Source organism: Girardinichthys multiradiatus, chromosome Y, assembly GCF_021462225.1.
Source record: "Girardinichthys multiradiatus isolate DD_20200921_A chromosome Y, DD_fGirMul_XY1, whole genome shotgun sequence".
Lineage (NCBI taxonomy): Eukaryota > Metazoa > Chordata > Actinopteri > Cyprinodontiformes > Goodeidae > Girardinichthys > Girardinichthys multiradiatus.
Window position 1 is genome coordinate 37,320,683 of NC_061818.1, and position 138,583 is coordinate 37,459,265.

A 138,583-nucleotide genomic window follows, 5' to 3' on the forward strand; every position below is an offset into this window, starting at 1 on the left:
TCGTTTGGGTAACACATCAGGGACAGCACTTAAGAAAAGGCAAATAAATCCACATCCTATAATTATTAAAAACGATAGGTTTCAAAGGGCAGAAACAGTTTTTTTAAACTTTGATTTCACTGTATATTGCTGGTGTAGATATAAGTTTGTGTCACATTTAGAAAACATGTCAGCTTGTCTTAAATTTAACCCAACCACATTATCTGTCTGCAGCATGTTGCAAAATTTGCATTTTCTAGATACTCATTTATCTGAAAACAACAGCAAACTTTCTGTAGGCACAAAAGGAAATATGCCTCCTACTTAAATACATTCATTTAAAAGTTGTGTAACAAGCTACATGAATAAAATCACTGGTTCCAAACTATACCCAAATACATTTCCCTGGAACGTAGGCCTAGTCCTGCAACTTCAGATTTTGTCACATCAGAACTATTGATCCGACTCAAACCTGATTCCTAAACTTCGACAGTAACCAAATGCTTTTCGCGAACCCCTCTGCCCTCACTTGGAAAAGTATTGATTTATAATTTCCAACACACACAAACTGTGTGTGCACCCAGATGAACGCCTCCTCTCTTCCAAAACACTTTTCTTAAGCACAGCTATTTTCCTGTTTTTTCCACCTCGTCGAGTTATCGAGTAAAACCTGCAGGGACGCGACCGAAAAACCGCGGAGGTGGATCCTGGGGTGAGGGGGTGATTGGGTAATTAACGGGGGTAACTGAACTGGTGACGCTGGCGGTGGGTGGAGGGAAGACCGCAGAGAGAGAGGAGGCGGGCCGGAGAGGAGGGAGGGAGGTCTTGGCTCTTGTCTTACGAAGGCGCTTTGATTCAGTAGCTGAGACGGCGCGACGCTCACCGGCCACTCCGAAGCTTGTAAGTCTTCTTCTACTTTTCATACATCTTCAGCTTTTTGTCTTTTATTAGAGAATCGATAAAGATAAGGTTCAGTTGTTTCAGGAAGTCTGCAGAACTGTAAAAATCTGAAGTTTGTGCGTAAAATGAATTACGCGCAGTTTTATTCCTCATGTACTCCATGCAGGAGTTTTGTTTATTATCGAGTGAGATGCATAAATTACAAATTTTAGGATGAATTAAGAGGAAACCGAACATTTAATCAGATCATGTTGCGATCCAACAAGCGTAATGGGGACCTGTGCGCTATCCGTGGTGCTTAAAGTACTCGGAGTGTCATTTTACAGTTATTCTTTCTTTAACAGCCTCCAATGAAGTTAATCTTAGCGACGTTTTAATAACAAACCTCTCACCCTTTTCCACAGTGTAACCCCGAGCCTTTACAGATTCGGACAAAATAGTTTTCCCCAGTTGACATCTGCTCATTTTCGCCTCTGTGCGCACAGTTTCCAAAAAGAGACTTGCCAGAAATTAACGTCCATCTAAAAACGTCCCATGTGTTGTGATCGCCAAAGTGTCAGAAGATGCCTAATGAAGGAAAAATCAACCACTCAGGGTCCGCGAGTGTGAGCTTGGCACAAACGAGAGCACATAAGGTGAAGAAAAGCGCAAGAGGCTCCACTCGATAAGAAGTAGAAGAGTGAATATTCAGAGCAGAGAAACCAAAAGAGAGTGGAGGTCAACAAGCCAACACCAGCGAGTCCTCAAATGATGGGGGTAAAACACCTCCTGCTTCTTTTGATTTACTTAGACCCGCTAAATGTCCTGTGCGCCGCTGCCACCGCCAACAAGAGAAGCAAACCCCCTCCGAGGAGGAACCCGAAGGCGAAAGAGGAGAACGCAAGCACCACTGCTTTCCCCGCCGCCATCCCGCGGAAAATCACCCAAGTTCAAGCTCCCTCGGTGGGTCAGCACGATACCTGCATGGGCTACTACGACGTGAGCGGCCAGTACGACAAGGAGTTCGCCTGCAACAACACGGACCACCGCTTCTGCTGCGGCAGCTGCTTCCTGCGCTTCTGCTGCGCCGACCGCGGGAAGCGGCTGGAGCAGAAGAGCTGCACCAACTACAACACCCCGGACTGGATCAAAACCCAGTCTCCCTCACCAGCGCCCACGGGCGACACATACGACCCAGAGCTGGACCAGACCAACACCACGGTGTACATCACCTGCGGGGTCATTGCGCTCATCATCGCCATTGGGATTTCTGCTAAAGTTGCCTATGATAAAGCCACGAAGCCCCCTCAGGAGATGAATGTGCACAGGTAAGATTGTTCTGAGTATTCCAACTCATTCTGAGCGAGTGCATAGAGTGTCTTGCAAAATATGAACCTTTTCGTATGTTGCAACATCAAAACAAACTTTAGTGTAGTTCTCTGTAATGTTATGTGACACACCAACAGAACGTAGTGCAGAATCTTTAAGCGAAAGAAAACGGATACATGGTTTAATTTTTCTTACAAACAAAAATCTGAAAAGTGTGGCATGCATTTGTATTCAGCCCCCCTGAGTCAATACGTTGTAGAACCAGCTTTTGCTGCAATTAAAGCTACAGAACATTTTGTTTCAGCCTTGTCAAAGATTCACAATTCGATTACCACCACGCTATTCTAACACATGCTTAGTCTAACCCATATCATTGTAGCTCTGGCTGTAAGGTTGTTGTTCTGCTGGAAGTTGAACCGCCACCCGAGTTTCAAGTCTTCTGCAGCCTCTAACAGCTTTTCTTCCAGATTTGTCCTGTATTTAGCTCCATCCATCTTCCCATAAACTATGACCAGCTTCCCATTCCCAGCTGAAGAAAAGCATCGCCACATCATGATTCTGCCATCACCTTGTTTTATTGTGTGGATGGCGTGTCAGGCAGTTGTGAAGTGTTAGTTTTCCATCGTACAACGTGGCAAAGTTTAATTCTCATCTGGTGAAAGCATATTCTCTTACTTGTTTGTTCAGATGTTCAAAACTAAACCTGCTTTAAACCTCTCTACAACATTCTCCCTGACCTGTCATTTCTTTGGTCTTCATGATGCTGTTATGCTGAGAGTACTTTACAGATTAGGTGCATTTTGTTTACTAATTATGCGATTTCTGAAAACAGTAGGTTGTAGTAGATTTTATTTAGATGTAAAACAATAAAGGGTGCCGAATATAAAAAGGTGCCACACTTTTTAGTGTAAAATATTTCAAAACCATGTATGATTTGGTAAATTCATCATGTTGTGTTTCTCAAAATCCAAATAAAACACACTAAAGTGGGTGGCTATTACAAAATATGCCTTTTTTCTTTATCTTTGCAAGCAAAATCAGAATAACTAACAGATACAATTGTACCCACACCTTTAATGTTAGGTCCACCTAACTTATTTGAAACCAGTTTTAATGTATAAGGTAAGGATGAGTCTGTTTTCCATGGTTTACATTTATATCTGTCCTAATGTTTAGTTTGTGTGATTTGACAGCAAACGAGCTTCAGAAGAATGAAAAAAATGCCACAGAAAACAGTATGAGTGAAACTCCCAGATGGGAGTGGTCTGTTCTACATCGAGAAAATCTTCATCAGCAGCTGAATCAACTAAACTGTCGAAGTGATGCTGTGAGCAATGCTAACGCAAATATTTGTCCCCACTAGTTTTCATCGTAAATCAAACCTTCCAGGACCCTTTCAGTTATTTTCTTGAGATCTTGCAGGTTGTACAGCAGTGTTTCCTGAAGAACAGGGTCATAAGACCTCTGTACATTTTATTTAATCAATAGCTAAATACCCTCTGAACTCATTGAAAGACAACATTTTGGAATAGCTGCAAACTGCACATACCATACCTCCTTCTACACAACTCCTTCCATTCTTATTTGCACCCCTGATGTGTGTACTAAAACATAAAATTAATTAATATTTATTGCAGAAGCCTGATCTCACACTGAAAAATGGTGAAAACAATCTAACCTTTAATTTGACTACATTTCTTCAGTGGGGGAAATCCCATGTTAGGAAATAATAGGTTATTACTATTGAAATTAATACTACATAATGTTATGAATAATGATATATAATATTTTAATAATATCATCCTGTAATTGTAACTGATGATAAGAGTATCTTGATGTTCATAATATATGAATATTATTATCAGTATTGTTAATGATATATTGATAATTATATGTTCATTTTAATATCAACAGTTAAAATTATTATCCTTTAACTATAACTGCAAAAGCTCTTTTTGCCAATAGGATAGCACTCAGTGTCCTATAACCGTTTAGTCAGTTAGAGCATACAGAGCGAGGGGATCTTTGCACCATTCGTCTCTTTCAAACTCCACCCCTGAAGGACCACTGTTCCAGAACGTTTAGATGGTGACTCTGACTCAGTAGGAAGATTAGTCGTCTTGCAATCTGAAAGTTGCCGTTTTGATTCCCTGGGCAAGGCACTTAACCTCAAGTCGCCTACTGATCCACATACTGGTGTATGGATGTGTGCCTGTTGGGTGAATGCAGCTCTGGTGTAAAGCACTTTGAATGGTTGGTAAGACTGGAAAAGTTCTGTAAACATTTTGTCCATTTACCATGTTTATCTGCTTGAAAACACCTGAGTTAAATGAGTTAGTCATTAGCAGGTCTCTGTAACTGCATGCTGAGGGAATATTTTTGATTTTGTTGCGTTGGACCAGGGATGCAGCAAAAAGTTGCAGAACAGCGGCTTTCTGAGGACTGGCACCTGAGACCTCTGCTCCAAATGGTCCAGAGTCCCGGTTCCTCTTTCTTGGTCTCTTCTTGTTAACTCAGCCCATTAGGTCTTTGGACTGAGATGGCAAAAAGAGAGGGTTGATATTGTGTCCGCTGAAGCATTTCTGTGTTGATCTAGTCTTATGTTTTGAGTCCTTGAGTCTCACTGAAAGACCTGGGATCACACGTTTTCAGTTATTAGGCCAGCAGATTTTAATTAAATGTGGGGATATTTTAAAGAGTTTCTGATGTAATGAACTCTAAAAAGGTTTCCATTGCATTTAAAAAACAAACTGAAGGCATTACAGATCCTTCATCATGCTTAACAATGGGCATCAAATACTTTTCTACATATTTATCCTTGTTGTATGCCAAACTCATCTGAAGTCTTTGTTGCTTGAAAGCTCAATCTTAGTCAATCTGACCAAAGCTCTTAGTTCCAGTTAAAGTCCCAGCAGAGTTTCCACATGTTTATGTCTGTGATGGTAGGACAGAAAAGGCTTTTTCGTGTCCTCAACAACTGCTAGCCATATAATTGGTGTCTAATTTTATAGAGACTTAAAGACCCTAAGATGCCACTCTTTGCAGTTCTGCCATACTTACAGTCCTCCTCACTGTGCATTTTGGTGAGTTAAACATAGGTCAACACCCTGCCTTGCTAGTGGCTATGAAAAATCACATCATTTTTTATGACATAGATCTTTTTCCTCATTCAGGGACCCCAGCTTCCTGATATTCTGTTGCTTTTCAAATCAGCTTTAGGCAGAGGGACTCGTTTATGGGCATAAACTTGTGCCACCAGAAATTAAATTTGAGTTGCTCAGACTGAATCTCTATTTGTGTAATTTGAAATCAAATACATTGGCTTGAAAATGAATTTCACTAAATCAAAACTGAATTTAATGGTTTTAGATCAAATGTATTTGCCTTAAAATGTATTTAAATTCCAGTTCTATTCTTCAATTTCAGTTCTGAAATTCAGTTTTTGTTGTGTCACACATCCAGGTCCTTGAGAAAGCCAGAGTAATCCAACACAGATTCACTGATTTTCGTTTACATCAGGTAAAACTTCCTTTATAGCATTTTAAGCTGGAGCAGTGCAGCGTGCATGAGGTTAGCAGATGTCAATCACCAAGTCGAATCACCATCTATAAGGAGCGTCATGTAAACCAAAATGATGGACTAATTGTAACAACTTTGCTACTTATAGCTATCATGTTGTTGTGTTACATCACTCTGCGTTTCCCCATCGATGGGGAACTACAGATCTAATGGGATTTTAAAACTGGGTTTGTTTTATTTGTAATGTTTTGGTTTGTTCTATGATTTTAAATGTTGTCTGTGGCTTGGTTAAAGATTTTCTTTCTCAAATATGTATGAAGATACTACAAAATCACCCAAGTCCAAGAAGATACAAACTAAATCGAAATAAAAAGGATTTTAATTGTATAATTTTAGACAAAATCACACAAAGGTAAGAAAGAACATCAAAACTACAGGCCCTCCACAATTACTGGCATTCCTGGTAACAATGTGTAAAAAGCCCTTAAAATGAATTCACTTTTAATGCAGGAGCATAATCTTAAACTGAAAATCTTAAACATCAAACCTTTTATTTTAGTAGTTTAACTCATCAGGAAAAAATGTTTCTTTAACAAATTCATTGGTGCCACAATTCATCATCGATGATAATTCCCAAACAATACTCGCCCGTATAAAAAGTAGAGCAATAATAAAAATGTTAAAAAGAGCTGAAGATGTTGCAAACAAAGTTAGATCAAGACCAAAGATTATCTTATCACCACTCACAGAGAGTTTTTTTTTTTGGCAAAGTTCATTGATAGAAAGTTGCTGGCATTACCAAGTCTTCATAAAATCATTAATAAAGTATCAATATGACCGATGGTTGTTTGGGAGGCATACCAAGAAAAGGCTTTTTCTATCCTACCATCAAAAACATAAAAGTGTAGCTTGCCAATCTCTACTCAGAATTTTACTGAAACTGGGCCATGGTCAAATAGGACAATGACAAGAAATACTCCATGTGGGTCTGGTCGAAACAGAGCAGAATATGTGGAAAAACCACCTTTATGCCCAAAAGGATCCATGATGCTGTGGACCTAATTCTGCATTGCATCATGAAATGTTTGAAATACCAGAACATTTTAAATAATAATAATATGAGGATATTTTATATAAAGATCTGGTGGCCTTTGTCTGAAAACTGAAAATGGGTCATTGTTGGGCCTTTCAGCCGCACAGTGATCCAAAGCATCTCGCCAAATCAACAGAGAAAAGGTTTACCAAACACAATGACAATCCCCATCCACAGACCAAAAATCCTATAGAAAACCTGTGGTGACCCAGGACTCTGCAAAGATGAATGGCGATGATCCATCTCTCTGTCTGCTGCAAACCTGCAGAAATGTTTTAGCAGAAGACTAAGTGCTCTACTGCAAATAAAAATCTTTTATTTTGTTAAACACATTTTTTAAACATGGTTTTTTTTCCCATGCACTCAAATTAAACATTGGGTTTTCTTTACCAGGGGTGCCAATAATGTGTGGGGGGTTCTGTAAGTGTTAGTCATGTACTTCTTGCTTTTATTCATGAGCCATTAGCGTCATCTCGTTCTCTGGTCCATTTTGTGAGAAGCAGGGGAGGACTCAATGCTTCTCAGCCGGAGCCTAGTAGTTGACTTAATGATTTAAGGACAATCAAACATTGTTACGCTGCGGTCATGAAACTCGCTGCCTGCTGTTCTCAAAATGTCAAGGAGATTACTCAGCCTTCTCTCTACGAAAAACAGCTAGAAATTCAAGGATTCAAAACTAAGTTTGGAAATTCTTCTGGTGGTTCGGTTTTGGATTTAATGCAAGCTTTAGAAATACAAATAGCTTTGAAATAACCTCATGAGGATTTAAACTAGAAAAACAAAAAATGTGTTTAATTATTAGTAACTATCCTTTTGTCTTGAAATGGGGTGGATGACAAAGTGGATGTGCTTTTATTGCTTCATTTTGAAGTGAATTGACTGTTCCACTTCAAGAAAAGCTCCATCCATCCTACTTCAGAGTGGAGGTAACTTGCTGGCTTGTTGCTCAGCGAAATTTCATTTTTTATTTTAAGTTAAACATTTTCAGTTATGGTAAAGATGTGTAGGAAAAAGACCTCAGATGCTGACAGCAGACATTCAGCACAAGTCCTGAGACACAGGATTAGCTTAATATTTGGCAAGGATCAGCTCGTAAAAAATGGGATCGTCTCTGTTAATTTCCGGTGCTTTACTAAAGCCATTTAGACTCCCACCTCTGTGACTGATGGAGGACTGTGAGCAGAATACTGAGCTGCTGGCAGACCTTTGTTTGCTCTGTGACCTTCACTGAAAACACAAGAAATGTGAGTGAGCCTCCAATTCGAAAGGGTTGTATTGATCACTTTCTGCAGAGCAAACTGAGATGCAATTTATGCCTGGCAGGTGGTGAGGAGGGGGCTTTTGTTCCCTAATTGCAGCACGAAAGAGGCTCCACCAGTCTGCTAAAAATGAAAGATCTGAAAGAATATGAGTCATTTATTTATTATTTTTTGTTAGAATCACATTTCATAAAAACAACAAAACTAAATGTTTTAGTTTCATTCTTTGAAGCTCCAGGTCTCTTTGTGGCTTGAAGGCAATTGAGTGAAACAGACATAGTTAAAGATTGAGCTTAAATCTTAATGTTTAGCATTTCAAAAAGAATGCATCTTCTTAATCTGCTTTTATAAAAGTTGGATTATATATCAATAATTGTTCCATCATACCAGTCCTATTATTTATAAAGTCCTTTTAATGGAACAGCAGAGAAAGTGCAGAGTGAGTGGAGTATTCTGCTGCTGCATAGAGCATAGTGTAGCATCAAGCTCCTCCTTCGCATATCTCTTGCTGTGCAAGACCAAAGGGACTTAATGCAAAAGATTTTTATTTGTAAAAGAGTTTGGAAACCATGCATCTTTTTACATCTCTTTAAAATTATATTCTACTTTGTGTTGGACTGTCACATAAAATCCCAATAGAATACATGGAAGTTTCTGGTTTTAATGGGACAACATATGAAAAAGTTCAAGGTGTATGAATACTTATCCTATGAATGGCATCTATTTGAATTGGTGTTTGAATGGTCAGTACAAAGTGCCATACATAAAAAAAAAAAAATCTTTTTATTCAGTGAAAATGTCCTTACCTTCATATCAAGGTCATGTTAATGGGTGAAAAAAACATTATATTTCATCATTCAAGCCTTTTCAACTTAGTCAAACAGGCTTATTGTGACCTTAGGTCTTATTATGTATTCCTCGAGATGTAATAAAACTTTCTATCAAATGTAATCTAGATGGATAGACACTGCAACAAAAGGACAAGACACTCTTAGGTCTAGAATTAATGCAATTATTGACTCTAATTATTGCAAGACAGATAAACTACATTTTTGCAGAAAGCAATACAATCTAAGTTCTAATGTTAACCCTGACTGAGAAGCACTCTTAAAAATGCATAAATCCTTAGTACATAATAATCTCAGCTACAGCTGATGTTTGACCCAAACTGAGTCATCAACAGGGCAATGAACTGAAACACAGCTGGAAATCTACCACAAAATGGCCGAAATAGAAAAAAAATGAAGCTGTTGCGATGGCCCAAAGTCCAGACCTCAACCTGATTTAAAAGCGATGGTGGGACAAGTACTGAGCTGATACGAAGCCCTGCAAAATTCAGTTAACTGAACTACAGTAGAAAAATGTTGTATATCTTGTTTTCTTGCTTTAAAAGTGTGCTTAACCTTTGTTCTACTTTTTTACCGTTCTTCAAAGTTATTAATGAGTTTACTTAGAGAAGTGCTCTGAAGATTAAGTTTAGCATGAGAAAGTAAACTGCAGGAAATATTTTATACCAAAGACTTCACAGTTTCCAAGTAGCTCGGCATTGATGAAAAGTGGTTTTGTATCTTTTTCAGCTTTATAATTTGTTGCCATTCTTTTCCAAGATATATGGTGAAAGCTGCTTCTGCTGCACACGACGAGGCAGTCAACTGGGACGAGGCAAAATCAGGTCGTCTCTGTCTGCAAAAAGGAATCGGCAAAAGTGTGCTCGCCCTGGAAGGGAAATGCTATTAATATACCGCATATCTCCCAAAGTCACCAAGTTATAGAAAGTGGACTGTGTGTTTGCATTAGGCTGACATTGACACAGTTAAAGTGACCTTTTATTTCCTTTAAGAAAATGCTGTGCCTGTCACCGTGGCTTTGGAAATCCGGGTGTTATTTTCCCTCACATCACGCTTAATAAATGGGACGAGAGGATGAGTCCAAAGCAGATGATACTGAAAACCCAATTCCACTGAAACAGTGGTTGTCTTTAGGATTTCCTTTTCATTATGCTTCCTAATCTCTGAGTCAAGTTATAACATAAAGTAGTGGAATCATTACAGGTTTGACAATGATTCATATTTTTGCGATTTCCTTTCAGAGCTCTGGCGGACATACTGAGGCAACAAGGACCAGTTTCCGCATCGCAGTTTGAACATGAAAACATGGCAGCCATTGATGGTTCTCCTAAAGATGAGACACCAGTCAGAACCTCGAAGAATCACTACACACCCGTTCATGCAAAGACATCGAACCACGGTAGGCGACTCCACTCTGATTTTATACAAATTAATGACTCTTAATGTGAGAATGTTTTTGATTTTGAAGGCTAAGCAACCAGCTCATCTCTAGATAAATGAGGCGGACATATAAAATCCTGCTTGATACTGTTCTGTTACGTTTTGATTTGCTGCCTCTTTTTCCACTTAAATAGATGCATTTTTCTGTCTTTCTTATGGGAATTTGTAAGAAATAGTATAGAGTTCTTCATTTCAGTCCCATAGGTCTACTTAGCATTGGTTTAAAATTGATACACCAGCTTTTACCTTGAATGACCAACAGAAGCTTTTAGTCCGGAGATAATTCAGCCTTTTACCCTACTTTGCTCCGGTGGGTCTGCAGGTCCCTGCTCCAGGGATCAGCTCACTTTCTAACTGACCCAGTATGGTGTCCCAGATTCATCGTCATTCTTCTGTTCATCAGCAGCTCCTTCCAGCATTGATTTGAGGAGTTGATGCAATACAGCCTCTGATCTTTCTGATATGTTTCTGGAGCAAAATGAATTATTTTACTGGTGTTAATAGTTAAACTAAACTAAACTGGTTCAACTGGATGAAAACAATGGTGCATCTCATTTATAGGTATCTGTCAGCACAATTAATGTCCCCACCATGCATAAGACAAGAAAAGAAACCAATACAGCATAAAGCACAATCATCAAAATAGCAAAAACATAATAACCCAGTATTAGAGTGGGGTAATGGGCTCGTTCCAGTCCCAGGATTTAAGGGAATAAGCCCGTCTGATGTGATCCTGTTGGTGTCTTCAGGCAATGACATTCAGCATGCACCGGAGCAGTACTGAGCCAAGTAAGTGGATGGGATGCGCGTTATCCTAATTCTTCCTAATCCAATGTTAACATTAATTTGAAGTCAAAATAGACCAAAGAAGATCAAGCGAGAAACAAAAATTATTGAAAGAATCGTACAAGAGGTGGGCCATGACCCAACTTAAACCTGATTAACAAAAACCAAAGCAATGTTCTTTAAGTTTATTAAATGAAGATATTGACCAAAGTTCCTAAAAAATAAATACCCCTTAATTTAATAAATTAGCTTCCTAATAAGGGCACGGTGGGAATACCAGAAAATGAATGCGCTCTTTTTGCTGCACCACCATGCCTTCTATGTTTTCTTCAGTGAGTCGTTCAATGTCCAGCTTGTCACCTGGCCCACCAATTACAGCCTGATTATAGCACGTTAGCGTACAAACATCAATTACACACTAAGTTTGACAACATTAGTCATTAAAGAACAGCTAATTCAGCAGGAAGCCAGAAAAACATAAATATAAAATACTTAATATTGATAGGGTCAAGGGAAAAAGACTTAAGAAGATTTTAAAATGTTAATGTTATTGTTCTGTTATGGTTTAAAAAACAGCAGGACGTCACACTGAAGTGATGAGTGTCTTTGAATCTGAGGTGTTAATGGCGAGACGTGACTCAAATCACACATTTGGACAAGAATCTTATCAACAAAGTGAAGAAATATTCACTTTATCACAGCTTATTGCCTTTCCCTGAAACACTCCAGCTACTGTAAGTGGATTTTTCAGAGGAAGTTGGATTGAAACATAAAATATGAATATTTAGAGTGGTTTAACTTAGACTACCAAACACATCAGAATAAAAGCACATTTATATTATTTGAATATGTAAAAATACTGGAGGACATAATATAGATTCAGCAACTATTGATAAATTTAACAAGAATATGGAAACACGTTTCTGGGTGTAATAACAGACCACAAAATCTGCTAAAACCCTCAAACAAAGTAAAGTAAAATTAAAAATAGAAAAAAGTATTGCTGTTTTAGGGAATTCCACATATTTGCTGGATTAGAGGTCAATGAATATGCCTTATAATTTATTTGTACTACCGGATCTTACTTACTGTGCAAAAGTCTAAGGTAACATAACCTCAACAAACATAAAATTATTAATCATATTTGAAAAAGGAGCGACCATGATAGTAAATAACGTGAGAAAGAGGGAACTCACAAACACTGAGATGGGTCAACTGGATCAAATCTTAAATTATGTTCAGGCAAGAAACAGTTCACATCCAGGTAATATTCAAAAGTATTTAGTGACAGAAATGTGGGTTACAATTTAAGATGCAAGTGGATTTAAATAAAATATGAGCTAGCTTGGGTGATGCTTGAATCAAAGCCAAAATAAACACATAAAAAAATTTATTTAGGGCAAATATACAGCAGAGGATGGGTGGCAGTGAAGTTTCATCCTTGTACCTTTCTGTCATGTGGGATTTAAACTTTGGTTGTTATAATTACAAAACTTTACTGTGTAATATTGAAATTGGAAACTTGGGATGGCAGTGTTTATGTTTTATTTGGGATGTAGATGATTTAGGGAAGTGATATAATTAAAAGGGGTTGAGCAATAATATGTTTTTAATTCGACCTATTCCTTTAATTCGACCTACGTCTTTTATTACGTTTTGTTTTTGCTTTATTTTTGGCCTTTAACTTAATTTGTTTGAAACAAATTAATAAACTAAATAGGAGTTTTACACCTATGTTTTTACATTTACAATATTTCTACATTTCTACACCTCCAGAAACTACATTCATGTATTTATCTTCTCCAATCTCGTTATGAGCTTCTCCTTACGTAATAATTAACCTTTAAATAACTGTATTTTTACACAAGATGGACAATTTTAAAGTAAAAGTCAATCAGAAAAGATCAAGATACTCACCTGGTGACAGGTAGCCCTCATGCTGTACCTATTTATATCATATTTTGTGTTCTGCCTGATGCTGATGAAACCCATCTTCTGCTTCGGATAGGATGGCGCTTCCTCTTAACGTTCCCAGAGTGAACATAATTTCCCAGAGTCCTAGTCTGTTCTCTCAGCTTGTCTCCTGCAATTTTTATTTTGCTGTGAAATAAGGTGATAAATGTCTTCCACACATTGCCGACAGTGAATGAAATCTTCCCTGCAGGACTTTCACAGCAGCTGAGCTCATATTGGTTTCTATGGTGCAACACTGGGATCAAGTGTTCAAATAATAAGATCAAAATGAGTCATTTTGCCTGTTAAACTGGAATTGGAGACTTTTCGTCTCTGTGTTGTCTCTGAAAGCTTCTATTATTACAGCCAGAAGAATATTTGTGGTTTTTAGTTACTATTTTGGAAAGTAACCCAGTCTTTTCCTCGGATCCTTTCCCAAATAAAATTCAAAACATCTTCTGTAATCTGAAGCAATAATCTCCACATTTAGAATGGGAAATAACCAAAGATGAATTTTAGTTCACTCTTGCCTACTTTCCACCTTCTCTTGGTGATGTTATTTTATTTTTAGTACTTTTACATTGGGCATAAAAAAATGTGGGTCATGCATCTTAAGAGGAAACAAATTTGTAGTTAGGGAGAGAGACGTTTAGGGTTACTACTGCCCTCCCAGTTCTCCTCCCAGTGGGACATGCCGAGGAGGCATCCAAACAGACGCCCGAACCACCTTAGCTGACTCTGTTGGATCTGGAAGTACATCCAACACTCCGACTCCCCAGAATAATGGTGAACCTCACCTTATCTATGAGGTTGAACATAGCTACCCTGAACATGAACGAGCATGAACAAGCTAATTTCTGTGACTTGTATCTGGGATCTCGCTCTTTCGGTCATGAACCAAATCTTGTGACCATATATGTAGGTCAGAACATGAACAGATCAAAAAATGTAGAGCTCTGTTTTTAGGCGCTGTTCATTTGTCATCACAACAGACTGGAGCAACTCCAGTTTTACTCCAAACAGGGCCCAGATCCATCAGTCCTTCTCAGGCTCCACCCTATCATCACTTGTGAGCAAGACAGCAAGATATTTAAAGTACTTCACTACGACCTCTGAGGGATCAGCCAACTATTCCCCGGGTACCTTCACAATGGCTACTTCACCCTCAGCTGAAAACTCTTCCAATGGATGGTTAAAGTACATAAAACATAACCAGATCTACAAAAAGCACGAGTGACCGAGGTTCCCTCTCTTATGAGGTTTCTGGAGGTTCGAGATCATGATCATGAACATCTCGAACAGGATTGGTAGCAAACTTGTTTATATAGGAACTATATAATCCTTCAAAGCATCCCCAGTACCCCATACTCCTGCAGCATCCGGCACAAAATGCTCTAAGGAACACAGTCATCATCCTTCTCTCATCCACAAAACACATGTGGGGCAGACTACCAAACTTTTACGAGTGTCACAGAACCAGCAAATAGCATAAGCTCTATTGGTTATCATGAAGCACAGCTTACATCTACTCATGAATCCAGCTTTGTGACTATTTCAGAGGTGTTGCAGTTGCAGGTTATTCTCAACCAGCAGTCCCCACATAGACCTGAAAAACATGTTTAGATTGCAGCTTGAAAGTACCTTCAAAAACATGCTATGGACAGTTAGCCTGAGTTCATATATATATACATACATATACAGTTCAGTTGTTTTTGCGGTTTTTATTTAAAAGTCTGTAGATGGTAAGTGATTTATTGTTCGTCCCGTCCTAACGAGTGGCGTTTTTTTTAATGTCAGTTCACCACCTGTTTAAAATCTCCCTGTCCATTAAATCGAACGCACCGATCCCCTTGGCAACCGCTCCGTTTTGGAGGTAAGCGCGTATAGCGCTCTCGTGTAGTGTATGTGAAATCTCTGGTCATAAGCGGTGTTTTCGAGCTGTACTGTGTTGCTGTAATTCAGCAGAATTACATGAAACACAACTAGTTTATATCCCTTTGCTTTTAACTGGGGTATTTATCAGCAAGCAGACAGACATTAAACGTAACAGTGCTCATTTTAAAGGCTGGCCGTTCACAACAGCCTCGAGCTCCGAGGGGAGAGAAGCAAAGCAGGAGCATTGAGTGTCCAGCATAGCAGAACAGTTCAGAAACTATTTCAAATGAGGGGAAATAGCTATATTTATAAACAGATTAAGTCGTGTTTTAGACTGCCTATTGGTAGCGGATCTGATCTTCTTTGTTTGCTCGTAAATTTTTGCAGCCGTAACAGGTTCTGGCTGATGGCTTCATACCAGACAGCCGTTCTTTTCTCTTCCCGGTACTGCATACCGGCGCAGAATCTTTTAGTGGTACGCAGTACCGGACCGTACCGGCTCACTTTCACCCCTGTATAATACGCTTCTTCTACATTAGTTCCTCTAAGAACATTTTATTTTAAGAGATTTCACTGACTTGTTCGAGTCCTCCATTTTGCCTCTCTGTCTCTCCAACTCCCGCCTCTCGATCTGTCAATCAGCCGGGCTTCAAGTCATTGCCCCCATGTGGTGGTGGTATGTAAACGACGCTGTGGGTGCAAGAAAGCTAAGCCCCTAAAATATCCTATTTTTGTATTGAGGAGGAGCTACGGCTCATGTAAAACATATAACAGCAGCCCATGGGCAATGGTTTCTGCGCCCCCAGAGCAGAAATACGAACCAGACAACATCCATGGATGAAACGAAAGTTTACTCATCATTAACTATAAAATACTTATTTTTCACATCTAAAAAAATAAACATATTATTTTGAGGTAATTTTAATTTAATATTTAATTTGTATTACTTTTTGTTTTTTTTTACTTTCACTGAATTGTGGTGGGGCAGCACGGTGGCCTGTTGGTAGCACTGTTGCCATGCAGCAAGAAGTCCTAGGACTCCAGGCCGGGCGTCTCGCTGCATGGAGTTTGCATGTTCTCCCTGGGCATGCATGGGTTCTCTCCAGGTACTTCGTCTTCCTCCCACAGTCCAAAAACAGTCTCTATAAATATCCACTGAGGTGTGAATCACTGGTTTTAGTAAACAGTGCTCTGTAGCGCCACCTGAAGGTAAAACTCTAAACAGTTTATGTGCAGGGTGTGTGGGGTCTGCAGAGATTTTAGCAGCTCTTTTCTTGACCCTAGACCTGTATAAGTCCTGGATGGAGGGAAGGTCAGCCCTGATTATTCTCTCTGCAGTCCTGATTATTCGTTGCAGTCTGGACCTGTCCTGTTTTGTGGATGATCCAAACCACACTGAGATGGATGAAGATAGGACAGACTGAATGATGGCAGTGTAGAAGATGACCAGCAGCTCCTGTGGAAGGTTGAACTTCTTGAGTTGCCTCAGGAAGTACAGTCTCTGCTGGGCCTTCTTTCAAACAGTGTCTATGTGTGAAGACCATCTCAGGTCCTCAGAGACGGTGGTTCCTAAGAACCTGAAGTGGTCCACGGCCGATACAGGGTTGTTGAGGATGGTGTATGGGGGTGGTGTTCTCCGAAAGTCCACCACCATTTCCACAGTCTTGAGTGGGTTCAGTTCAAGGTAGTTCTGACTGCACCAGTGGACCAGCCGATCCACCTCCTGTCTGTATGCAGACTCATCACCGTCCTGGATCAGTCCAATGACAGTGGTGTCATCTGCAAACTTAAGGAGTTTCACGGACGAGTCCGATGAGGCGCAGTCATTTGTGTACAGAGAGAAGAGGAGTGGGGATAGAACACACCCCTGGGGGGCACCAGTACTTATTGATCTGGATCGGGAGAAGATGCTCCCCAGTCTCACCTGCTGCTGTCGGTCTGTCAGGAAGCTGTTGATCCACTGACAGGTGGAGGCTGGGACGTTGAGCTGGGTGAGCTTCTGGTGGAGGATGTCTGGTATGATGGGGTTGAAGGCCGAGCTGAAGTCTACAAACAGGATCCTGGCGCCCTGGGTGGTCGAGGTGTTGCAGGATGAAGTGTAGACCTAAGTTAACAGCATCATCTGCCGACCGGTTTGCTCGGTAAGCAAATTGCAGGGTGTCCAGCAGGGGGCCTGTGATGTCTTTCAGGTGCTTCAACACCAGCCGCTCAAAGGATTTCATGACCACAGACGTCAGGGCTACAGGCCTGTAGTCATTTAATCCTAGGATGGTGGGTTTCTTGGGAACCGGGATGATGGTGGATCGTTTGAGGCAGTAGGGGACCTCACATTTCTCCAGTGATTTGTTGAAGATCCTTGTGAAGATCAGAGCAAGTTGATGTGCGCAGGCTTTCAGACATGATGGGGAGACGTTATCAAGTCCTCCAGCTTTCTTTGTTTTCATGCGCTGAAAGAGCCTGTTTACATCTTTAGTGCAGACAGAGGATCTGATGGTGGGGGGTTGGTAGCTTTGTGGGAAGAACTTGTTCCTGAATGGGATGTGGAGGAGATGATTTGAGGTGTGAACGGATTCCTGTCATGTCTGCAGTAGAAGCCATTCAGACGGTTGGCCAGACGAGGACTCTGTTCAGGATGGGTGGAGGGGCTCTTGTAGGCAGTCAGGTTTCTCAGACCAGTCCATACAACTGAAGTATCACCAGTAGAAAGGTTGTTCTTCAGTTTCTCACTGTAGCTTCTCTTAGCTGCTTTGATCTCCTTTGTTAGTTTGTTCCTGGCCTGCCTGTACCGCGCCCAATCTCCACTGGTGTGAGCTTCTTCCTTTTCTCTGCGCAGATTCCTGAGGTGTGGAGTAAACCATGGCTTGTTGTTCCCAAAGGTGCAGAAGGTCTTGGTCTGCACACACATGTCCTCACAGAAACTGATGTATGATGTCACCACATCAGTTAGTTGGTTTAAGTCAGTGGCTGAGGTTTCAAAAACAGTCCAGTCTGTACATTCAATGCAGGCCTGTAGCATCTGCTTTGATTCCTCAGTCCACTTCTTAACAGTGTGAACCTTGGGTTTGGAAGCTCTTAGTCTCTGTCTGTAGGTTGGGATGAGGTGGATTAGATAATGATCTGAAAAACCCAGAGCAGCCCTGATAACAGCATGATATGAGTCCTTTAAAGCTGTGTAACAATGGTCCAGTGTGTTTTTGTCTCTGGTGGGACACTTAATATGCTGTCTGTATTTGGGAAGTTCATTGGATTTGCACTGTTAAAATCTCCCAGTATTATGATGAAAGAGTCTGCATTTTTTCTCCACGTCTGTAATCAGCTCAGCAAGATGTTTTCCAGCAGCAGAAGTGCAGCCATGCGGTGGAAAATATGAGCCGATTATTATAAACGAGGAAAACTCCCTTGGTGAATAAAATTTACAGTTTATATAAAATGACTCCAGATCCGGACTACATGTTTTTCCAGCACTTTTACGTCTCTGCACCAACTTTCATTTATATAAAAGCAGATTCCGCCTCCTCGCTTCTTCCCCGATAGCTCCGCGCTGCGATCCGCTCTGAGCAGCTGGAAGTCCGGCATCAGCAGTGCTCGGTCCGGGATGTTTTCACTCAGCCATGTCTCGGTGAAGCAGTGTTTTTATCGGTGAGAAGAAGCAGCTCGTCCATCTTGTTGTTGAGAGAGCGGACATTTGCCAGATGGATTGAAGGCAGTGGTGTGCGAAGTCCTCTTTGGCGGAGCTTTGCCAGCGCGCTTTCCCCTCCGATGCTTTCGGCGCAGTATCCCATGGAGTGCTGCGGCTCCGCTCGCCAGAAGCTCAGTGAAGCTCGGATCGTTGAAAGATGGTGAAAAAATCCCAAGAGAGGACTCTCTGATGTTGAGAAGTTCCTCTCTACTGAATGAGACCACAGAATTGTGGCTCGAAAAACATAAAAACACACAAAATACAAAAACAAAGAGAGAGCGAAGCTCCGAGGCGGCCATCATCGGCGCCATCTTGGTATTTAGTCCAAAAACAATCTCTCTAAATATCCCCTGAGGTGTGAATGGGTGTGTGCATGGTTGATTGGCCTGTGTGTCTCTGTGTAGACCTGCGATGGACTGGCGACATGTTGTACCCCGCCTCTCAGCCGTAGACTGCTGTAGGCGCCAGCCCCCCACGACCCTGTACGGAAGAAGCGGATTTAGAAAATGGATGGATGAATTGTGGTGACTGGTTGTGCGGTGCCCTAGCACCTTCTATGGGCCAGCCGCCACTGCTCTAAACTAAAGTTAAACAGAACTGACAACAATCTGAAAAAAGCAGTCAGTCAGTCATTTTCTACCACTTATTCCATAGTGGGTCACAGAGGAGCTGGTGCCTATCTCCAGCAGTCTATGGGCAAGAGGCAGGGTACACCCTGGACAGGTTGCCAGTCCATCACAGGGTAACACACAAACAACCATGCACACACTCATTCATACACCTAAGGGCAATTTAGAGTTACCAATTAACCTAACAGGCATGTCTTTGGACTGTGGGAGGAAGCCAGAGTACCCAGTGAGAACCCACACATGCACAGGGAGAACATGCAAACTCCATGCAGAAAGACCCCAGCTGGGAATTGAACCCAGGACCTTCTTGCTGCAAGGCAACAGTGCTACCAACTGCGCCACCGTGCAGCCTGAAAAAAAGCAACATAAATTTAATAAAACCCTTTAATTCATGAACATATTTTCAGCCCAAATACAACACTGAGGGTGTTTTCACACCTGAGGCATTTAGTCCGTTTGAAACAAACCCTGGTTCCTTTACCTACTTGGTGCAAGTGTGAACACAACTGAACTAGGGTGTGGACCATTTTGCATTAAAAAGTACCCAGACAATACTAATCAGAGGATTACATTCTCCATGTTTCTGACCAGCTTGGAAAACAGCATCTGCTCTCTGTATTTACATTTGGTACTCCCGCCCTAAATATCCGACCAATTGGCAGACTCAGCGTTCTCCCTTGGCTTGTAGTGCCAGGTTTCATTCATTTGGAGATTTTCTGTTTGAAAAGAAACTAAACCCCAGAAAAGCTACAAATCAACAAACTCAACAACTGATTTTCACACTTAGTTTGTGAAAACATTTGCTGTGACCTTCTCTTTTCATTGTGGAGTGTGGACAAGGTTGTTCTGATGATCAGCCTCCAGCGATGAGAAGCTATGGATTCATGTTTCCACCTGGGAACAATTTATGTAGCAGACAGTATCTCCAGCAACATAATTTTAGCCCCATGTTTTATCCTGTGAGGATACACAAGTTATGAACAATAAGCTATTTAAGCTGGAAATGATCAAATGTTTTTATTATTATTATTTCTAAATTAAAAGTTATGGTCACGACGCAAATAATTTTTAATCATACACTGGGTTTTATTAAAAAAGAAAATAAACAAAGGAGCCGTACTGCTGAGGTGTAAAATTGTGGTGTGATGAAATCCAGGCGTTATGGTCCCCAGGTGTTTCTTCTCATTATGATAATTTGGATTGCTGTTCGATCTCAGCTTCCCCAGGCACAGAGGTATGAGTGATGTTATTGACTCTGAAGTGGTTCCATGGAGATGGAGGCATTTAACTGTTGACTGGTTAATATAGAACAGGTCTCACGGAGAGCAGAATAGAAAAAAGAAAGGTGACTTGTTGGACCTTCTTCTCACATTTTTTTTGTCCTCTTTTAGTCTGCTGGATGCTGCATTCTTTAATTTCCTTACAAGTCTTGCTTTGTGATGGACAGCTCAATTGAGTGCTTCTATTGTAGAAGCCAGCACCTTGTCTTGCCTTTGTGTTTATACTGGCCTTTCACAGTTACAGCACTTTTTTAGAGTTACAATGCTATAGTGCAAATTGCAATTCAGACATTTACACACAAGGGAAGTCCAAAAGAGGGGCACTTATGTGTAGTCAGTTTTTACCAACTTGTAATCTAACAAAAAAAACCTCATGAAATCAAATGTATCTATAAGCTAAAAAGCTGTTAAAATATGAGACAAAAACTGACAAATAGGAATATGGCAGCTGTGAAATATGCTGATGGTATTTCTGGCATCCTCTGTAATAAATATTGATGATTCAGTATTTCCACCTAAGACTGAATTTCATCGGTAATGCCACTTTAGTCCCGTTTAGCATACTTATCATTATCTTTGGATATTCCTAAAATGGCAGAACGAAGAGGGGATTGAGAAAGATTCTGTTTACTTTAAGAAACCAGCTTTTAGAAATGCAAGTAAATCTATATCTTAAAAAGATGGATTTGTCTGATGTGATAAAATCCAACCAGTAAATAATCTGTCTCCAACATGCCAGAGCCTGTCTTAACATGAAACTATAATTCTTTAATTAACTTTACAACTTTACCAAGGCACTGGTACCTCAGTTGATGCTGCACCTATGTGTAAATCAGGGGCTTTAGGTCAATTAATGCCTATTTGTACCCCCAACTTCCCCACCTTCATATTTTTAGGCTGTCTTTATTAGTATACAATTTGTTGCCAGGATCTGCTGACACAGTTTGTGTCATTGTAAGTTTTAATGATTTTAACCCATCACACTACTCCATATGTGACTTGTGTATCAGTTGTGTAAGATTATAGTTTAAGGAAATAATGCTCCCATGTATCTTTTCTACACATCTGATGCTGCAGCATTTTCATTTCCAGCTAGTGATCCAGGTGCCATTGATATTTTTTTCAGCAAAAATCCAAAATTACAGGGTGTAGTAGCTCAAAGACACCATAAATGCAACACTGCTATAATTTTTGTTAACTCTACAAATGTTGCAGCAAACACCTGTTCACAATAATTAAACTCATGCTACTTTATGCAGACCCTCTGTCTGCACTGATAAAGATTTCATTCACATCTACATATTTAATGCTTGACGTGGCTGACATGGCAGGAAGGCTTGTCTTATTTTCTGATTTATTCAGCTATTTATTTTACCACTTGTTGGCACTCAGACAACAAAACAAGACAACAAATGAGTGAAAAGTAACATGACCTGACCTAATGTAGTAGAACAATGTGAATTTGTGAATTTTCCAATACACACGCACTATACAAAATGGGATTGCATCATGAGGAATAAACATACTTTACAGTAGTGACAGGACATGATTTTTTGCTACTTTGCTTCATTTCTTCATGTTTTGACTCATGTAAATTTTATTTTCTGAACCAACATATGTGGTAAAGTGAGATACTGTGAGAGCAGCTGCAGTGGATCACACCTTAGATTTTAGATAATCTGCATCTAAAGCAGGTTTAGGGGAGAATTATGACATCATCCCATACTTTGTGCTTGGAGTCAGTTGCTTTGTGTTGATATTGAGTTTTGTTTGTCCTGCCTGGTTTGTCTTCACCTTTTTTAATATTACATCTGTGTGCTGGAAAATGTAATTATACTGTAGATAAAAAAGTCAGACAAGAATGCATGTTGTTTCTCTGTAATTTAGTGCTGTTAATCTGGCCACCTACTGGTACAAATTCTTAGCTTTCCTTTTTAAATATATTATTGGGAAATATTGTTCCAAAATGCATACAGTGATACTTCATGAAATAAAAAAATTTATCTAACAATGTTCATTTACCACCCTTTGTATCTCACCAGGTCATTACGGGAAGGAAAATCTGCGTACCGGAGGACAAGACATGCACAACTTCATCTCTTCTGGGTTTGTCACACTGGGACGTGGCCACTTGAAAGGTAACCCATCCTCTTCTTGTTTTTTCACTTCACAGCTTTATGTCTAAGTTCAGAATAATGATGACTTCACTGTGTCATGCTGCCATCGTCTTTCTGCCAAATGACTGTGTACAGCACTGTGGCATAAGGAAGAAAAAAAAATTAAAAGAATGTGACTTTTGTTTTCGAAAAATGAAACTTGGACATTGCAGTCCATAATGGCTTACAGTGACATCTTGCAAAGTTCTTACACATACTTCTAAAGACAAAGTAACACGTCCACACGTTGTGGGTAGACAGTGTGAAAGGCAGCATGGCGTAGTTGTAGATTTCCATGTTATTGTCCTCTTTATTTTGAATGTATCAGAAGTTGTGTGAGATGTTGAGTAATGCCTAAACAAGAGACCTGTTTGTTTTTCAACAGCGCAACAATCCATAGACGAATCGGGGCAGATGTCCTGGCAGGGTGACCTGGACATTCCCGTATCCTACGGTATGTTATCCAAACATTTCCACCTGGTAACTGCTCGCACCCGATAAGGGAAGTTGTTCGCATTTCACACACACAAGCAGATCAGCGGAGTGCCATGGTCAATGGTCCAAAATGTTTCCACTGGTGGTCGCTTGGCTAAAGGTCTGAATGAATGCATGAATCTGTCTGGAAGGATTTCTGAAGCTAAGTGAGGATGTCAGACATAAACAGCACTACTTTAATTCGGCAAGGTGAGGATTAAGGCCGAAGACAATTACGTGTGCAAAGCAGACCTACTCTAAACAATGGTAATATTTAAAATAGTTTTAAGAAAACCGCAGGTTAATAATAATTCCCAAATGGTAACATTTGAGCTTATATCAATATATTTACACCTGGGAGCAAATATCGACCAGCTGACTTAGAAGATGTTTCTTTTTTTATAAACCAAATAAATTTAGATTTTCCAGACATTTTACGAGACAAGCAGTCTGTTCTGACTGTAGCAGTCTCCCCACTTCCTGTCCCTCTCAGCTGACACATATTAGTGCCCTGATTACAGAAGCTGTCTCTTCAAAGCGGAGGTCTTGTCAGCTTCTTCTGTCGCTCATGTCTCGGTTTAACATGGAGCCGCTGGCGACCACGCTGACCTCACTCAAACATCTCCTGGCATGAGGAAGGAGACTGACAGATGTGCACGGAGTCACAGAGGACAGCATCCTGCTCGCCACATCTGCTCTACAAACATTCAGTGACTCTAGTGCTCATCAGTCATTAGGGTTCATAATTTAGATTGTTTAGTGGTGGGGTGAGCTGCCCTGCAAAAACTATTCATACCTCATAACTATTTCAAAGGATCGTGATGCATTTTATTTGGATTTGTTGTGATAAATCAACAAAATGCAGTCTAAACTGTAAAGTGCAATAAAAAGGACGGTTTGTAATATTTATTTTTACAAATAAAACTATGTAAATATTAGATCAGTGCTCTACATAAATCTAGCCTTTATGTGGTGGCAAGAAGAAGAAGCATTGTTGAATGAAAAGCCATAATACGTCGTATTTGGAGTTCAGGCCATGTAGGGGATGGAGCAAACATGTGGGAGAAGGTGCTCCGCTCAGATGAGACCAAAATTAAACTTTCTGGTCTACATGCAAACTTTTCTATGTGCCAAAAAACTAACAAAGTACATCTCCCTGAGCTCACCATCCCCATTATGAAACATGGTGGTGGAAGCATCATGCAATGGAAATGCAGCAGGGAAAGGGAAGGTAGTCAGAGTTTAGGAGAAGCAGCAGCTAATTATAGGACAATCCTGACCTCCAAATGATACAGCAGGCACAGCAGATAGAAAAAAAGATTAGAACAATGAAGCTGGTGAACAAAGAAAAAGCTTCACTTTAATATAAACTGTGTTGGTGTATCTTGGTTAAAACATGATTGTCTTTCATCCAGTGAACTTACTTGTGGTGGATAGAGTAGACAGAAACTTTACTGAGGTAAAAGTAGTGTTACTTCATAATAATGTTACTCAAGTAAAAGTGAAAAATGAACCAAAGGTACTGATGATTTTTTTTTTCAAAAAGTCAGTGAAGTAAATGTAACTAAGTAAATGTAACTAATTACTACCCACCTCTGATTTTCACTTTCCAAATTATTAATTATGTGATAATTCGCATCAAGAACAAGTTGCAATTCAGTCTTTAACAGTTTGTTAACAAATATTTACACCCCCTCACAATTTTTCTGATGTTCTCACATTACGACCACAATTTTCAATGCATTGTAAGAATCATTGTGTTTATTAAGGCAGCTACTGCTGCAAAAAAAGTCATAGGATGTCATGTTTACAGTTTGCCTCGAACCATGTTGGGAGCAACACAGGGAAGAAGGTGCTTTGGTCAGAAGAGACAAAGATGAAACAGTTTAGCCTACATGCAAAGCCCTTTAACCCTGCACGTTTCCATGGTTATACCATCTCTGTTGTTTAATATGGTGGTGCCAGCATTATGCCGCAGGGTTGCTTTTCTTCAGCAGAGGCAAGGAAGCTGGTTGGGGTTGATGGGAGGATGGATAGAGCTAAATACACGACAATCCTGGAAGAAAACCTGCTAGAAGCTAAACATACAGCCAGAGCTGCAATGGGTTGATTTAGATCAAGAGATATTCATGTCACATTTCTGTCATAAGCCTCCTCTGAGCTGCTTCTGGCTATTCCTAAATCACAAATGGAAATGGAGGTATCCTGGACAGTTGTGAGCTTTTAAAAGTGAAGCTGGCAATGTTTGATGACATGAAGTGAAGAGCAGCATTGACGTCTATGCATAAAATCTGTTGGAAGTGACCCCCAACCGTTCTTTTCAAAGGTAGGAGCAAATGCTTTAAATTTAAATTATATATCTGGCCTTCTTACTCTCCTCATCGGAAACAATTTATTAATCTAGATCAACTCTTTAGATTTGCAAAGCTTATAAAGACATACTGCAAAAGACTTGCAGCTTCAACCACATCAAAAGCGGGTGCTACAAACTGAACAGCTTATATGCTATGTTCTGTTGATCTGTCACATGAAATCCTAATAAAATACAGCGATGTTTGTTGTGGTCAGGTACAAAAAGTATGAAAACATGTTCAGAGCATCTTAGATTCCAGCAGGTTTTTTTTTTACAACAAATACCAGAGCAGAACTATTTGTCAAAACTGGAAATTTACCCTAAAGGGGTGGAGTATTTTTCAAGGCTCATTTTTATTAATTGCAGGGTATTCTGTCTTTTTCCTTTTCAAAATAAGGAACAGTAGCCAAGGAAAAAAAAATAAAAGGGAAAATTGTCTTAACAGCCAAAGGTGACATCTTTGTTTGATTACACGTTCTAAATCAAGTTTATCTTAATCAGAAAAATGTCCATTTATGAGTTTCCCAGAAGAATCCATCATTTTAGTCGATTTAGTTTAGCCGCTGCACCTCAAGGCAAATCAACTCCATTTAAGTTTTCCTAATTTACTAAAAGTTTCTTCAGTGGACCCAAGACATAATATTTTACATATACATTTCTAAAATGTCACCTTTAGCAGTTACAATGATGACATTGTGGCTGAAAAAAACAGAAAAGTATCTGGAAAAATCTTTGAGGTTTAACATTCCCACTGTGCATGTTTAGAGAACATCTCTCAGGCATCTTGTATACAAACAGTTTACTCAGCCTCAAGGCTTTTTCTGCTCTCTCCTCGCTTTCCCTGCTTGTGGCGTCCACCGATGTGCATCCTGCTTAATTACTTTTCATGAGTTGTCCCCCTGGTTTCCTCTAAGGGAATAGCATCAACCACTCCTTACACACAAACATTCCCCCAAACCACTTAGGGTCACCTTGTCTTATTGGAAAGCTCTGCTCTCCTGCACCCTACCCATGCTGTAATCCCCTCGGGCCACAGTGTCTGTCCATGTAGCAGAGCATGGGTGCAAATGGAGGGGTGTCAAAGTGTGCCAAGAAGGTATCACTTGCCCCTTTTAACCTCCATTACTGACTGTTTTTGGTTCTCCATCTTCGGTTTGGTACGTGAACTTGAGGAGACTGTAACTTTAAACTTTGAAGATCACAGATCGATGAAATCATATCATGTGAAGTCATCAGCTCTCTGCAGCTTCATGTTCACCAACCTGACTGTGATGCCTCATATTGATTCAGTCTAAAAGAGGTGAGTCACACTCTTTGTTTTGATCTAGAAACTTTAAATTGCAGCTGCCTAAAAGCCACTTTGATATTTTATGATTTTATCTGAAAAAGAAAAAGAAGATGTCAGATTTATCAAATTTAGACACGGGTCTAAATTGAGTCTTTCATGCAGCCTTTGCAGTTTGTGCATCAGCATTTTGTAAAGTTTCAAACAACTTTTGGGCAAGTATCCAAGCATTCGTCTATCCCTGCTTATTCGTGGCAGGGTCGCAGTCTCATGGAGCTGTCATTGGGCAGGAGGCATTGTGAAAGCATGCAAACTCCCTGCAGAAAGACCCCAGTTTAGGAATCCTACACAGGACCTTCTTGCAAGGCGACATGACTGTGACACCATGTAGCTCGCAAATATCTGAAAGGACATTTAATTTTTACTAAATAAAACCATATTTGCAAAGTCGTAAGTCATGGTTTTATGCAGTTAGTTTACTAAAACAAAAGTTAAAGCAAAGCCCCCTTGGTTGTGGCACTGCACAAGTCAAATCACTGGAATACTGAATAAATTCAGATATTTCTGCAGGTTTTCCTCCATAAAACCTTCAAAAACTTTGACGTTTTTGAAGGAATTCAGGGTATTCTAATGCATCAGGTTAGTGTGTGTTTCTTTTTATTTTTACGTTCTTTTTTTTCCAACTCCATGATCTCCTAATAAAAGTTAATGCTTTGTGAACAGTTTATGAGGACACCCATGTGCAGAAAATAGGATAAACTCCCCAGCAATGTCAACAACCCCAAGCATACAGCATCCTGAGGTGAGTTAATGTTCATCAATACAGACAAAGCCTGTCTGTAGCATTACCAGCTATTGCTGGTAAATTTAAGTAGAACTGAAGTCAGTTCTGTTGCAGTGGCTCATATGTAAAGTATGTTTGGCATCTTTTGACATGCCCAAATAATCTTATCCGAAATGTCTTTGATAGTGTGATGAGATAACCTGTTTTTTCTTCTTGTATATGGACAGATCTACAATGAATATAACTGTCATGGCAAAAAAAGAATAAAACAGAAAACTCCACAAAGTGAGAGTCTCACTGTCAGCAGCCCCTCCAGATAACTAGAAAGTGACTTTATACTCAAGACACTTTCTACAGTTTTTAAACCAATGGTGCGAGTTGATGGTCACAGTTGTTGGTAAGAGTTGATGTAACCCAAATTACTAATTGGTGAAGAAATTCCATTTTGTTATTTTGAACTATGTTTACAACAACTGCCTCTATTAGAACATCTCTGATAATGTTTATACTGGATCCTCTGAAACCTGTTACCTCTTCTGGTAACATTTTCTGTAGCAACTTCACTGCAACATAAGCTCAGCACTATCTGATAAAAGTGTGTTTAGTTTGAAAGAAATAAGAACAAGTTAGGGTGGCCTTTTTTCCTTTTCCTTTTTTTTTCTTTTTCCAATTTGTTGCCATCAGATTGTCTCAAACACCACAAAGAACATCATCCTGAAGGACATCTTAGTCAATGTAAGTCATAATACAGAAAGTGTTATTCTGCTTAACGAACGAACACAGGCCTGATGTCACAAACACACATGGATCTCTAAGTGTTAGCAAAGTAATATGATAAATATCTCAGACAAAGACACCAAACAACAAAAATCTAAAATATTAACAAAACCTTTGGTAAAAAAAAAATAAAAACCAAACCTAAATAAGAACCATACAGACATGAGTTATAAAATGGTCATAATAAAATGCACTGTACCCAAAAGAAAAAAAGAATGAGTAAAAATATGTGCAAAAGGACCAAGATGATGCAGAAAATCAAATTACACAGGACCGGACACCCAGAATATTCAAAAATAGATTTCATTCACAGAGCAGTTCACACCCTGTGGCTGTTCTGAATCAGCAGCACAGAACTCACCATGCGAGAAAAACAGAGGAGCAAACACATCTTATTGGTCATGGAGAAAAAAACTTTTATTTTGTGAACAGCTGATTTACTTACAAACACCGCAGCAAATTTACAACAGAATAGCTGAAAAACTAAAGAACCAGAGATGTTGAAATGGTCCAAAAAACTGGAAAGCATCAACTCTAGGCTTTTCTAGGATATAATGCAAAACACTACAAATTATAACAGAATGCATGTTTAAACTTCTGTAAATTCAAAGAATTTGCTGTTTGGATAAATTAACGTAAAACTTTCATATTTCCAAACTCCAATAATAAGATTTAACCTTGGACGTGACCTTCCTGATCTGGGAGTCTATGTAAACACTTTGTTGCTGCAGTTTTCAGGCCTCATTAACACTGTGATTGGCCTTTATCAGGTCATTTTAAGTCAGTGCAGTATTTGCCAAAGTGGCAATTTCCGCCTCTTTCTCAATGAGCTTGATTCATACCAGCGGGGAGAAAGTCCTCTCACGGTGCACAAATCTGCAACCACCAAATGCACAATGTGAACTGATTCGTCTCCTCATCTCCTCTGTCCGTTAAATAGCGGGCTAATGAACCTGATTAGGCTGGTTACATGAAACTCACACACTGAGAGTCCCACAAGTCTTCCAATCACACAGGCACGTCTGATAATTGAAATTCATTCATTGCATCCTGACACACACGGAGATAGCCTCTTAACACTCTGTCTCATCCAGTGTCTCCTCATGCATTATGTAGAGCATGTTTACCTTTAGAAATCTCATCTGAAGATTTCACTGTAAGGAAGGTCAGCTCGTGTTATCTCCCTATATTACACACTCTTATCTTAAACTAGAAATACATACAGTCCATTTATATTCAGCCATTCATTTAGCTGTCTGCAAATACTTTTGTTTGTGCTGTATTAGAAACTCATGAGAAAATACCAACTCTGCTACTTTAACCTTCATATGACAACATTTATTTACAAATATTACATTGTAGCCGATTTTTACTTAATACACTTTTGGGTTCAAAGCTGGGTTTTTGTTGCATTAAACTGCTTCCAATCAAGATTTAATCCTTCAAACAAATAGTGTAATGAATGTGGAGAGTTGAAAGAAAAGTGAACAAAAAGATGGAGCATGGCAAATTTGTTTACCAACCAAAACTGTTTCAAAAGTGCTGAACAGAACAAATATGAGTGTGAAGAATTACGCAATCTTCAGATGTGCAAGTGGTAAAATTGCTTTTCATGGAGCTGTAGATGAGTGTTAGCATCACTTATCTCTCACAAAAGTTAGCTCAGAATAAAATCCTTTAGTTCTCCATTTGATTTTGTGAGAGGATCTATGATTCGGCAAGCTAGGAAGCTTTTCTATCACTGCAGTGCCTTGCAAAACAATTAATTAATCTTAACCTAGTTTACATTTTGTCATGTAAAAACCACAAACCTAAATGTGATTTTCCCTTTGAAATTAAAATCTCAAAATTATGGTTGCAGCCTTCCTCACTCTCATATTCCTAAATAAAATCTAGGGCAACCAGTTGCATTCAGAAGTCTCTTAATTATTAAACAGAGTCCATCTGTGTGTGATTTAATCTCAGGATGTACCCAACTGTTCTTTGAAGGCCTCAGAGGTTAATTAGAAAACATTAGAGAACAATCAAATCATGAAGACCAAGGAACACAGCAGATAGGTCATAGAGAAAGTCGTAAAGAAGTTAACTCAGAGGTTTAATTAGTCATCTAAAAATGGGAAGGCACAAGGAAAAGGAGAGCACTAATCAGTGAAGCAGTCAAAAAGCCCGTGGTAACTCTGGAGGAGCTGCAGAGATCTACAGCCTAGATGGGAGAATGTAAACAGGGCAGCTGTCAGACGTACATTCTACAAATCTGGAAGGGGCAAGAAGAAAGCCATATTAAAAAATGTAATAAAAAGTCCTGTTTGCAATTTAGTTACTTATGAAGGTATGTGATCTGGTCCAATCAGACCAAATTGAACTTTGAACTGGTTCACATGCAAAAACGTTGCATGTAACACACCATCCAACCATGAAACATGGTGGTGGACGCATCATGATGTGGGGGCAGAGACAGGAATACTGGTTAGACTTGATAGGTTAATCGATGGAACTACATGAAGAGAAAAGCTGTCGCAGACTTCAAAAAACTTCAGACTGGGGTGAATGTCCACCTTCCAACAAGTCAAAGACACTAAACATGCAGTCAGACATACAGTAGAATGGTCTAGATCAAAGCATATGCATGTATTAGAATAGAGTGGCTAAAGTTCAGAACGAAATCCACAAATTGGTAAAATCGAAGTTGACAGATGCTTTTTTATCCATTCTGACTGAGTTTGAGCTGATTTGCAAAGAAGAATGGGCAAATGTTTTAGTGTCTATATGGTATGTGCAAAGCTGGTAGAGACACACTCCAAAAGGCTTGCATCTGTAACTGCAGTGAAAGGGTGAGTATTGATTCAGACTGAATACAAATACCCTCCACCCTTTTCAGTTATTTATTAAGGAAGCATTTTAAAGCCATGAAGAATTTCACTTAAACTCCACAAGCACTTTCTGTTGGTTAATTACATAAAATCTATGTGTTTGTCGGGTTGCAAAGTTTAAATGTAACTGAACAGCAGGTAAGATAAGATGAGGTGACTAAAAACAATAATGGTTTATAGCTAAAGTAAGTCCGTACAGGTTGGATGATAAATTAGTAGCTCTAGTTTCCAGTTTTACAAACTTCCTATCAACTTTTGGCCCACTGATTGGTTATTTTACAGTGTACAGTCCTCTCACCACAGTCTGTTCCCTCGAAATTCACCTTCCAGCAGCAAACAAAACTGTAACTTGTCAATTTGAGAAACTTCAAGAAACGATCGTGTGACAATTTCCTATTTTTATAGTCTTTCTTGACCACTACAATGTCCGTCACATAATTACTGAAAACTCAGGGTGAATGCAGACTGTTGAATCCGTATGTTATGAATCTTGCATATTTACCAGTTTATCCCACTATCTTTATTAAAACAAGTTTCCTGCTGCTACTGCTTTATTGGGGCAGCCTGAGACTGTAGATCATTAAAACTTTTACCAACAAGCCGGTGTGCTTCACCACTTCTATGCTTCACCACAAATAATGATGACGGGTAAAATTTGACCTTTTTCCGTTGGTGACTCAGGGTTGTGTTTGACAAGAGCATGGAGGAATGTTAGTCTCTTTAAGCAGGCATGTTAGAGAAGAACATATCAAAATAAACATTTTAACCTTTTTTGTGTGTTTTGGCTACAGCACTTTTTTTTACACTGGCCCAAAAGATCAAAATGTTTAAGAAATAAATTAAACTACTCGGTGTGGGCCGCCTTCGTTCAAGACTGGTGCACACACACTCATTTAGAAAGACTAATTTGCCTAAATGTCATGTTTCTGGACTGTGAGAGGAAGCTGGAGTATGTGGAGAGAACCCACACAATCATGGGAGAAACTTGCAAACTCCGTGCAGTGTAATACATTTCATGTCTCTTAACTTAGAAACAAAACTTGAAAAGCTGCGTTAAAACTATGAGTAAAGGGAACTTTTATATTTGCATGGTCTAAACTCTCACAAGCTTAAGAACAGTCAGGACAATTTACAACTATCAGTTAAACACTGAAAAACACAAACTTACATTCTGTGTAGAAAATGGATTATAACAGGTGGATTTTAAAAGAAAAAATAGTGCATTTTACCTAAGGGAGCTGTCAGTTTTTACAGCTTGCAGAAAAGCCCCTGGCTGGGATTTGAACCAGGAACGTCTTGCTGCAAGGCAGCAGTACTAAGAACTGCACCACCTAAAAATTATGAGCATAATTTACTCCCTCAACAATTTGTTCCAGTATTTGTCACCCAACATGTTGCCATTTCATTCCTTCCTACATCCCTTTCAAACCGTTGTCTTTAAACTGTTGTATTTCAGCTCAGGGTTTTTTGTAGTTTATTATTTTTGGATTGATTTACTAAGAGAGAGAAATATGTAAATGGTAAAAACTTTCCGTTTTTTGACGTAGCTGGTAGACACATACCCCAACTAAATACATGCTGCTGTAATTGCAGCAAAAGATAAAAGCGTTGACTCAGAAGAGCGGAATATAAATGCACAACACAGTTTTCAGTTTCCAGGCGTATTAATATAGATGGCACAGAAGATGAAGACGTTATACAGAGGAATTTTGGACAATAAAAGGCTTCTAATGAATCACAGAAGGCATTATACACGATTTCAAGAGGCTGTGAAAAGTTCAAACAGCATCTCCAGCATCTTTATTGAAAGAATAATGGAGTACTTTAATTATAAATGTATTTTTATCCCATGTGCTAATGAACCATATGCCAAGTTTAATACGCATTAGTTCACCTGCCCAGCTGCAGCTCAGAAAGCGGAGGCATGAATGAGTCAAGCTGCACTTTCACGTCCTTTTCTGTGAAGACCGCGGGCTAATGCACCATGAAATGCTGTTAGCAGCATAACAAAGTGGGGAACTGAATGGCAGAGCCATGAGAAAGCACAAAGTAACGTGTTAAATCCGTTTAGGATGCAGATTGTCTTTTTCTGTGCTCCACCTGTCAATACCTCTCATATCTCAATATGTCAATACCTCCAATCATTGGAGGGAAAGGATGAAGCAGAGCTGGACATGGAAACGCCGCACAGCTCCCCCAATCACAACCAATGCTTGTATTGGGATGAGGAGAATTAGTAAGGAGGCTAGATTCATGCAAGCCTGAGGCAGAGAGGCATAGTGTTATTTATTTGGAAAAGAGTCTTCTTTGATTATGCAGAGGGATTGGATTCAAACCAGGAAACTTCCAGAATGTAGTAAATAACGAGAGCTGGCAACGGAGATGATAACTGGAGTCTAGAACATGGACTAGAATTGAGACTTGACAGTGACTTGCACTCCACTGATTTCTTTAACCTTTTTTTTAACCAGATCAGAAAAAAGAGAACTAGTTCTCATTTCAAATCTGTACTGGGCAAGAGGTCGGGATGTAAATCCCAGATTTGACTTTGACTTGAGGTCAAGGACTCAAGTTTCATGAAATACCAGTAAATGTTCTGGATGGGTTGCGCAGATTTTTCTGTGAAAGAAAGCCTTTGATTTTTTAGCCAAAGATTTTTGCAGAATCTGGGCTTTTAGCACTCATACCAACCTGTTTACAGAGGTCCCTCAAACTGAACGTTGTATTAAATGACTTCCGGCCAGTTAAAAGATCTGTAAAAGATCTTTAGATCCTGCAAGGTACTTCATATGAAGGAGTGGACATGGCTGCATTGTTAAAAAATTACCCCGTCCGGATACCAGCTGGAACCAAAAAAGAAGAAAACTTTGACTCGTTCATAGCCTGACAACTCCTTCCAACTCAGATAGTTTAAATATTTAAGATATTTTCTCAAATCTGTACCTTTTCTCGTCGGAAAACACAGATTTGATACAAAACTCTGATTACAAGTAGACAGAAAGTCTGTCTCTCATTGCCTGATGGAAACGATATTTTAATCAATCCTGCCGCCTGTGCAGGCTGTGCGATGACTCATGCCTTATCTATACTATACACGTGACATGAAGTCAGTGCCTTTGCATCAGTTTCACATATTTCAGGCAGGCATCAGCAATTATCTCAGAACACACAACATGACACTGTAAACACATCTTGCAGAAATCCACTCAGAAGACCAGATCACGCCCTGGTTTGACCACCACGAGTCTAACATTTCCTTAGTTGGATGTGATGAGTTTTCTGGAATGATTTATTATGATTTCTGTTATTAATGCGGACAGTCTTTCTTCATAAAATAATTTTTTTCTGTAAATAGAAACCCAAACTCAACAAATTTTAAAGTATTAATACCCCATGAATGTTTGCACATTTCGTCACATTACAACCACAAAAGTCAGTGTATGTTACTGTCAGGTTAGGTGGACGTCTTGGTTGGTCTGCAGGTGGTTCATCCTCTCTCCATGTCCAGATGATGGATTGAACAGACCTCTGGGATAAGTTGAAGCCTTGGGATATTGTTCTAGAACCTAACCCTCCTTTAAACGTCTCCACAACTTCCTCCCTGACCTGTCTGCTGGGTTCCTTGGGCTTCATGATGCTGGTTGTTCTGTAATGTTTTCTAATAAACCTTTAAAATAACATTTCTGTTTATAATTAGATTCAATTACAGTCAGGTGGACTCTATTTACTGTTTCATGTGACTTCTGAAGGCAATAGTTTGGATCTAACTTAGTGATGTCAGAGTAAAGAGGACTGAATACCAACAGACACTAAATGTTTCTGATTTTATTTGTGAAAGATGTTGAAAACCGTATATCAGTTTGCTTCCACTTCATAATTATTCACTACTTTACAAGTAAAACTGAAGCTTTTGAAGCTTAACAAAATATGCAAAAGTTTAAGTAGATTAAACACTTCTGCAATGCACTGTCAGAAAATGAAAACAAATTAAGAAAAGTGATTAAAAAATGGGAAATTCTATGCAAAATGTGTTTAAAAAACCATATACCAGATAAAAATCAAAACGCTCAACTGAAAAGAGAAAACCAGACTTGTCTTGGTAAAAGACTTAGTAATCATTTATTCAATTCAATTCAGTTTTATTTATATAGCGCCAATTCACAACACATGTCGTCTCAAGGCACTTCACAACAGTCAGGTTCATACATTCCAATTAATCCTAACCATTGAACAGTGCAGTCAGATTCAGTTATTTATTCAAATTGGATAAAAAGTTTTTCTATCTAAGGAAACCCAGCAGATTGCATCCAGTCAGTGACTTGCAGCATTCAGTCCTCCTGGATGAGCATGTAGAGACAGTGGACAGTCACTGGCGTTGACTTTGCAGCAATCCCTCATACTGAGCATGCATGTAGCGACAGTGGAGAGGAAAAACTCCCTTTTAACAGGAAGAAACCTCCAGCAGAACCAGAACCAGGCTCAGTGTGAGCAGCCATCTGCCACAACCGACTGGGGGTTTGAGAGAACAGAGCAGAGACACAAAGAGAACAAAGAAGCACTGATCCAGGAGTACTTTCTATGGGAAGGAAAAGTAAATGTTAATGGATGTAGCTCCTTTAGTCGTTTCATCTAGAAAGAAAGAACAGATCAACTCTGAGCCAGTTTTCAAGGTTAGAGTCTGAAAGAGAGCACATAGTTTGTTACAGTAGAAGCTCAGTCAGTAGCCATGTCTAGGAGAGAGAAAGGGTTAAACACTAAAAGACAGGGCCATGTGGATCATCGGTAGAGGGTGAGCATTAAGTTGTTGCCAGCAGAAGCTTGGACGATGCCTCTCTCCAGAAAGGTGTCACGGGTAGACACAGAGTCAGGCCAGGTGTAGCTTCTAGGAAGAGAAAAGAGAGAACAAGGTTAAAAGCTGAAATAACAGCAAATAATGCAAAATTGGAGAGTAGTGTGAGAACGTAGCGAAGAGGTTTGAAAGTGGTCATTTTGTCCTCCAGCAGTCTAAGCCTATAGCAGCATAACTACAGAGATAGCTCAGGATAAGCTAAGCTACTCTAACTATAAACTTTATCAAAACGGAAAGTTTTAAGCCTAGCCTTAAAAGTAGACAGGGTGTCTGCCTCACGAACTAAAACTGGGAGCTGGTTCCACAGGAGAGGAGCCTGATAACTAAAAGATCTGCCTCCCATTCTACTTCTAGAGACTCTAGGAACCACCAGTAAACCTGCAGTCTGAGAACGAAGTGCTCTGTTAGGAACATATGGACCAATCAGATCTCTGATGTATGATGGAGTTAGATCATTAAGGGCTTTATATGTGAGGAGGAGAATTTTAAATTCTATTCTGGATTTAACAGGGAGCCAATGAAGGAAAGCTAAAGTAGGAGAAATATGATCTCTCTTTTTAATTTTCATCAGAACTCTTGTTGCAGCATTATCATTCCATTAATGTAAATTTGGATGTTTTCAGGTGAATAATAAATAATCTTAATTACTCATTAAACGTCTGTGTATGTTTCAAGTCGAAGAACACTTTTGTCGGCTGTAGCATCTTTCTGTAGTCTCAAACATCTACAATAAGAGCTGATTCCAGTAAAATAAAGGTCTTGGTAAAAGAACAATAAGCTTCATCAGAATTTCTTACATGTAAACAAATCTGCATCATATTATATATGGACCTGATTTTGTCTCTTCCCCTTACATGAAACTGAAACTCTTTCACCGGCCTCTCCACCCAGCACGGGTGCTGCTTGAGTGTCAAATTGCGAGCAGCGGCGAGAGCTTTCGCGGCAGGCACAAATGGATGATAATTGTATGCAAAAATTACAACCGCAACTTGACGACACAGGTGGGGACTCCTGTAAATGCTTCATTAGTGAGCGCCTCGGAGTGTTTATCGTGAAAGGGAGAAGCTAAGCCGCCCACAGATTTTCTGTGACCCCTCGAGCTGACCGGCAATCACTTGCATCCTACATTCACTGAAAGTCATTGATTGAAGCTTTACAAAGAAATAACCATAGATGGAAAATAAAATCATCTTCTGCACGATGGTAAGCTGTGACATAATGATCTGAGGCTGCAGGCTTTCTGCAGAGCAAGTCTGAATAGGCCAGAGGTGTGAGAGCTGAAAGAGTGTCTCTGTGATTAGAGTCGTCCCATGTGTGTTGTGCTGGAAAAGCAACCAGCACTCACTGGCCTGCTCAACTGAAAAGACATTAAAGATGTAAAAGCAAACGGGAGCATGGCTTTTCTACAGCCGGCCATCCATCAGGGATGTTACAACAACCTGTGCGAGCACATTTCGTAGCGCTCATTAGAGGCGACGCCAGCTGGGCGGAGGCAGGAATGCAGCATGGTTCATTATAATACCAGCAAACATTGCTCTCATTGTGTGTAATGTTGGCAAAGCGCGATCAGCGTCAGATGGTTTGTGTAAATTTAGAAGATTGAAGCTCACAGCAGCTCTGCTGCCTCACACTGAAGAAAACTGAGCTTTTCTGCCTGTCTTTGAGGATTTCTGTGACATACTTGTGCTCAGATTTGTGCCAGTGATCCAGAAAGTTTTTACACCACAGCAGTGTCCAGGTCGTTCTCCTGCGCCTTCATGGTCAGGCTCCAGTAACACTGAATGGGATAAGCAGTATGGAAAATGGACGGATGGATAGACAGCAGGAGTCGGGAGGTCATATCTGCATTTTGTCACTAACCGGCTGTGAGGATACGCCACGCACAAGTGAAACCAGGTCACCCTTGAAACAAAGTCAATCCCAAGAGGAAGGCCAGCAGTTTGAGGATATATGACCAATAAGTTTGATTTAAGCAAGTTTTTTTTTCGTCTGTGACTTTAGAAAAGTTTTGGCTTTTTGACACTTTGTTTTTCCCTGTCGTCTACTGTCTGTGTTTAAACTCACAGAGCTCTGATTTTTAAATATTACTATATCTATCTACACAAAATGTGTTTTAGACAATATAACTTGATTAAAATATCACGCATAAAAATAACAAGATACAGCAATTTAGCATATGGAACCAAACAATATGCAAAGCACGATGTCGGACAGAATCAGATTGTTAAAGTTTATTGCTAATTTAGTTTATGTTTATTTTTTTATACAATATCCTACATCTAAGCAATTATCTAGTCAGTTATTTTAAGGACAGATTCAAAAAGAAGGTATTGAACAAGATTTCAAATCATTAGATAAAACTATTTAAGTCATTTTGAAACAAAAATCTTGGTTATCGTCTTTTGCCCTGACTTGAGGTTTGATTTAAACATTTTGAAAACCTGGTAAAGACAAGATCATTTTTGTAATGAACAGATACATAAAATCCAGGAATTAAAAGAAGCTGTACATTTATTAACCTAACTTTGTACGTTTTAAAAGGTTAGCATTTAATGACAGATTAAAACAATAGTTACAATTTGTCCTGTTCTGCAGAACAGAAAGGTTTCACACAAGCTTCAATTTTTTGCTAAACTTAATTTCTCATTTATTTATGAAATACCATGTTGTCCTACATCATCTCATCATATCTTTATAGTGAGGTAGAAACTATAGGTTACAGGAATGTAACAAAAGTGATAAAAATCTGTTGCTCCTGAAGAAACTACTTTAAAAGAAACACATCAGTCTATAAAAGCTACTGAAGCTGAATATTAACCTCTTTATCCTTTTTGTGATGAAAATGTTTATATCCACATGTTGACATGAGCTTAACTTTGGCTCATGTTTGAATCACTTCTGTATGAGATTACATCTCATTCCTGTAACAGATCTGCAGAGTGTGAATTAGCTCCTTAATGACCTCTACTTCCTGCTAAATTCCAACATTTCAGCTGAAGGAGGTGGAAGAGAGGCATCTTCACACAGCAGTAATGATGCATGCATCCGTCTCATCTCGCCTTATCGTCATGATGTGAGTTTTAATATGCTGCAGAGCCATGGCGCTATCAGATCGGCTGTGGCTCCGAGCTATTGAAGCCTTCATGAGAGGAGGGGATGAAGAGGAGGAGCAGCCAAGCGGTTGTAGCTCTGGTTGCGACGTATTCTTCCTATTTCTCTCCACTTCCAGACAACAGGCCCCAGTGAAATGACTGCGGGTGCTGCCAACTGTGAAATTAATTGAACTTGTGATCCAGAGGGTAGAAACCAGTATCCGGCCCAAGGAGGCGAGTGTGCATCCGTGCTTACATTTGGCTGTGACAAAGGAACAACGGAGCCCGGAGGCGCTGACCGGATCTGCGGTCAGTTTCCTCGACAAGATGTCTTCAGACGCGACTGAGCTTCACTTGACTTGTGTGACATTGCAGCTGATTGCGTGAGACGTGCTGTCACACTGTTGGCTCTTGTTAGAGGCATTATTTTGGAGAGCAATTGGATCTGTTCACAGATCCAAGATGCCAAGCTGATGATAATCATGTTGGGTAACAGAATTTCAGACTAGAGCCTGGGCACGAGTTTGCCAACATCCTGAGCCACTTTACATAAATATTAGTGCTTCTCTGTAGTAACACTGTTGCTGATGTTCATTAATGAGTCATTTTAGCTGTGTTGCCAAAGAAAGTCACCGGAAGCAATAAGGCAGATTAGAGACAAAGCTCCAAGTCAGCCAAACTTCTTTACAAGCAAAACAGAGGCAAACGTCATTTTCTTGCAAGGTTTTCGTTTTATACACCGCAGTTTTCTTGATGATTCATCTTCCACCTACTTATACAGTGTATCTGTTAGAGATTTTTACAATTCAGGGGTGTATGAACCAGAGTGAGGTCAAAAGTTAGAATTAATTTACACTCAATGCATTTAGGCTGACTCACTCTTCAGTGGTTTGCTGTTTTCTTAAGACTGCAGGTGATTCCAACACAAAACACTCAATAAATTTAAAATCCACTGTCAGAAATGCAGCATAGAAAGAAATAGCAGACGGATGGCCATCTTGAAGAGTAGTAGAGTAGAAGGAAACTAGACTTGTTGTTTTAGCTCTTGAAGATGTTTCTCTTTTTATTTAAAACATTTTTTCAGGACAAACAAAAGGTTATAACTCTCAGTAGTTTTGATGCTTTGAATCTGGTACTGTGCTCAGTTTGATGCCATCTATGATTCAGGAGGCATAATCATCATCCTGTCTGCGTACACTGAATATCGTTCTATGACCAAGTTCAAAGCACAGGCCAGCTGAGAAATACACTCACAGACTACTTTATTAGGTGTACCTGATAAAATGACAAATTATATGTCAATCATATGGCAACAACTCCATGCATGTTGAAGACGACTTGCTGAAGTTCAAAGAGAGCATCAGAATGAAGAAGAACGAGGATTTTAGTGACTTTGAACGTGACATGATTGTTGGTGCCAGATGGGCCGGTCTGAGTATTTCAGCAGCTGCTGATTTTCAGGGATTTTCACGCACAACAATCTCTGAGGCTAAAATTCACACAGGCCCATCAACATTGTACTCCAACTGATTGGAAAAATAATGTTTGCACCAATAAGGTTTGTTTTCAGCTGCAGCAGTCACACGGTAGGGTCAGGATTTGGCTTAAAAACATAAAAGCACGGATCCATCTTGTCTTGTATCAACAGCTCAGGCTGCTGGTGGTGGTGTAAGGGTGTGGGGAATATTTCTTGGCAGACCTTGGTCCTGTTAGTACCAGTTGATGATTGTTTGAACTCCCCCCCAGACTACCTTGCTGACCATGTCCCTCTCTTTATGACCATAATGTAATCCAACACCTTCCACAGTCTCCAGATCTCATCCCAATAGAGTATCTTTGGGATGTGGTGGAAGATGAGTTTGACATTATGAATGTGCAGCAGGCAAATCTGCAGCAACTGTGTGATGATAGCATGTTGATATAAACCAAAACCTCTGAGGAATTATTCTGACAGCTGGTTGAATCTGTGCCTTGAAGAATAAATTCAGTTCTGAAGGCAAAGGTGGGATCGGACCCAAGAGTAACAATACCTAATACAGTGGCCGGTGAAAGTGAGTGATTCAACACAATGTTCACTTGAACAAAAGGTCATCCATTTGATGATTAGGATGATGTCCGTAATGTGTCCTTATGTCTCCTAAAGTTTCATTGTGATTGTTACTATAATACAGCCTGTGTTTCCTTTCAGCTTTAGTTAAACATTAAGACATTAAGACCCACAATGGTGCAGGTGGTAGCAGTTTTATCCTGCAGCTAGAAGGTCCTGGGCTCAAATCCAGTCTTGACTTTCTGCACAGAGGTTGCATGTCCTCTGGCTTCCCCCTACAGTCCGAAAAACATGCAGAATTGATTAACTGGCCACTCTAAGGTCACCTTAGGTCTAAGTTGGTGCATCCATGATTTATTTTTCCTGTGTGTCATTTCGTTACCATGTAACAGACTGGCGACCTGTCAAGGTACCCCGTTACTCATCCAATGACCTCTGGAGAAAGGTGTCAGCATCCTATCCACCCACAAAGGAAATAGATGGATGTTGTCCTTTGGGAAAAAAAAGTACATGCTTTCTGGGTTTTTTTAGGATTAAAGAAAGTTAGCAACAGCCAGATAATCAAAGGCATTTCAATCATTCATCATTAGCAAATGTTACCAATTAAAAAGCTGTAGTTTTGGGAGTTTGGCTTTATCTTTGTTTAAGGGTGGAAGTATAACTATGGCTGTACCAATTCTCTTTCTATGCCTGTCACAGATAATCTTGTAATTAAGATCTGTATAGTCAACTCTGCTGCCTAAATTAATCAATAAAATCTTATTTTTACTGCTCACCCTCATGCCGATAACTGGCATTTATTACTGCTCTACCTGCACAAAACCTTGAGCTTCTATGTTCCTCTCTTGCGATTTGGTTTAGGCTGGTGTGCTCACTAAAAGGGACAAAAGTGGATGCAGGTAATTAATCTCATTTAGCCTGGTTTGCAACTCTAGTCAAGGAGGAACAATTACAGATTTAGAGTGTTTTTGTAAATTACCAATATTAACAAGTCTTGCCAATTTAACTGCAAGATGTTAAACCTATAAATACGCAGGTTAAACCACATCTGGGTTCATGCTCTGAGAAGCTGTAATCTCTGAGTGCTCCTGAGTTTTGATTTGATTTAATTGTTGCAGAGTGAACATGAAGTAAATTTCTCTAATTTTCCTTTTTGGTTCTGGCTGGAAGCCGAGTCAAACAGACCCGAGGCTGTCAGGATGTGACAGAATAGACCAGCTCTTTAAGCGCTTTGGGTCCCTGAAGTACAGAGATACTCAGCCCTGTGGATACAATGCAATCTGTGCTGCCCCACATTAGATAAGTATCCTCCAAGTTTCATCCAGGTCACATTGCATCACACAGCCTCCTACATTCAGCTGCTGCTGCTCAGGTGAAGACAATCCTGCACACGTGACTAAGAGCCTGTTGTTCAGCCAAATTACAACAACACAACTCCTAATCACCGATTCATTGGGCAAAGATTTTCTTTCTGCAAGCATCCAAAATCATTTCTAGCATGTCTGTCTCTGCTATACTCAAAGTTCTCCATCTGTTAGATGTTGTCTTCTGTTTCAAGCTCATTAACAATTATTATTTCACATTGGCAGTCATCAAACCGAGTGTTTCTGAAAGTTTAGAATTAATAGCATGAAAAAATATAATTGTTTGGATTTTTGCTCTTAACATATTTTTTATATTTTTTGACAATAATCAGCTGAAATGCAGCGTTCACTTAGTCATGGCTCATTAAAACTGTTTGATTTCTTTGAACTCACATATCCAATATTGTTTAGTGGTGTTTAATAAACAAGTCTCTAAAAAGAAGCGAGATGTAAAAAATAGATTGACAGAAGAAGAGCTATTAATGACATGACTTTGTTTTGTACTGAAATTAATGTTTTTACTTTAAAAATGCTACACAGCAGTAGCTGAGTTTATTGTGGTAAATATTCTATCCATGGCACCCTTCACATTTACTGGCACTGCAGGTAAAGATGCGTAACATAAATTCATCCTGTTTTACAGTAGCTTAATGTGACACCAAAACATTAAAACATCCAACCTTTAATACGACTACATTTATTCAGTGGAGAAGATAATCCCTTGTTATAAAATAGTTGTTTTTATTGAATCACTAGTGCTGCACTAATTGGATAATCAAGAAAACTCTTGTTAAATAAATAGGGGTTAATGAACTTTAATGTAGTAATCCAGAACTTTTCCTGGGGTATAAATATGATGCAACTCTGGGGCCCATTTCTACCAGCCACCCTTCAAAATGAGCAAGACAAGGCAACATGGCTACAAAACCACAGTTATAAACTGCATCAAAGAGAGGGATGTTGGGGTCCACATCACAATGGTTTATTTGAGAAGCATCCACCCATCCATCTAGTCTAAATCCATTAATCAATGTCAGGTCGTGGGGAGCCTTAACCTATCTTCAACACAGAGCTAAACAACCATGCAATCACACACTTACCTCCTATGGACACTTTAGAGACCAGTTGACTTTACATACATCTTTTGGGACTGTGGGAGTACCTGGAAAGAACATACGCATGCACAGGGAGAACATAAAAACTTTGTGCATTAAGATCTCAGGCTAGGATTCGATTCATATAGAAAATCTGTAGGGTCAGCTGAAATAAACAGTCCAAAGAGGAATAGTCAGTTTTCCACTGAGTAAACTCTCATTAAAGAATGTATTTTTTCTATTTTTTTCAGTAAAAGACTTTGCTACTGCAATAAAAGATTATTTAAAAGATTAATGCCAATGAGAGTGCAGGATGCTATAAAGATGCTGTTACACAGAAGTCCTAACAGCAATGCTGGTAGCTTGAATATGTTTGGCTGTCTACTAAAAACTTAACTTACTGTGAAATGCTCCAGTATTTGTATTTTTTGTAATTTATATTGAAGCTACATTTACTCCTTTAGCAACCACAAACAGGAATCAAGATATGTATACACCGGCACTATTAGCACATAGGAAATGAAATAAAAACTCATAAAATGGAGCCCTTTTCAAGGTTCTCTGTTTCGCTGCTTTGTTTAGGTTTTTCATTGCATATAGTTTGACATGACCACAGGAACCGTTCTGCACCATCTTCAGGAGAAGCACGTGAGGGCATTTAGTAGTGAGCACGTTTCACCACAGAAAAACTCAGAAAAAAATTCTTGCATCAAACCCTGAAGTGCATGAAAACCTTTTCCAATAGCTGTGACAAACTACTTCTGTGGAGGTTGCATTGCATTTAGGAACCTCAGCATGCCCAAGTATTGTTCTATTTAATTAGAACAAGCCGGATACGTCGTTCAAATATCACGACCTTCAAATAAAAGAAAGCGCCGTCTGTGTTACAAAGCGGCGTGTCGGCCTGCTCGCCTTAATCAATTAAATCTGTAAGCTTATAAGCTCATTCCTCTTGATATCTGTGATATGCATAATAATTACCTCATTACTGCAGGCATCAGCTTTGTGTTGGGAGAAGAGCATGCACAACACATTTTTATCATTTGTAGTTTATCCTTCAGTTGGTATGTGGTGGAAAAACCCCAAATGGTTGGGACTGAGGGGCTGAGATGTAGGAACCAGACACCGTGTAAGATTGAAACTGGTCGGAGTTATTCCAGGCATGAACTCACATCCAACCACATATAGCACCGCCTGAGTCATCAGCCCAACACTGACAGCAGGATACACAAAAACACTCTTGCTTCAAAGCCCTGCTGTTATCCTACATGGAAAACCTGCCACCTGCAACCTTTAGACAAAAAGGTGCCTAAAGGAAAAAGAAATGTGACCTTTCTACAGAAAAACAGACCTCAGGTGTGCTTTTTTTTTAATCTGCACTTTATTTTCAGGTGTTTCTTTAGTGGTTATAGTGACCTGTCAAAGTGCAATCTGCTTGTCTGTTGTTGTTTTTTTTTTAATTAGATGGTGATTTGGAATTTGCCATCCTTAAAGGAGGCATGACTCAGACAGCTTGTCCTTCAGGAGTTTGGAACAAAAAGTCAGGAAAACTATTAGCTTTTTGATACCTGGTGAAAAGTTCGCTAATTGTTTTATTTGATGATAATTGCGCTGAACATGTCCTGCATTTGAAAGCATTTTGTAGACTGACTCATTCATTGTGTAATAGTGAACAGACTGAATGTCAAACATAGGTGTAAAAATCATTGAGGGAAAAAATGTTTCCGTTTGTTTTTATATTTCTGCAAATAGTAATTGTCGTCATCCCTAGATAATAAATGAGACCTTTGACCTCTGAGGTTGTCTTATCCCTAAAGAAAGTTGCATGTTTTTTCTTGTATGTTTTCTGCACAAACAAAATCCAAAACCTTTTATAGAAATAATTTTCAGTTCAAAAATAAACATATTTAAAATATAGATTGAGCATTTCTATTTAGTTCAATTCAGTTTATTTACTGAACACCAAATTACAACAACGTCACCTGAAGGCAGCTGACAAGACAAACAAGTCCAAGTCATTTCCCATTACAAATCATTTAAAACAGTTCAGATCAATCTGATTCATGCCAATAAACTCCAGCTTTATAGTCAGATTCAGATGTAATAAGATTCAGTCCAATTCCATCATAACTACAGTACAGAGAATTCCAGGTCAGCTGATCATGGTAACTGGTAAAAGTTTTTTTTTTTTTTACCAAAGGATGCAAATTCAGTTGCATGAAGTCAATAAGCAATTCCTCATCCTGAGCAAGCATGTGGCGACAGTGGAGATAAACCATTTAGGCAGAGAGAACCCTCTAGCAGAACCAGAACCAGTATGTGTGACCATCTGTTGTGGCCCTCTAGGGGAATAAAATATTCAATAATTCTTTGATCTACAGAGGATTTCATGGTTTACTAAATGAATGTGAGATGCCTGCAGTTTAAAACCACCATGTTTGACAGTAAGTGGAGGATGTTTTTGATGTTAAGCTGTTCTTTGTTTTTTGCTGGACTTTTCTACTTTACACTTAAGTCACACACAACTTACACATTCAGAAATATGTCTGAGCGTTGCAGGTCTAACATTGGGGTGGATTTTCTGGGACATCCGTTCCTGGGAAGATTGGAATGTGTCTTAAATTGTTTTCCATTTAAAAAAAATCTTTCTCACCGTAGAATAATGGACTTTAAATCATTTGGAACAGGTTTTATAATGTTTCCCAGATAGTTGGGCTGCAGTATTTTCCTTACTTGGGTGTTTTTGTCTTTGTGTTACTGGACATGTTTAAGGCCCAGACCAGCAAAACCAAATAGTGAAATTCATTTGACTAGCAGCTTCTGGACGCTTTTTTCGCTCTTTGATTCTTCGGATGCAGCAAGGGTAACCTTTTTTTTCACATGCTTCTCCATTTTGGCTTTGTTTCAGTTTAATAAATTATGATGATATGGAATGTGTTATGTGTTTTTGTACATTTGAGATTTGAAAAGACCAGAACATTTTTATTTAGTCCATATACCCAACATACTAGAATTTAAGGGAGCTATATTCTTATCTCCTGCAGAAAGACAGCCACATCTTGCAAGGAAAAGATAGAAAAAACTGTTTGTCCAAGATCTTCCTCTGCTGTTTCCCTTTTGTTGCTGTGGTTACAGAATTTAAATGTAATCGTGATCTTTCTGAGCACTGCAGTTGTCCCGTCAGGATCGACTGCAACACACAGATGGTGTTTCCTCTCTGACACCTTCCTCGTTGGCTTGGGAGACGCTTTTGTTTGTGCAATGCCAGATAATGCAGGCTCCACCTGCTGTTTCCGACACAACTTCCACTTTGTGCATGCAGATGAAGACCATGGCTCCTTATTAACCTCAGCTTTTGAATTCTCTTCGGTCTTGAAGAGGAGAGATTCTGGTTAATAAGTGTTTTCTAAAGAAAACAAAGACTTAATGTCTCTCTTTTACCTGCCAGTGGGAACTTTGCTCTCCAGACATCTCCAGACAGGTATTTCAAAATCAAAATTAAACTGTGGCAAACACAAAAAAGCACTCAACATGCTGATCTGTTAAAGCTTTTAAAAGTTTACTGAAAGTGATAGTTTCATGCCGAGCATTTAAAATCCAGCTCAATTTATATCAGCATATAAACCACTAAATTACCTTGGTAGAAAATTTAATATTTCCTACCAAGGAAATATTAAATTATATGTTGAAAGAGAAGCCCAGTCTAACTTGCACTGTCTGCGTATAATTATTTCCTCCCTGCTTTATTACAAAGGGCTCTGCAGAAAGTGATGAGGGTTTTGTGTTACCAGCAGCCATGCATACCACAGCTGCACTCTATCATCATAGATGTCATTTGGACTCATGTTTGTGTTTTCTGCAGCAAGGTGGAGGGCCAAGGACCTGCACATTTATCTTTTCAGATGAACCAAACCAAAGAAAAGTCTGCTTACTTCAGAAAATCTTTAAAAATCACTTTGTATTTTAATGCACGTGGGTTGTGCTAGGCAAACAATAAATCCCCAATGTGAATTAGAAAACCAGAACATCAGCAGACAGACTTCAAAAAAGGAAAAGCACAGTTTCCGTGCTAAATGGAAACAATTCAAGCCAACCACATTTAAGAATCATTTCTACTGGTTCATTTAACAGGAAGTTAGGTCATGCATCTTTTATTAGCTTTAATCTAAATGTTCAGTACTGGAAAATCTCATCAATGACCTGCCAAGATGCAACACATTTTCATTTAAGTGTGGCTGTGAGACTAAATAATTGAATGGAAGATTACAATGCATGATATGCAATGACAAAGGCTCCACTTTAAAAAGCCCATTTGCTAATAACTAGAACATGCTCGTTTCATCAAATGCTAACATGACAAACTGTATTAGTTATGTTGTGGGAATTACAGAAGAAGAATTAATGAAAACCGAGTCATGCTTTATCATTTATTGAATTTTATGGATGTCCATAGCATTTAAAACTTTTCTATCTATCATTTTGTTGGAAAATAATTGAGCTCATGTTTGTAGTTTACCAGATCCCAACTAGTTCAAACACAGTTTTTCAGATAAAATCTTCATAATATACGTACATGTCAAACTAATGACACGATTATTGGGTGTTAGGTTTTGTTTGTGTTTTCACTATCTCCCTGTGGTTTATTAATGTTCTTTAGTTTTTGCCATTTTCAGTGTTCATTAGTGTTAGAAAGGTGTTGCCTTATTAGTTCATTCCTTCGTGTTTAGTTTCTTAGTGTATTATTGTGTTCTGTTCTTTGTCCATTTGGATTTGTTTCTGTTAGATCCCTGTTTGACTTCCTGTTGGCTTTCTTTGTGGCTCAGTATCCCTTCTGCCTCAGTTGCTCCACCTATGATCAACACACCAGTATCCAGCTATTAAGTGCATTTTAGGTTACACTCTAACAGCTGCAGAACTAGCCATTGAGACACAACTCCACATCCACTTGCAGGTTTGATGGTTAGGGTCTTCTGTTTTTATGGTTTAGTTAAAATGGTGGAGAAAGCCATTTATTTAATCAATAATGGGCCGACCCAAATATCAGGAGTGTGTAGAACAGCTCTGATTACATGACCAGATCTTGCCCTCAAAATGAAGTCGATCTTCTACAAGAGGTGACATATAAACAAATCTTATTTTGTTTTTCAGCAGCAATTCACACCTAAACAGAACCCTGTTTTATGTTGCCAGTGTGAGCTGTGCTCAATGCAAGTTCCTGAGTTTCAAAAAGCTATGTGAAGTTGAAAGGTTATTTAAATTTTAACACCACTTATGAACCTGCTTATGCTAGTTTGTTTAATTGATGCCAGGTCCACACGTCAGGATTTTATGCAGATTTTTGCCCCAATCGTCCCCTTCCGACATGCCCCGATAATCGTGATGGCTTATAAAATAATCTTATGAGATAATCCTGGTGTGTGTGGTGTGCTAAGAGTGATCTACTCTGCTCGGAAGGACCGCTCCAACCTCAAATCGGGATATTCAACATGTTGGATTGTCTTGGCCTGATATCCTGAGTAAATGGCACCTTTAGATCTCCTCAAACACCCCGCCCTCTCACCTTTGTTATGTCACTGTAATGCTCGACTGCATTCTCCACAAAACAGGACTTATCATCTGTTAAAATCAATCTTGTGACACCAAAGTTCAGTCAGGTTGATTGCACAGGCTTGTTTGAGGTTTAGCAACACTTGAGTGTATTAAAACCAGATGAGATTCATTAGTTCAACACGTATCTTTAATGGAAAACCACCCTGAGACAAAGAGCACAGGAATCATACTGCATCTGGGTTCACTCTTGACACATTTTCCTTCTTCATCTTGATGAAGTGCTCAGGAACATCTAATTAAACTGAATATAGCATGCCTCATTTGCACACAGATCAGTTGCTATACATCCCCAGTCAGCCTGGCTGGCTTTGCATCAGCCTCTGTAAAGATTCAAACAAAATTCCCTCCCTGCCTCTTGAAGGGCATCTAAAGTACATTACATTTTAATCAAACCTTCAAATAAATATTTTGCACTTCTTACTTTTTTCAGACACCTAAAACACTGTTTGAACAGAATAATGTGATAAATTAAGTTGTCAGCAGAGGTTATTAATATAACTTTACATTTTTATTAAATTTCAAAGTATTTGCCTGTAGAGGAATATATCAGAACAGAACTGGTGTACAAACAGAGCAACATCCTAAAACTAGGTTAAAATGTAACTGAAGCAGAAGCTGAAGTAATTTTTTTATGTTTTACAAATAATAATTTGAGATGTTGGATATCCTGCTTCATAATTAGATCAAAGCTTCTCCTACTGCAGTGTCAGTTTTCATTTATTTGGTTTGCTGATGCCTTTCATGTCCCTGTGTTGTGGATACTTTCAAACTGGCTTTTTTTGCTGTGACGCATGTGCGGTTATTGTAGTGGCAATTAAAGGCATAACAAAGAGAGAAAGGGCTTTCAGACCAGCAGCACAAGGCAGATCAGTGAGCCATCAGAAAGGAGATGAAATTCACTCCGAGAGGTGGCACATTTAACACTTGACCCCAATATGGAGAAGAAGCAGGGAGGTGTCTTTCACTTTTATTGCCCATTTTGCTCATGCTGTTAATTTCAGAAGATTACATGATATTTGGTTGGCCTACTTTCTGCCTTGATACCAAAACTGTCAAGGTCAAACTGAAATCATAACCTGTGCATTTTTTCCACTGCTTCATTGAAACCATCATCCTGTATGTTCTGTCATATTCAATTCAATTCAATTCAATTCAAAAATACTTTATTAATCCCAAAGGGAAATTAAATGTTGTTGTAGCTCATATTATGAAGGTTTCTTCAAAGAGCCGTTGTAGATGCTGATGGTTGTGGGCAGGAAGGATCTCCTGTAGCGCTCCGTCTTACAGCAGATCTGAAGAAGCCTCTGACTGAAGACACTCTGTTGTTGTAGGACAGTCTCATGAATATTCTGTAATATTATAATAATAATAATATTCTGTAATCTATCCTGAAAGCTTTCAGGAAATCAATTATTATCAAGAGTTGAAATACCAATCTGTTGGTAAATCAAGCATTAGAAGTTAAAGAAAGATCATAGTGTTACAGGATGTTGTACTAAAATTTCAAATGTGTTTTTGTTAAAGAGCTGCACTCCTTGAAGTGGCCATGCATTTAAATACGCAAGCAGAAGTTTTTAAAAATAAAACTTGAGACACCGGAGTTTCAAAGCTAAAAATTTAAATGCCTGTATTTTCTCCTTCAATGGGAACTGAATTATTTGAGCTCAGATATGGCCTCACTGACGTAAAGATGTCGAGTCCATCTTTTTACCTACTTTTCATCCATTTAAAATGCATTTTTTTTTCTGAAATCAGAAAGAAAGAAAGAAAGAAAGAAGATTTATTTTTTTTGTTTTGGGATATTTTTTCAAAGATATAAAATATTTGTATGATGGAAATTTGAACTTTAAAACACTTTCAATAATTTATTGGATATCTGGGGGGGAATAAAACTGGAGCTTCATAAGTTGACTCGATCCGCCTAATTTGTCTTGGCTTTCATTATAGCAACATATTTGCTGGTCAGCTCTCTTGGTGACAGTGAACAGCTGTGGTTAGCAAAACTTTGGGACAAACCTTAATACAAAATGAGCCCCAATATTTTCCTTTTGAGGGCAGATTCTTGCTATCTGCCCTGAAAATTCTGCACGCTACAACACACACATATTTTCTTTGTGAAGGGCCTGTTCTTAATAAAATGCTTTCATAAAAACTGAAGGTTCTTGCATGCTGCATGCACCTTCTCAGAGCCCAGCCACAGAATGAGTACAGATCTTAGAATGTTGAGATATTGATCCTTGATTACTTTTTCTCCTATTAAATATTTCTGAAACATCATGACAAACAAGCTTAATTTAAGTGGAAAATTTGGATTTTATTGAAGAACATCAGCCTTGCAGTGCTTTTAAAGTGATTTGTTTAAACAAATTATACAAACATGTAAATCCTGCTGTATTTAGCCATTAAAAGCATTGTGATCATAAAATAGTGGAGATGACCGCCAACAATACTCAGGCAGGCTGCAGTGTTTAGATAATGCTCAGTTGCTAATAAAGACAACTGTGGCAAGATAATATCCCCCACACCATTATACCACTACCACTTGCATGAACTATTGATACAAGGCAGGATGGATCCATGCTTTAATGTAGTTTACACCCTATCATCTAAATGATGCAGCTGTTATTGAGACTTATTGGACCAGTAAAGGTTTTTCCAATCTGTTATTGCTGATGAACTTGTGTGAATTGTTGCCTCATTTTCCTGCTTCTAGTCGCCTTTCTGTCATCTTGAACCAACTCATTCTCCTCTGACCTCGTTTGATTTTGTCTTCTTTTAGGACAGTTCTCTGTAAACTTCAAAGATCACCATGTCTGGATGCCTAAATGCATTCAGTCGCTGCCATGTGATTGGTTGATTCATCATTTGTGTTATAATTAGCAATTAATCAGGTGTACTCAATAACATGACAAGTGAGTGTGTTCATCCACTATATTGCAAAAAGTATTGGCAATATCAAAGAATTCTGGTGTTCCAGTCACTTTCATGGCTTCAGGTGTGTAAAATCTGGTGTGGAGGAACCTGACTGGCCTGCAAAGAGTCCTGACCTCAAGCTTTTTTAACACCTTTGGGCTGAATTTAGAGCAGAGGCTGCAGTTCTGGTTTTCTCATCTACCTATGAACACACTCCTAAACCTCGTGGAAGATGTTTACAGAATAGTTAAAGTTGCTTTTGCTGACAACGGTGCATCCATCAACAAATTGGACGTAGAAGTAGAAGTACTTTTGGCAAAATAGTGTATATTAGAATTCAGTCAGGGCCAATTCATCCCATACTTCAGCTTCTTTACTCACCTAACACCAAAATATATGTAATATGTAATTTTTCCATTTTGTAAAATTCCCGGTCTGGGTCCACAGAGAGAAACAGGGAAACACGTGTAAATCATCAGGATCAGACTGCAGATCAATCTGATTGGGACCAAAAAAAACACCTGACACATTTACTAATTATAGCGGTTCTTTACAAGTATTTGCCTCGTGACAAATTTAAAAAGTAACATGAATTTATTTCTTTTAAGACTGTGAGTTTAGGTCAAAATATTTAAGAGGTCAACCATCAGCTGAAACTTTTTGTTTGTCCTGTGAAGGTTGAACTTGAAGAACTGTGCCTGTTTCAACACTTCCTGTTAACTCTGGCATATTTATGTCTATCCTCCTTCAAATTCCTTCTTTTGTTCTATCTGACATGATTTTTCATTTCCTTGTGCTTCTCTGAACATCCATGTAATTCTCACACTTTCTAATAAAAGTATTTTGCAACACGATTTAGAAAAGTACATTTAAAACTTTTAGATGTTTTTTGTAATTCATGGGGAAATACTGAGAAGCTTGTCTATCTTATAACCATGGCAACACAGCATTTGTTGTAGAGCTGGGGGAGGAGGTTAGGCATGATGCACACGGAGGGTGAAATATGGACATAGGCTTCACACTGTGCATCCATCCTAATGTCTGAGAGAAGCTGAGCAGGCCCCGAGGCATTCTCTGTCTGTTTCAACTGAAATCTCTCCATGTTTTAGATTTTTATAAAGCCGAAAAAAAAAAAAGAAAACAGCTAAACAAAGGTGTGGAGGTGGTAACAGCGCCCTTCATGCTGCTTGAGAAAGTAAACACTTTATGGTCAGATGGTTTTTGGTTGTTTATGCCTGGATTTACTGGGTCTGAGGGGAAAATGTGAGGAAACAAGCTGATTGACTGAACTACCTCTGAGGGGAGTCTGCTTGAAATTCCTGTATTTTTCTGGGTGAAGAAACTACCTCTTGGCAACATTTTTAACTGTCAAAATAAGGTGAGATCTTTCCATGTAATCCATGCAACATTTACTAACTGCTCACAGTTAACTCCATAAAAGTTACAATAAATATCCTTATGTGTAATCCATGCAATAATTAGTAAAACACACAGTTGAAGCAGTGGGGAGTGAAACGAGCATGTTCTCATATTCTGGAGCTGAGAGACTGGAGAGGCCTGTGTGGAGCCACATATTATCTGCCACATGTTATCTGTCTTATCTTTTGCAAAAATATAAACAAGTATATCCAAAGAAATGATGTATGATGATTATACATTCTTTCACATGTATTAAATGAAATTAGTAATCTTGATTAACAAGTTAAAAGATGTATGATTGAAATGTGGTTAAGAACTGAGAATTAGAGTAAAAAAAAAAACATTAAGGTTTGACATTCTCAATCAGCTTTATATGAAAGAGATATAACGTTAATCATTTGTGAGGCATGAATAAAAAGAATGAAGGGATGGTTTTGTAACTGTGTTTTAAAGTAAATGCTGAAAGCTGAAGAATGAAATGTGTAATACTGTGTAAAGTTTAAAACTGAGCAGATTAGGGAAAGAACTGGAGGATGACTAGGAGTGACGAGAGCCGGCTGCATGCTGACAGCGACGGGAGGATGCGACTACAGACCAGCGTGGCTATTATTGGGCATCTCCAAGGCTGAGAAACAGAATCAGTAGGTCACAATGACCATGACTAAAGTATTGAGCAATAATCAAGAAGCTGAGCTGAATAGGTTGCGCAATAACTAAGAAGCCTAACAAGGGGCTGACTGGTGAAAGCATCAAGCACCATAAAAGCAATGCTGAAGGAGGGAACGGGGTTGTTTCCTCGCAGAAGACCAGCGAACGAGATCGGACAGAGAAAAGAAGCTTAGATGGAAAAGGAACAGAGACACACCCCAACTGATCGACTGCATTAAAGAGGATCAACCCGTGGGATCAACCCGTGGGCCCAGAAAGGACTGTGCCTCAAGATTAAGAATCTGATTTCATCTAAAGCCTTTTTATCCAGACAACAGAAGTGAACTTGATCGATGAACAGCTGATTGCTCTAAGTTTCCGGCTTCTGGAAGTCCTGAATCAACTTCATTTATGTCTCCGGATTTCCTTCAACTGTTCAGCCTCTGGAAACTACTGTCTTCTGAGAAATATGACAACAAAGATCCTGTTTAACCATCAAAGCCTGGAGCATCAGTGCCTGCCACTTAAAGGAAGAAAACTGAAGATTAAGTCGTATTCCCTTCAAGAAACCTCTCGTTGTTACCAGAAGAATTTTCTCCATCAGGTGGATGGATGAGCCTCCGTCTTCAAAGCCTCTCCAAACCCACTAGTTTCAGCATCAGGGACAGGTTGAGTTGATTGATTCATTTCTATTATTGAAATTATTTTGTGTTGCCGAATTTAAGCTGTTACTGACCCCTGCAAAAGCATTACTAATTAAAGAAAGTTTATAAAATTCTAGTTAAATTGTGGACATTCAATTATTTAAGTCACTGTATTGATGGTTTTTCATCGGTGGTAAAAAGTATTGTTGCCTGGTTCTAAGATATTTTAGGAGGTTTTTATAGGTTGCCTTAGTCAAGTTTGTTAAAACAGCGCCCTTGAGGCTCATGCCGAGCCACTAAAATTAACCTAGCCCATATACCAAGAGCCAGTTGTAAATTAGGGAATGAGCAGCCGTGAACGAAAGTGACTGTTGGAAGTGTGGATGACTGCAATAGGCTACTCAGTCGTCCAGACCACCAGTTGAAGAAGGGCGAGACTTTTGGATGAAAGCTGTCAGAGGCTAGGCGAGTCATTTCCCGACACCAGCTTAAACAGAACTTTCAATAAACCTGCTTAGTAAGACCTTTCAGGTTTAGGGAAGTCCGGACCCGTTAGATGGAGAGCTGGATTGAGCAATCCCTTTAGACATAGGGAAGTAGGAGGGAGGGGTTAGCTCATTGGACAACAAAGAAAGCCTTAAATCCGGTTGCAGGCATTTCAGTAAAAAAGAACTTCATGAAAAAGCTACTTGATTTTAGTAAACCCATTCAGAGTGAAACTCATTTATTACACACAAAGACACATTTAAAAAGTTCATTTGTTAACTTTGATGATTCTGTCTTACAGCTAATGAAAACCCAAAACACAGTTCCTTGGAAAATTTGGCTTTTTTACAATGAAAAAGTATTTTGAATATATAACTATAGGTCTACTGAATGTTCACAAGGTGTACAGTGTATGCACTCTATACTTAATCAGGCCTCTTTGCCACACCGCATCAATGCGGCGTGGTATCGAGGAAATCAGCCTGTGGTTCTGTTGAGGTATGACAGAAGTTCAGGTTGCTATGATGACTGCCTTCAGGTCATCTCCATTGTTGGTCTGTGTGTCTCTCATGTTCCTCTTGACAGGACTCCATAGATTATCTGAGGGCTTCAAGTCAGGCCAGTCTGCTGGCCAGTTAAGCACAGTAACACCATGGTCATTGGACCAGCTTTTGGTACCTTTGGCAGTATGGGTTGGTACCCAGTCCTGCTTGAAAATGAAATCAGCATCTCCTCAAAGTTTGTCAGCAGAAGGAAGCATGAAAGAATGTGACAGTCATTGCCAGTTATAGACATGGATATGTCTGTGTATTGCTTGCTCTTGAAGCTCTGACTCCTGCTGCAGTCCACACCTCATGAATTTCCCCTAACCCTCACCCTAACCCTAACCCTCCACAATCCTCTCAAGGCCTACAGTTATCTCTGTCACCCATGCACCTTTATCTACCACACTCTTTCCTTCCACTCAATTTCCTATTATATTTTCCTATTATGCTTAGATACAGGACTCTATGAACAAACCAACGTCTTCAACACCAAATGTCTGCTGGACGACCACTAAGTCTTCACCATGACTGTGTTGGCGGTAACATAACATTACTGCATTAAAAAATTAACTTTATGCGGGCTGCTCAGTGGCACAGTTGTTAGTACTAGTACATTCCAGCAAGAAGGTGGTGGATTCAAATCCCGGCCTTGTATCTTCTATCATGGAGTTTGCATGTTCTCCCGGTGTAGGTTTTCTTTTGGTACTCTGGTTTCCTCCCACAGTCCAAAAACCTGAATGTTTGCTTAGCCGGTGTATCTAAACTGGTCTTAGAGAGTGAGATTGCACGCATGGTTGTTTGTCCTGTGTGTCTGTGTTGACCTGTGATGAACTGCTAACCAATGACCGGTGGAGATAAGCATCAGTGACCCTGAACAATTAACCGGGTACAGACAGTAGATGGATGGATTGTTGAATTTTGGTTTGTCATTAACTAAAAGCCATAATCATCAAAATTAACAGGAATAAATGTTTGAAATGTTTATTACTCTTTGTTAATAAATCTATATAAAATATTAGTTGAAGTAAAATCGATTTTGGGAGAGCTGAACCCTATCTAGATAACAAATCTTTTTTAACCCAGAGATAATTAAGGCATCCTGATGATCCTAAACTACGGATAAAAACTATCTGGAACTGTCTGAGGCAATGCAGAAACCTGGAGCAGAGTCTGTTCCTGGCCCCATTTTTTCTCCTCTATTGGTTTTGATATTGTCAAGCTGGGACAGCTGAAAATTGCAATGCAAAATTAGTTGTTAGTTGTTCCTGCGAGCTGCACACCCCTGGATGTAAAGAGGATTGTCACTTTGTTTTGATGCTAAAAAAAAATTGCTGCATTCCACCGCGAGTTGTGAAAAGAATAAACACTGATCAGAAGAAATAAAATCGAAGAGAAAACTCAAATTTTTAAACTAGTTTTGGAGGTGAGTCTAATATTTTAGTGTAAGAGGTCAACGAGTGGTACACAGCAGCAGAAAAGCCCCTTATTAAGAGATCAGAGGTTTAATAAATCAATTCAACCCCCATAATTCTCATTTGTTTAATAATGTTTCATATCCTTTCATGCTTTCAAATGGCTTAATATCAAGCTCAACACATCTGCTTCAATTAGTCTTCGTACATCTAAAAAATATGCATGTCATTCTCACCTCTCTTACTCATCCACGTCTCCCTACAGCTACAGGGCTGCCTGCACTGCTGTCATTATGAGATTAACCTAATGCCGATTTTTACTGAGAAACCTCTGATTTATTTTCCAGAGGGACAGAAAGACCCTAATTTCTGTTTAACGTCAATGTGGAAATTCGGGAAAATGAGGAGAGCCCTATTTGTGGTCATTAATTTTAGTTAATTAACGTGGCTTTTATCCATTTTTTCTCTGCATTACAGTGACCTGTCAAGCATACTGGCTTGCAAAAGTGTTCCTACCCCACAATTATTGGGATTTTGTATAATATGCGCACACAAAATAGTCCATTATTGTGATGTGAAAGGAAAAACATATTTACTGGTCAAAGGTTTTAGATACACTTTCTCACTTAATGGGTCTCTTTATTTTCATGACTATTTACACTGTAGATTCTCACCAAAAGTAAAAACAAACTGATGAATGAACAGACATGGAATGATGTAGTAAACAAAAAGTGTGAAATAACTCTAAATATTTTTATATTTTAGATTCTTCCAAATAGCTACCCTTTGCTCTGATTACTGCTTTGCTCTCTTGGCGTTCTCTCCTTGAGCTTCATGAGGTGGTCGCCTAAAGTGGTTTATCAAGGAGTCTTGAAAGGACTTCCCAGAGGTTCATTGAGAGACGGCCAAAGGTTAATATTTCAGTCACTACAGCAAAGGCCGCCTACTTTAAGGAATCTAAAATATAAAACATATTTAAAGTTCTTTTACAATTTTTGTTTTCGATATAATTCCATATCCATTCACTGCTTTGAAGCCTTCTGTGACAAGCTATGTACAATATAAATAGTCGGAAACATAAAGAAAACCATTAAATGAGAAAGGGTGTCTAATACGTTTGACCAGTAGTATATCATTTTAAAAGACTTTAGAACAAATTTTTAAATATTCATCTCCCCCAAGTCAATACTTTATAAAACCACCTTTTGGTGAAATTACAGCTGCAAGTATTTTGGGGTCTGTTTCTACCAGGTCTGTACATCTGCAGACTGTTCAGTTTGATTTTATGGTGAGCATCTGTGGACATAGATTTTCAAGTCTTGTCAAGTCAGACTCTGACCTGGATTTAGGTCTGAACTTTGACTGGACCATTCTAACACATGAACATGGTTTGATCTAAATCATTCCCCTGTAGATCCAGCTGTGTGTTGAGGGGGCTGGCAGGTAAACTGCCGCCCTATATTTGTAGAGTGTTGGACTATTAGTTGTTCTGATTGATTGCCCCACCTGAACAATGGATCTTCACAGCTCCTACAGAATTGCCATAAGGCCTCTTGGCTGTTTCTCTGAAAAATGATCTTTGTATCCGATCTATCAGTTTAGGCGGACGGCCGTGTCTTGGCTATTTTGGAGTTGTTCCATCCTCTTTCCATGTTCAGATGATGGATTGAACAGAGATGAAATTACATTCAGAGACTGTTTACTTATTAGTTACCTTCTGAAGGCAATTAGTTGCACTGGATTGTATTTTGGGTTACCACAGTGCAAAAGCAGGCCACACTTTATATATATTTTTGTAAGAAATGTTGAAAACGATTCATCATTTCCTTTCACTTCTAAACTATGCACTACTTAGTGTTGGTCTATAGCATAAAATACCATTAAAATAAAATATAATTTGTGGTTGTAACATGACTAATTCTGAATCTCCGTCCCTGAATGTCAAACATTAAGGAAATTAAGGAATTTAAGATTTTGATACATTGGTCAAAGACAAGTTAATAGAAGCAACATTTGTTTTATGCAGGTTGGAAGCAATGCAGTTACAGAACAATACTACTCCATTTAAAGTCTCCAAATAGATAAATTGATTTCCCGTTAAGCTGAGTCACCAGAAGCAACCTGTACAAATAGAAAGGGTGGTATTTGGGTCAATCTTACTGTAGAAATATGACACGTTGCTTGAACCCTACACCTCTTGTGTTAAATTATATCCATAATACTCATGTTTTTCTATAAAAGATAATGCTTTTAAGGTGTTATATATGCAGAGAGGCATCAAGGGGAGGTGACAGGAAAGCTTGTGCTGCATTGTATAAAACAGACCATTACCTGGGCCAAAAGGAGCCAGAGACCTCCATGACTCACGTTAGATTAGAACACGCTTCTTTCATTGGTCCCTGGGGCAACATTCATCTTGTGGCAGTCACCAGATATTGACTGTAATGGTGACAAATGTGGTCTGCATAGTACAACTCTTTACTGCTTACAGTCTGCCCAACCCCCTCCTGTATAAGGCCAGTTCATTACTTGATTTCATTATATGTGCAGGACAGGCTGCTGCAAGATTTGAAAGACAGCAATTTACTTTTAACAATATGCAAGGCTCCCCTAATCCCTCACTGCAGCCTTCATTAGTGAAACGTATGGCTGTGAATATAGAGCCCATGAATCTTTAACCATTCTGCTCCATTCAGTTGTTTTAACAACCTGGCTGAAGAAGTTGCTTCTGCTGGCAGAGCTGAATTTCAAAGTTGAAGCTCTGGAGTTAATCCCTGTGCTTTGTACTGTACCTGCTCAGTCAACTGGGTCGCCTGGGAGCAGGTGAGAGATGGCAAATTCAAACCTAATCACTCAAAGCCCCTCAACAGGAGTTTTCTTTATCAGAGGCTCCAGTTAGAGGGAACCTGCAGTGCCTCATTTTGCTTTATGTAACTGGTGTCCCCGTCTGTGTGGACAGGTTCTCTATGTGGCGTGCAACACCCTGAGCCTTGAGCATTGGCCTAGTTAAAGGGGTATTTTAAGACTTCCCACACGGGTTCATTTGCCCTTATCTCCTTCTCAAGTTCAGCTGTTTTCCTCTCACAGCTCAAGTGTCAGGCCACAGGAAGGAAACCAAGCTAGATGCACCAATGTGAAGGTGAATTTCGTCCAACATGTTGCAGTCTAAATTGTTTTATTATTATTTAAGGACTAAGTAGGTCAATCAGCTTCTGAAGGAAAACAATTGCCTGGGTTTATTGTAGGCACCAAAAATAAGGAGAAGATGGATTTCATGATGTTAACTAATCAGAATTATATCCAGATTATTTAAAAGGTTATGTAAAATATAGGTTTCTGTTCTATTTTTCTAAATCCGCAATTTTTCTGTTGAGTTTCTTCAAATTTTGGTGGCTAAGATCAAATAAGCTTGACTGTGTATAAGTTCCATTATATCACGTTAGGCCAATCAAATAAGTGGTTTAAATGTAAAAAGGATTGAGCAGTTTACATCTAAAATTTGCTGTTGTCCTGATTTGTACCTTCGATATGAATACTGTTTCTGAAGGACTGGTTAATAGTTATCAGCCGCTGTGAAAAAACCTTCTGGCGGATCGACCACAATCTGTCAGGATTGGCTGCCATTTTTCCTCCATCATCAGTCTCAGTAGCGGCGTTCCACAGGGCTGTGTACTGAGCCCCCTCCTTTACTCATTATAGACTCATGACTGTATTCCAGCACTACCAGAAAATCGTATAAAGTTTGCCTATGACACCACTGTAGTAAGACTCATTTATCAAGAAGATGAGTCTACCTACAGAAATGAGGTGCACAATCTGGCTGGGTGGTGTTCAGTGAGCAATCTCTTAATATATTTGGAAACACAGCTCAAACCTGACACTCCTTTATATCAATGAACAGTGTGTGGAGAGATTGGAGTCATTTAATCAGTAACAATCTCACCAGGTCTATAAACACTCCAGCAGTGATGAGAAAGGCCCAGCAGCACCTGCAATTCCTGAGGATCCTCAGAAAGAACAACCTATGTGATGAGCTGCAGGTACAGGTCATCACACAGCTCATAACTGCTATTTTTTTCAGGTTCCTGTCCTCTTTTGCAAAAGGTTTTTGTAACTTTGCCGTAATTATTTGAATATGAGAGGATTTTCCCCTGAATGGGTATATACTTCCACAATAAATTGTGAACAAATGGTGTCAGAAAACCTTTAATTTGCAGCACTATTTGAGGAGCAAGTCCTCCTTTGTGAGGACTTTGTGGATTGGACAGATGCTCAAACTTTGATTTTTGGAAAAATGCATGAAGGAAGACAATGTTATGTCAGTGAGCTTGTTACCTGCTATCTATAAATATATTGAGTGACTTTGTAATATTTCCATATTCTTGGTCTGTTATACAGGAATGTCTTTGTTTGGACCTTCTGCATCAGTACTGCCAAATTGGAGCGTTGCATTATCATAGTGTAAACGATTCATTGAAACAGGACTGTTTACACACAAAAACATAATTTGCGATGATGGGACAGTTTTGTGGCCATTGGTAGCTTGCATGTTTTTTTGTTTTTGTTATTTTTGGATAACATCAAATGTCTGGAAGAGATTAATTTTAGTTTAACACAGAATCAATGAAAACATAAGCACAACATTAATGAAAAATAAATTATAAAACAGCCCTGGATGCTTGGGCAAGCATGGTGCCCCACATTCTGCTTTAACACCCAATAAATGCTTCAGATTCTGCAAGAGAAACTGGAGTATCATCAGGAACAGCTTTATAAATTATACATCTGTCCTCTTCTACAGCACAGCTATCTGGATCATTGCTAAACATGTAGAAAAAATGAGTGAAGAAGTGAAGATTGTGCTTTGAAAGAGAGGATGAGTTGGTTCTGCAGGAAATAAGAGAAGATGCTGATATAATGACGTGACCCAGCAGTGGCTCCCTCTGTTTCCGCTCCGCACCGCTTTTATCATCCGAGGTGATTTAAACGAATGCAATCACAATATGGCTTCACTCAAACAGTACCAGAGTCGTTTTAATGGCTTTTAGATGAATTTAATTAGCAGCGTATCATTTGAGATCGTCTTTCCCTTGGCGTTCTGTTATTTGTGTCTCTGTCTGCACGACCGTGTAACAACCTCTGCTCCCCTCTTCGAACTGGTTTCTGTCAGATGATGATCTCCAGTTGAGCTTCATTCATCAGATTCTCACTTGAAATGAGAATTAAATGTGCATTGTTTATGCTGAATTGTTTTAATCTGCTGTGGGGTGGGGGTCTGGGAGGAGGATAATGGGTTTTGATTCCCATCAGGAGAAAGAGGTACCAGCTAGTAAATAATGGAGGCTCATTATTTTCCCCAACTCCTAATCAACTTTTCTGATTGTGATTAAATTGAAATCCGCACTTTCAACTGCGAGAGGAAACATGAGCTTGTTGCTTTGTTACCAGGATCAGATTAAAGGTTTTGTTCCGCTGCTGAGCAACGACATTAAAGAAACTGCACACAACCTTACAGGCAATCAGCTGGAGTAACAACATTTCTAGTTCAATGGGTCGATACAAATATACAACCTATTCTGGGAGAGGAACAGAATTATTATTTTCATTTTATTTATTTTTCACATTTTATGCATCAAAACTAACATCTCTGGGTTGTTTGTGAACCAACAAGCAATGCTGGCAAATGTTTTGCTGAAAAGCTCAGGCACGTTTACAGTGCAAGTTTCAACATTTTGCAATGTTACAACCACAAACCTTTATGTATGTGATACACCAACACAAAACAGCACATACCTGAGAAGAAGAAGATAACTAATACATAGTTTTAAAAATATTTCTGCAAATGAAAATCTGAAAAGTGTGGCATACATTTGTATTCAGTCCCCTTTGCCCTGATATCCCCCCAAATAAAATCCACCAACACCAATTTCCTCATGAGACACCTAATAGGTAAATATATTGCACCTTTGTGTAAATAATTCTCAACCAAGAGGTCTACAGCAACTCTTGAGGAGTTGCAGAGATCCACAGCTCTGGTAGGAGAACCTGCTGAAAGGACAACTGTTAGACATGCAAGCTACAAATGTGATGAAGAAAGAAAGAAAGAAAGAAATGGGGGAGCTCCTCAGAGTTTATGGGAAGAAGGATGGAGCTAAATCCACGACAATCCTGGAAGGAAACCTGTTAGAGGCTGCAGAAGACTTAAGACTGGGGTGAAGGCTCACCTTCCAGCAGGAGAACAACCTGAAACATACAGCCAGAGATACAATGGATGGTTTAGATCAAATCATATCTTGTCTTAGAATGGCCCAGTCAAAGTCCAGACTTGAGCCCAACTGAGAATCTGTGGCAAGACTTGAACATGATGTTCATAGACACTCTCCAAGAAGTCTAACTGAGTTTGAATAACTTAGCAAAGAAGAACAGGCAACTATTCCAGTCTTCATGGGTGCAAAGCTGGTGGAGATATCTCCCAAAGACTTGGGGCTGCAACAGCAGCAAGAGGTGGTTCTACAGAATGCAAATGTACAGCCCACTTTTTTATTGTAAAAAATGTCAAAAACTAAATATCCTTCAAAATAATGTATTATATTGGGTCGGTCTGTCACATAAAATCCCAATGAAAACATAACTTTTTTGTTGTAACGTAAACAACTCTAAATGGGCAGGAACAGTTTTATTTATTTAGTTATTTGGTCTTTGGTCTCATTTTATAATCTGTCTGGATGTTCTTTGCAGTTGCTGTACTATTGTATATCTTATCTTATCTTATCTTTTTTTTTTTTCTTTTTTGAGGTGAAACAAGTCAGCTCTGCATTACGGACTGTGGCAGCAGTACAGTCGTTTGTGGATTATACGGTTCCTTTTGGCTCACTAAAACACTCAGTTATTCCGAATTCCCATGGACTCATTTTCCGATTTTCTGTTGTTTTGCTTCCTAATTTTGAGTTCAGGAGCAAAAGTCAGAAAAGTGGGAGGTCTTGAGACAATAACGAAATTAAAGGAAAATGTAGAAAGTTTTGCTTTTTGCATACTTTCACTATATTTGCATGTGTAAGAAAACAATAACAAGACAATAATGTCTCTATGTTATGTTATAAATCTCTGCTTCTCAGAAGTTATTAACTAATTTATTTTTTCAGATTCATGGCTTTTGAGAATTTTATGACAAGTTAATGGTTTATTTAAGCACCCTGTATATGTAAGGACCTCTCCGGAATTAAAGGACATGCAAATATCATTTCTAGATTTAAAATAACTTGAAACTCAACACAACATATCATTATGCACATGTTGCAACAAGTTTGCACAGGAAATTATTCAAAAATCACACAAAGAGCAGACAAAACAAAAGATTTAAAAGGCTCCCTGCTGTTATCAGGCATCATCAGCAGCTGGAAATGTGAGTCAGGACTTCATTGAAATCAGACCCTCCTGATTTATGTTTGATATATTCATTTCCTGGTTATAAAAAAAACAACACATTTGCTCCTGTCTTCAGCCTGTCGTTGTAATTTTAACGAAGTGCTTGTTTTGTTATGTTCCACTGTCAGGAGCAACAGAGACAGACACCTAGATCAAATGAATTCCAGTCATGCAATGCCCACCAGGATTTCATCTCTACCCAGTCATAACCTTTGCGAACGCGCAGACAGATGTGTCTGGCACCCAGAATGAACAGAAACGGCAAGAGGTGGTAAAAACGAGCCACTCTGAGGGCTTGTTAAAGCATCACTCCATTTTGTGAGAAAAGCTAGGATGTTGTGTGTTTTTTGTAACTCACCCATAACCACATATTCCAGAGCATATTGCAGAGTTTTGGCTCACTTTTAATTTAGTTCTTCATCCGTCAGATCCTCAAAGCGCAATTTCCCTTGTTTCTGTTTTTGTAATTTATAAAATGCTGCCTGTGTGATCATCACAGTGTATTAACCATGGGCCTGTGTCTGCAGTAAACACAGAAAATTCTCATCTAATGCTATAGTTGCATCTTCTGTTAAGATTACAAATTATTCTATACAGAAATATATGCATCTATGCCTTGGGTCTAATTAAAAAGGAGATCTTTTTAGTCAAGGGGGAAAGAAAGTGGTGAAAAACACGAAAGCAAAGATCAAAATGTCTTCCAGGAGCTCAGACCATTTGTTCTGATACGTTTTTGTCAGCCAGTGCTTTTGTTTTTGATTTACTTAGATGTACATTCATTAATATTTTACCAGCCTTCCTCCCACAAGCTTTTATGTAAGTCGCATAATCACCCTGAATGAGACCCGCTGCTTGTGAAAGAAGCCAACCTATAGAAAATCTGAGAAAAATGTTCCTGAAGTCTTTTGTGACCAGAGTTTCTGTTTCTTTGGGTTCTATGACATAGGAAATGTGGCTGCTAGATTTTACTTCAGCACCTGCATCGTAGGAATTTCAGACACGCAGCCACATCTAAGAAATGTACATAAAACGCCTTTGTTCACCTTTCAACTCTTCTTTCAACCTTCCAGCATGTATTTGCTATCTAACCACTCATTTTAACCGGCGTTCACCTCACCATCTGAATGCATCAGGCTTTTTTTTTGTCCCTTTTCCTGATAACAGAAAAAAAAGTTATCGACCAAAAAGCTCTGTTGAAGTATAAAATTTCATCCTCATATAAAGTGACATGTATCATGTTTAATTCAATTCCTAAAAATTTAGGAAATAATTTAAATAAAAAAACTGCAATAACCTGGTTATAAAATGTGCACACTTTTAAACTAATACTTGTTGTAGAGCCAGCCACCAATAATTTGAGAAAAAAGGGGGACACAGAGACACTACAAAAGCTTTAAATTTCTGAAAAAGATAAGAATGAAACTGGACTGCGAGGCTGTCAGCAATGCTGCAGGAAGGACACATTCAAACAATATTTGAGGGGATCTTTTGTTTTAGTCTTTGTCTTGGATGAGTTGAGCTTAAATCCTTGGAGAGATTGACATCTTGACCTCTCTGATGGACCCACATTCAGAAAATGTCATGCAGCAACAGAAGGGATGTGTTTTTCTCTTCTCTTTGTTTGGTATTGTGGGATTCCTGCATGTGTGTCTTATGACAGACAACCTATTCTTACCTTAGCTCCTTTCTGACCCGTCTATTTCAATCCACCAGACAGCCCTTCAAAAGATCTGATACAAAGCTTGACAATCACTTCAGCGTCTCGTCCACAGTCATTCTCCATCAGTCCTCGCTTTCATCCCCGATCAACCGTTCTATATTGTTTTCTTTTGAACTCATCTTATCTCATCCCTTCAGATTTTGTCACAGGACTATTTTCTTTATTATTCAGCAATGTTTGCTAAGCATGTTTGTACTTGTTGCCTTAAAATGAATCTTTTCTGCTCTGAAATCTCACCTTCATTTCACCTTTATGTTTAGCTTGAACAGTGGGTCTGATCGGTCTTGAAACGCCCACCTGGCTCAGGTCAAACATTACAAGACAGCCTCTGAGATTGGTTCCTCTGCTGATGTAGAATTAGCAGTCAGTCCTGCAGGCTGAACTGTGGGGGATGTTTTCAATGAAGGGGCTGACAACCAACCACTGGGCACACACAGAGAGAAGAAAAAGACCTCCCTGAGAAGTGAATCAATTAACCTGTCTCATAAAAGATATGCACTCGCCACCGTAGGTATACATTTGTTTTTACTCTTTTACCTTCATGATCAGACTTAAAAGAGTTTTACAGGAGGATGCATATAGTAAAAGCACAATTATTGGTTTTTTTAGCAGAAAAATCCATATGGTGTCTCTTTTTGGACAAAACAAGGAGTTTAGAGTCATGGGACAAAGAAAGTTTCCATAACTGTGAATTTAATCATTCAGAAACACACTAAAATTTACTTGTACCACCTTTGGTATCAATAAGTCTCAATAGTTTTGTCTGCTTGACTTCTGCTTTTCTTTCTCATGTTGCTTCAATTCATTTAGCTTTGCAGACGTTGGTTTCTGCACAGCTCTCTTATAGTCCCACCACAACATTTCCATCAGGTCAAAGTCTGGACTTTGATTGGGCCATCGCAACACCTAGCATGTTTGTCTTTTCAGCAGTTCTGTTGTAGATTTGCTGCTGTGTTCGGGATCATTGTTCGGTTGATGACCAAGTTTAGACCAAGCTTCATCTGTTGGACTGATAGACTCATATCAGACTCTGGGTTTGGTTTTCAGAGGACTTCATGGTTGATTCAAGACTGAAAGGTGCGCAGATGCTGTGGTTGTGAAACAAGCAACTCATTATCCTTATTGTTCTGTCATGACCTTTGACATTTAACATGTTAACTAAAACCTGTAGTCTAGCATGGAGCTCTTTTGTTTTTTTGTAATTGTTCTCAACGTTTTTCGATCTGAATTTGCTGAGGATGTCAACCGGACGTTTGACAGCTATCTAAAATGTTTCTATTTGTAAATAATATTTCTAACTGTAGAATAATGACTTCAAATGAAAACCACCTTATAACTCTTACAAGATTGCTTAGCTAGGGTCATTGTTGATGTATTTTTACCTTGCTATTTATTTGACACACACCTGTTTGTTCCAGAGCAGCAAGCTGCTGTGGTTACAGTAATCCAAGTAAATTATTTGCAGCACCTGGTACCCTGCCTCTTAGTTCCCAGAGAAGTGGTAAGTCAGCTTAGCTTTTCCACTTAGATTTTTTCAATTTCATCTTCACCTTCACTTTCTAAATAATCCCTGTGTGGTGTCTGTTGTGTGTTTTTGTTCACTTAAAGTTAGATTTAAATTATTTTAGATCCTGGGAAAAAAACATCATAGTTATTGTCCTGACACAGAAAACCCAAGGATTAAAAGAGGGTTAGCTTTGTTTTTTTAATGACTGTAATCACATTATTCACGTATCTTAGCAAGCTAAACTTTGAAAGCATGCTTAATACACATGCAGAGTGGAATAAATATCCCGACAAGTTTGACAACACGTACCTTTATACAAAAGATTGTGAGAGATAAGGTGATATATAGATTTACACTAACATTAGAATCCAGAGACCTGTTGAATTTGTAGTTTCTGATCCTTTGACATGTGCTGCAAAGCCATGTGTATTTATTTCTCTCCAAGTGGGTTGAGGTAGACAATACATAGTATTTTTAATGTATGCCAGGGTATTCGGTTTTGGACTCATCTGACCAGAACACCACCTTCCATATATGTACAGTGTCCTCTTCATGGTTTGTGGCAAACTCCAAACAGGAAGTCTTACGGCGTTTGTTTTTTTTTGCCACTCTTTTATAAAGGCCAAATTTGTGGTGTCACACCTTATAGTTGCCCTGTCAACAGATTCTCCCACTTGAGCCGTGGATCTCTGCAGCTCCTCAGGAGCAACAAGGGGCCTCTTGGTTTTGTTAGACGTCCACTTCTCGGTAGAACCGCAGTCGGTCCATCCTCTCTCCAAGTGCAGATGATGGATTGAACAGAGCTCTGGAGGGTGCTGTTTTAGACTCTAACCTGCTCTACCACTTTGTCCCAGACTTGTCTGCTGTGTTCCTTGGTCTTCATGGTGCAGGTTGTTCTCTAATGTTCTAACAAACAAAACAGCTGTAGTTAGACTCAACATAAATTTCACACAGGAGAACTCTACTAAATAGGTGAGTACTAGATTTTATTTATGGCTGTCAGAGTAAATTGAGCTCATTAAATATGCAAGCAATTGATTTTATCTGTAGAAAAACCCACCTTTTCACAAATTATGCAGTACTCTGTTTGTATATCACAAATAAATTCAATACACTGAAGTTTGTGGTTGCAATGTGACACAACATGAAACATGTCAAAGGGTCTATACCTGCTGTCCACTGATAAGCTGCTGTCCTGTAAAATCCGGGGGTTTTGTGGACTTCAAGGTATGTTTGCCACAAGGCTGCAAAGGGTAAACAAATTTTATCAGCACTTCAACCCAGGGGCTTCAGGAAGGGCCTGTAGATATTATAAAGCACAGTGGGAAAAGGGACAAAACATTGATTATATGTTTGAATCATAAATGCACATTAAAGACCTTTTCGCAGTTGTTATGAAAATGGGGTTCGTGGCATCTATTTAAAAAAGATTCCCTTGTTTTAAAACCCTTCGGGCTTGTCTTGACATTTCAAAAAGTCCCGCAGCGATAAAATTTTAACGAGTGCTGACATTATCACTCAAGTGTTCATTTGAGATTCTTATGAGGGAGGTCGATATTTTGGATGACAGCACCTAATCAATTAAGCCTGTGGCCTCTTAGCATGTGGTGCTGCAGTCATTCTGAGTCTGCCACCAGGAAAAAAAAAAACAGATCTAACTCTGACTTCCTATGAAGTCGAATTAATCACAAGCCTTCTAATAAATACTGTTAGATGCAGTTGTAGTGTCTCTCAACACGTAGTGCCTCACGTTGTTCAGCCACTGTTAATTACCATCATCATCCACAATTGTTTACTTGTTGCAAATGATCATTTAATTAAGTAACTTCAGAACGAGGATCCAAATATTATGGATGGATCACAACAAGATCAGACGCAAGCAACTCCGGCAGCCGCTTAAGGAAGCTAAACTCTGTAGGACAAGTATCAATCACATTTATATGGAAATAGATGTAATTATCTGTTGTAATCGTTACACATCGCTCATGAGGCCTGGGGAGAAGGAGGCTCTTGTTGCTTTGAGTCTGTGAAGTGGAAGTTGAGTGAATGATACAAGAAAGGAGCAGCTCAACAAAAACGGCCATTTGAAATTCCAGAGAAAAGAGTTTCAGCAAATTAATTGGTGCAACTCTTAGTTCTTCCTCCTCAAAGGAGTGTGTCTTTTGGGAATATTGTGATCTATGAAAACAAGCAATGATACATTTTATTTTGTTTTTTTTGTTTTCCACTTATAAATATTCTTGCTAACTGTAGAATAATTTGCTCATGTTGTTTATAGATGGCCTTATATCAGCAATAGTTGCTTTTCTAAGTTCATTGCTAAAATGTTTCCATCTTGGCATTGTATTACCACAGTCTGGATGTCCCAACGCAGCGAACTGACAAAACTGACTAAAATCAATTAATTAATTTTAATAAACCAATGTATTGAATTGACAAACATGAACAATTTTTTTTTGGTAAGACCTATGTGTACAATGGTCATTAAATAAAGCAAAAAATTAGTTAATATATAGTTAGATTATAAATTTGTATATAGTCAGAAATTGGACAAAGTATACTATAGGTAAATGTTTGTAACAGCCTGACCATCGGCCCAGATGACGTCCCAGAGGAAATATGTCGTCATTTTTTTCACAGTTCAGCTTCATGCCCTTTACAGAAAATATAAAAGCCACACATGAACACATTTTTGCAGAACTTTCTTCAGAACTGATTTTGAATATAAAACAAATGTTTGTCAAGATAAATTATTATCCGACATGAACTCAATTAGTATCAGGTAAAAAAATAACACATCTGAAGCTTAGACTTAATTGTTTATTCCAGCTGAACTGTGAAAAAATGACCCATACGGGTTCACTGTAGAGAACATGAACAACCAGGAAAACTATTTTTTGCAATAACAACAATTCAGGCAATTAAACAACAGATGTTTTTTTTTTTTAATCTTGTTTCAAAACTTCAAAAACCTACATAATACTGGCATATATATATATATATATATATATATATATATATATATATATGTACATTCCTCATTTGTAATTGCTGTTTTTTAGCCTGCTGGGTTTTTATTCTAGTTAGGATATCACAAGGTCATCTAAGAGGGGAAAACAGCAGACTGTGTCTTGTCTTGACTGTAAAAAAAACATGCCAGGCATGCATGATGCATTCAGGAGCTGTGACATACTATCCCTAATCAATACTAGAAAAACAAAGATCCTCTGCCTTGGGGGCCACTACTGGGAAGTTGATGTGTAATGCCAAGAAAGTCGTCATGGTTTTCCTCCCTTTGTTTTTAGTTAGAGGAGGACAGGAGATATCTGACCTGAACAAAAATGTCACAGAAAGTGAGAAACAAGAGAAAAAATACAGAGGGCTAGAAGTTTCATAATTCAACGCATTATTAAATTATTATAAAATAAATAGATGTATTAAAGGTGTCAATAATTAACTAAATATAAAATGAAATATTTAAATGAGAAATGTAAAACATTTTCAATTGATACTATGTAAAGTTATATATTCATAAAATTTATTTATTAATTTTATTAATGATTAAGAAGATAACTGAGAAAATATTGATGTCAAAATTGAAATTATTATATATAAAACTGTGTTTAGTACTTTATTGTTCCTGTGCTGCAAGGCTAAATTAAATCATTTAAACCTCTCAATGGTTGATTGCTTTTCCTGCACAGCAGATCCAGTTTAGACCAATCATCTTGACCGAAGCAATGTTAGTCCCGCCTACTGACTTTGACAGTTGAATGATCAAATAAGCTCATGATGTCTTGAAATAATTAATGAATTTGAAAAATAATTACACTGCTATTAATTATTTTAAAATGTTTTAATGATACCTTTTTCTGTTTAGTTTTTAATAATGAACGACTCATTTAGGCACTAAGCTCTAGTTTTATTTATTTAAATAGTTGAGGCACATTTGACCTTCCATAAAACAACTCACTGAAAGACAACCTCTTTTCTGTTATTCCAGATAATTCGCACATTACAGGCTTAAAAAATATGCTTTTCAGCAATTGGTTCAGGGTGGATTCCTAGTTCTTAATCAATTGAGCTGCACCTAAAGTGAAATTTCTTCCCAATATTGGATGTAAACAATAAGCATTAGCATTCTAAGCACTCTCCATGAAATGCCACCAAGCAGCAGAGCTTGACTCATAATTACAAAGTCATTAAAAGATCTCAGTTGCAATTTTCCAGTTTGTGGTGTCTTGACAAAGCCCGCCTTTTCTCCTCCATTTAATCGCTCCATCACCCTGCTTATCTACAGTTGCTATATGCCAAGCAGCCAGTGTAATTATGGGAAAACATGGAGCGTAATTATAGAAAATAACTAACGGGGTAATTCGTTTTAGAATACTTGGCTGCATTTTCTTCACGCCCATTAAAAGAAGATGCCCCAAGAACGATTAATATGCCTTTATTTAATTGCTCCTGATCAGCACTGTGTTCTACTTCTGCCCTGAGCCTTATTGGATAAAGGTTTGACCACAAATGCAATTAATGTTGGTTTTCAGCAAGAGCACCAATGTAGGAATAATTTCCACCAATTTGTTCAATGAGGTAATATTATGGTTTGCAAAGGGGAAAGGAAACGCATTAAAATAGTATTTTAATTTTTTTATACTTTCATGAATGCATTTAAATGTAAGTTGTTTTCTAAGCTGATTCATTCTCATGGAAATATTAACTATTATTGCCCAAAAAATGCATTTCAACACATTTGCCATTAAAAAATGCATTTATGCCCGTTTGTTAAAATATAAACTCAGGAATCCACTCCAGCTCCCTGTTTAGACTCTGAAACCTTCTCAGGTGAACTTTTTCTGTGACTTTATTTTGTGCAGAGCTCAGTGTTTGTTTCTCTGAGGCCGGAAACAGCCGCTGTAAAGGAATCCAGTGTTGTGTATGTCGTGCCTGACAGCGCCTCATGTCCAGAGCTTTCACCTATGAATGTTTTAATACAGCAGTCCCTCCTGGATTCAGTCTCCGCAGATTGACTTGACGCTACATGCTACACAAGCCCTTTATGATTTTTCTTTTTTTTTTTTTTTTAGCCTTTCTGAAATTCTCTGAGTTTCTCAAAAAGACAGGAGGCTGACTGGATTTGTTCATGCAGAAATGGGATATGTCGCGATAAGTTAGAATATTATCTAAAATGTAACTTATTTCTGTAATTCAGCTCAAAAAGTGAAACTCATACAGGAGCAGTACATACCGTTATGTATTCCAAGCATTTATTTGTGTTTATTTAGATGATTTTGGCTTACAGATACAGTTACCCAGATAATTAGAATATTAGATCTGACCAACAAATTAGCATTTTTTTTACGAATAAAGAACAAAAATGTCCATTTGCCATAAAGAAATGTAGTGTTCCTCAAAAGTGTCCATGTGCTGTACATGCACTCACTACTTCATCAGGGCTCATTTTGCATGAATTACCAGGACTCTGGGACTCTAATTTTCAAATGAAATGCAAATTTTACTTTCACCTGATAAGAGGATATTGGACCTCTCAGCAACAGTCCAGTCCTATTTCTCCTTAGTCCGGGTAAGAAGGTTTTTATATTGGTTCATGAGTAGCTTAATACAAGGATTGTGACAGGTGTAGTCCATTTTCTGAATATATCTGGGTGTGGTGGTTCTTGAAGCTCTGACTCCACTTGCTGTCCATGCAAATTGTTGAATGGACACTGCTTCACTATGCTCTCCAGGCTGCTATTATCCATGTTGCTTCTGCAGCTATTTTACCATTCACTGAACTTTCCATCAACATACTTGAATACAGCACTCAGTGCTTCTCACGATATGATCATTTGTGTCTTAAACTCTATGTGGAGGGTTTCACAGACTGTTGGAAAACTGTTGAGTCAGAGGTCCTCCCCATGATTGTGAAGGCCATAACAGAACATTTCTGTGTTAAAATCCCCAATAATCAAACTTAACAGAAATCAACATGTGAAATATATCATTCTGTGGGTAATGAATCTTTAGAATATACTGTCAAAAAACTATCAAATAAATTCACCTGTTCAGAATATTTTTTACTGAGGTGGACCTGTTTATTATGCATAAAATAGGTTTAAAATAAGCCGATTTCACAAGTCATAACATAAAACGTCTTAAAGAGATTTCTAATTCTGATTGTGGTCTCCGGTATTTATTAAGCAGGTTTCTTTCTTCTGGGAACCTTCACGTTATACCTACTCTCAGCTGCTTACTCTTCAGTCTTCCTGTTTTCCGGCCAGCTGATCCATGGTGTCCAGTATTCCACGGCAAGGATAACGGCAGCTTTGTGTGATGTTACTTCTGAAGTATCGAAGAAGACATCAGATAAATCTGTGCTTATCCTTGTTAGTAAAACGCAGATTCCGAGAAGCTTCCCGAGGCAACGCCGTCAGAGAAGATTGTGACAGTTCACTGGTAAGACTCAGAGAGACTCTGTGGATCATTGCTTTCTGTTGCACATCTGTGGAAATGTCAGGTTGTCACACTTACAGCAATGAAACAAGCATGGTGGAGTCTCGTCCACATCTGGAGTCCATGAGGTGGAAAATTAACAACTTTAAAACAAAATAAATAAATCACAGACTGACAGTTCTATTTGTTTTTCTTTGTTAGAAGTTTTTTTACTTATTGGCAGAATTGGAATGATTTAGTATGCACAGAGGAGGGCCATAATTAAGCTCAGTGCACAAAGGGGAAAATCCAACTAACAAATAAAATGTTTTTAAATACCCAGAAATTTGACATTAAGAGGCTTTGAAATGTTCCACTGAAGCAGAGAAAGCAGGAAATGCTCAATGAGAAACCAAAAAAAGTAGAAAAATGATCATTTAAATCTTTGGTCTTCTCAGTATTTAATGATACATGTGAGATTTCTGCTCATAAAACCAGAAGTCGTGTTACATATATTTATTTGTGCCTCAGGATTATGTTTCAAAGACGCACAGAAATGTACATCTACAAGCATGCCTATCCAGTAACTCTGGAACAGGACTTTTTCTTTAATGTCTGCAAGAATGTTTTTTGTTTTGTCGTCATACTTAAATTATTAAGAACATCAGACTAGTTTCTATATCAGACAAAGAAAACCCAAGTAAAGTCAAACATTTGTGGTAACTGCCAAGGAGTCTTACACATTTCTGTGGAGGAATTTTGACCCGCTCTTCTTTGCAGAATTGTTTTTAATAAGCTACATTGGAGGGTTTCACAGCATGAACGGCCTGTTTAAGCAACCGATTTAGATTTATTATTCAATTTCATTAGTCAAGAAATAACTAAGATAGAACCTGTAAGATAACATGCCCTAAATAAATCAAAGAATGGATATGAAAAAATGCCAGCAAGAGAGCATCATACTGACAGTCAACAAGATGCCAGTAATGCAATAGTAGAGTTTTACTTTGCTGCTTCAGGACCTGGACAAATTGCTGTCGTTCACGGAACCATAAATCCTGCCCTCTTGCTGAAAAACCCGAAGAAGAACGTCCATACATCAGTTTGTGTCCTTAAGCTCAAGAACACTTGAGTAAGCTGTTCATTCTTAAAAACCCTCCTGGGACGACCAGTTGTTGGGTTTAGGGGCAGGTACTTCTACATAGAGCCAGGTTGTAATAAATAAAATCATAATTCGAAAGATGTTTTTTGTATTTGCTCAGATTATATTTGTCTGATATTAAGATATGATTGATGATCTGGAAGATTTAACTGTGTCAAAAATGCAAAAACAGAAAAAATGCATTTTACATCACTGTGCATAACCCTTCTGGACTGAGAACACTGTGGGATAACAATTGATGAGCTGGACTGTCAGGAAGAGGAACATCTGGCTTTCATTCATGTTTATGCAGAGAGAGAGGATGGGTGGTATCAGTATGAAGCCACTTTAATATTAGGATCTAGTTCTGAGTTATAAAAATGCTGCTTTGATTTTGTGCTTTTAACTGTATGACATGCAGCATTTGGAATTTATTTGTGTTTTTATGCTTTCTAATAGTTTGCTTGGACACTCTTGATAAAAACGGCCAAACTGTTTCTTTTTCAACTTTGCTGAAATATTCTATGGTTGTGCAGAATTATAGCTTCGATATGAAAACCGATGGTGGCTCACTGCTTCCTCGTGCTGATTGATCTCGTGTTGAACCTGTGGTCATGTGATGATAAATCCACAGACATGATTAAGGGCTCATTTCCACTGAATGTGGCTTTGAGTTCTTGTTCTTTCTGCTCTCTCCTCTGTTATATTTATAATCACCAGTCACCATGAGGATTCTGTTCTGTTCTGAGACATCAGTAGGACTAAAAAAATGTCTAAAAACTTACATTTTCTGAGGTGTTGAATATGTTTTTTAGCAAGAGCAAAGTGCACAGTTCCTTCTACAAATTATTTCAGCTCTCAATTCCAAATGCTCCACTCTGATGCCGCTTCCCTTCTCATAACTGGTAAAAGGTGAAAGAAGCTGCAAAGTGAGATTTTCTGTCAGGCGCACTTCTGCACAAGGGCAAAATGAGGTGATCTGTTGCACGATGCTTACATGATGCCTTACACTGTGCCAGCAGAATGACCGCATGGGCTCTCACCGTAGCCAGCATCTGTCTGTCAGCTTCCCCAGAGCGAGGCGTTTAAAATGGATCTGGGTCACAGTGGGATCCCCCTCTGTCCACCGGCTGGAACCTGAAAGCACTTCATTTGTGACATTGCTGCTGACAGTCAATGCGACACACTCTACTATCAGCCAGGGCTGCTGCATTATTCATTAATACATAGTAGGTTGTTGCTGTTGCAAATCTGCTCTATTCTATGACAACTGGGAACTCGGAAAGTTCAGTGTTTTGAACAAATTTAGAAGAAGCTGCACCAGACGTCAGGTTTGTCAGAGGGAGATTATTACCAACAAATGCAGCTCATAAGGTGAGATGGATTGATCCAGATTACTGTTAAAGTCATTTCATACACCGATCCGTCCGTCCATCCATCCATTCTTCTTATTTTTACTCTACCTTCCTATTTCCTCTACACTTGCTTATCTGTGTAGGGTAGCTGGTGCATCTCTTAAGTAGAAAAGACTCTGGAAAAATAAGGAAAACAAAAGCTCCACATACTCAAAGCTACAGTTAGTCCCAAAACTATTTATACTCCTGGCAGATTTCGGTTTAAAGTAATCTTTTAATTTGATCAAAATTTGTAATCCAGCTTGAATTACTATTTCTGTTTTGGAGTGGCCCAGCTAGAGTACTGACTTGGCTCTGATAGAGAAGCTGTGAAGGGAGCTAGGGATTAAGGTGATGGCTGTTAGGCCTCCCAATCTCAAAGATTTCATCCAAGAGTTTATCATCAAAGATGAATCATCAAAATCCCAGTAGAAACCTGCAGAAAGTTGCTCAGCAGTTATAAGAAGGCTTTAGTTGCTATAGATAATGCCAATAAACATGTTTCCATTGGTTATGGAAAGGAGTAGAAATAAGTTTCATCATTTTTAACAAAAGATAGGTAAAAACATAAATAATTATTTTCCAGAATTGATACTTGCATTATCTTAAGAGAGCTGCCTAATTACCTGTCAGAAACAAACTGAATAATTTTGGGTTTAACTGTAAATTAATTCATGTTTAATGTTCACATCATAAAACATATGAGCTAAATTCATGTTCACATAGATTTCACATGCTTTAAACGTCTCCACTGCTTTCTCCCTGCTGTGTTCCTTGGTCTTACGACCATCAAGTGGAATCTCTTTACTAACTGGAAGAAGGCAGTTGCTTTGTTCTGGATTTATTTAGGGGGGGCAGGGTAAAAGGACACTGAATACAAACGCACACCTAAACAAAATTTGAAAACCATATGTCATTTCCTATCACTGCACCATTATGTGCTTCCCCACAAATTACTTCAAATTTCGAGGTTATAACTTGACAAAATGTATCAAAAATGTAGGATTTTTCTAATTGAACGCTAACTTTCATAACTTCATGACCCAAATAACAGTTAAAGGTTTAAAGCATGAAATACTTAAAGTGATCTGGAGCATAAAGAAACATATTTTCACTGCGTTGTGACCTTACAGAGAGAGTTTTAAATGTGAATGCATGCCCCCATGGTCAGTTCAACATTTTCCACTGTGTAACACCTTTCCTTCCGCTGCTTCTCAATTGTTGTAAATGTGCATCAGATTGGCTTCATTTCATTTTTCCTCTCTTGTAAGTACTCCCGATCTGGGATTCAGTCATTCCCATCTGCTTTAGGTAACAATATCACACATTCAAGCATACTACTGTTGGTCTTCTCAGATGTCTTTGTCCTCCACTGACCGAATAAGAGCTAAGAGTGAATGTGTTTGGCGTACGTTTGCTCCATCTGACTGATTTATGTTGAGACTGTTTACTCTGCGATGTCTAAACCTTTCCTGAAATCTTGTGTTGAATTCAAGGATTAGAATATTTCTCGTTATTTATTGGCCAAACATTTTATTTTGTTTTGTGGTCTGTTGAGCATCACAAATAAGCCACATACTGTGAAACAGTTGATTAAATCAGGTATAAAACCACAAAACTGACATTTTTCCAAACAAAAGCATCCTCATCAGCTTCTAAACGTTGGGTTTGCTCTTGTGGTTAATTTTATAGAGCTACATTTATTTTTGTTTCCGTGCCTTTTTGCAAAAAAAAAAACAATTGCTTCAAAGATCCAATATTTACTTAATCATAAAGCATCTGCAGGGAGAACAAACCAAAACTGTTTGTTCATCTGTTGTGGCTGCTTTAAACTAGTTAATGATAGGAGCGTTCACATTTTAGCAACATATTTCCATCTGGATCTGAGCAACACTCAACATTTGTCAGAAATGTCACATGCACCCAGAGGAAAATAAGCCTGGTGACATACAAACACTGATCTTTAACTAAAGCAGAACCCGGCCCCTTGTCATCATTTCAAAGCTTTTTAAAGAGCTCACGCAAAGCTCTCTGGGGCATTCAGAGTACACTTTCTTTTGTCTTTCTGCTCTTACTGGGTGACAAATGAACATAGTTGAATCCAAACTGGGTACAACTGTCACATGCTTTGTGTGTTGTTTAGAAAAAACAGTTTTCACACTGGAGAATATCCCTCTGCAACTCAGACGCTTTAGTCTTCAGTGAGTCAGACCAAACATAACAATATTACAGCAGAAGCAAATGACTTGGAGCAACAATGGATCGCAGTGAGCCGAAGCTGCTTCCATGTTCCTGTTAAACAGGCGATGATCAATCATTTCCCTAAAGCAGTGGAGAAAGGTGGAGGAAACAGTGAGTTTCTAAAGGAGTAATGGCTTCTTGCCCACTTGAAACACTGAAAAAAACAAATATTTCATTTAGAAATGCTGCAAACCTCTAATAGACTGAAGGAAATTTGTCTGATTGTCTGAAATTAAACATACATACATACAAATTAAACGACAAGTTGTCATCATTATGGCAGACATCATCTGAATTTCCCTGGATTCCCACTAGTGAAATGTTATCACACAATGCTGAGCATCTGAGGATTGGAGTCTTGCATTAAACATGACCTTTTTCTGTTGCATCTAATACAGTAAAATATCATCAAAAAGTTAATGTATTTTAGTAATGGATCCATCCATCCATCCGTCCGTCCGTACATACATATGTACGTCCGTCCATCCGTCCATCCATCCATCCATCCATCCATCCATGGTAATAGTTGCTCAACCTGTTTAATTCTTTTCTAAAGGGAGATGTTGGAGATCACACTTCTCAGCCTCTCAGGGGATGTCTGTGGTGCTACAGAAGGAAATCCCAGTGATAGTCCAGTCGATATTCTTCCTGTCAATAAAACACCGCTTCTTCTCACACTCATCATGCACTTTATTGACTTCAGGAAGGGTTATAACCATGTCCCTCATGGTGTCCTGTGAGGTGTATTTCATTTGTAGCATTTTGGGCTTCTCATTGAGGCCCTTTTAGTCTTTAGACAACAAAAGAGGTAATAGATGAGAAGGGAATCCCAGACATGATCCAAATCTGACTCCTTTTGAGAAGCATCTGCTAATGACGGAACTCCTTACCCTACCTTAAACCCTGGTTCCAGCAACTCTATGGAGGAACCCTATAACAAGTGGCTTGATAAACAGCTTTTTATGGCTGAATATGGTTCCTGATGAGTGTTGGGCTCTGCCAGGGTTGCTCTTTCTCACTGATTCTGTTCCTACCTTTGAGGGACGGAATTTCGGGGTGAAACCACTGGGCTCCAGTTCAGGGGATGGTTCGGATTTCTGTGGAGCTCTTTGTGGATGCTGTTCGCCACATACCTTCAGGTCCTTCAGTAGACAGTACAGTAGTATGTAGCACCTCAAAGTCTGGAAAATTTCATCTTCTGGTTCGGAATGAGCTGTTTCTCCCTGTTTGACTGGAACGGGTGATTGGGACACTGATTTAGATGCTGTACTGATCCATTGTAATGAAGAGAAAGTTATGAAACATTAAGCTTTAATCTAGCATCCATCCCTCCTGAACTGTGGTTAATGACCATGAGAAAGAAATGAAAAATACATCCAAGAGGGGGCTTGGATCACCCTTAGATACATACTGAGGGGTTTGGTTGTTTTGACACACTCATTATAGAGTCTTTCCACATTTTCATGGAAAACAGTCAATTGAGGTAGTTGGCACATCTTTAAAGATGCCTTTTGAATATCTTACAAATACACTTTCTTCTGGGAAGCTGTTGCCTCTATGACCTAGTCTTGGATATGTGGTACAAACACCAGTCCTTGAGAGCCAATGTCCTACAACTTTTAAATGAATCCCTGTTCCAATACACCTGAATTAAACTAATGACCCATTACCAGGCTCCTGCAGAGTCTGATGTCATGCTAAGGAGGTAATTCAGCCATTTCATTCAGGTGTGTTGGAGCAACAACGCATCTAAAACCTGCAGCCTCCAAGGACTGGATTTGGAGACAACTGAAATACATGTAGTCTTTCAACTGGCAGGAGTACATGTTATATGGCATTAGCCTAAGGTTGTCTTCTTCAAACAGACCACTAAGTTGAGGACACCTCATCACAATGGCAAGGATATCACGTAGAGTCCAGATTTGCAGGTGAAAAACAATGTGTTCCTGCTTTAAAATAAGTACTTCGCTCTAGATGATATCGTCTGGGGTTGTTTTCTATTAAAGTTGCTCAGGGCATCAGAACAGATCAAACTGACCAAGTTTGCAACGTCATGTGTTGTCTTTATGTCTGAACTTTCTTGATTCGCATGGGAAAAGAGATGCAGGAATCTTTTAAAATATTGGATTTCTTGTCAACTGATGTGTAATTATTGTAAGCAGAAGAAAACCTGTGGCTGTACTGAAATTGTCTTTCCACTCCATTATATAAAACACCTCAATAAAATTGAGGTACATACTTTAGAATCAAAGCACAACAGTATAACAAAAAACAGTTCTTCAAAAGTGACCTTAAACACACTTTATGTCCTTTTATTTTCAAATACTCTTATTATCTGTGATTTATTCGCTAACACATCTGACTGGTGCCTTATGTGGTTGCAACCAGGGTATCTTAGCACCAACATCAAATAACACCCAGTCCATATCTCTGAGGTGCAATAGCCTTCAACTAAACAGCAGTATTTGATATGGATCTGAGGGATGTTTGGTTAGCCTGCATCATATGTAATTACTAACAATGCTGGATTAATTACTACTCATTCCATGAAGATTTGTTCATAAGTCAAACATAAATACCTCTTTTTTAAACATAAGAGAGTAAATCTCTAAATGAATTATATCTGCAAGAAGGGAATAAATCAGTAATTTTCTGACTCTAATTGTTGTAAATAAATAAGCACGGGGAAAGGTAGCGACAGCAGATTTTCTTCCCGTCTGCCATGTCTTGACTGAGTTTTATTTGTCTTCTCTTTTTGTCTAATAATAGGAAACCACCACCATGACTACCAGCACAGCCACCTGGATCTGACTGCGCTCACACCCAAACTGGGTGAGTAAACACAGTAAAATGATCCTGCACAGGTGATCTTAAATCCAAACTGGTGCAAAAATCCATTTTACTGGATGTGATTGTTTTCATTTCCTGAAGTGATTTTCCAGAAAGCAAAATGATATCCTTATCAGACTCCTACTAATTTCATAGACAGCAGTATCTTTCTCACAGGGAAATAAGAAACAGTATGATAACCAATGAATCATCTGTGCAGTTTGTTCTCGTTGTTTAAACCCCAATTACTGCTTCCAGTCTATTTCTCTAAATGTGATTTTGTGTGAAAGTGGATCTTTTAACATGGAACTATACTGACTAGTCCTCCATCTCAGTCACAATCTAATGAAACACCATTAAATTGATAAACCAGTGAAGTCTGATATATTTTCCACCACAAAGATCCCCTTTTGGATATTTTTGATATTCTGGCCATGCTTTGGAGGTTAGAGCTAAGAGATCGTCATTGGGTCTTTGTAGAAATGGAGCGCTGCAGTGCACGTCCTGCATTTGCTTGTCTGCCACTTAAACAGGATGGCTTTTCTCTGGGAAAATGGGTTTCAAAAGTACTTTCAGAGCCAAATGAAACTCTTCAAACAGCACTTTTGAAGTCTGTTTAGCTCCTGATGAGGTTCATGGCCTCGATGCATTATTCAGATTTTGCTCTTTTGGACCTTGTGTTAACCCTTAGCAGCAGTCTTGGCATTTTCCAAGGGCAAACTCTTGTTTAGAAGCTTTTGTTGAAGCATTTATTGTTAATGGTCCTCTCTTTCTCACTTGGATTTGTTAGCCCACAGACAAATGGGATACGGTAAGTGATACACATAGTGTTTGTGTGTTTTTTGTTTTATCCCTTTTTGTTCAACATCTCTCATAAGCATAAAGATTCAAATTAGTTTTCTGGGGGGATCATTTTTGTTCTCATTTTAGTTTTTTTTTTTTTTTGAGTGCTTGTGTATTCTTTGCAGTCACAAAATGTCAAGCTGCTGCATTTCAATACATGACCTTTAGTCCAATCACGAAATCTTTTCTTTATTTTGCCTGTTTCACTCCTCCCTGCTGGCTCTATCTTCCCCACAACCACCACACAAAATTTCCTCCTCTGAGTGCCTCCCCTCTGCACCATATGTTCTTTAACACAGCGTCTCTCTTGCTGCTGCAGTGGCCCAGCCCTATTTTTAAAATCGCACCCACTGAGCCTCCTGACCCATGACTGGTCGTCCCAAATAATGAAGCTGCAGGAGCTTCGCGCAGTGCAGAGAGTTGTAATGGTGTCATAAAATGATTTCCTGAACTGAACCGCACAAGGCGACGTGCTCTAAACTGTTGCTTGAGCTGCTTTGTGGCAGTTTTGTAATGCAGTTTTAAAATGAATTAAAACTGCAGTGAAGATAAACTCATCAGCGATGCAACAACTTCTAACAACTAGTTTATGTGAGACTTCGGTCACTTTGTAAACTGAGAGGGTTTGATGTTTCTAACAACACTTGATGGCAAATTTAGTTAGAAAAATAATAAATATACAGCAAGTCCTAATACAGGTCCTTCTCAAAATATTAGCATATTGTGATAAAGTTCATTATTTTCCATAATGTCATGATGAAAATTTAACATTCATATATTTTAGATTCATTGCACACTAACTGAAATATTTAAGGTCTTTTATTGTCTTAATACAGATGATTTTGGCATACAGCTCATGAAAACCCAAAATTCCTATCTCACAAAATTAGCATATCATTAAAAGGGTCTCTAAACGAGCTATGAACCTAATCATCTGAATCAACGAGTTAACTCTAAACACCTGCAAAAGATTCCCGAGGCCTTTAAAACTCCCAGCCTGGTTCATCACTCAAAACCCCAATCATGGGTAAGACTGCCGACCTGACTGCTGTCCAGAAGGCCACTATTGACACCCTCAAGCAAGAGGGTAAGACACAGAAAGACATTTCTGAATGAATAGGCTGTTCCCAGAGTGCTGTATCAAGGCACCTCAGTGGGAAGTCTGGGGGAAGGAAAAAGTGTGGCAGAAAACGCTGCACAACGAGAAGAGGTGACCGGACCCTGAGGAAGATTGTGGAGAAGGGCCGATTCCAGCCCTTGGGGGACCTGCGAAAGCAGTGGACTGAGTCTGGAGTAGAAACATCCAGAACCACCGTGCACAGGCGTGTGCAGGAAATGGGCTACAGGTGCCGCATTCCCCAGGTCAAGCCACTTTTGAACCAGAAACAGCGGCAGAAGCGCCTGACCTGGGCTACAGAGAAGCAGCACTGGACTGTTGCTCAGTGGTCCAAAGTACTTTTTTCGGATGAAAGCAAATTCTGCATGTCATTCGGAAATCAAGGTGCCAGAGTCTGGAGGAAGACTGGGGAGAAGGAAATGCCAGAAGTCCAGTGTCAAGTACCCACAGTCAGTGATGGTCTGGGGTACCGTGTCAGCTGCTGGTGTTGGTCCACTGTGTTTTATCAAGGGCAGGGTCAATGCAGCTAGCTATCAGGAGATTTTGGAGCACTTCATGCTTCCATCTGCTGAAAAGCTTTATGGAGATGAAGATTTCATTTTTCAGCACGACCTGGCACCTGCTCACAGTGCCAAAACCACTGGTAAATGGTTTACTGACCATGGTATCACTGTGCTCAATTGGCCTGCCAACTCTCCTGACCTGAACCCCATAGAGAATCTGTGGGATATTGTGAAGAGAACGTTGAGAGACTCAAGACCCAACACTCTGGATGAGCTAAAGGCCGCTATCGAAGCATCCTGGGCCTCCATAAGACCTCAGCAGTGCCACAGGCTGATTGCCTCCATGCCACGCCGCATTGAAGCAGTCATTTCTGCCAAAGTATTCCCGACCAAGTATTGAGTGCATAACTGTACATGATTATTTGAAGGTTGACGTTTTTTGTATTAAAAACACTTTTCTTTTATTGGTCGGATGAAATATGCTAATTTTGTGAGATAGGAATTTTGGGTTTTCATGAGCTGTATGCCAAAATCATCCGTATTAAGACAATAAAAGACCTGAAATATTTCAGTTAGTGTGCAATGAATCTAAAATATATGAATGTTAAATTTTCATCATGACATTATGGAAAATAATGAACTTTATCACAATCTGCTAATATTTTGAGAAGGACCTGTAGATACATCAGTGACCTAATCAGTTAATCAACAAATTCAAATGTTTTAAAAAAAACATCCTCACCCAAAATGCATTTGATTCACCTCTAAATGTTCAGGTACAGCAGTTCTCAAAAATCCAGGTATGTGTGACATGAAAAATGAAACCATGATAAATCTTTTCAGAGATTTTTCCACCTTTGATGTGAAATTTATTCTGCACAATTCAACAAACAAACAAATCTGCTGGGAGATCTTCAGCTTTCTTCAAGGTTTTGGACCAGAATTGACTGATGTTTGGAACTGTTCAAAAACCCATGTTCTGTTAGAAGAAATGTAACCCCAGGCCATGATGCTGCCACCACCATGTTTCATTGTGGTTATGTTTTTTGTTGTTGTTGTTTTGTCATTTTTGTGTGTGTTGTGCAGTGTTGTTTTTGCAACACACCTTCACGTTGTCACCTGAAAGTTCCAGTTTGAGTTCATCAGCTCAGAACACATTCTTCCCCAAGGTTTTTGTGTGTTTTTTTGTCAGGTCTGAATGTTTTTATGGGAGCAAAGGCTTCTGTATTATAACTACTCCACACTGTGGAGAATACAGATGGAAACTGTTGTCACATGTAGATCCCAACCAGTAATTGGTGGAGATTTGTTCACCATTTCTTCTCCATTTGCTGATAACTCTCTTAAATGTGCCATTATAAATGACTGTATATACAATTGCTGTTGTATTCTTTTGTATTTTCTCCTGACTGATACATTTGCAAACTGAGATCCTGTAGATTCAAATGCTAATGAGCAAATGTCAGGAAAATCCTACCAGGACAGCTGAACTTTATTTGTGGTTAATCAGATTCCCCATAATTGATGCTAGGTGCAAACTCAAGAAGACTTTGTTTTTAAGGATCTTCATGTGTACAACAAGGTTATTCGACCTTTAATATTTTGTTATATTTTTCCCCTGTAGCAGATTTTTTAGTTTGTTTTAAATCAAACCTTGACCCAGCTTCAAAGTATGCAGGCTGTATTGATGTAATAGTAATAGCAAATAAATCATTATAGGTTTCTGTTTAGGAGAAACTATTTACTATATTGTGAAGAATCCTAATACCAGAAAAATAGAGTCACAGAACAGAAAATGTCGTCGTCGTCTTCCGCTTTATCCGGGACGCGGGGGCAGCAGACTCAGCAGAGACGCCCAGACGTCCCTCTCCCCAGACACCTCCTCCAGCTCCTCCAGGGGGAGCCCAAGGCGTTCCCAGGCCAGCCGAGAGACATAGTCCCTCCAGCGTGTCCTGGGCCGTCCCCTGGACCTCCTCCCGGTGGGACATGCCTGGAACACCTGCCCAGGAAGGCGTCCAGGATGTCATTTTGTTCATATTTAACTTCCAACCAAAGTGTGTCTAACGATTTAACATGCAGCAAACGCATATAAAATCTATTTCTACAGTAGCGTTTCAACACCCCTATTAAAATATTAGGGTTCATTAGTACTAATTCAACTGAAGAACAAACACATCTGCCAGGTGGAAGAAATTTACAAAATAATCAGATTGTAAAAGTCTTCACACCCTTAAACTGACTTTCTGCTGCAGTCCTTCTTCTGTTGATGTAGATGCATGTTTGAACACACTGCCATGCTGAAAAATAAAATCACTCTTCTTATGCGTTCTAACAGACAACTGAAGGTTTTGGGTCCGAACTGATTGGTATTTCCAAAGTTCGTAATTTAATCTACCTAGAAAAAAACTAAGATTCTTTTGAAGAAAAGGAACTGCAGAGCATGATACTGCCACCACCATGTTTTACTGCATGCATGGTGGTCGTTTGGTGATGTTCGTGGCTGTGGAAATTGCTGCAGCTCATCAGTCATACTGTCAGCCTCTTGGTTTTCTCCCTCACCAGTTTTGTGCAATTACATATTTTTGATCTTTTATAACCTCTCTGCAAGTTATGGCTAAATAATGCAAACGAACATGAATTAAAGGCAAGTGTAAGCTCAAGAACAATAGTAAAACTAGCAGAAAGGTGCTTGAACCAAGTATTAGTTTAAGGACACTCATCCAACCAGGTTATTGCTGCATTTTTTATATATACAGTATTTTCTCCATCACGATGTGGTTGTTTTTCAGTTGACTCGTATATTATTTTTGTTCTGCAAGATAATTGTCCCATTAAAGGTGAAAAGGTTGGGAATGATTTATCACGGTCTCTATGTCTCTTAACATGCTCAAATTTGACCTCAATTTTCCCTCAAAAAGATAAAAAATAACAAACTGTTAACTACTGGAACTTCAACCTGCATTAATTTATTTGGTTCAGAAATGCTGATATTACAACAGCTTCACAGGAATGTAACATATTATTAACATTACTGTTTTACGTATTTACATATAGCTTTAAAAACTGTGTAAGTTTTAGTTTAAAATGTTACTTCCTGGTTACTTCCTGTTGTCGAGCAGCCTGGGTTCCTGGAGTCTTGCTTGGCGACATGATTTTGAATTTTGCACAAACGCCTTCTGGCTGTTGTGTAGATCGATTCAATCACAGAAGGAACCATAGTGGGTCAGAGGAAAACAGAGTGCCAATATTCACCTGACAGCAGCTCGGTCAGCCGCTGGTACCGCCTCCAGCCTTGGATATAAAGAGCTTTTGTGACTGGTTTAGAGTCCAGTTGTAGTCAGTTGTATGTATTTCACTGTCTCTCCAGACAGATTATTGTTAGTGGTAAACAAATGCAAACCTCCCACACAAGTCACACCAAATGTAAATGTGCAAACTGTGCAAGCAGAAGACTGTAAATAAATCTCAACCTTTTTGGTTACTACGTGTTTAAAAGCAGCTGACCACTGCTAACATGTAAGAAAATTAAAATGTACAGCTGTTTGATTTAATTTAACACATGCAGGATTAGCCATGGATTGTATTTTAGTTTCATGTTAATCCTAATTTAACAACTCAATAAGTACAAATTGTTCTTTACAACACCAGCCTGGGAAGAGGCCAACTTTTTTGAGGGTAACTGTTACATTAAAGACATGACTGTTCTGTTTTTAAATCAGATCCATGTTCACTCAAAGTCCTGCTTCTGTTTGAGCAAGTAGAAAAAGCAGGAGCTTCTCAGCTGTTTTCCAGCTAAGGGACATTTCCTGCTGCATCGCTCTTCTTCCCGAACCTCCTCTCCATCATTAAACACTCTTGGGGTATAACTCATCCTTTTTGGCTGATTGCAGTGCACCACTTCTTCCCTTGTCCCCTGCAGATAGGCCCCAGCGGATGAACAACATCCTGACCTCAGCCACAGAGCCATACGACCTGACTCTGTCCAGATCCTTCCAGAACCTGAGCCACCTGCAGCCTTCATATGAGCTGCCTCTCAAGCCTGACTTAAGTAAATACTCTCCTCACAGACTAAGTAGGTGATCCTTCATTTGTCCTCCATCGCTGTCTGAAATGAGCGACGTGGAATGGCGTCACCTTCATGCGCATTAAAGGGTTTCCACGTTCACTGCATGCAGCCTGATGATACATCTCCATGTCCATTACAGAGACATGCCTTATGATAAGTACAGGTTCATCTCTTGCAAGTTAGAAAGTAATCAAATTCATGTTTGCACACTAACAGACTTCGATGTTTGGATCAGCAAATACATTTTAGCATAAAGTAATTGAAAGATAACATGGGTAGATACCAAAATACACTTAATTTCTAAAATTGTATTTATTAAGGGAAAAAGTTGTCCGCATCAATTTGATTGTGTCACTGGTTGTGCCACTAGCTGCCATCAATCGGCTTTAAGTTAAGACTTTGACTAGGTCACTCTAGAACCTTTATTTTTATATATTATTTATTTTTGGGGTTTATTTTGGAGATTTTCCTCTGAGCGATGATGGTTATCTTAGCTGACTTTTTACTGTGAATTTGGTCAATTCTCAGTTTCAGGTCTAAAGAACTACAGGCTAGTTGTTGAAGTGGATGTTGTAGGCTGCACAAGTTGATCTACTTCCCCGCAAAACAAACGTCTGTTTTGGTTTTGTATCTTAGCTTCAAACACAGCCTGCAGCCAGTCAACAGGTCCATAGCATCTCCACTACAGCCTGCAACAGAGAGCAGGGTGTTGTGACTATGAATCTGAATATATTATTTAATATTAATACTTTAATATTTTATCAAATAATATTTCAGTCTGTTAAGGGTTGTCCTGTGAATACCAGCCCAGTAAGGCGATGGTTTTAGGACAAAATCGAAAGGGATGAGCCAATCTCTGACATTATTGAACAGCATAAACTCTGCACACACATGGAATGAATTCACACAATTTCTTAAAATACAAGAATTTAACAAAAATAAGTCAACTCAAAGTCAAACATATTTCAATCAACAAACTCTTTACTTTGCTAAAACAATCCAACTAAACTACCAAGCAGAATTAAAGAATAATGAAGACTAATGGACTATGTACAATATAAACAAGTTGATTAAAGATGATTAGAAATCATGACCAAAAGAGTGATGCAACATTACCATGCAATGTTTATGTTTGAGAACCAAGGATTATCTTGAAGAATCTGGAAGTGAAGTTAAGTTAGTCTTGGAACTAATTTAGGAATAATCAGCAAACGTTTAGACAACCATTCACAATGCAAGATCAGATCATTTAAAGAATGATCTGCTGAATAAAACCAACCTTCTGGATGACTAATTCTCAACGCTGCCTTTACTTATTAAAATAATATTCAAAGAAATATTATTAAAGAAATGATAAAATATTTAAGGAAATATTTTGGAAAAGAGCCTAATCTTTCTGGAGAAATGGGGCTTAATGGTATTTACTTAGTTATCAAGTCTAGCAAAATAATGTTTAGGAAAATATTATTTACTGGATTGAAAACTAACAACCTTTCTGGATAAATATTCTTTAGGAACAAGCACGTGTTCTTAGCTGTTAGCAGTGAAAGCTAACAAAGCAACTGATAGCTTAGCACCAGAATCAAACACACACCTTTAAAATACCGTCAATAAAAGGGTTAAAATGCATAAGCACGGACGGCGCGTTATGATCAATCTTCTGTGTTTAAAATCACCCTTAAATAGTTTGTCTTAACTTTAAAAACACACAAACACAGAACACAAAACTGAGCACGTGGTGAGCAGATAGCCTGCTAGCAACAAGATAGCTGAGTTCAACACAAACAAAACGAAACTTCACAAAATAAAAAACCTTCAGATCATTTCACCCTAAATCTTTCTCTGCCCAAACCCTAACCTCGTGTGAACCGTATTGAGGAGGAGTTGTCCGGGCGACGACGAAGTTTGAAGAAAGCTCGGTGAACAAAGGGTTAGCTTCAGCTAACCTCCATAGCTGTGGGTGAAAGACGGCTCGTTCTGTCCGCCAACCAACTGCACAGTTACTGTAACCACCGTGATGCGGTGCCGGTGTCCTTCCTTCAGACTGGGAAAATGGCTCCACTCGGCTTCGTGGAGACAGCGTCTCTGCAGGGAACTCTCTGGAACACAGTTTGCTTCTGCAGGCCTCAGAGAGAAAATCAGGCAATTCTTGTACCTTAATTATTCCTGTTCTTGAATGAATACCGGATACACATACAGCAATTCATCCGTACTTAACTTTATGTAAATGATCGATGATCGTATCACACCCTTGGATCCAGTTGAAGAGTTATGTCTGTTTGCCGACAAAGAGACATTAGCGCGCTGTCTCTCCGGCCAACCTCGCAGCAGAGTCTGGATGGAAGAGGCGACTGTGGCTCAGTAGGAAGAGTAGTCGTCTTGCAATCAGAAGGTTGTGGGTTTGATTCCTCCTGCCATAGGTCAATGTGCCCCTGGGCAAGGCACTTAACCTCAAGTTGCCTACTGATCTGCATATCGGTGTGAGCGTTAGTGAGTGCAATTGGGTGAATGTGGCTCTAGTGTAAAGCGCTTTGAGCGGTCTGTATGACTGGAAAAGCGCTATATAAGTTCAGTCCATGTAGCAAGAGCAGTGCTTTTATTTGGACAGTGACGTCACAGGAAGTCCGCAGTTACCCCGTTTCCTGGCTGTGCCGAAAGTAGGTTAATGCAATTTATTTTGAAAGTCTGTACTGGCCTATCACGTTGTAACCATGGCTATGGTCCCAACAAGGGCATCACTGCGGTGACACTTTGCAGCCTGTAGAGCACATATGGGTGAAGACAAGGTGCTCAGTGAATGTGCAAACAAATAAGCTTCTGTTCTCAACCAGATAAACAAAACTATCTGTAACTATCTGTGACCATCTTCTTGAATAACCATCTTATACTTAAGACTTACAACTAATAAAGACCCATGAGAATTTAAATATTACATGGACCAATGAAGAACAGTCCGGATTTAAAACCAGTCCAGCAGGTAGTCACTGGCAACCTCCACAAGGAGGGCATGCCAAAAACGGTAACTGCTAAACATCCTTACTATTCACAGGGTTCTGCATCCAAGCATGTTAGTGGAAAGTTGAGGGGAAGGAAAGTGTGCATTTTATTTGCAAATCAAGGTCCCAAACTCTTGGAGGAAGAATGAGGCGGAACAGAAACTAAGCAGCTTAAGGTCCAGAGTGAAGTTGTTAGTCAGCAGTGGTTTTGCGGAGCCATGTCATCTGCTGGTGTTGGTCCACTGTGTTTTATTCAAGTCCAAAGTCTGCACAGTTGTCTACCAGGAAATTTTAGAGCAATTCATGCTTCACTCTGCTGACAAGCTTTATGGAGATGCTGATTTCATTTTCCAGCAGGACCAGCCCACACTGCCAAAAGTCACAATGCCTGCTTTAATTGCCATAGTGTAACTGGGTCTGACTGGCCAGCACAATGGCCCGACCCAAACCCTACAGAGACTTTATGAAGTATTGTCAAGAGGAAGATGAGAGACACCAGAACCAACCGAGCTGAAAATATTAAGGCAACCTGGGCTTCCTGAACACCTCAGCAGAACCACAGGCTAATCTCATCCAAGCCATGCTGCATTGATCCAGTAATTCATTCAAAAGGAGCCCAGGCCAAGTACTCAGTGCAGATACTATACAGTACATGGACATACTGCTCAGTAGGACCAGAATTCTTCATCAAAAACCCATTTTTTTATTGGTCTGTTGTAATATTAAATTATTTTATTTTTGTTTTCCATCACCCGTGAGCCATAATCAATAATATTAACAGAAACAAGCAATTGAAATAAATCAATGTATGTAATAAATCTGCATCTTATGAGTTTCACTTTTAGGAATAAATTACTGAAGCAAATTAACATTTAAATGAGATTCTAATTTACTGAGATGAACCTGCATTTGCACGTCTGCTGGCTGATCATGCAGAATGTCCCCTCACCTTTTCCCATTTTTTAGAAAAAACAATCCCCTTGAAATGCACGACGAAACGCTTGAAGCCTCCATGCTTGTTCCCATCGACTCCGTTGACTTGTCTACTGGCTTACATATAATTGCCGTGTAATTTGTTCCCATCTGCAGCCGATGTTATGTGACTAATGTCTGTTAATGACATATTAAGAGCTTTTTTTTTAGCAGAATATACTTAATATGTCAACGCAATGGCACCTTAATATAACAGCAATACCACAGTCCATTATCCTCAATGTGAGATTAGCAGTTTTATTGTGATGTGGTTTGACCAGTGCATGCTTCATGTCTTTCCTCTATTGATTTAATTTTATTGAAGCAGCAGGTCGTCTGTATAGCAGAGCAATTATGGTTGCACACAGTAGCAGCAATGGCACCCCAGTAATTAACAGAACTTACATATAGCCTAATAAGGCATTATAAAAGACATTATTTAACATACCGCTTCCTAAACGAAATGTGTTTGAATAAACTGAACAAGGACAGACATGATGGTTTAAATTATTCCATTTCCGATCACTTTTTACTATAGAACCCGGTCATCCATTGTGTTTTGTTTGTTTTTGGTCTGACAGTTGTCTGAAATAGTTGAAATTTATCACAACAAATGTTAAAATGAAATAGGGTTGAAAATGATCACATGGTTTGTAATCCAGGGGTCAAAAGTCAGCACACTTCTCTTTCAAGACTGTTTGGTTAGTACAACTGCTGTAAATTGTATTTTGATCTAGACTAATTTGTAAAAATTGTAAATGGCCTTCACTTCATGAAGTCAGACAATCCGAAAGCGCTTTACACTACGATCAGTCATCCAGCCATTCAAATACACCTTCACACACTGGCAGTGGTAGGCTACCCAGTGACAATCAGCACCACCATGGCCCTCTAACCACCAAAACCATTACCTCCTGAGCCACCATTGCATCTTGACTAATTTAAAATATTTGACAAGTGTAGCAATTGCAAAAGCTTTGGAGAGATTATTCTTACTGTAGCATCTTTTAACAACTTCAGACTGTCATCGTTTTACCAAGCTTTTTGATCCACATGCTGAAACTTTCAGGAGACCAAGGAAGTTTAAGATATTTATTTTAGAAGAGGCAATAACATGAATGAGGAATTCAGGACTGCTCCAGTGGTTCGTCCTCTGGGGAAGGAAAGCAGACGGTGAGCAAGGTTTCTTGAACGTGGAGGCAAAGTCAGAGTGACGAAAGCGTACTGTTGCTGGAGGATTTAGGAGTCCGGGAGGGGAGGTCAGCTTTGGTGGACAGGTCTGTGTTTCTCCAGAGGTAAGCGGTTCATTGGAGGGCGGACAGGATTTGGTGGCTGAGCGTCTAGAAGCCGGTGGCAGTCAGCCTGCAACCCAAACGGGAAACACAGGAGGTAAACGGGATCAGGCTGCACCGGAACCACCGGAAGGATCCAGGGAGGCACCACAAAGGACGACACTCAGACGTCGAATGCTCAGCAACCTTCTCCTTAAAAAACTTCCTTAACGAGCCTAATGGGTGACAGGTGTGAGACGGCAGCACACAGCTCCACCCTCCAACTGAACCTGCTAAAAAAAACAACACAGAAGAGACACACAGACAGATCCTGACACAGACTAAATAAACTGAAAAAAACATTTGGAGACGACGGTCAACATAACGGCTGATCATGACCTCACCAAGACCTACCTAGGTTTCTATGACAGTAAAAAAAAAACATTACAATCTCAAAAAATTCATAGCAATACATTCAAACCTCGAGCTTTACATCAGACCGTATATGCATGGAGGTTTATAGTTAATACCACTGAAAATTGTGTTGGACCGTTAGTCATCGCTGCTTGAAACTCTTTTTGCAAAACAAAAGATGTTTTGAAGCATCCGACTGCAAGCGCCACTGACTTCAAACATCATACAGGGCTTGAACATGTCATAGTTTGTTGAAGAACCAAATGACAGCAGGACAAACAGATGTGCATGGCTGAGTGGAGGTTTTATTTTACAAAAATGACAAAACCAGGGTGAGACCAACAGTAGAATCCAGCAGAGAATGACAGAAACTGAGAGACTTAACTGGGGAGTGTGAACACAGATGGGTCTAACTAGTATTATACATGTCAGCTGTGAGGGGAACATGCAGAGGTTACCGAGATAAAAATGAGGAAATAGGAGAAAATGGCTGATGGAGAACAGAGAGAACCAGAGAAGCGAAGACCCAGAAAGCAGAAAAGAACAAACCAGAAACAGGGCACAACCTAAAATAATGAATCAAGATTCAAACCAAGGGGGACAAAGAAATTCATAAATAGGAGCAACAGGAAACATGAATTAAATACGGAGTTCATGGAAAGATTTGAAAATAAAACAGGAACTAAGATGTACGAACCTAAATACTGCAACTCAGAGCAGAAAATAAATACAGAGAAAGACATGAGGAATCTTAAAACTAAGGAATGAACTGAATGACAAAAGCAAAGAGTGACTGACACCACAATAAAGCAAAACACAAAACCACAGTCCCAAAGATTATGACAGCACTTGGCACAATGAAGTCCTGATAGTAACTCCGTGAAGAAAGGTGCCAGATTGCACAATTTGATGCTGCAGCAGGATTCTGTTAAACAGGTCTAACAGAGATATCAGTCGATCAGAAAATGGACGGCTAGTGTTGGGTGTTAAAGGCTCTTATCATTAGAGAGACACTGAGAAGAGGAAGGACAGCTGTGGAAGAGCTCATACCTGGGAAAAACTGGACAGTCATCCGAGGTATGAAGATGAGACCAGCGATCACACTACATGACTTTCCCAGAACATTTCTGACACTGCTTCATATTTGTTTCAGGTTGTCTTTGGTCGATACTAAATCAGCTGTGAGTGTTTGAGTCACTCTGAACAAGCAGAGATCACCAGTTGTCCGATAATCACACAGTGTGATCCCAGCTCAAGGTCTTTTCAAGATTCACTCTTGAGTTTAAATATTTGCTGTCACATAATAACCACTAATTTAGAGACCATAAGATTATAAACAATTTTTCTTTAGTGTGTGTTTGAACCGAAAGGAACTTCTGACTGGCAGGGCTTAAGAGCGGCGTTGAGTCTTCATCTGCAGATGATCAAACATGTTTAGTCAGGTTTAAAAGTGATTAACATGAAATAAACTAATATTGTATGCCATTGATTGCGTGGTTTAAAACCTGAGACTGATATGTTATGCTCAAAGTTCTCAAAAACAGATTATCTTAATGTACATATAGCTTCAGTCTTTGTTGTCTGGTCCTCCCAAATTCAACTCTTTGTCTTTCCGACATGTACAGCACTTTAGCTTTACGAGATAAGAGACACTAACTGTAACTGTAACAAAAATAAGTCTTTTACTACAGGAGTAGGTGCAGCTTTTGAAATAATTTCAATATAGTCCCAGCAATGGACGAAATTCCAGCGATGCATGATATCCCCTTTAGGGGAGACAAATTTCAAGTTCCTCTTAACATAAATTCAAATTCTTAAAATTTTTGCTTTCAGGCGCAGCATGTGGTGTAGAGCATGTGCACCATATACAGAGGCTATGAGTCCTCGACACAGCTGTCCTGGGTTCAATTCCCGACCCTGGGACCCTTGCTGCATGTCTCTACCCCTTTCATCTCTGCCCATTTCCTCTCAATATACTATGAAATAAAGGAAACTACTGCCACAAAAATATAAAGATATATATTTTTGCATTTACTGAGTGACACACTAGAGTCCAATGAATTAGCTTCATTGGTTTTTAAATGCAAATCCATGAACGCCCACACACATGCCAGAAAACAGCTTGTGGTGACTACTAGGCATGAAAGGGTTAAAATTGATTTTGGTGCAAAGCACACTAACAATAACTGTGTGGATGTTTCAAAGTATGATCATTACTTTTTTGTTTGGTTCGTCTTCACCTTTTAACTCTCCTTGAGAGGATGGCGACTTTAATCAACCACACATTTTGTTTTGCCCTCAGCTTTTATCTTAAACAGTTCTGCTTTCAGATGCACATAATTTATCAGACTCTAAAAACAGATAAGCAGAGCTGCTGTTTGCCATATTGTTGCTGATTTATCAGTCAAGTTATGCAAGCACCGCAGTAGAAACACATTTTGCTTATGTTGTTATCACATTTAACAGACTTGTTGAGTGTAAATCTTTTATAAAACCCTCTTCAGTCCAAAAAGTAATTTAGCATTCAGCACGATTTTTCAGCAGAAACATTACCAAACTCTTTATCAAACACTTCAGTTGTACTTTCTCTTAAAAGCATTCTTTCACTGGACTGAATCTAGGGTAGAAAAGGTTTTTAAAGCCTCCCCTCTACTCAAGGTCTGAATGCAAAGAGACGTTGTACACCGACAGAAAGCTATTTAAACATGTCATTGGTCATTTATTTTTTTCACTTCCTTGTTGTTTGAATGAAAAACGTGCTTTGGTCAAATTCCCATTTTCGTGCCTTGCCGTTTCTGTCTCTTATCAACTCAGGGCTTCGCTCTTATCTGGTTTGAGGTGTGTTCAAAACATAACATATGTACTGGGCTAAACTACAAAGGGGCAACAGCTATGGCAAAAAAAGTACACCCTCTTTCAGCTTCCAAGGTTTTTCATATCAGGACATAATAAAAATTATTTGATCATTTCCAGGTTGTAAAATTATTAAACCCACAAAAACACACAACAGATCCCACACTTTCATTATATGTAGAAGAAAGAACACGCAAATGAAAAAGCTGTGTGAAAAACTAAGCACAGCCACATTCACCATTTTGGAGGATTTTTGGCTCCCTCTCCTTTGAAGTGTTGCTTTCTTTCTTCAACGACTCTATACCCAAATCACCAGATAGCCATCGTCGTGCTTGACAGTTGGAAAGAGGTTTTTCTTCCAATATGATGTTTGATTTTGTCCAAACACAATGCGGTCCAAACAGCTCTTCTTTGGTCTCATTTGCCCAAAGAACATTTTGGCAGGACTCTTGTGGAGTCTGACTTGGACCCCCTGGGCTTTTTGCTATTTCTTTCACTCTTGCATGATGTGACCTGGAGACTAATTTGCTTGGATGTCCAGTTTAGGAAAGAATCACAGCTGTCTTAAATGGTTTTCACCTTTGAATAGTTTTTATTTATGCAGAATGATGACCTCAAATAGTTCAGAAATAGTCTTTTACCTCTTCCCAGATTGAAGTTGTCACATTGATGATGATTAGTTTATAAGTGCCATTTAATTAACAGGACCTGCCCGCTACTTTTCTGAATCCCTGCAGAAGTAGCAAAGGTATACTTAATTTTTCAGACACTGCGTTTCCATTTTTGAAATTTTTTATACAGTCTTTTGTGTGTTTTCTACAATTGAGTGTAGTGTTGGTGAACTAACATAATCAGTCGAAAATCTGGCTGAAGGATGGACTCTGGGCTCTGAACTCTAATTATTTCATTAAGTAAACATAAACACACCCAAATTAAAAACCAAAATGCTAGAATAACTCTACAACCATAAATGAAAGGTTAAGCTTTTTGAATGAGAATTTTAAACATTCAGAAAAGTAGTTTATTGGTCTCTCTGGAGTTTAAAAACGTGCCTTGCAGCGTAACGTCTGAGCTACCTATACCTAAAGGTAATATCATGGGAAGGTTTGTGTGAAGGAAAACAAGGAGGAAATATTCAAAGTTTTAGTACAACCTTTAATCTGACTGCTTTCAACACCAGAGCCACCAAATTTTAAGAAACAAAACATCAGAACCGCCCACAATATAACAGCAAATAACAACGTCTTCTTTGTGGTCTGGAATCCGGCCATTGCCTCGTGCACGAGACCGACTAAATCACTCCTCTCTCTTGGCTCAGTGAGCCGGATAAATCTTCCCAGTTAGTTTGTTAGTTTGTTCAGGCCTAAACATCACCAAGACTGTAAGCCTCTTGGTTCTGGTTCAGTTCACTAAATCTCTTTGCAGTTCCTCAGTGAAGGTTCAGAACCATGAAGTACAAATGAAAAATGAAATGACATTTTTGCAGGAATTTCACACAAGATCAGACTTATGTAGCAAAATCTGGACAAATTAATCAGAAATCTTGTTCTCTCAGTGGGTCAAAACCTCTTCATGGTTCTGATTCCATTTGTATCTCCTGAGTTAGTCAGAACACGGGTCTGCTCAGCTCTCGGCAGCCAGAGCTTCCAGGTAAGGAGTCATCATGAGGTGTGAATCAACCAATCAGAAGCAGACTTGGTACTAAACTGCTAATAATTAGGATAAATTCTATTATTTTAGATGAAAAACATAATTGCACATAAACATATCTCCAGGCTGAAGCTGTGTCAAAGTTTTAAACATGCAATCATTCTACTAAACAAAAAGGCAAGTTCATGTTAAAGGTTTAGGATGATAACCAAAATTTTCAGTTATGACTAGTCAGTCATTTTCTACTGCTTATTCCATAGTGGGTCACAGGGAAGCTGGTGCCTATCTCCAGCAGTCTATGGGCAAGAGGCAGGGTACACCCTGGACAGGTCACCAGTCCATCGCAGGGCAACACACAAACAACCATGCACACACTCATTCATACACCTAAGGGCAATTTAGAGTGAACAATTAACCTAACAGTCATGTCTTTGGACTATGGGAGGAAGCCAGAGTACCCAGTGAGAACCCACACATGCACAGGGAGAACATGCAAACTCCATGCAGAAAGACCCCCAGCTGGGAATCGAACCCAGGACCTTCTTGCTGCAAGGCAACAGTGCTACCAACTGCACCACTGTGCAGTTATGACTATTAATGGATTATTTTAAAAGCTTATGAGAGACTCATATGAGAGACCATTACAGTGATTGGCAGGCATTCAGACAACTTCTTGAGGTCAAGAAGAGGTCAATATGTAAACATTCATACTTTGAAGATTCAGGGCATCAGTTGCGAGGCACTAGAGCTTGTTGAGGCTAAATCCAGCAGGTCCATAAAGTACATTTTCAAAGGCTTTAGAGGAAAGCAGTTTTTGTATGTCAGAAGAGGTAAAAAGAATGTACTTCTTTTAATGTATTTAAATCTTTTAATGAGGAAACATGCCAAAAATGATTATGATTAGTTCTTTATTTAATAAAACCATCTGGAAAGATAATGATTACCAAATTAAATTAGTATGGTTTATTTCCAATGTATAAATTAGCAGATTTAAATTACTGTGTGTGTGTGTGTGTGTGTGTGTGTGTGTGTGTGTGTGTGTGTGTGTGTGAAAGAGAGAGAACACCAGAGAAACTTTTCCTCCTTTTTGCCCTTCGCCGTTAACAAGAGAGAGATAGAGCACGCTGCAGAAATGCTGCCTTATAGCTGTGATGTCACCTTAAACACCCTAAAAGGGATTAAAACACCAATCTGGATACTGAAGGTATTTTTAATCCCGACCCCTCCTCTCAAATGCATTTAAATTGCAAGTCTGCTGTTCCAAACCTCTAAAGATCACTTTATAATCAATGTTCCACCAGTTTCATAAGTGTTAGTGCATTACATGATTACAGTGTTTTGTGATCAACATCTGATATATAAATATACTGGATGGACAGAATGTAATTTAGTAAAGTGGGAGCTCGAGTTTAATTAGCTGTTTGTGGCAATTTAGTGTTTGCAGCTCTGATTCCAATTTGGGAGCCTAATAGCAAAGTGCGGTGCTGTGTTTTATCATTGTTGCTGGGATGATATATGAGCATAGTCATCCTTTAATTATCTTAGTTGTGTTAAGTGTATCTTGCATGGCATTTGTATGCTCATTACAAATAGGATATTAATCAAATGGCAGTTCACTCAGACAACTCACATGTAAGTGCTTAAATATATCAGCTGATATAGTAGAAGTTTTTGGACGAGATTTAGGCTTCGATTTCACCACTCCATGCCCACGCTGCTTAATATGTGTGTCATGGAGTAATGAGTGCATCTTTACCCCCTAAATGTGCTTTCTGCATGTCAGGTAAAGAGGGAGGATCTCTGACCTCTGGGAAGGGTGATGGAGTGGGGGAGGGAACAAAGACAAGCAAGCTGAACCTGGCAGACTCAGACGCAGCCAGTCAAGGACCAGTGTATGAAATGCAGAGTGCAACTGAAGTTTTTGCAGCTTAAATAGACCAGCTAGCTCATCAGGGTATGCTTGACATATTCTCCAGAGTGTGAGAATGATCATGAGTGGAGCAGCAGCGTAACTTGAGTTCACTTCCTGAACTAGCTCAGGTGTTGTCCATTAAAGTGCATTCAATGTAGCATGCATTTGTAGGTAAACTGGCCCAAATATGAATACATAAACCCAAATGATTCATACCCCTGGCAGATTTGGGTTTAATGGTGTTTTCATTCAACCAGAAGTTTGTTTCAGATAGGAAATAACAGAGACATCAGAAAGTAACAAGACAAACTGCAAAAAAATATTCTGGTTTTATTTACATTTCAAGAAAAAACAGCATGTTGAAAATATTTGATCACTTATTCTGTAATCAATTAAAAAAAAAGCCTTTAATGGCATTACAGCTAAATGCCACTGGGCAGCTTCAAGCACGTTTCCAGTTGCATTTTTGACCATCATTTTTATGCAATAAGTTCCAAGTCTTTGAGGTTGAAAGGCCTCCTTGCCATCACCCTAATCTTTAGCTTCCTCCAAAGATTCTCTGTTGGAATCTAGTCAGGATTCTGGCCTTACCAATCCTAAATATTAATATTTCCAGACAAAAGAAACTATTGGTAAAATTAAATATACTTAAAATTACTTATCTATATCTGACAGAGGTATGAATATTTTTTTGTTTTTACTGTATTAAGAGATCATTTAAAGTCTATATTTTCCTTCCTCGTGTGAGTACAGGGCTATTAAAAATGCTTTAAAAATGAATATCTCCCTCTGACCAATCGCTGGAGCCGAGGGCCAACGATTGGTTGGTTCTCTCTCCCCTGCTGATGTGCATCGCCACAGGTCAGAGTTGGGTTGTCTTCATTAGAAATGCACAGGCAGATATGGTGACCTATGTCATCCAAGCCTGCCATCTGTGAGAAAACAAAGATCATTTCAAAAACAAAATAAAATATTATTTTCTTTATTATTTTTGCTGTCAAGCACGCTTTGAATCAGTCATTATCACCAGCATGTCTTAAAAGCAACAGAAAAATCTACCAAGTTATTAAATAACTTGATTAAGAATCATTTCTTTGGAAGCCTAAACTTACAGGGGAGTGGTGGCCTAGTGGTTAGAACAGGAGGTTTGTGTTCTGGAGGGGACACAAGGGGCCAGGTTCCAATCCCACAGATATCCACTTTAGGCCCCAGAATGCTCCCCAGGTGCCACACAATGGCAGCACACTGCTCCCTATAAGGGATGGGTTAAATGCAGAGGACAAATTTTGTTGTAATGTACATGTGCAATGACCAATAAAGATGATTATTATTATTATTATTACTGTAGGCCAACGAAACAAATTAAACTGCAGTTACCAATTTAGGTTTAATCCCATTAAATAACACATTTAACGAGATTAAACATATCTGTAAATCTGTAGCTTCACATAGCTATAGCTGTATAAGCTATTAATAGGTGTAGCTGTCAAACTAATAATCCAGGACATCAGAAAATATTGGAAACCTAAAAATGAACTGTAATTATTTTTATATTATGAACAAAACAATGCTGAGTAATACCTTTTTTATATCTAGTGCTGCTTTACAAACAGATTATAGCTGTCAGTATAATTCTGTCTAAGTCCATGTTCTTTATACGGAACCAGTGTCATTTCAAGGGACTTTACAATCCAAAAGCAAACCCAAGTTCAATTTAAATCCAATTCATACCTAATAAAATTCAAATTATGCTGCCCTGTATCCTTTTGATGTTTCAAATGTTATCTGTATAAGGAAGCCGACTGCATCAAGTCATTGACTTTGCAGAAATTCCTCATCTTCAGCAATAGGGCAACAGTGGAGATGAACCATTCTCTTTTAAAAGGAAAACAACAAATCTGCCATGAGCAGCACGTGACTAAGAAGACAAAAAAGCGAAAAGGAGCACTAAAGCAAGGGGCACTTTCTTAGTAACCATGGTTTTTGTTGTATGTCCTGATCTGAGAAAAACTTAACTAAAATAAGGAGCTTTTCCTGTACTGTCCAGTCACCTCCACCGTGGGGGTTAGAACACTTTTTAAGAATGCTTGTCAATGACTCTTTTGTTGTTTCTTTGTGTTATTTAACATGATGGATAGATTTAAAATGACCGTTTTGTCAAGCCTGAAGATATGGCTTTGTTGTTGCTTTTAAATAATATTTGTGTAAATAGTTTTGATTAAAATCAAATCCACTGTCTCTTGTGCTGGGAAGGTCTTAACATCATTGTCAATTAAACTCATTCTAGACTTCAAATAAAACTGTATTTAAGCCAAATAGCCTCGAAGCAATAATGATATATATCATACTGGCTGTTACGACCGACCAAATGTCAGTGCATGGACAGTGTGTAATGAATCCAGATTCTGGACTTTTTCAGGGAGAATCTATGAATGACTTTATGCATGATCGCAACCTATTTGAGGCATATATTTAGGATATGTCAGCCACTGGAGAAGTGGCTAGTAAGTGGTAGTAAGTTCAATATGAACTTATTATAAACACTAAAGCACATCAAATCCTCAACACAGAACTTGTTGGTATGTGTCTTCTAGTGTGCAATATTTTACTTACAGGAGACATTTTGTAGGAAAACTGTGGGTGCCTTGTTCTGTCCCTTAAAGATTCCACAAAATGTGGAACTTCTAGTTTTTAGGGCTAAAATGTTATTTCCAACAGGTTCTAACACCATTACAAAACAGGTTTTTTTATTTATTTTAACCAAGAAAATCTTGCGTGTCTCTTTCTGACAAATTGATATCTTTCTACTACACAGGTGACAAAAACATGGATGATTACTACCCAAGAAAACATCTTCATCCTGACTTTGGTGGCCGGGGTCCAACCCACATGGTGAAGCTGAATGCTGAACCCCACCAGCACCAGCAACACCAGCAGCGGCAACGTCCCCGACGGGTACAGAGGGCCATGTCCCAAGACCACGTCCTGTCTCCTCCCAGGACACCACGACGTGGAGATTACAGCTTATCATCATATGGCGCCATGGCAGCTGCAGCATATGGAAGCAGCCGCAATCTCTCAAATGAGCAGCTGCTTTCGGCAGACCGCCTACACTCCCAGGATCCACTGCTGTCCCCGGCGATGAGGCGTGACAAGTTCCGGGAGAAGGCCATGGCACGGGCAATGTCACATGCTGACATGCTAATGCCTACCACACCAGTCATGGACCGCCACAAGGTGACAAAGATGCACTCCCAACCCAGTGCCTCCAATGACTCGTACAACACGCTGATGGTCAACCATCATGCTGGCACGTCCACGTCTAAGAGGCAGGCGTTTGCTTCTCGACGAACACACACGGTCGACCACCTACAGTACATTCCCGGGCACCACCACACATACCGCACTGCCAGTAAGAATGAGGTAACTGTTTAACGACAGTGTTAGACGATTCTTGAAAGGCAACACAAATGTGAACGAACAATATCAGCATCTGTCATTAAAACTATTCTTGTTGTTTTTTAGCACAAGCTTTCTGTTTGATCCAGAATTTGGATGACTAGGAAAATCCTCGGCAAATACTTTTTTCACTGAGAGTATCATAAGGGCTTTGCGCTTTGACACAAAGATCCTTCTTGCCGGACATATGACAGAGTGAAGAAAATATTTTTTAAACTTGACATAGGACTCGAAGGGAATTGTATGACCTTTCTAACTATATAAATAAACTATATTTACTATTTGTATTTTCAGTCTTTGTTATAGCTTTAGAGATACTCATTATCTGATGTAAGCACTTCGATTGGTGCCTCTTAAAATTGTCCCATTTCAATAATGAAGGGGATTTGTGGGTTGAAAAGCACAATTAATGAATTCCCATTTTTTGGATTAAGTTTTCTCTTCTTCTTTTACAAACAGCCAGAACATATCAGCATAGACTAATAGTGAAAACAGGCTATTTTGTTGCACATTATAGATCATTGTAAATAGGCTATTTTAGCTGCATAATACAATAAAAGTTGGCCCTCTGGACTTTTTTCCAAAGTGAAATTTTCTGGGCGTTTCCATTTATTAATTTTTATTTTAGATAAGGAAAATTCCCAGATTAGTATTATTTCCACCGATGTCTACAAATTATGTGGATATAATATGTGCATTGGGAGTATGTTTTTGTTTCTTTTCAAATCCTGCTTGTTGAATAGAATGACTCTGTGTGAAATGGCTGATTGAATTTGCTTGACGTTGATTCTTTGCTCTGTTCTTAATTGGCCACTTGATCCATCTCAACAAATCAGGCCTTCAGCGTTGTGAATTATATAGGCCGAATATTCGTATTCGGTATTGAGTTTGACAAAACCAATCAGTATGAAGATGGCGTCACGCTTGATTGACGAGATGTCACTTGCCAATCAAAAAATTTATTAAACTGTGAAATGTTTGTCCAGTGTTTTTCATTAAAGCAATGCCTTATTGTATAGAATGCCATAAGCTCTTAAATCAACAATCATGCTTTGTCATGTTTTGTTGTCTCAGTTTCTTTGTGCAGTATTATTGATAGGAGCTACCAGCAGAACCAACAGGCAAGTGAAGTTTCTTATTGAGTGTAGTAAATTCAGTTTAAGACAACTGAAAACTGTAAGCAAAAATAATCATTAGTTGAGTCATTTCTCCGACTGTTTTTGAAAATTTGTTCAACTGCACACATTATTTGAATCATAGCTTTTGTCAAAAGCAGATGTTTGAAGCGGAACATTGAAAAATTCCAAGCTTTGGTTCATATCACAGTTTTAGGGTCATAGTCTTCAGTTTGGTAGATCTTTTTCTGTTTTCTGTCTAGAAATAGCATACCTTAGCAATAGATAACCGACAGTTTACAATCCATTCATCTAAACATATATCCATTTATCCATTCTGTTCTGCTTATCCAAGATCAGGCCACGGAAACAAAAGGTCCAGGGTGAAAACTACCTATCTCTCTCCCCTGTAACACTCTCAGTCTAATTCTGAGACATCCCCAGCTGTTACCAGGCCAGAAGAGATAAATAACTACTCCAGCATGTTCTAGGTCAGCCTCCTGGGAACCTTCTATTAGAATCACCTCAGCTAACTCCTTTTGATGTGGAGCAGTTTTATAACAGTGTCTACCCAAGCTACTTGACCTTCTAAGACTGAGCCCAGCAGCTCTATGGAGGAAGCCTTTTTCATCTGCTTGTATTCAGGATTTTGTTCTTTTGGTCATGATCACAGTGAGCATCAAGATGTGGGTTGACCAGCAAATCAAGCACTTCTCCACCCAAATCCGTAGTGCCCTCATAACTGCTGCCATGGCCTCAGGTTTAATGGAGCTGACTCTCATTCATGCTGTTTCACACTAGCCTGAGAACCGATTCAGTGTATGCCTAAATTCACGGATTGAAGCTGCAAACAGAATCACATCATCTGCAAAAGCAAAAATACAGCCCTAGGGATACCCAAACCAGACATCCAGATCTGGTCCACGAACCAGAAACAGAGTTACTGCCATCTGCAATTGGATAGACCCTACAATAACACAGCACTGCCCCTCCCCCACCCATTGCCATGCACTCAGTGAGCTGTCTAAAAGAAGGTTCCTACACAAGTCTTATTTAAGGGCAAACATGATTGGCAAAAACATGGATAGTCATGGAGGGAAATCTAAAATAACACCATCTACTAACATTATAAAGATTTTTGTTACCTATTGTAAAAAAAATATTGCCTGAATCCTGTAAAATTGTGCTATTGTTGCTTAAGTTTGTCATAGCATGCAATTCTCAGACCAGCCCATTGCATAGCCGCTGGTTATAACCCTATCACAATATTGTGTAGCTTTTTTTCATATCAGTGGTGTAGAAAGACCTAGTACCATAGAAAAATAACACCTAGCTATGCATTTAGAACTGTTGCATCATTATTTTTCTAGGTAAGCCAGACTGTCACTGATTCTTTGGACATATGGAAAAGATGTTGCTACACTTGTAATTCAGCTTTCACATGCCATGTATACCATGCATGTGCACCACTGATACAGAACCGACAGAACCAGGACTCAAATATCAGAGCAATTACACAATAATGACATCACTTAATCTTACACTATGCGATCTTGTCCACACTGGTGAAGGTTCACTCAGCCCAGCATGCCAGATTCTTGAAACTGAAAGTGAAACTGGCAACTTAACCTACTTTATAACTATCTGACCAATTCGGGGCAGTAATACTTGACATTTATTTATTCCCAGATGGTCAATTAATCCTTATACGAAAAAAAAAAACATAAAAAATATTGTATGATGATTTTATGACAGCTTTAATGTATCCGGATGCAAAAACACCCTGTGAATTCCTAATCCCTGATTCCAATATAAATGTCCTATTTGGAACGAGAGAGCATTAAAAGCAGCACATTCTTCTAAGAGGGCTTGACATTCCACAAAATCCCATTCATTTCCTCACATTTCAGTATGGCATCATTCTTGGCAAGATAAGTTACAATGTTAGTGCAGCTTTGATGACAACAAAGATAATCTAACCCTGGTTTTAATAGTCAAGGGGATAGAGATGAAGGTGGAAGGAAATTGGTGAACTAGGATTTGTCCAAAGTGATATCCTCAGCAGAAGAAACATGAAACTAAGAAAACTGACAAAAAATGCTAAAAGAATGAGTGATGATATCTGGCTCAGGATTATTTCGTCCCAGGTCATTTAAAATTGGGCATGAATCAATGCCAAGTTACAGCCCAATGCTTTATTTAAGTTAATAAAAACAATGACATGAATATGCTTGAAACCTTTGCAGCTTTAAGGTAAAGTAAAACATCTCATCAGTAAAAGAGATGTTCAGGATGATACAGTCTCTCCTATTCTTATACAATAGATATTTTATCCCAGCCAGAGTTTATGCACAATGGTTAGCACAGTTAGGACAACCGATATAGTGTTCTGAAAACACGGTATATTGTGTTTCTAAGTATATACCACACTTCACACACACACAGCTATACTCTTTAATAAAACCCGTCCTGCTACTGCCGTTTTTTATGTTGTGCAGTTTAGTGCTAGGCTGGCATTAGCATGTTTACTCCCTGTTTTGATATGACTCATTGATCATTTAGTTTGTAACATTTCAATGCAGTTTCAGTTGTGTGCAAACAAAACTTGCATGAAAAAGAGTTCTTTGGAAATCTCACTCTTGAATTTTGTAAAACTTAATGACTTTTGCTTCTGCAGTGCACAGCGAGTAAAACAGGTCACATGACGCAGATAGGTTATTGTAAAGTGTGAAAAAAGGCTTATATTCTCAGTGGGACACCAAGAACAACAAAATAGTATGCCCAAAATGTGACCTTGCATCTCGCTGGGGATGCCATTGCCGTAATCACAGAGAGTACACCAACAACAGGTTTCAGGAGCTGAGCTTTGTAAGGGACCACTGGGACCTGAAAATACTGTGACTGGAACCCTGGGGAGCCTTAGCAGATACTGAGATTGGTTTGGGACATTCCTAAAATACACAAGTGAGGGAGGCTCCACAATAAAGCCAGATTCCAACTCTGGTGTCTGGCATGATAAGTTCAAATGGAGTGTATTTTATATGTGCTCCTGCTTGATTTGATGTTTCACTCAAACATCAGATTTGATGTTTGAGTGAAAGTAATTAATCCTGAATGTGCACATTTGTCCAGTGTTATTATAACCCAATCAAATACAGTATCTGTTGCTTTAATCCTGGCATATCCAAAAATTGGAGACTTAATCAGTCTTGAAATCTTCAAACCTTTGCAGTTTCTACTCCCAAAATAACAGGATTATAGATTTGGGCTTACAGATGAAAGTAAATCAAAAGCAAATACTGCTGTTTTGTTACTACCTAGCTTCTGTATATACTTGAATAAAATGTTATTTGTGATTTGAGCATTGTAATTTTAGTGGCAGAAGAGCAATCTATCGTGACATATTATTTAAAGGGTTGCTCATCATTTATAGAACTGTTTTTTTATCGACCTAACTTTTGAAAAACCAATGAAGAGATTATCATTTTTAAGGATTTGGATTGTTGGCCAAATGTACCTTGAGTTTAATAAATGTATTTCTTAAACTTGATGTGCCACATTACTTTTTATGCCAGGTTTGCATTCAATGATGTCAGTTATACAGGTCCTTCTCAAAATATTAGCATATTGTGATAAAGTTCATTATTTTCCATAATGTAATGATGAAAATTTAACATTCATATATTTTAGATTCATTGCACACTAACTGAAATATTTCAGGTCTTTTATTGGTCGGATGAAATATGCTAATTTTGTGAGATAGGAATTTTGGGTTTTCATGAGCTGTATGCCACAATCATCCATATTAAGACAATAAAAGACCTGAAATATTTCAGCTAGTGTGCAATGACTCTAAAATATATGAATGTTAAATTTAGATTATGACATTATGGAAAATAATGAACTTTATCACAATATGCTAATATTTTGAGAAGGACCTGTACATTGTTTTCTGTGAAATCATAATTTTTGTGCTCATAATTGCTTCTTTCTTTCTTTCTTTCTTTCATTAGTGTGCTTGCAAAAAATTTGATCTCTATGGCCAACGAAAGGTGTTAGCTGGTCTGCGGTCTGTCATAGGCAAATATCCGCATTCACTTAATTTGAGCAGCTAATCCCTGAACCTTCTGCTCCTTCCTTAATAATGATGTCATCTCAAAAGCCTTTTCTCTATGTGCAATATTTTGTTTTCATACTGAATAATTCTGCTGCCACTTATTTCTTGTTGAAAATTGTGAGATTCTTTTGCTGCCATGAAAACTTTCTTGTCCTTTTAAATAAATAAGGACTGTTCTGTTTCTTTGTAATTTTTTATAAGAAATACAAATTTGGTATGAATGGAAAAGGTATAAATGTTACTGCACAACTAACTATAAAACTACAACATATGACTGTTCTTGTGGATTTTGGTTGTTTTTACAAATAATTAAAGATCATTATGAGTGTTATACAGACGTATTCATTCACTTGTGCATTTCATTTATCATGAAAAACTGTGTTATCTCGTATTTAGTGTTGACTTGTATGAAAAGACATAACCACTTTTCCCCATTGCTTGACATTAATAAGACTAAACTTTTCTTATTTTTTGTAAGTTTGGGTTAGCAAAATTATTAATATTTGCTACATACAAGAATATTGACAAATAAAGTTTTTTAATCATTCTCTTTAAATCAGAAGTCCACATACAACAAGATTGCTATGCCTTTAAGCAATCTGGGGAAAAAAAGGTCACGTGTCTTTTTACAGAGTGTATGTAAACGTCTGGTTTCAGCTGTACATTTCATGTCCAATTTATCAACAGAGTGAAAAAGAAAATCTGATCTGTTTACTTACACAAGAGTTTCACCTTTCATTTAATGAAAGGTAACAGTGGCCTTTATTCTCCTGGATTTGAGGAAAACAATAATTTAATTTTATTCCCAGTTTGGTTCTTCTGTTCCCTTCACATAGCTCCATCTATGGTTATTATGGTTATGAATGCAGGTCGATACCTGTGACCTTCTGAAATGACTGTGAGCTTGATGCTGAACGGAAAAAATAAGCAGCCGTCTGTCCAAGAAGAGGTCTCATTATTGTAGAGGAGCGCTTTGAAGGCCGTAATATCCCCCAAATGTGTTGCGACATTGGAGCAGAGGTAAAGAGCAACGGTGTATGGCAGTGGTTTCCAATGGTGGTTCCTGGGGGCCAGTTTCATTAATATCATTTATGGGGTTCTGCAGAAACTGATGGGATGTTGCAGAAGTAATTCAGCTTTTTGAATGCATTGTGTTAAAGCAAGGACACATATGAAACATGGAGGACAGTGAGGACCATATGTAGGACATGGTTAGTAATTATCTACCAAGGCAGAAAATAAAAACAGAAAAAAGGATCATTTAGATGGTCTAATAAATTCTTTAGATTCTTTCTAATAAAATAAACATGAGATGAAATACATCCAAATTAAATATTTTCTCTCAGATTTTGTTCTAGAGATTAAATAATCAATGAACTAATGTTTATTTACAGCAATAAATCATATTTTGAGGAACCAGCCAAGGTTGAAAAACTTTGCCAGATTTATTGACTTGCAAAACAAAGTTCTTTCAACTATTTTTAATTTTTGTAACACTGAACAACCAGATTTTGTCTGTTCTTCATCAGTGCTTCTTTGGTTCTACTTCTCATCCCTTTAAGGTTTACCACAACAGAAAGTTCTCCTATCCCGACCATTCTTCCCTATCATTACATCCATTAACCTTGTTTTGTGATCTTCCTCCAAGCGGCTCTAAATTCAACATCATTTGTCCAATATATATGCTGTCCCTCCTCTACATGTGTCCAAGCTTAAAAGCTCACCTCTCTCATCTTGTCTCCAAGCTGCTCAACCTTCGATGTCCCATGTCCAATTTGGTCCCTCAACAGGCCATGCCAAAGGCAAAGCAAACATGTGAAAGAACAGAATCTATTAGTGGTTGAACATGTTATTGGCCTACATGCAGTATCAGTATCACTTCATTATTGTCCTCATAGCGAAAGTTAATTGCAGCCGGAGGAAACACATAACAACACAATCACACTACAACAGTTGCCAGAAAACTAAAGAAAACTCAATGGAAACTATCAGTACAAATATCAATGAAATTTTAGGGTGGTGTTTGGGTATCAAACCCCACCTCCTTGGGAATTCCCTGTGATGTCATTGTCTCAATCGACAAGCACAGGAATCTGTGCCATCTGCCATCAAATTTTTTAGGTGATTGTAGAACCTGAATTACATTTGTGGATTAAATTATTTTCTAAATGAAGGATTGGTGAGTCTCACAGAGGTGTGTGTGTGTGTGTGTGTGTGTGTGTGTGTGTGTGTGTGTGTGTGTGTGTGTGTGTGTGTGTGTGTGTGTGTGTGTGTGTGTTGCAGCAAAAGGTCTTTTGAAAATTAAAGCCCAATGACGTGATGAGGATGTAGACCATGGCAGAGATCGTGGACGCCACAGTGGAAACACAACTATAGTCCCACAAAATATACAATAAGCTGCTCCAAAATAAGATGATTCTGTCCTGGGGATTCGTTGTAGTCTCAAATAGTTCAGACAGTAAAGAAATTAGGGTGAAACTTCCAACAACTAATAGATATACCACACAAACGTACAACCCCACACACAGTTTTCCACCTGTCGTCGGTCACTACAGGAGCAGCACCCTCCTTCATGCATGCCACACTTTTCTGATTTTTATCTGTAAAGCATTTTAAAAACAATGAATCCTTTACTCTTCACTTTATAGGTTTAATCTACTCTGTGCTGGTCTATCAACCATAGTCCCAACGAAATACATTTAAGTTTGAGGGAAAGAGCATTGTCTTTATTCAATCCTAAAATTGTGAAATAACCATAATCGCTGATACATTTTCCAACCACCTTGTATCAGACGTCCTGAGGACTGTAATATGATGACCTTTTCATTCTGGCCTGAAAGACAGAAGCAACTTTTAGCCAGGAGGATGCCTACAGTTTATTTTGTTTTATTTTGTTATTCCTGAATTCTGTCAGTGGGGTTGACACTCAGAGTCCAGCCTTCCAAAAGTCTACAGCTGACCTTATGTATCACAAGTACCATGATTCAATCAGAAAATCTGCCACCTAAAGGGGGCCAGCCTTCCTCCAACTGACTGAGGAGGATTTAGTGGAATTGAATGACTCGGAAATGGAAAAATGGATTCTCTCTCTTTTCAGTGCAGGATCCTGCTAAACACAATGGAGGGGTTTGCAGAGTGTTTGTGAACGGAGGAGACTGCTTGTGTTTACCCTTTTCAAAACAGATAAAAAGGGTAAAGATGTTTTGGTGCAACACAATTTGTAATTTTGTAGTTTAAATGGCTGAAAAGGTCTACAATTATTGAAGAGAAGGTGGCTTGTATTGAAGCACAAAATATTAATGATGTTGTGCTGAATTTTGAAGATGGACATTAAAAGGCTGTTTCATTGTTTTTCAAAATGGGTCTGACACTCCATTAACATGAAGTTGCATCCCAGATCCGACCATCACCTAAAACACATTTACTAGATGCATCCAAATGAGCCCATTCACGGGTTGTGTTAACGTTATAGAGAACTTTGAATTTAATCATACCGTTTGTGCATAATGAACTTGATCTACTTTCCCTGGTGTAATTAAACAATTTTTTGTTTGGAGGTTTATAAAAAAATTAACCTGAGTGTGTTTTGAGGCAAACTATGACTACTTTATGCAGGAAAAGCCACAGCATTTCCCCCCAGACGCAATAAACTGTGTGTGCACACACGCTGCAGATCAGGCTTTATGTTATCTGTGTAGGGACTTTGGGATATTGATAAGATATGCCTCTCCTCTAGATTTTGACTTGTCTGTACTGCCTTGCTCTTTGCTTTAAATTTAGTTATTTAAATTGAGTAAAAGTGATCATACTAAAGCTGCAGTTACAGTTTCCAATCTTGTCTTTATGCACGTAACACCAGTTACGTGGCTGTAAACATGAGGAAATAAAAAATATTTAGTAGAGCAGCAAGTCCTTTCACATCTTTGAAGTCTTTGTGTTTCTATTTACGTCCTCCCTTTCTGAACTGTGTGTGTATACATAGATCAGTAGGGTTGAATTCACAGTGTCCTGCTGTGGTATGACTCTGTATGAAACTTTTTCACGATATAACTTTTTTTTTTTTTTTTTTCTCATGAGTGTCTCATGAGCTCAGATAAATATTGGCCAAATTAATTAGATACATTAATTAGATACAAGTCTGACTTTTAGTTTTAATCATCCAGTATCCTGATGTGAGTAAAGCATCTGCACAACATAGTGTCATATTAAATAATGTTATCACTGGGTCACTGCTGCAATAGTCACAGTTGCACTGATTCTTCTTGTGAAGACTGCAGCGCTCATTCATCATGGCTGATTTTTTCTTCTGTCCAAAAAATCTGATTCGGCTTATGTGGGATCAAATTTTGTATGCTACAGTGAAAAGTGCGTAGGAAGGTGATGAAGGTATTTTCCTGTGGCATTATGGCTTCCAATGCCATTGAAACACAAGCCTGATATGCCTTTTGTTGATAGTATGATAAGGGCATACATTTTTTGTTGCTGTTGTTTGTTTTTAGTGCAGTCCAGTTTTGTTATTACTTGACAGAGCCTGCTTCAGACAAGGACTTCACAAGACTTGTTGCAGATGAATAGGAATTAAACGAAAGTTTTAATGAACTCAATTCACATCTAATTTTTCTCTCTGACAATTGTAAAGGCAAGGATAGTTAAAATAACAGCTCAGGTGTAGCCCTTAATTCCCTCAAGAAAGGATTTTGTTTTTCCGACATGCTTAAACAAAATTAAGACTTTTGTGGCCACAATCACAAATGTAGTCTTAAAATGCCACCGTTATAATTGCAAGCATATTTTGCTTAAACCTAAGAGCTAATGCAAGGAAATATAAAACAGAGAGCAGTTTTATTGGGAATCCAGGCAAAATCATATATAGTTTCTGTTAGCAGGAAGAACAGGGAAGATAATTTACTGACACACATAAGCTGGCAGAGACCAGGTTGCAAATCCTGCATGAGATAATAGATATGCCAACTGGCACCTGACATCATTGATATATTTTGGACAAAAATGGGGAATAAAAAACAATGGTTCATGTTGTTTGTGTGAATGTAGTTAAAAAAATGTAGGTGTGGAATAATGAACAGGAGTTTTTACCTGTGTGAATCGAACTTAGAACTGATTCTTGTTAAGAGGGAATTTGCACAACATTGCATGGATCACTGTGAGCTGGGCGCCTTAATCCAGGGAGGAGCTTTGTGTGTCATGTTTTTTATGTCCAAGTGGCCTTTTGTGGGTTAGTGGGTTATTTATTCACATTAAACGCTTGGGTTGTACATTCCAGCTCCAGGGTGACATTCTGTCGTTTACAAGCACAGCAGCAGAGACACAAGGCACATAGCAGCTTAATGTGGAGTGCTGTCCACCCAGGCTTGGGCATGATGAGGTTGTAGCCTCAGCATGAGGACACTGGTCCAGGTTCATATTTTCTGATAACTTAGCCATTCAGGTGCCCAACTGCTACATCTGCTGGTGATGCTGCCACTGCACCAACACCACACCCATGATACGGATGTACTGCCCCCTGCGTCATTTAATACCACTATCTCAAAACTGACAAGAAACTATTACCCTCTATCACATATAATGCATTTTTTTGTTGCACTCTATAAGAACTCTCCAAGACCTTGCAGAAGTCATCCATGGTCTGGCTGATTATTAATGTTGTGGTGAAGGTTTAGTCAGTGTAGGAGTGCAGGAGGCCCAATCAACTGGGTTAAATTAAACAAGTTTTACTTTTTTTTTTTGGTTCGTTTTTTTACAGTTAGTTTGGCTTTATTCTTCAGACACCTCAACATGCCAAGAGCCATTTTCCATGATAAAACATTTTTAACATTTTGTTTACTGAGTATTTCACATATCAATGTGCTCAAAAATACATTGGGTACTAATGCTCTCTCTTCACTCAGCAACCACTCCCATGCACGTGCTGTTTATAACTTTAGATGAATAAAAAACACATTTATAATATTATATGTCATTATATCTCTGCTCCATTGTACCAGCCTTTCATCCTGTTTTTTCAAGTGTCTCAACTTTTAAATATATTAGTAACTTTTCTCAGACTTGTTATTCTCATTCAGTCTCTTTATTTGTGCAGTTTCATTCAGCACTTTGAGACTTTTCTCCTTCTGACTATTTGCATTCTGCAAACCCTCAATTTGAATGTATCATATTTAAAGCTGAACAAAAAAAATCTAGTTTTAGGATGTACAGAAGTTTCAACAGCAGTGAGATAATTATTAAATAGCCAATATTTACCCCTGAAATTAGCAGCAGTACAATAAAGAGGAAATGCTTAAATGATAAATGTACTTTGCTCCTTTCCACTGCTGACCATTCACATCGGTGTAAACAGGAGCCATTATCTGAGCTGCAATTACACCAGCAGCATCCAACCTGAGCAGAAATTGGACAATTTGTGCAATATATGGTTCACTGCTAGAGCTCTTGCCTCCAGGGAGAAGTGAATGGATGTGAGCATCAAGTAAATGCAGAGACTTAATAGAGCAGGGTGCTTAAGGAGGCTCTGTAAACACCGTGGCATTGAACGGTGACCGTACCACTGTGGGAGCATGATGATGGCTGCAGCTAATAGGTGAACGCTGGTCTCATTGCACCCTACACACACACACACACACAAGCACACAGAGGGGGTTCTTAGGAGGCTGGTATTGATCCGTCAGGCATACTGCCTCAACTTTGCCTAAATGAGAACGGTCAATAGCAGAGTTGTAGCCAAAACAACTGAGTGTTTTAGCAGTGGAATGGAAATTTGTGGAATGAGGAAGGGAAAGAAATATTTAAGTGAGGAAGTTTATACATTGGTGCAAAGAAAACAAGTAGGATCAGTTGTGTCTCCTTATAGATTTTAAACGTCTGATTTGATCTTATTACATTTATGAGCTACTTGACTTTTATGGGTTTTACAACACCCTTTTTCATTTCACAGGAATAATTCAGAATTTATGGAGTGAAGTGTTTTTTATGCACAAATATACAAGCATAATTTGTACATTTTTTCATTTATCCTTCTAAGTGTCACATTTTTAGAGCCTGGGTAAGCTATTTTTAATAAGCTTATAGTAGTTTTTCTTATGTTTTAAATTCGCCCTGACTGTATAGTCTCTTGTTTTTTTTGTTAGTATTGCTTTTTTTATGAGAATCTGCATGCTTCCGTTTTTCTGTCACTTTGCTGCTGGTATACGTGAATTTCCCCACTGAGGGGCAATAAAGGGTATACTGTACCTATTCTTTTCTACTCTATTCTATTCTATTCTACTCTATTCTGTGAAGAGGTTATAAGCAGACAAAATCAGAACAGACCAGGTTTGCCTTGCCTGGCTCAGATTGGTAATAAGCAAATCAATAACTCAAAAATCTGAATTTAATAAATGTATTAAAACTAAGAATCTCAACATTTTTAGTTCATGAACCAACAGCATTTAGTATAATGCACCATTTTCATTTTCTTTTAACAAAAATCAGATAAAGTTTAGGTCTTTGAATCAAAATGGGGATATTCTTGTAAGTTTTTATATTAATATAACCTTCAGCAAATCTTATTGTTTTATTTATTTGATTCCTCAGAAACATAGAAATTGTTCCAAATCTAAATTGGCAGGTCAGACCTCAAAGAAAACAGAAAATGCCTGATCGGTGCAACTCTAGTTATAAGTAGTTAATACCTCATTGGTATCTTTGTTTAGTAAACAGTTGAACCTCTAAGTACAAGCATATTTGAACATGATTTTTTTTCCAAATGTGATTGGTGCGTGACTTTTCTGAACATAAATTCTCCTCTGCACACAAACATGCAAGATGCCTGCAGGAAAGTGTGAGACATTGCACAGAAAACAGTTCAAGCTTAAACATTTTTACTAAATAAAGAGTCACTTCCACGCTTCCTGCAAACAGACTATATTTAACCATTTTATAGGCAAAAGACAAAAAGGGTAAATTCTGCAAAAGATGATCTGTTATCTCTGTAAGTAAATAATGATCTTATTATCTTACCCTGATAGTATTAATAATTACCTACAGTGAGGCCAAATCGCACTGCATAAACTGACAAAAGTCAGAAAGATAACTAAAGTATAAAAAACAGAGAAATCTTGATATTTTACCAAATGTTTCTCAGAGATACAGCTCTGGTTTTCTTATCACATTTCATCCTGCCTAAAGCCACTCCTATCTCAGCTGTCATCAGGTGATATAGACCCTGGAATTTGTCACCTCCTGGGATAACACAGCGAGAGACTCGACCGTGCGCGTTCGCAGCAGCTGTGAGGCTGGTTTAACATCACCAATTAGTCTGAAGGCACATCTTTAGATTGTTGGAGCACCTGGAGGAAAAACACACATGGAGAAAACCTGAAAGCTCCACACAGCTTCTCCTTTTACTGAAGAAATAACGTACCGGTGTGACACATGAATACAATGAAGTCACAAAAATTAGGCAATTTACAAATTTTTGCACTTTTTTGATTCATGCTTTTACATTATTTTTACTTTTTTGCTTCACTGTTAGATGCTGCTGTTTTTTTAAATTGAGTTAAGTTTGTTTATTTTTGCACAAATTTAGTGCTTTAGGTATAATAAATTCAGTTTATAATGCAGACTAGTAAATGTTTATATGTCTAAGGTAGCCGAGGCAGTTGCATTGGGTCATTGACTTTCCCTCCATGGGTTGTCAGGGCTCAGCCTTAGAGTTAGGGTGAAGAGCTCCATCATCTAGAGCCGCTTCTCCACCACATTGAAACAAGTCAGATGAGCAGATTCAGAAATCTGATCAAGATGCCTCATGGGCACCTAATTTTGTAGTTTTATTACACACATCCCACTAGGAGGAGACCCTGGCGAAGACCTGGAACACACTAATAAGACAATATATCCCTTCTGGCCCAGGTAACACCCTGGGATCCCCCCAGATTGAGCTTTATGCTGGCGCCAGAGAGATGGATGGATGGATGGATGGATGGATGGATGGATGGATGGATGGATGGATGGATGGATGGATGGATGGATGGATGGATGGATGGATGGATGGATGGATGGATGGATGGATGGATGGATGGATGGATGGATGGATGGATGGATGGATGGGAATTTAAAGCAGGATTAGCTATGTTTTGCTTGGGGCCACCTTTTAGCACGTCATTGCATCTTGACATAGTCCAAGAGAATAATGCAAGACTAAAGCTTGTGACCACAGTTTTCCCCTCCACTCAACCTTCTATTAATATGCTTTGGTATAGCACTATGTGAACAGCCAACTGCTTTGACAATGACCTTTTGAGGTTACCCAAGTCAGCAGAGATTCCTATAAGCGTCTTGGACACAACGCAATGTGCATTTGTATTAAAAAGCCTTTTTATTGGTCTCTTGCAATACTCACATTTTTTGAGAATTATAACCATGTGTTTTCATGAGCTGTAAGCCACAATAATGTGTCTAATGAATCTATAAATGAATCTGTATATGAATCTGAAGTAACATAACTGTTTACAGAGATTCTAATTTACGGAGATACACCTGTATACAAAAACGTCTGTCCTATAAAGATAAAGCGTTGCTCTGTCTTAGTTGAATATCCTATTGTTAAAAGTAAAAGGGTACATTTATATACATGCACTATTTTTGATATTTATTAATTTTTCAAGATCAATCCACAACAGCAACAAAATGTCAGAAACGCTAACAGAGTTAAAATGATTTGTAGACATTTAAGTCCCTACACTCTTGTTTATTTTAATTGCAAACTTCTCTGAGGTTCCTCGAAATTAGCTCTTTCTGTCCCTCTAATCTGCAGCCAGTGCATGGGTATGAAGTGGCTACCTGCAGGTAATAGCCCATAACTTCAGCGTGATTAGAGCAATTTCCTAATGAAGCTTAACAAAACACTGCTGGACCACTGCTGATCAGCTGTGCACCATGAATGACCTCAGAACTCATCACCTTGGCCATTTTACACACCTAGAGAAGCTATGAACATCAGAAATAGGGTCTCTGTCTGGAAAGTAATGATAATAACCATCATAACAGTTATCACATCAATTATGGAAGCTGTTCTGAAATCTTCCTCAAGTATCAGAGAAATGCTCCAGTCTGGGAACTATGTATTACTAGGAAAGTCTGTGTCTTGTCTGATTAGAGTATTTTCCACAAGATTTTATTCTTCCTGTTTATAGATTCTTTAAATCCGTTTTCTTTGTTCTTTGTTAAAGCAATTAAATTTTACGGCTCTACCATAAAAATCTGCATTGCCTTATATGGGTCTTTTGTTTAGACATGCTGTCTTTTAACCATTCTCTAAATCAACATTAAAATTTAATTATAAAAGGTTAAGATGCTCAAATTGAAAGTAACAATTACAACGAAATGAATAAGGCAAAGTTTAGTAATTAAATAAATAAGCGTTAAACATCTGAAAGAACAGAACAGGAAGTGCTTTTATTTTGATAGTTTTAGCCGGAAGTGTCCTTCTGCGAGAGAATGTCGCAGGTAGATTTTGTCCCGAAATGATCCAAAGCCATTTATTATAGCTTTCAGTAGGAGAAACATCCATGTGGTCATTATGATGAAGCTACAGCTAACATGAACAGGCTGTTATGAGCCATTAACATCCCATAATAATCCACCAACATGGCTAATAGTCAAACTCATCCTACAGTAAAACATGCAACAGCTGCAGTCTGGAGCTCACATACCGGCTTCTGTTCACTCTTCACTACAGGAGATAAAAACTGGTACTAAGGCTCGAGTCTCGGACCGCAAGTCCAAGTCAGGTCTCAAGTCTTTAGGGTACAACTCTAAGTCGAAGACTTAAGTCATTCCTGGGTAATATGGCTTTATGTTTTATAATCCTGTTTCTTGCTCCGTTTTAGATGAGCTTAAACCTCCAGAAGGATGTGGACATGCACAAAGCTCTATTTCAGTGTGATATCAAACACCTAAATGTTTAGATTAACCACTATAATAAGAGTGAGCAGTTGTTTAGGCTAACCTTGGTTTAGAGGAATTGTCCTTGATGCTGAAGTATTCAGTGGGTTAGCTGCAGATCATCTTGTGTAAAATGTATTTTTCTTTGCTGTTTCTGACATTGAACAAACTTTCAGCTGCACGCTTTTCTTTTTCTACGTGTTCCACATCCTGAGAAAACCCTCTCCAATTATAGACAGAGCTTCCTGCCAGACTGATGAATTAATATCCCACCTGCATTGTCTTACCAACACTCACCTCCATTAATCACAACCCTGCACACACAATTCCTTCTCCATCTGCTTCAAAGATAACAATGGCAGAGTTTTGTTAAATTCACTCACTCTGGATTCTCACTCTTCTGTCATTCCTCGCTGCCTTTCTTCCATACTGATGTTTTCTCCCTACATGTTATATTCAAAGTCACTTTCAGGTTTTATCTTTATTTCTGTCCCCCAAACTGGACTCCAAGCAGAGCAGATACTCCACATTTTTAGACGGTTCAGTTCACAGAGCAGATCAGAGCGCGCCTCATAAGAGATTAGGTCAACTCCAGAGACAGAGAACGAATCCTGGGTCCATTTGATGGAATGGCAGCAGAGATATAAATAAAACAATAAGAGAGAACACCTTTCAAAGCCTGTTAACAATAAAAGCAGTCAGGGTTTTATAAAAAGTGTTCACGGTTTATTTGCTGTCAAAACACAAGGTCTACCTTTCAGTTTAAGGATAAAACAGCAAACAGCTTAAATCTTTACTGACAGTTCAATTAAACTGAACTGAAATTTGATTTCTGATGTTAAATTTACTCTAGATTTACTAAAGCAAATCTGTGAAAGTTTGCATATGCAAGGTGAGTATACAGCTCCTTCAGTGACAGACTGCTGCATCCTAGGTGCACAAAGGAGAGTTGTCACAGATCCTTCCTCCCAGCAGCTGTTAGACTTTATAACAGTCACTGGTCCCAACAAACTCAATAAGTTTTCACACCCCTATTGTTTTTGTGCAGTTTTTACATGTATTATAAATAGTCTGTTGTTTTTATGGACAAATAAATACATGCACATATTGTACAATTGTTAAATGAACTTACTCAGTCATTTTCTTTGAATCTTAGTTTGGCATTTTTTAAACTGCACAGTATTTTTTACTGATGCTGTAAATTTGCTCTTACTGTACAGTCTTATTCTTACTTTCTGTTTTTATATTGTTCACCTACGTGTGAATCTGCTTGCTTCAACTTGCCTCCCTGTTACTTTGCTGTTGGTGCACCTGAATTTCCCCACTGAGGGACAATAGAAGCTATTTCTATTATATCCTACAAAGACAAAACACATGGTCCATGGTGCACTCCGCCTCTCAACCAATGACCGCTGCTAGGCCCCAGTGAACCCTGCAAGGATAAGTAGGTATAAAAGATAAGCTGAATATAGCATGAGAGTCAACTTTCTCCCTGTGTCTATTCCTTACCCATCCTCCTGCACATGACCCATTTAGAAACCAAGAGAGGTTGTAAGAGAGGTCTATCCCTGAAGTTATTAACATCTAATTTATTATATAATTTACTGTTGTAAATACAAAAACAACAGTTTAATGTTGGCAACAATGCTGTTATTTTTATATTGACTATATGGTCGAAGTGGTCAGACACCGCTCTCTCTGCTTTTTCTGAATGGGTCATCCAAGGTGTGCATTGACTTGTACTGTACATTGACATGTAAATGATGCAGAGTCAGTAGGTTTTAATCCCGTTGCAATCTGATTTTCTTTCTGTCAGTCAACAAATCCAGTCTGGCTTAAGTTTGGGTCATAGTACCAGAACAGCAGCTATGTTGGTAACAAATGATATTAATGCTTTAGAAAGAAAGCAGTCATGTGCTGCCCAGTTCATTGATCCATCTAAGGGATTGGGTTTAAAAGTTACAACAGTAGCTCAAACAATTTCTTGTTACAACAGAATACCATCTCTGAATGCACAACACGTCCAACCGTGATACAGATGGGCTACAGCAGCAGAGGACCACATCAGGTGCTACTTCTTTCAGCTAAGAACAAGAAACTGAGGGTCCGATTTACAGAGGCTCACAACAATGGACAATAACAGATTTGAAAAATATTGCCTTCATTAATCAACAGCTGTCCTCATGGTCTCTTCATGTTAATAAGTAGATCTGTTATTAATTGCTTAATGCATGCGTCGGATTTAACTAAAGCTCCATTTACTTCTTAAACTGTGCAGATTGTTATGAACTGGTTAATGTGATTGAATCTGAGAGAAATTGATGAAACTGTTAGCAGTAGAGGCACTAATGGTGGCTTACTTTGTAGCTATGGGTCAACCACCCAAAGCTGCAACACAAGAGAGGTGAAGCAGTGAGACTTTTAGATCAATGACATCTTCTCACATTTTGCAGAGAAAATGTCAATGTTTTTCTCAGTAAATATATTTCTACTCATACTTGTACTCGTACTCGTCGTCTTCCGCTTTATCCGGGATTGGGTCGCGGGGGCAGCAGACTCAGCAGAGACGCCCAGAAGTCCCTCTCCCCAGACACCTCCTCCAGCTCTTCCGGGGGGAGCCCAAGGCGTTCACAGGCCAGCTGAGAGACATAGTCCCTCCAGCGTGTCCTGGGCTGTCTCCTGGGCCTCCTCCCGTTGGGACGTGCCTGGAACACCTCCCGAGGAAGGCGTCCAGGAGGCTTCCGGTATAGATGGCCGAGCCACCTCAACTGGCTCCTCTCAATGTGGAGGAGTAGCGGCTCTACTCCGAGCCCCTCCCGGATGGCCGAGCTCCTCACCCTATCTCTAAGGGAGTGCCCGGCCACCCTACGGAGGAAGCTCATTTCAGCCGCTTGTATCCGGGATCTCGTTCTTTCGGTCATGACCCAAAGTTCATGGCCATAGGTGAGGGTAGGAACGTAGACCGACCGGTAAATCGAGAGCTTCGCTTTTCGGCTCAGCTCTCTCTTCACTACAACTGACCGGCACAGCGCCCCCATTACTGTGGCAGCCGCACTGATCCGTCTGTCGATCTCAAGCTCCATTCTTCCCTCACTCGTGAACAAGACCCCGAGATACTTAAACTCCTCCACTTGAGGCAGGAACTTCCCTCCAACCTGAAGAGGACAAGCCACCCTTTTCCGGTCGAGAACCATGACCTCGGACTTGGAGGAGCTGATCTTCATCCCAGCCGCTTCACACTCGGCTGCGAACCGCCCCAGTGCATGCTGTAGGTCTTGGCTAGATGGGGCCGGCAGGACCACGTCATCTGCAAAAAGAATAGACGAAATCCTCTGGTCCCCAAACCAGACCCCCTCCGGCCCTTGGCTGCGCCTAGAAATCCTGTCCATAAAAGTTATGAACAGGACCGGTGACAAAGGGCAGCCCTGCCGGAGTCCAACATGCACCGGGAACAGGTCCGACTTAGTGCCGGCAATGTGAACCAAACTCCTGCTCCGCTTGTACAGAGATCGGATGGCCCCTAGTAAAGGGCCCCCAATTCCATACTCCGGGACCACCCCCCACAGGGCATCACAAGGGACACAGTCGAATGCTTTCTCCGGGTCCACAAAACACATGTGGACCGGTTGGGCAAACTCCCATGAACCCTCGAGTACCCTGTAGAGGGTATAGAGCTGGTCCAGTGTTCCACGACCGGGAGGAAAACCACACTGCTCCTCCTGAAGCCGGGGTTCGACTATCGGCCGGACTCTCCTCTCCAATACCCTGGCGTAGGCCTTACCAGGGAGGCTGAGGAGTGTAATCCCCCTGTAGTTGGAACACACCCTCCGGTCACCCTTCTTATGTAGGGGACCACCACCCCAGTCAGCCAATCCAAAGGCATTGTCCCCGTCTGCCACACAATGTTGACATCCAAAGACTTGAGGTACTCAGGGCCGATCTCATCCAACCCCGAAGCCCAGCCACCGCGGAGCTTTTTAACCACCTCGGTGACTTCAGCCTGGGTGATGAAAGAGTCCAACCCCGAGTCCCCAGCCTCTGTTTCCACCATGGAATGCGTGATGGCAGGATTGAGGAGATCCGCGAAGTACTCCTTCCACCACCCGATAATGTCCTCAGTTGAGGTCAGCAGCCTCCCACCCCCACTGTAAACAGTGTTGGCGAAGCACTGCTTCCCCCTCCTGAGACGCCGGACGGTTTGCCAGAATCGCTTCGGGGCCAACCGGTAGTCCTTCTCCATGGCCTCACCGAATTCCTCCCAGCTCCGAGTTTTTGCATCTGCCACCGCCCGGGCCGCGGCACGCTCGGCCCCACGGTACCCGTCAGCCGCCTCAGGAGTCCCACAAGCCAACCACAGCCGATAAGACTCCTTCTTCAGCTTGACAGCGTCCCTTACTGCCGGTGTCCACCACCGGGTTCGGGGATTGCCGCCGCGACAGGCACCGCAGACCTTATGGCCGCAGCTACGGGCAGCAGCATCGACAATAGATGCAGAGAACACGGTCCACTCGGACTCTATGTCTCCAACATCCCTCGGAATCTGGTCAAAGCTCTACCGGAGGTGAGAGTTGAATACATCCCTGGCCAAGGGGTCCGCCAGACGTTCCCAGCACACCCTCACTATGCGCTTGGGCCTGCCAAGTCTGTCCGGCTTTCTCCTCCCCCAGCGGATCCAACTCACCACCAGGTGGTGATCAGTGGACAGCTAAGCCCCGCTCTTCACCCGAGTGTCCAAAACATGCGGCCGAAGGTCTGATGATATGACAACAAAGTCAATCATTGACCTCCTGCCTAGGGTATCCTGGTGCCAAGTGCACTGATGGACAACCTTATGTTTGAACATGGTGTTCATTATGGACAATCCGTGACTAGCACAGAAGTCCAATAACAAAACACCGCTCGGATTCAGATTGGGGAAGCCATTCCTCCCGATCACGCCTCTCCAGGTGTCACTGTCGTTTCCCAGAGCCCACGCTGTGTGTGGAGGCGAGCCCGACTATTTCTAGTCGATATCTCTCAACCTCCCGCACAAGCTCAGGCTCCTTCCCCCCCAGCAAGGTGACATTCCACATCCCTAGAGCCAGCCTCAGCATCCGGGGATTGGTCCACCTTCGTCCGCCGCCCAATCCTCTTTGCACCGGTCCGTCATGGTTCCACCTGCAGGTGGTGGGCCCACTGGGGGATGGTCTCGCGTCTCTCGTTCGGGCTTGGCCCGGCCGGATCCCGCGAGGAGCAACCCAGTCACCAGGCGCTCTCCGACGAGTCCCGACCCCAGGCCTGGCTCCAGGGTGAGAGCCCGGCTCCGCCGTACCGGGCAACGTCACGTGCCTCGATTTTGTAGCCGTCATGAGGGGTTCTTGAACCGCTCTTTGTCTGACCCGTCACCTAGAGCCTGTTTGCCATGGGAGACCCTACCAGGGGCATTTAGGCCCCAGATAACATAGCCTCAAAGATCATTCGAGTACTCAAACCCCTCCACCACGTTAAGGTGGCGGTTCAATATATTTCTAATGTAATAAAAAGTCAAAAAGAGTCCGAAATTGGTCAGTAATTAGAAAGCAATCCTGATCCCTATCAATGTAATTTAAAAACCAGCTAGTTTAGTCCTAATTGATGGCCAGTACAAAAGGTTTCATGTTGGGTAAAAGCAAAGAGCTCCCTTTTTAATCTTACTGATGCAAAACTTACTGATTTGGTGTTTTGGTTACAAATATATTTCATAATTTCTGAATGTTCCAGTAAGTTTGGCCACAATATTTACATAGAAAGGAGCATAATGTTTCTGGAAAGCACTCATGACCAGGTGCTGCTTGCAAAACGTTTGGCAGAGGAGTCAAAGAGTAACCACAACAACCATGGACTACTCACAGAGAGCTTCAGAAAGAACTGTATTAAGCAGGCACAGGTTGTCTGTAAAAACTATAAGTAATGATCTCAGCTGCAATCGTCTTTATGCACGCTCACTGTGCAAAACTCCACTGCTGAAGAAAAATAACGACGAAGCTCTGCAGATGATTTGGACAGGCAGACCAAAGGTTTATATGGTGTCAATACACCTGACTGATAATGTATAGAAAAAAGTGAATATCAGAGTATCAGAAACTTCAAGATTTGAACTGAGGAAGAGTGGGTCAAAATCACTTTCAATTCAATACTGATTCTCTCAGTTCTTCCATTTTTTATGCAGAACTTCATTTAGTGACTACTTTGAATTATTTTTCTTGTTACCAAAATATGATGTGAATTCAAGTTGCCTTATTATATATCTATTTAATGATAAAAACATTAACATGTTCAGTGCTTATTTTCCATGCTTTATGCAAGTCAAGAATGCACTGGGAACTGATTCATCCCAATACTTTTACACTTCGCTCAGGAAACAAGTTAAAAAAACAACCTATTTTGTTCTCAAAAAGTGATTGTTAACACAGAGTTATTGGATCAAAACATACACCCACTGTCTTTCTGTCCAACTGAGATGAGCTCCATGCCTAGGCATCTCTGTGTTGTTTCCTTTATCGCCTTATCTGCAGAGAAATAATTTTCCTCCACAATGAAAGTTGCATTTGAGCTCCAGCTGACCGCTCACAGGCAGAGACATAATCTGGGCAACTCTGCTGAAGTTTGCTTGTGGGCTACCGAGTAGGGAAACAAAAGCAATGGAAATACTATGCTCTGTGATTTGCACAGTAGTAAACAGGACCAGTTGGTTTGCTGTGCAAGAGTTCACAAACATAATTCATCAATCAAAAACACCAGTTCTGCAGTCGCAGCCACACGGGACTCAGGGTCAGATCACTGCTTTCGGGGCTGTTTGTTCATAGATGTCAGGATTTCTGCTTAAACAAATTTAGCTTCTTTTAACTTTTTTAACCATTCTGTTTCTTGCCTGTCCAGCTATGAAGTTTGTAACAGTGCAGTTTTATTATAAGACAGTGGAACAGCTTGTCTCACGAGGGGAGCTGTCCTAGATTTAAAAGACGCTGCATGACCTTCATTTCTAAACCTGCTGATTTCCTTAATTCCAATAGAAAAGCCTTACCTTTTGTTTAAGCAGCACAGTGTTAACTGGTTCAACCTGCTTAAGCATGGGAACAGCAGAGAACATCTTTATTTACACAGACAAGGAATCTGTTGGACTCTGAAAGTAAAAACAATTCTGGCATATTTGCATGTGTAAGATCTAGCGAGCAAACAAACTCTTTAGCTCATTAACCCTCCTCACTAAGCGGAGTCTTTAGTCTTGTCTTAATCCTCTCATCTGTATCAACTCAGCCACAGGCACACAGCTTTTCCTCTGAATCAGTGCCAGCCTCTCTGCAGGAGTCCCGCTGAAAACAGAAAAAACACACTGTTCAAGTGTAGCAGCATTTTTCTTATAGGGTCCTGAATTTAAAAAAGTAAAAATGAAAGCATCTGTTCTCCATATAAGCAATTTTAAGCTTCTTTCAGTAATAAATTACTCATATATTGAAAACCTCGCTATAGATGTAAGGAGGGTCACAAGAACTCTTGCTAAAAATGGATGATTATGGCTGAAATTTGGGACATGAAAACAGGGTCACGAGAGATAAAAAATTTAAAGATGGGGTATAAAATCGTTTCGCATAACGAGGCCTCACAATTTGTTGAATGACAAACTCAGTTTTTGATTTCTCCTAGGTGGAAACCAGGCTAACTGCTAACCTAATTAACAATGTTTTCCCTGATGTGGGGTTGTCTAATCAGAGGCTTATAATTTCACCCAGCATTGCAAAGAATAAAGCCAAAGCAGAGTCTTTTTTTCATTGAACTAGTGTGTATTTATGAACAGGTCCCAGTAATGTTCAGCAATGTTGGATGAAAATATTCAGCATGAAGACAGCTCAATAAAGGAGTGTCAATTTAACTTTTTTTACAGATGTGTGGAGAAAATAAGATTGATTTTTGTATCGTTTGAGAGTCCGTTGCGGTGCTTCAGGGATTCAGAGACTCGGTTCAGCTACAAGAGCAACCTAAAGGTTTACAAGCTCAATACTAGCCTCCTCCAAAATGTTCCTGCTGCAGGTTAAGAAATAGTGGATTGACAGTTTATATCGATTATTATGACAGGTTAACATTATAGTGTGCAGGACTCTCTCTTGCAGCCAAATCAACTCTGATTTGTTGATGCATTGATCTCAGAAGATGTCTTGTCCTGTTTGGTGCCTGGATGATGGAGTTGTGCAGTGGGACCTGCACTGATCAGGCTTATTTTATAACAACCCACAATATGCTTGATCTGTTGGAGATCAGGAGGGTTTTGAATGCTGCATTAGCATTTTTATCATGTACCTTTTTTGCAAATGATGTGCAGTGGCCTATCTTTGGCCACACATGAAAGACAGGATACACACTATGTATTCCTAGAGTCAAAGAATAGAATAGAATAGAATAGAATAGAATGCTTTATTGTCATTGCATTGTCAATACATATTTGTAATGTAGACTTTATACATGTGCAAAGCAGACCCAGGTCAGTTCATTATGTCTTTTCAGTGTGTTTCAGTGTTTGTTCAGTGCAACCATGGCTCTGGGGAGAGAACAGATTTTTTGTGTGTGTGGAGGGCTTTGTACCTCCTGCCAATGGCAGCAGTTCAGATAAGTGGTGGCATGGAAGAGTATGATCATTTTAGATGCTGTTAGCTTTCCAGAGGCATCAAGCATTGTAGATATCCTCCAGCTTTGGGAGCTCGGTGCGCTGGAGACGATGCGCAGAAGGGTCTTTCCATGTGGAGATGCAGCATGTTGAAATCCTCTCAACAGACCAGCGGTAAAACGTTATCAGCATCTCCTGTGGCAGTCCAGTCTTTTTCAGCATCGTAAGGAAGAAAAGTCGTTGTTGCACCTTCTTCAACTGAGTAGTGGTGTTGATGGTCCATGTTCTGTACGCTCCCAGGAACCTGATATTGGACACCCTTAAGATGGAGTTAATTTTCACACCACTGGCAGATTTATGTTTAAAGTAATCTTTTAATTTTACTAACATTTTTATTCTGACTGGAGGTATTATTAGTAACTGAGAGTGTTGTAATTAACAATTAACAAAACTAAAGATTATAACAGCCCACTATATTCCAGTTCAACTCCAACATCCCTAAAAGCTCTTTGCATGTTGGTATTTCTCAGTCTATAAAATATAGTATGAAAACATTCTATATCTATGTTGACAGATTAGCACTGGAAGCTCTGCTCTGCTTTGCTATCTTGTCTGATTCCACTCACTGCGGACTGGTTGGGGGCTGTATACCTGATACTATCACAGTTTTGATTCTTTGCCCTCGGATTTCTGGCTTTGCAAGAATCTCTCACAGTCTCACATATTGATCTCAGTGTAAAAAGAAACGTCCTAAAATTCTTGGGACAGTTCTTGTTCAGCTTGATAACACACTCTTGACCTTAACCAGTGTGTTGCAAAGAGTAAAGGTAACAGTGTGAAAAGAGCAGTCTCCTTAGTGATTCAGGCCTTTTAACTGTCCTGCAAAACCCAGCGGTTTACCCTCTAGAAAATAAGTAAAGAAAAGCATGAATGTTTTGATTTTAAACGGCAAGAGGGCTGAAGCGTTAAGGTCAAACCCCTTTGTGTTTCTTCCATAATCTGGGGAGGCTGCAGAGCAATTAAAATGCAGCGTGACAGTTTGGAGAAAGCAGCAACACATTCAGGATGAAAACACCACACTTATGAATAATTCAGATCATTTTTCAAGCGTACAAAAAAGTAAAGCTGACTACAATGTTTAAGCCAATTACAAAATAAAGGCATATTCCAACATATCTAATTATGTAAAGAAATATGTACATACTATATGCATTGAGATCTTTCTAAATCAATGGGTGTAAATAGTTTGACGATTCTCATCAGATCCACAGGCCAAGAGTCTAACTGCGCGATAAATATCTTCAGGCAAACAAGCATTTTGAGAGGAAAATTTGTAAGTTCTCCTCTGAGACAAAGAAGAACCTGTAATTATAATCCTGTTCCTCTTCTGAAATGAAGTGAGTTAAGAAAAAAATCAATGGCTGTCTGGATAGAGAGATGAAAATGAAGGTGCAAAAATCAATTGTATTGATGCAATCTGTGAGAGTAAGTGTTTGTCTGCTTGTTTGTCAGGGAAGAACTGAATGAAATCTTTAAAGCTAAAAAAGCACAGAGGAGGTGAGACTTCCACCAGCAGACAAATAATTCGGTAAAAACTTATATCGACTGAGGAAAACCAGTCGGCCAGGAAACCATCTGGTCTTCAGACGTGAGTTAAGCGGGAACTCTGTCTACAGCTGGGATAATAATCTACTGTCTCCATCATGAGCTGTGAACGCTGCACGAGCATTATGGAGTGCTGACTGTAAAATTTGAGCCGTTTATATGTGAGAAGGGACAGAGGTCTGGCTGTACAGCTTTTATCCCTTTGACCCCAGATAGATTGCTCTTATTTCCCATGGTTCAGGAGGCCAGACCCCCTTGATTTCTGAAATTAGATGTCAGTCCCTCTTGTCATAACTTGCTGTACATTGCTCCATTTGAAGTGCCCTTCGACTGTTTCACGGCAGATATCATTAGAGTTTTATTGCCTCGAAGAGAAATAAAGGAAAGTTCGGCTTGTGAGGGATTTTTAAACGACAAACTGTGTGCAAATATGAAAGGTTCTGTTCTATAAAAATGTTTTTTTCCTATATCAATGAAAAATCCAGAGGTTTATAAGCCATGTTCATCATGTTAAAAAATAAAATAAAATAATATAAAATATCATCCTTCTTTCAGGCATTCCATCTGAATCCAAGCTTGCAAGTTCAAGCTGGTGCATCCGTGCAGAAAAAAGGAGAATCACACTCCAACAACCTGACGGGATCTGAGATGACAAGCTGAAAATTTGCTATTCACAGCGCAGGTTCAAGCGTCTGCTGCAATTTTCCTATAATTTCTGCTCCAGGTAGCCTCAAATAATGGCAATTTCCAAATATTTGTTAAGAAAACGAATCACAAGTGAAGCGTCTCATCTTCTTCGTCTGAAAGGTCTCATCAGTTTTAATATTTTAATTTATCGTTTAAAACAAAAGCATTTCTCTGAAGCTCAGCTTGCTTTATCTAACTATAGTCATACAATCAGCACTGAAGCAGAATCATGCCAGAACCTCAAGAAAAATCCTGTCCCAACGTCGTCCCACTCAGTAGTGCCCGGGCCCAGACTGCAGTCGTTTTGTGTCCTATAAAGTCTGATAAATGAAGACAAAAAAGGCAAGTGCTCCTTAATACAGGAAGTAGTCTTATCTACATGAAGATTTATGTGGATGCATTTTTTGGCACAAAAAGCTCATTTTAAACCACTCTTCCACCCTTTCAAATGTGCTTCAGATACTTTTCATCAACAGAAGGACCAACAGAGCACTTCCATATGGCCCAGATTAAAGTGATTCTTCATATTAAAAACACTATCCTCCACCCCAAACCAGGAATGTTAGGTGCGCACCAAAAGATGACGTCCTAGTTCTCCATACATAAAATATATCTTCTGCTCTTTGATGAAATCTGCAATGGAGTTCAAGCTTAAAGCCTGAACAGAGAGGTAGCGGCTGCTAATTTTAGATGGAAAGTTTCATCATCCGACACTCTGTTGGCAGCAGACGTCCAGCTATGATGAAATCAGTCTGACAAATATCGAGCTGTGAAAAAGAAAAAGTTAGTGTTTGCTCTTCATTCAGCATCTTAAATCACATTTCTCTTCATAAAGAAGTTCTCAGTATCGTGCTTTTCTCTACAGGCTAGCAGATCTCTCTTAAGTGTCTTCCTCTGAAACAAAATATTGGACTCATTATTAGGGAACATTAAATTATTAATTTCAAGTGTAAAACTGCCTTTGAGTGGATTCATCTGGACTTGAGGGTTTTCCAGTCACATAAAAACTGCCCTGTTACCAGAAACACAGCAGACTGGGGTGACACTTTTAAGATTTCCATCCTAATTTTACATTTTGGTAGCCTTTATTTTCTTTTTTCTGTTAATTCGTCTTGCTCATTCCATTGTATCTCTGGCTGTATATTCAGGGTGGTTGTCCTGCTGGAAAGTGAAGTTCTGTCCCAGTCTCAAGTCTTCTGAAGCCTCTAACAGGTTTTCTTCCAGGATTGTTCTGTATCAATTCATCTTCCAATCAACTCTGGCCAGTCTTTCTGTTCCTGCTGGAGGAGAGCATCCCCACAGCAAGATGCTGCCACCAATCTTTTGCATAAAATCTCAATGAAATACATTATACAATTTGGAGAAGTCCTAAGGGTGTGATTATCTTTTCAAGACTTGCTACATTTATGTGAATAATGCATTCAAACTGTTTGGAATTCTGTAATAAAAACAAAAATCATTTGAATGCCTCAATCCTCTGTTTTTTGTGGCAGCAGCAGATATTTCTCAGAAACAACACCCTTACTGAATGAGTGTATTATGCACCATGAATTCACTCAAAACTGTTGCAAATTTCTTCTGGTAACAGGTTTGATTGAAAAGTGTCAAAAAAAGATGCTGATATTTTAGCATTTGCATGCAGCTTAATTTCATCCTACGTCCATCCATTTGTCCAGTGGGCCTATGGGAAATTGTTCAGGGTGACATTAGAATGGAGAGGCACAAACATACCATGTTAAAAACAAAAAAAAAAACAAAGCAGAAATCTGAAGAAATTGTATTGTTACAAACTTGGGCCATTAATATAGATGTTTGTATCATGGAAGCACCTGGAACCCAGGGCACCATTTATGCTGGAACCACCACTCTGTTTATCTATAACATCTAGCTCTAGATGTTATAAACTAAAGCTGCTTTCACGTTCATTGAATTTAATACATGTATGTTCAAAATTCTCCAAAACGTTCATTAATTTGTATTGATGATGACCTCTTATTTTTCTTTATGTGTGTATACACTCTTTTTACTTTCAAGCAGTCCTTCTCTCTATATGTTTTTATGGACAGTCATGGACAGCAGAAGCTTAGCTGCCCAGGTCATGAAATCTTAATGTCAGCCTGCAGCAGATCATGTTTCTCTTAGCATTATTTCCTTTTATATTATATGAATTTAGGTAATCCAATTCGTTTTTGATGATTTTGGAAGCACACTGACAAAGACTGGTACATTTCAGGTGACTCAAATCTAGCTCAGAAATCTTAGCTGTGTGTCTACTGGCCAGTTTCAACCTATTTCCACTGAGAGCTGAAAGAACTCCAGTGAGCTCAGGGAAACCACCAACCATGAAGCATCAGGTTTGCAGGAGCATGCCGCTCTTTGTACTTTGCCCAATTATCGGACTGGGGGAAGAAATCTGTCCGAAATGAGACGTGGCTGCGCTATTGATCTGTTTATGCGGTCCACATTTTTTGGCTTTCCCAGAGCATCCCTCCATGCTTCCTTTCTCTGTCTCTTACATGCCACAGTAGGGGAGGAAACCATGCAAATCATTAGCAACATGAAGGCAGAAGGACCCTCGGAGAACAGCATTGGGCTGTGAATCCTGGGATTCTCACCTGCCTGTATCCTGTTTTAGGGTTTTGAATAAACTAGATGTGCCCCAGTATTTACAGCTGTTTTAATTTTAAAAGATTAAAGATGCATTGAGAATGAGCAACTGTTAAGCTGCTGCAAAGAGAACCAGACAGATTAAACATACTAGATGAACTTGCCAAAACGCTCATCAGTTTCTTTTACTTAATCATAAAACATTGCTTCATTTAAACACTACAGACTTTAAGAAATGAGTGCCAGTGCTCTTTGCAGTTGCCTTTTGAATGGCTGATGTTCATATTGTCTGCAAAACTGACTTTAAATGTGTTCACACCATAAAAATGTGTGATCAAACAACCAGCCAAGTATAAGTGGTCAAAGACCAGAAGATCAGGGCTTGATGTTGTCAAGAAAAATAGCACAAACATATTCTTTGAGAGCGCTTTGTTAAAAACAGACTTCATGTAAAGCTCAACACTGCAGCACCAGCGTGGACAATGGTTTGTATCATTGTGACGTCCCAACGCCTGCCTGCATGTGAGCCTCAATCTCCATCAATATACCTACAACAAATGCCACTCTATGAGTATGTGCGAGCGAGATTAATTAGTATGATAATAACAACACTAGAATAAAAATTAGATTAGATTAGATTAGATTCTGCTCTTCCTGGAAAATCAATGACTCGGTGCAGTCATCTGGGCTTCCTTAGATAGAAAATATTTTTATCTTTCGGCATTATTAACTGAATCTGACTGCATCGCATTAAAACTGAACTGGAATCTGTCTATGTGACTAAATTGATGTTATTGTATATTTCTGTATACAGATTGGATCTGTTGGTCTTGATCTTACCATGAGATGACATCTGTTGTAAACTGGCACCAATTAAATCAACTATTAGTCTGCTTTAAATGTTACCTAATGCTACGTTTCTTTAACAAATCACTGTTTCCCATTTAAATTATTTTATCACTATACAACAGTGTAAAAATATACAGCTTATATATATATCTTTTAAAACTAAAAATCTATAAATATAGATCTCTTTGTTCCAATTTAAATATATATGTTAAATCATGGCTGTAAATCTTGAAACATACAGGTCCTTCTCAAAATATTAGCATATTGTGATAAAGTTCATTATTTTCCATAATGTCATGATGAAAATTTAACATTCATATATTTTAGATTCATTGCACACTAACTGAAATATTTCAGGTCTTTTATTGTCTTAATACGGATGATTGTGGCATACAGCTCATGAAAACCCAAAATTCCTATCTCACAAAATTAGCATATTTCATCCGACCAATAAAAAAAAAGTGTTTTTAATACAAAAAACGTCAACCTTCAAATAATCATGTACAGTTATGCACTCAATACTTGGTCGGGAATCCTTTGGCAGAAATTACTGCTTCAATGCGGCGTGGCATGGAGGCAATCAGCCTGTGGCACTGCTGAGGTCTTATGGAGGCCCAGGATGCTTCAATAGCGGCCTTTAGCTCATCCAGAGTGTTGGGTCTTGAGTCTCTCAACGTTCTCTTCACAATATCCCACAGATTCTCTATGGGGTTCAGGTCAGGAGAGTTGGCAGGCCAATTGAGCACAGTGATACCATGGTCAGTAAACCATTTACCAGTGGTTTTGGCACTGTGAGCAGGTGCCAGGTCGTGCTGAAAAATGAAATCTTCATCTCCATAAAGCTTTTCAGCAGATGGAAGCATGAAGTGCTCCAAAATCTCCTGATAGCTAGCTGCATTGATCCTGCCCTTGATAAAACACAGTGGACCAACACCAGCAGCTGACACGGCACCCCAGACCATCACTGACTGTGGGTACTTGACACTGGACTTCTGGCATTTTGGCATTTCCTTCTCCCCAGTCTTCCTCCAGACTCTGGCACCTTGATTTCTGAATGACATGCAGAATTTGCTTTCATCCGAAAAAAGTACTTTGGACAACTGAGCAACAGTCCAGTGCTGCTTCTCTGTAGCCCAGGTCTGGGGAATGCGGCACCTGTAGCCCATTTCCTGCACACGCCTGTGCACGGTGGCTCTGGATGTTTCTACTCCAGACTCAGTCCACTGCTTCCGCAGGTCCCCCAAGTTCTGGAATCGGCCCTTCTCCACAATCTTCCTCAGGGTTCGGTTACCTCTTCTCGTTGTGCAGCGTTTTCTGCCACACTTTTTCCTTCCCACAGACTTCCCACTGAGGTGCCTTGATACAGCACTCTGGGAACAGCCTATTCGTACAGAAATTTCTTTCTGTGTCTTACCCTCTTGCTTGAGGGTGTCAATAGTGGCCTTCTGGACAGCAGTCAGGTCGGCAGTCTTACCCATGATTGGAGATTTGAGTGATGAACCAGGCTGGGAGTTTTAAAGGCCTCAGGAATCTTTTGCAGGTGTTTAGAGTTAACTCGTTGATTCAGATGATTAGGTTCATAGCTCGTTTAGAGACCCTTTTAATGATATGCTAATTTTGTGAGATAGGAATTTTGGGTTTTCATGAGCTGTATGCCAAAATCATCCGTATTAAGACAATAAAAGACCTGAAATATTTCAGTTAGTGTGCAATGTATCTAAAATATATGAATGTTAAATTTTCACCATGACATTATGGAAAATAATGAACTTTATCACAATATGCTAATATTTTGAGAAGGACCAGTATTTCTAAGTTTGACAGAAGCAAGCCAAATATTTACTAAATAGAGACTGTTAGTAAGAGAAAGTGGACTACCAAAATAAAATAAGGGTGAAGAGAACCCCTATATAGGTTCTAGAGAGCAGGGGTCTCTAAACGCAGTCCTCTAGGGCCAACAACGTTTAGAAGGGAGTCTGCTTCATCCCACCTGAATGAAATAATTGGGTTATCAATATGACTTTGCTGAACTTGGTGTGTTCTGGATATGTTTTATTTGTGCTTTTTAAGAGGGTTATTGGATGGGGGGACCTGTTTAGTTTTTAATCTGTAAAGCACTTTGTGCTGCTGTTATTAGAAAAAGTGCCATTCAAATACAGTGTTATTGATTAATTGATATTTCATGAACTAAAAGGTGTTGAAACCAAACCTTAACCATTTAGTTCTGCATCAATCATACACACATTTAAAAAGATTTAATCACTACAAAAACCTTTTAAAATATTAGCTTTTTAAAGTTGCATGAAAACGCAACCAGTTATATTCGCAGCAATATTACACCGAATGACAAGGGGAACAGTCAGAGGACTGCAAACATCATCTTACCTTGATTACAGAGGGAGCAAGAACCTGCATGCTACAGCTGTTTGAATGCCTCCACCTCTGGCTTTACTCAATAAAAAGCTGTAAATATGCAAAGCAGATTAATTAGTTTCCCAAGGTCATCTGTGCAGAGAAGTGCTCTGTGTGTCAATAAATCAGCAGTATCTCAGCTGCGACGTAACCACACGAGTTGCTGCAGAGGTTTTATTGATATTTTCCCACAAGTTAACGAGGCTTTCTGTAAGGCTTCATTTGGCCAAAATGCATTTGCCTTTAATCAACGGCCTTGAAAACTCGCAAGGGTCTGAGTTGTTAGAGCATCTTAGTTCTGGTGGCTTTAACTGGAGAGTGTGTGCAGTGCACCTCAAAGTCCACAGCTCATTTGAATCCAGGCCTAAACCCTCATGCCAAACCAAAGTCATCATTCTGAAGCAAGCCAAGGCTTATTAGGTCTAATCCCTGGCAGCTTTCCGTGTTTGTGTCATCAAATAGGATTAGACTAACACCTGGATCTTAGTTTACTAATATATTTTATGTTTTAACTTTTAAATGATAAGACATGACGGAATTTTCTTTTTAATAAGGACTCAGCTCTTTTCCTTCTTATCTTTGGATCTATAGGATGGTGACAAATAAGGGGAATGAGATGATTGCTCATCATGTTTCTCACAATGCACCAACGCCTCTGCATGACTTTTATCAAATTATTACAACTGAACACAATCTGCAACCAGTTACACTACATACTGTTCTTTGTCACAATCATTGTGTGTAACTGGTCACTCAGAAGGTTTTTTTATAGGAAATCGTCAAACGTTTTCCAGCAACCAGCAAAGTAGACTTGTGGGCAACTTGGAGGCGTGTGCGTTCTTCCACACCCAAACTTTCTCACATGCTTTTTTCCAGAGGTGGGATCAAGTCACTGTTTTACGAGTCACCAAAACGTCTCAAGTCTTGAGTCAAGCGCTAAGAAAAGATGTGCAGATTCCAAGTGGAATCAGAAGTCAAAACATGCATGTTCTGAGCCAAGTCGTCGAGCCAAGAACTTTTCATTTCAACAACTATTGTGAGCAAGTATATGATTTAATGACTTACAAATCATAAATGTTTTCCAAATATTTTTAATTATCCCTAAAAGTTATATTTATTTATCAGAATAAGCAGTAACAATACTCGATTATAAAAACAAGCCATGATGTTGCATTACACAGTAAATGTTAATCTATCACTACAATAGACTAATTTTCTGTCCTTTTCACTTTACTTTACTTGTCTATTGTTAAAAACAACATCTCTTAAGGAAAGTACAGTGTTTCGTGTTTTATGTCTACAGTAAGCAGAGAACAATAGATGATTTCTTGGAATATAAACTCACGACAGCTTTCAATTAACTCATCATTTGAAAACTGAATTTCACTCAGTTTATCTTTGCTTCAAATTAGTATTTTGATTGGAGACAAACCAGAAAAAATCTGTAGGGGATAAACCCTATTTCACAGCTCTGAAAGAAAGCTACAAAGAAAGACGTTGGATGTTGTTGCCTTTGCCCAT

The 138,583-nt window shown here is 39.2% G+C and overlaps 1 protein-coding gene across 4 annotated transcripts; it reads left to right on the plus strand.

Moving 5' to 3' along the window:
- Positions 1–753: 753 nt before the first annotated feature.
- Positions 754–105,094, plus strand: LOC124865048 (protein shisa-6-like). 4 transcript variants are annotated; one of them, XM_047360051.1, is made up of 9 exons: positions 778–879; positions 1,284–2,186; positions 10,148–10,305; positions 22,591–22,686; positions 23,090–23,158; positions 82,000–82,062; positions 82,850–82,870; positions 88,442–88,594; positions 103,472–105,094. In XM_047360051.1, the coding sequence occupies exons 2-9, from the start codon at positions 1,627–1,629 to the stop codon at positions 104,089–104,091; spliced, it is 1,740 nt and encodes a 579-aa protein (XP_047216007.1). In that variant the 5' UTR covers positions 778–879; positions 1,284–1,626; the 3' UTR covers positions 104,092–105,094. The 4 variants fall into 4 exon arrangements, with proteins under 4 accessions (XP_047216010.1, XP_047216007.1, XP_047216009.1 ...); XM_047360053.1 differs by having other exon boundaries at positions 88,442–88,570; XM_047360052.1 differs by lacking the exon at positions 82,850–82,870.
- The last annotated feature ends 33,489 nt before the right edge of the window (positions 105,095–138,583 follow it).

Bases quoted from the DNA above. Each gene is read 5' to 3' on its own strand.
- LOC124865048 (XM_047360051.1), top strand. From the start codon at position 1,627: ATGATGGGGGTAAAACACCTCCTGCTTCTTTTGATTTACTTAGACCCG. The intron at 23,159-81,999 runs GTATGTTATCCA...GTCTAATAATAG, and splicing joins GGACATTCCCGTATCCTACG to GAAACCACCACCATGACTAC. The intron at 82,871-88,441 runs GTAAGTGATACA...TGTCCCCTGCAG, and splicing joins CCACAGACAAATGGGATACG to ATAGGCCCCAGCGGATGAAC.